The 121,896-nt window shown below is 39.4% G+C and overlaps 1 protein-coding gene across 4 annotated transcripts; it reads right to left on the reverse strand.

Moving 5' to 3' along the window:
* Positions 1–35,190: 35,190 nt before the first annotated feature.
* Positions 35,191–110,868, reverse strand: znf280d (zinc finger protein 280D). 4 transcript variants are annotated; one of them, XM_033050305.1, is made up of 21 exons: positions 110,595–110,685; positions 95,289–95,439; positions 84,813–84,905; positions 84,450–84,589; positions 83,319–83,436; positions 81,962–82,165; positions 76,137–76,316; positions 71,960–72,060; positions 71,460–71,680; positions 59,669–59,826; positions 59,232–59,332; positions 55,490–55,636; positions 52,932–53,066; positions 52,224–52,483; positions 51,388–51,528; positions 50,365–50,427; positions 49,832–49,953; positions 49,175–49,202; positions 39,700–39,742; positions 38,812–38,873; positions 35,191–38,673 (listed from the first exon to the last, which is right to left on the reverse strand). In XM_033050305.1, exons 1-21 carry the CDS (start codon positions 110,640–110,642, stop codon positions 37,932–37,934), a joined length of 3,258 nt encoding a protein of 1,085 aa, XP_032906196.1. In that variant the 5' UTR covers positions 110,643–110,685; the 3' UTR covers positions 35,191–37,931. The 4 variants fall into 4 exon arrangements, with proteins under 4 accessions (XP_032906196.1, XP_032906195.1, XP_032906197.1 ...); XM_033050304.1 differs by having other exon boundaries at positions 84,450–84,595; XM_033050306.1 differs by lacking the exon at positions 110,595–110,685 and adding an exon at positions 103,667–103,721 and having other exon boundaries at positions 84,450–84,595.
* Between the last annotated feature and the right edge of the window lie 11,028 nt (positions 110,869–121,896).

The following is a 121,896-nucleotide window of genomic DNA, read 5'->3' on the forward strand; positions in this document are numbered from 1 at the left end:
ACATAGATGAAGATTACACATTTTTAAGGATTAATTTTTCAGAGAGAATTTTATGATTTCCAATGCCCACTTACACATCCACCCCCCACAAGCCCTCTGTTTCTTCCTCGACCGCAGAACCAGCCAATTTCCCTCAACTCTCCTCTGCCTAGCAGAGCTGATCCTCACCCTTAATAACTTCTCCTTCGACTTCTCCCACTTCCTCCAAGTCAAAGGCGTAGCTATGGGCACCCTCACGGGGCCCAGCTATGCCTGCCTCTTTGTAGGGTAGGTCGAACAATCCCTGCACCAGGCATACACTGGTCCTATCCCTGAATTCTATCTCCATTACATTGACCACTGCATCGGTGCTCCCTCCTGCACGCATGCAGAACTCATGGACTTCATTAACTTCACCACCAATTTCCATCCTGCACGCAAATTCACTTGGACCATCTCCGACACCTCTCTCCCCTTTCTTGATCTCAGTCTCCATCACAGGAGACAGACTATCAACTGACGTCTACTACAAACCCACTGGCTCCCACAACTATCTCAACCACACTTCTTCCCACCGTTTTTGCTGCATCTGTGCCCAAGATGAGGTGTCCTATACCAGGACATCTGAGATGTCCTCATTCTTTAGGGAAAGAGGGTTCCCCTCTTCCATCATAGATGAGGCCCTCACACATGTTTCCTCGGTACCCCGTAGCTCCGCCCTTGCTCCCCTCCTCCTAGTCGTTACAGGACCAGCCCCCTAGTCCTTAACCTTCACCCCATCAGCCGTCGGATAGAACTCGTAATCCTCCGACATTTTTGCCACCTCCTATGGATCCCACCATGAGTCACATCTTCCTATCTCCACCCCTTTCCGCCTTACGTAGAGACCGTTCCTTCCGCAACTCCCTGGTTAACTCATCCCTTATCACCCAAACCACCCCCTCCCCAGGTACCTTCCCCTGCAATCGCAGGAGATGCAACACCTGTCCCTATACCTCCTCCCTCAACTCTGTCCAGGAACCCCAACAGTCCATTCAGGTTAGGCAGAGGTTCACCTGCATCTCCTCCAACCTGATCTGCTGTATCCATTGTTCAAGATGTGGACTCATATTCATTGGCAAGACCAAACGTAGACTGGACGATCGTTTCGCTGAACACCTTCGCTCAGTCTGCCTGTACCTACCTGGTCTCCCGGTTGCAAACACTTTAATTCCCCTACCCATTCCTACACTGACCTTTCTGTCCTAAGCCTCCTCCATTGTTAGAGAGAGGCTAAATGCAAATTGGAGGAACGGCATCTCATATTTTGCTTGGGTAGCTTACAACCCAGTGATAAGAATATTGATATCTCTTACTTCCAGTAACCCCTACATTCCCTCTCTATCCATCCCTCCCCCACCCAAGTCACACCAGGTTCTCGTTCTCACCCAGCAAACAGCTAACGGCCTGTTTCCTTTATCATTGTTACTTTTTTGCTTATCTTTCATTCATTTGTTCTATATCTCTCTACATCACTGTCTACATCGCTCATTTCCCTTTCCCCTGACTATTCTGAAGAAGGGTCTCAACCCGAAATGTCACACATTCCTTTTCTCCAGAGATGCTGCCTGTCCAGCTGAGTTACTTCAGCATTCTGTGTCTATTCCACTTACAATTGGATGGATATTTTTAACATATCTGCTGCGTTTGGTGGGTAAATGGTAGTTAGGTCACTGGACTAATATCCATTGACAGTTTCCTTGTTATTATTGCAGAATATCAGAGAAAAAATTGTTTTCCACGATATCTACTTTGGGTTACTTTATAGCAACCGAAGCCCGGGTTCGATCCTGACTACAGGAGCTGTCTGTATGGAGTTTGTACATTTTCCCCAAGACCGAGTGGATCTTCTCTGGGTGCTCTGGTTTCCTTTCACACTCCAAAGATGTACAGGTTTGTAGGCTACTTGGCTTCGGTAAGAATTGCAAATTGTCCCTAGTGTGTAGGATAGTATTAGTGTACAGGGTGATCGCCGGTCGGTGCAAACTCGGTGGGCCAAAGGGCCTGTTTCCACGCTGTATCTCTAAACTAAAACTAAACTAAACTAAAATATGATCCAGGAACAACGTTTGCTGATGACACTGTGGTGGTGGGCCTCAGACAACGATGAGAAGGCCTACCGGGAGGATGTGGCTGATCTGGCACTCTGGTGTCAGGACAACAGCCTCCTCTTGAACATAAAAAAAACTAAGGAGCTGATCGTGGACTTTAGGAGGGCTCATCATCCGAGGACATACACACCATTGAGGATAAATGGGAATACTGTGGATAGGGTGAGCTGTTTTAAATACCTGGGAGTCCACATCTCTGAGGATATGACATGGACATCACACGCCGCAGCACTCGTGAGTAAGGCAAGGCAGCGCCTTTACCACCTCAGGGAATTGAGGAAATTCAGAATGTCTCCAAGGATCCTCCAGTGCTTCTACTCAGCTGCTGTGGAAAGCATCTTGTCTGGAAATATTACAATCTGGTTTGGGAATTGCTCTGCCCAGGACAAGAAGGCTCTGCAGAGAGTAGTGCGTTCAACCGAACGCACTATGGGAACTTCACTCGCCCCCCTGCAGGAACTATACATCAGGAGGTGCAACTCCAGAGCCAATAAAATCATGGGAGACCCCTTCCACCCCTGCAACGGACTGTTCCAGCTGCTATGGTCGGGCAAACGCCTCCGTTGCCATGCTGTGAGAACGGAGAGGTTGAGAAGGAGTTTCTTCCCAGAGGCTATTAGGACTGTAAACTCCTATCTCACCAGGGACTAACTTTACTGTACCACTCTATTGCTTTTTTAAAAAGTGCTGTTTTTTTCCCTTTTTCCTTCCGCCCATAATATTAAATATGTAAAAGAATATGTGATCTGTTCCATTCTGTTTGTAGTTTATTTGGTTGTTTGTTTGTTTGTTTGTCTTTTTGCACAAAGTCCGCGAGCATTGCCACTTTTCATTTCACTGCACATCTCGTATGTGTATGTGACGAATAAACTTGACTTGACTTGACTTTTATAGTTTGTATCCACCTCAAAAGTAGTGAGTTTCATTCTGAATCTTGTTAGCTTTCATTCAAAATATTTTTTACATTAAATAGAAACGTTTGCACAAAGAAAGCCTATACCTGTAATAAAATGAGAAAATGCTGAACCTATTAGATAGGTCAGACACTATGGAAAGGGAATCAAACGTAATATTTTTAGTCTATAATTTTTCATCAGAACTAGTAAATCGAATAATTTTGAACAAGTGGCTGCATAAATAGACAAAATAAAGAATAAAACAAAAGCAAATGTCAGTGTTAGGTGAATGCTAGGAGAGATTAAATGACAAAATGAATGATGTAGAAGGGATTCCTTCTGTGTGTTCCAATGTATTTCTCCCGTTTTGGATAATATTGCTATGTAACTCTTTCCAATACATGCTCACTCAAGTAAATTTGATCTGAAGAAAAGTTATCACTCTCAAACTATGTTTCTCTGTATACAGATGCCAATGCATGGATCCAAATATTTTCAGCATCTTCTGATTTTAAGCTTCTGTTTACACCATCTATTGTATTTACTTCCTTGCTCGTACCACATCATGACAGAAGACGTAAGGTTATTGAAAGAAAATAAGAAAATTTGTCATTTTTAATCCAATTGTGTGTAATTGCGATAGATTCCTTGAAAACGCCTTTCTCGTTTGCAAAGATCAAATAGGTCAAAATAAGGTGTAACATCTAAATCTGTGTGAAGTAAGAAATTTGCCTAAGCAGAACATGTCCCTTAACTTTATGCAGTGTATACTATGCTTTGATTAAATTAATAAGGTTGTTTGAATAACTGTAATAAGTCGTATTGAAAATGGAAGAGTAATTGTGCCTTTGAGCATTCCATAACAAGAATATAACTTGTTGCAGGAAGTTGGTTTTAATTATTTATATCAAAGCAGAAACAAAAGAAAGAGGTAATATCTGGACACTGTACAATTAGGGAAAACAGGCAATTAAAAATAGTAACAAAAATATTCAATACTCCAGGATATTCTTCAATGCAATAGAGACCATTATTAAATTTGCACTGGTTGTTATGTGCTTTTATGCTATGATGGAATGTTGTGCTGTTCTAACAAAGATGTACAATATTCAGGAAGATACCATAAGTAGGAGCAGCTGAAAATAACTACTCTTGGTATCCACAGAATTTGAATTAGAAGGGTTTAATTTAAGTTCATCAAAACCAAAACTCTTTCTATACATTTTCCACAATTAAATCAGCAAATCATTAGCATTCCCAAAATTTGCCTTAACACGCAAAGTTCTGAATCTGAATAATACTCGACATTCACTAAAGGAGAATCACCTTGAGACAGTCAAAGAACACACAACTTTACTGGTTTGAAAAAAAATCTAGTTTCTTGAAAGATCATATACTAAACAATTTTAGATTAGGAATTGTAAAAATAGATTTCATTCGGAACAAGGATAAGGAGTATCTTTGTGTAACAAATGTAGTAAGTGACAGACAAAACAATCTATGATATAATAGAACTTGTCTCACCAATCTCCTTGACCTTTCTGAGGATGTAATATCCAAATTGAGCTTTAAAAACTCCATGACAGTTGTGGAAGTGAATTAAATTTTAAAAAACATCCGATAGATCAAAAGCAATCCGATATAACTAATTAGGGAGTGTAGTAATATACCAAGTAGAGTGCCCATAGATTGGAACTAGGACCTTTTGAACTTTTTGGTCAGGTTACAGAAATACACTGCCTATATTGAAATTGATAGTGAAATAAAGAGATGAAATAATACTTAGGAAGAATAAAAGGTACATGAAGAATGACACAAAATTCCAGACAAATCTAGTATATAGACCAATGCACACAAGTTCAGCATTGTATTCAATGGAATAAATAAATCACCAAGATCCTTAATTAATGAGTACTTTTGAGTTTGGGGAGATGTTATAAAGAACTCCAGGAGTGAAAATAGAGCCCCCATTTAACATCTGCAATTGCTGCTAGACAAAGTAAAATGGCCAAGGAATATGGATCTGTGGTCAGGCTGCATTCAAATGCAATTACTTGTATAATTTTACATTTTTACCAAAGCTAGGGTCAGTCTCACGATTATGGCTGGAGAGGGCCATGCAAGACCTGGAAGATGAATGATCAAGCTTTTGTACATGATGACTGACTTGGGAGAAAATAAAAAAAATAGCAGACTGCGAGTGTCTTGGTGCAGTTTCTTTTGTCCAGAGGTTCCAAAATAATAAGTATAAGTTTGATTTCAAGTTGATTAGTGGATTGCAGCTACAATTTGTTAAACCATGCTCTGGGTTTTGTATGTTGAAGTAAAGAAAACTTAAAATACTTTGTATTAATTAATAGAGGCAAATGTGTTTGAGATATACAAGACAACTGTTGGATACTGTATCTACTGTGCAGGGTAGGAGTTAGGATGTGAAATCAATGGTATTTGTGTGTGTGTGTGTTTTTTGTTTTAACTTGAAAATTATTTAATTTCTTTATAATTAATGTAAAAATAATTCCAGGTATATTTTTAAAAGTAAATGTTGACCCACCTTCCAGAAAGGAGTTGGCTACTGGTGATAGCACAAGAAAATCACTGTTTGCATCTTTATCTTTTGTTTGTCAGAAGAGCTGGCAAAAAGAAGAAAATAAATAAAGTCAAACAAGTATATTCCCATTGACATAAAGTTTGTAGTCCTTATGGTTTGTGCCAGTCTAGGAGAAATCATAACCCACTAAACGATTCACTCTGGAGCAAAATATGAATGATAATCCAATAAAGTAGATAATGGTGAAACTTCTTCCTCAGTCCTGGTTTTATTCCTGGGAAATGCTATTATTGCCTTGTGCTTTTCCTTCTGGATGATGCAGTAATATTAATCAATTTGTAATGTTCTTCCTGATTCGGAGCATTTCATCAATAGTCTTGTTGGAGACAAAATTGTTTGTGATGTAACAGATACTTTCAACCAAAGAACAAGTAGTGGTGGACAGTTTTAGAGACTGGCGGCAAAGGACACAGCCTGACATTTATAAGTTACCCAAACAATGTCTATCTAGATTACTCATGTTAATTCTTCCATGTCTTCTAAAAGTCTAAGGTTTTATTAGACTATTCAGAACAATTGATGACAAAATTGCTTCTGTTCTGAAGAGAGCCAAATACAAAAACCAGAACTTTTACTTAACAATACTCTGTTCTGCAGAAGGTTGTTTCTCCCACATTATGAATCAGAGTTGAAGCATCAAAATTATTCATAGGACAGTAAATTAGGTAAAAGTGAGTAAATATGATTTAATGATACTAAACAGACTTATGGGAGATGTACAAGATTGAAGAAAACGAGTTTAGCATTGTAGAGAGCTAAGGAAAGCTGAAACAGTGAAACGAGTGTTGATTTCTATACAGAGAGGGTGCAAGGATAGAGACAGTACACAACATGCCATATTTGAAATTATTTAGAACATTCATAAGAATTAATCTTAACAGTATTAATAAATGAGAAAGAGGAAAGAGAACGTAACAGAGGCTGTAGTAGAGAGGTTTTGCTTCCAAGGGTGTGGAACCTCAGGATGAGGCAGGTGCTGTAGCAACCCCAGGTATTAAACAATTGTTGGTGCTATCAAATGAACCTGCTATTATGATAAACGTCATTCAGCATTCCTGAAGTAAATATGATTCCAGTATCTCACTGCTTCCTTCTCTTAATTTCATCTTTCTTCGCCTGATCTGTAAGGTGAACATGAGATTACTGGCTATCATCTTCTCTTTGCAGATGCTGTTTAACAACAGTTCCTATCTATATCTCAGTTTTTCAATTTTATTGTTAATCTGATAATATAATATTTAATAGGATCATTGGTGGTCTCAAAGGCAAACAACACATTTGATGAGGCAAAAAAATCACTGCTATTGTCACACATTGTATAAAAAAAGTACCAGAGCATATGTTCCGTGAAGAATCGAACAGCAATGCCATCCAGACTCCAGTTCAATTGAACTCAGAGATGACACCCTTCATTATTATCCTGTAGTAATTGAACATTCTATCTTCAACCCTATCTTTTTAATCTTTCTTCTTTGCTTTCCCTGTCTCTACGCTTACTTAACATTTGAATGACTGTAACTTTCCAATACAACCGAAGAGTAATTAATTCTGGTTCTGACTACATAGTTAATTAACTACGTAGCTAATGCCTGACCACTGAGTATTTCTAGCATCTTCTGTTTTTTATTTAACTATTCTGGCTGACTTTGTGCACAAAATCCATTAAAGCAAGAAACCATTGACTTCTGTTTGCAAAAATAATATTGATTTCATATCTGAGAACCGTACTTTTTAAATTTTAGTTTGTATTTTCTCAAGAGGGAAACTTTCAGTTTTCAGTTTTTGTTAGTTTGTTTTCCTGTTAATATATCTCATGCATGATATCTCACCTCTGTGCTGTGCTCCCAAGACCAAACTTGGGAGTGAACTTGCCATCTGTGCATCTTGTTCTGCTTCACTGTGTCATTATTACAGCAGTGAAGGACTCAATTATTTGATTTTTGTGTTGCTACCAAACTTATTTCTGCCTGACAGGTCTTTCTCCACAAACTGTTATCATATTCTACTCAGGGACTTTTGAGGGAAGCTGTCCCCTTCCATCTCCTCAATTGCAAGATCATTCTCCTCTCGGCCTCAGTACAAGTAACAGACCATTTATCAGAATGAAGGATGTTCTCAGGGGAAGGTGGACAGCAGGACACTGAGCTCGGCCTGAGTGACAGCCCAAACAGTGGAGATTGATTTTAATGAAGCCTGGAATAAACAGTGAGATTAAGAGGTTGCATAGTGGGCTGACAAGTTTTTACTTCACCTTCCACTAGAAAATTGGAGCCAGACTGTGCAGCTGATGCCTGTCTTTGCTTTATGAATGTATTTAGCTATTGCTTCTCAGTGATTGGCTACATTTCAGCACAGTCCTTGGGGGGGAAATAATTAAACCTGCTGCTCCTCTGATTTATGTATTTCTTTATAATAAAATGCTTTCTATAACCAGATTAATTATACTAGATTGCATAATTCATTTTTCAGCAAGTGCAAATTAACTTCATTTCCATTTTTTGCACTGTGTTAGGAAACAAAACTCTTGCAGATAAAAAAAATATTATCTCCAATTGTCATTAAGGCATATGGTTCCTGAGCAGGATCCTTTTTGGGGAGATGGGGGTGGATTTAAATAATTAAAATTGGCTGCTTTTACCATGTTTTGTCACCAACTTCTTTTTGGATCTTTTTTTCCCTGCACTGAGCAAAAGACTAATCACAAGATAATTTCAAATGAATGGTCCTGATCTGAAAAGTCGCCTATCCCTGCCCTCCAGAGATGTTGCCTGACGAGCTGAGTTACTCGTATGTACAACTTTGATTACCAGGGTAGTTTCCAGCATCTGCAGTAAATTGCCCACTAGGTGGCGCATAAGTGCTGGTTGACAAGTCAGTTCTGTAACCTCAAGAAATGATGCAGAAGCCAAACACATATTTGGGGAAGGAGGAAGCGCGAATGTTACTTTAACTTGTGTGCATCACTATTCACTGTTAATACTGAATCTTGTGAATGCACAACTAAACTTCACTGGATTAAGAAAAAAAGTCTATTCAATCACCTGAATAGGTCATCCACCGTTCTTCCATTAACTTTTTTTCAATAAATAAAATTCAATGATTTCAAAAATATTTTTAAATCTTTTCACATCATGAGGAATATGAGACAGAAAAAATAAAATGATGATGTTATGCATTAAACCTTGTTAAATATGTTGGAGTCTCAAATGGGGTGGGAGATTGCAACCTTCACGTGGTCCGCCCTGTTTCGACGAATGCAATCAACCTGGCGTGCACAATCAAGTAAGATCAAATAGAACAAGTTGTCCTACAACTTTAGGCTGTGCACGCCATACGCAAGAAGAAGAAGAAGAGTCTCAAATAAAAAGCACAGGCATTCTGAGGGATCCTGGTGAGTACCACCAAATATGTAAACGTTTGAGAAAAACAGTTGTCAAATGAATTGCTATTCCCTTCTTTGCAAGGAAGCAGAGATACATTTATATGCTGTAGAATTAATGGTCATTTGACATTTTTAATGTATCAAACATCTGACAAATAAGAGTCATTTGGCAAAAGCCTTTGACATGGTCCTGATACTTACTGAAAAGTAGCATTAACATTCACTGTGTCACCAAATCATGATCTGCCATGATAGTTGAGTAAGTGTCAGAGAATCTGAACCAGCATAGCCATCACACCTGTGGTGAAAAATGGTTCCTTCCCTATCAATGCATTTCAAAAAGCAGAGGAGGCGATTGTTGACTGAGCTGGAACAGTTTGGTATTCAAGTTACATTCAAATCTGCATGCCAAACATTAGCTCAATGTTTAAAAAGTGCAGTGCATTAATTGAACAGGTGAGTAACCTGATTGTCACTGAGCCAAAGACGTCTCTAATCCAAATGCTTGCTTTATTTGTGTACAGATTGCATGTTGAATTTCTGAATTGTCCACAGTGTATCTGTGTTTGGAAAAGGAAGATGATAGATATAATTACTATGTGCTTTCTAAATGTATTTTGACATGATAAAGCTTGAGTGTGATGATCCTGCAAATGAATATTGTTATAGATGCAAGACTCACCAGTCTTGACATGAACTGGAGGGTTACTAGCACCCATGCGGTTTATTGGGGTATATGTCAATGCCTTCATTTCGATTGAAAATGTGAAAAAAATATATTTTAGTAGCAACAAAGGAACATGGGTATATGTACAACAAAATAAAATTGATACCAAAAGTTCTTTGTGATGATCTAGAGTTAACTCATGATTACATATTTGCCTCCAGGAGAACAAGTGGAATTTACAACATCCATGCACCCAATAATGGAGGAAAAAAATATTTTTATTAAATCTCCATAACTGGGAGTGCATGATGATTATGGCCAGATTTTGCTGAAATAATTTTGATGAAGCTGTCATCATTTAGTATTAATACCGAATACATTTCACAGTCTGATGTCTATACCTGCATAAATCCAGACTTTTCTGATACCCTGCTGCGCTAGACTGTGGACTGTAGCAGTTCTGGTCAATAATCTTTGCACTGAACTGACAGCAACTACTTGCCAGATAGTTCTGCAGTAAAATTGTTGATAAAGTTGCTGCAGGATAAGTTGCTAATAGGATAAGTGATAATTCTTATTGAGCTGTCTCTATGCTCCTGAAAAATTAACATTACAATCACAGAGCACCAATCCCACAGAGGGTAATTAATATTGGTGACTTAAAAGCAAAAAAAAAAGTATTTTCTATTTCCTTTACTTTTCTGATTTACTTCCCATATTCACTTTCTGTGCTTCAATAAATCTAATTTATTTTTGTAATGTTTTATGCTTCCTTATATGGGCTTTCCATTAGTTAGTAGTTAAAGACTTAGACTGATTGGATCTGGAACTTTGGTATTTCTTGACCTGAAACCAGCATTTGTAGTTCCTTGAGTCTGACTTCAGATACCATGGATTTATGTAGAATCCATCACAGACACCAAATTAAGGGAGATTTTGATCAAACTGCAGACAATTGTCGACAGGGTGAATGGAGAGCAGTCTCTGTCTTTGCTTCAAAATTTTGCTCTGCCATTAATAATTTTCAAGTGTTTTGAATTTAGTTTCTAATATATCATTTAAACAATACAGGACTTTGAGAAATCCTCTTTCCAGATTTAGTTTTGAAGCAGTTTGTTTTGGTTATAGCTCCCATTTCTGATCACGTTTTAAATTCCAAAAAGCAGGGCATTTCCTTTATTTTATAAAGGATATGCAAAGATGAAAATAGATAACAGCCGCAATGGAGTGAGGATGCAGTGGTGATCACTGGTTAGTTTATTTTATGGACTGACATGCAAATTATTTTGAAACAAGCTCTGGGAACCATAGGTAATAGATGAAGGAGTACATCACAGGTATCTGAGCAATGAAGTCCTGTTAGACGTGCAGGTACACTTTATGAATTTCACCAGCTGTTAATATTAAATGTTCATTTGGGAAAGAGAAGGAAAATGATGAATTTCACAGGTTAAATCTACAAGACACAGAAAAGATAAATGGTCCACATAGCATTGACATTAATGAAAGAGGGTTTAAATTCCTCTAATATTATTTCAAACTTATGGATTTTTCTTCTGATGATTATGTGTCCAATTTGATTTGTATCTGCTTCCTTTCAGTTCTCAAAAAACAAAGGCAAATCTCTTCATCAAGGGGATAGGGGAAGAAACCCATCAATTTATTTCTGCTTGCTACTGCTTTAATGTGTAGATTAATTAAGATTAACTCTTTTTGATATTTGTTGGTAAAAATATTTAAAATCATGCCATATGTGAATGCCCCAATATTTATAATTAAACAAAGAAACCATTTATTTTATTCCTTTTTAGGGAAAAAAGTTTGTGTTTTTGTTTTGAAAATAAATTCTTCAATGATGCTTGTTCTCAAATCCCTGCTTATGCCGACTCTGCATGAGATGCCATCACGGGCACTTGTCAAAAGGATTAACATAGAAACATTAAATCCCTTTAAAGCTTGTTTACAGCTAAACACTTGTCATCATGTTCCCCTGTGGTTCATGGCTGGTTGGATTTTTTACTGCTCTGCATAAGATTTAATTTATTTTTGTTTATGTATGTACTTATACATGCAGGTGCAGAGCAGAAAAATGCAGTGCCCAGCTGTCGGCAACCTGCAAACACATATGTAGTGCACATTAAAAAAGAAACTGCCAACAGCCTTGCATTACATGGAACAAATTGCAAATAGAATATGTTGTCCAAGTGCATAAACCTTAGAAACCTCAAGAGTGTCGCATAATGATAAAATGTTTATTATTTTGCAATAGAAATACATAAATATACATGTTGCATAAAATGTGATCACATATATGACTTTATTCCACATTTATTTGATTTATGATTGGCTTCCATGTGTAAATAATTATTTATTTACAAAATATGGAGACCATGCCCTGCTGGTTTAGAAAAAAACGGAATAATACCGCACTCTCTAAATCAAATAAAAGGGGCAGAGCTATTAACAGAATATATTTTAGTGATGGAATGAAAACTCTCAATTAATAGCAGTGTCTGGTACAACAATGTATTAAGTCATCACACATAATATAGTAAGTTCTAAAAGGTTTATTTATACATAAATACACCACATTGTTCCCTCTTTAAAATGTAGTTAAACCCCATTGAAAGTACAGAAAAGCAAATTATGTTAACTCTTCAGATTAATATACATTTGTAAATTCAGCCAACTATAAAGTTGATGATCGCTGTGTTTACTTAACTCTTCACCACAAATTACAATCTATCCACTCCAGGCACTGAAAATCTTGTGATTCACTTCTACAGTTACATTTTTTTCACATTTGGTCTCACAATCTGCAACATTTGCTGCAAAATATAGTAATTATATTCTTAACTATGAATACATTATATCCCATTTTCTTGACCACCATGTTCCTGCTGTTCTCAGTATTCACCAAACAGTTCATGTAAATATATGTAAACTCTATTAAATCCCACAGTAACTTCACTGGGAACTAGGTCCAGGGGATTTATCCACCTTTACACTTTGAGAGACCCAACACCTCCACACTCATAAACTGCCCTAGCATATTGGTATACACCACACTGATCGCACTATCCTCCATGTTCTTCTCCTTGGTGAATACAGATGCAAAGACCTCTCCTACATCTTCTGATTCTAGACATAAATTCTCTCCTTTATCCTTTGAGTAATCCTTCCCTTCTCTATAGCTACTGCAACAAAAGGCATCAGCAGTTTATGTTTCATGTACAATGGGCATAGGATGTTCCGAGGTGCATGTTCCAGAATTTAAACATATTGAAGTTCTCTTTGAATTGCTCCGAGTATTAAAGATAGTTTTGAAGAGAAATTGGTGAAGTACTTGAATGACTCTATGAACCCTGCATTAATTCCAAGTGCAATATGAATAGAGTAGCTCTCATTATTCTAATCCACTTGGTTATTTAAACTTTGAATCAAGATTTATTTTCAAAATTGCATTGGTAACAATCAACAACTTTTATCTATCTGTTTAATGCTTTTGTAATCAAATAAAATATCTTAAAAAATAAACACCAAAAAAATCATATGAGCAAGGTGCTAATAAAATTTTACTGTGACATAATTAATAGAGTTCAACATCTCAAAGTCCAGACAATTTACCTATATATCAAATGTTGTGCTACTCTAATTTTGAAGTAGTAGACATGTCACAAATTGATTTTAATTACATATTTGCTTAATTAGAATCAAAAGTATAGCAAAATAAATTCAGATTTTGTTATCCTTATAATAAGAAAGGGGAAGAAATCACGACAGAATTAAAATGTGTTATCTATTCTTCATTGAAACACATGGTTCAATATTTCTGAATTCCACCAATTCTAGAATGGATCAAAATGAATTCAAAAGAGCACTTCATTTCTGATGAATCACCCAAAAGATAAAGTAATTTCCAATGCTGAGTTCTTGTGATCAGGAATTAGGGTATATTGTTTTAAGGAGCACCTATTATTGGGCACTCCCAGATCAATCATGTTACTGTAAAATTGTCCCTCTGCCACAGCAATTGCTCCTTGGACTGATTGTACTTCAATACTGGGAACCCAAGAGAATGCGCCACCAACCTCAGCAACCCACTGGCCTATCCCCAATCTCATGACCAAACACCCTGTTACTGAGCAACCTCCATTTGGACTTCTGGGCCCGAATCTCCAGGTACATTCTTGGAACGATTTGATCTCTGTGCATATCAATCCTTTCTTCCCGAGGTATACGTCACCGAGGTAGCCTCTCCCATGCCCCAACCACTACCCTTAAGGGCCTATCTGGGCTCCCAAATGTGTCCCTCTCGCTCCTGACCTGACCCTGGATTCACCCATATTTTTATTTCCATTCATAGACCGCATGCAGGAAAGAGTGGTGCCCAGCCAATACTTTGAGCATCAGGAGAAATTAATTTTGCTGCAAAATCTCACAGCCAAATTAAGCTTTAGCATGTCAGCATAGGCAATTTCAAGGCCGACTTTCCCTCAAAAATCAGTGCTATCCAAACAATGTCACTATTTAAAAAATATATATTCCACAGATGGTACAAAAATGAACAGTATGACATAATTTGTTATTGTAATAAGAAAGTTAAGATTAAATAGTTGGACACTTTTATGAGCACACCCCTTTATTTATATTTGAATAAACTGGCTTTCAGGCTAAATGGGGACAATTGGGAAAAATATATAATTAAAGTAGAATGAAAATCAAAATAAGCTGCAGATGGTGGAAATTTAAAATTAAAAAAGATGTTGGAAATACTCTACCATTCTTCAACCTGAAATGTAAGCTCTATTTTTCTTCCCACAAATGTGGCCTGACCTGCTGAAAAATTCCAGCATTCTCTCTTTTCATTAAGTTGAAAGTTAATTTCCAAATATTAATAGGCAGTATATTTTACTGAGCCCCATATGATAATTGATAATTAGCTATCAATTCTTTGCATTTATCATTCACAATGTTAACTTTCTCTTAATCATGTCATTGGTTGTGTCTCAACCAAAGATGCTATAGTGGAGCTCTAATACCTTTGGTCTCAACAACTCTGTATACTCACTAATTTCCAGATACCAGATAATTCAAAATGTAAAGCTCATATGCAAAATCTAACACTTCACTTCAATTGTAAACACTAGCATTTTTTATGTAGCCTTTGACATAGTAAAATAAACATAACAGTTCATCTGACATCTAACAAAATGTGTCTCCCAGCTACATAAATAGATAGCTTGATCTATTTTAATTAGAATCCTAAATTAGATAGATTTTAATTAGAATCCTAAACGAGCAGGGCTTCTGTGGAAGGCCAGAGCAAGGCTGCAGTGTGCAAGAGAGGAGTGCTAGAAGGCAGAACTGGAATACAGGCATAATGCAGGGAATAGGAGGAGATAACAAGAAGGGACACAGATCTGAAAACATTGTTAAGAATTTAAAAATCAAAGCAATGATCGACCAACAAATGGACTAGAACACATGGAATTAATAGATCAATTAGATTTGGTGAGAGTCAGGAACATAACCACAACATTTTGGATGATTTTTAGCCAAAAAAAATGGAGAGGATCTGGATCACAGTGGGAGATGAGGGAGAAAATAAAACATGATATTAAATGGCATGATTAAAGTTAATTTAGAATAGAAGAACATGTAGTGAATTGTCTTTTTGATTAAAAACATTTTTAGATATATTTTGTTAACATATTTGTTTAACACCCAAAAATTAATAGGAACGTTTCCATTATCTGTAGAATTGAGAAAAAATATAGCATGCAGTTTGTGAGCTTTGGGTAAAGGGTAAGCCATTTTACGACAGCATTGAGAGCTGTGCCAGGAATTATTATTTTCAGTGGTCCCTTTCATTTCTTAAGGATTCTATAACATTTATATGCTGGAATTTAAAGCAAGCTACACTTACAAAATCACACAGTTTAAACTATAATCATTCATATTTCCAAAATCAAGACACAGATTTATAAACATTCACACCAACAGAAGAACAGATAGTTCCCAGCCATGTCAATGATGAAGGACAACATTACTGGTACATTTTTTTCATGCCTAAAGACTTGTGTGACCTCTGTCAAAGCGGCGTAGCTCAGGCACTGTAACAATACAAAGATCACAGTTGCAGATGCTGAACTGTGGGACACAGGAAATAAATCACTGTGCAATGTCAGAAAGATCCAATTAAGTCTGAGGGATGAGCAGGTCACATACCCGGTGTCATGGGTTAAATTATTTTCCAGTATTGCTCTACTCACAAATTGGCAATTCTATTGACACCGTGTGTACACAGCACAATATGAAAATAAAGATATACATTTTTGCTGGTGACTTTCAGAACCCTGTGTGACAAAAATAAACAACAATAATTAGCGGAATATATTTCTAACACCATGGGTCTAGAATGACATTACAACATATTGTAATCTTTGGAAGAGAAACTGCCAGATGTGATTAATGATGATGATCTTAGTTGAACTGAGCACAGAGTAAAGCAGTGCATTGTAGACAGTAATATTTATACCTTGTAGATATTCCAACTAAAAACTGGGATTTGAAATACATTCTTGTTTGTTTATTAATATTACAACTAAGGGTAAAATGTTTAAATTTTGAATTTTATATTCACATTTACGAAATATAAAATATTGTAAGTAGATTAAAAAATACTAAGCATGAGTGAGAAACTATTATTTTCCTCTTAAAATCTATCCATTGCTCCTCAATGGTTTAAAAAAAAAAATCACCATCACCGAACAAGGATTAGCATTGGTTGCTGAAAAGTAGAAAAATCAGACACGTTACAAGAGAGATCTTGCTGATTCTCTGGCCAGTAACCAAAAAAATAGTATTTTAGTCATTGCGTGTTTTGTTGAACATGTAATTTCCTATAATTCTCATTGGTAATGCATGGCAATCTTTGCCAACTTTCCTTCAGTTACACATTTGGATGATCAAAGCAACCTTGCATGCCAAAAGTTCAATATCATTACCAGCATCGGCAGCTCTTTAATTCAACCTGAATTCGGTGATTCACATATGTTATTTTTGAACAAGTTAAATTTCAAACTATATTCCATTCATCACCAGGACAACATTAGGCCAACTCCTATCCCGATATTCAAGTCATACTTTTGTGACTTGTAGATTTAATTTGTCAATCATTCTCCTTGTTGGCTTTTTAGGCACCACTTTACATAAACACCAGTTCTTCCAAATTGGTAGAGATGTGATTTTTGTTCAATAATAGTTAAAGTGCATCCATTAGCATGAGCCTCCAAACTTAATTTTGTTCTTGTACACCAACTTTCAAAATTGATCTGATGTGGATCAGTATTGGAATTATGATGTTATTACAACTATAGTAAGGAAGGACAGCATAGAAATTTCAGGTGTGAAAGAGAGAGATGGGAAAGAGAGTGATTCACACTATTATAGGGAGAATATAATGGCGGTACCAGAGGAAGTTAGAGGATATCCTGGAGGGAGTATCCAACAAGGCTGTAGGAGTGGAACTTGGGGAAAAAGCGACGGGCAAACACTTTGCTGGATTATACTATAGTCACAGTGCGAATGAGAGGAACAGGTGGTATGTAAACAAATCATGCAAAGATTTAAGAGTGATAGGGTTATGGTAGTGGGGAATTTTAAATTTTCCAGTATTGACTGGGATTGCCTTAGATTGGATGGAATTTGTTAAGTGCATGCAAGGAATTTATTTGACACAATATGTAGAGAGTATTACTCAAGATGGGACCGTATTGAAGCTCTACCTAAGAAATGAAACTGGGCAGTAGATGGAAGGACAATGAGAGGTGTGTGTGGGGGGGGGGGGGGGGGGGGAGGTCAATGTTGTTGTAGAAAGGGATGAGGTTGGTCCTCAGGTTAAGTTCTTGAAGTAGGAGAACATGGTTTCAATAGCATGTGAGATGACCTGGTGAGAGTAAACTGGGAGCAGATGCTTGCGGCAAAACAAGAGCTGACAAGTGGGAGTCTTTTAAAAGGGAGCAAGAATTCAGGCGAGCATGTCCGATAAAGGTTTAAAGGCAAACTTGGTAAGATGACAGAATTTTGGATGACAAAAGATATTGATATTTGATCAGGAAGAGAAAAAGAACATGTGGTAGGTCTAGGCAACTGTGATTGAGGATTTCTCATGAAGAATATAGAGTGTGTAGGAGATAACACAGGAAATTAAGAGGGTAAAAGGAGGGCATGACATATCCTTGCCACAAAAGATTAAGGAGGACAATAAGACATTTAATAAATATATTAGGAATAAGAGGGTAGATGGGGAAAGACTGGGTCCCCGTAGGATCCAAAAGGGTAATCCAAGCGATGTGGATAAGGTCCTAAATGAATATTTCTCATTTATATTCATCAAGGAGAAAGACATGGAAGTTGGCAAGTTCAGGGTAGTGGATGTAGATAATCTGGACCAGTTCAGTATGATGAAGGAGGAGGTGTTTGATGTCATGGGATTTATAAGGGTTGATAGTCCCCAGTACAAGGTGAGATCTATCCCAAGTTGCTATGGGAAGCAATGGAAGAGATGGCAGGGGCCCTAATGAACATTTTTCTATCTTTGGTAACCAGAAATAAGCCAGATAACTATGGACTGGTGAACCTGAAATCAGTGTTAAGAAATTGTTGGAGAAAATCCAGAGGGATAGAATTTAGGTATCGTGGTAAAAGCTGGGGCAGATCAGGAATATCATCAGCATGGGCCTTTATGCATTGGAAATCATGTCTCACTGATTTGATCGAGATTTTTGAGAAGATAAATAAAAAGATTGATGAAGGCAGGAGAGTGGAAGTTGTCTAAATGAACGAGAGAGTAAGGCATTTGACAAGGTCCCAATAGTAATCTGGTCTAGAAAGTTAGGACCCATGGGATCGAAGGCTAATTGGATCCAAAATTGTCTTGGTGACAAGAGGCCAAGGGTAGTGGTGGAGGGTTGCTTTTCTGATTGCCTGTTGGTGACCAGTGGTGCACTGCAGAGATTGGTGCTGGTGTCCTTGTTGTTTGTGATCCATATTAACAACTTAGAAATGAATGTAGGAGAATAGTGAGCTTGCAGATGACTTGCAGAAAGTTAGTGATACTGTGCATGGTGAGGAAGGTTGTCTAAGGCTACAGAGTGCAGACAGATGAAACTTAATCCTGACAATTGCAGAGTGAAGTATTTTGAGAAGTCAAATAGGGATAGAACATTTACAGCTAATATAAGATATTCAGGAATGTTGGTGATCATGCACAGTTCTGGTCACCACACTATTGGCAGAAAATGATGACACTAGTGAGGGTGCAGGGGAGATTCACCAGGCTACACACAAAATGCTGGAGTAACTCAGCGGGTCAGGCAGCATCTCTGGAGAGAAGGAATGGGTGACGTTTCGGGTCGAGACCCTTCGAAGAGTCTGAAGATGCTGCCTGACCCGCTGAGTTACTCCAGCATTTTGTGTCTACCTTCGATTTAAACCAGCATCTGCAGTTCTTTCCTACACAGATTCACCAGGGTGTTGCCTGGATTGGAGGACAGTTGTGGGGAGAGATGGGATAGGCTAGTTTATTTTCCCTGGCTGAGACCTGATGGAGGCATATAAAATTATAAGAGGCACTTATTTCCTGTGGTACATTATTCAAAAATGGAGGGCGAGATGAAGAGGTTTTAAAGGGGATTTCAGGGGAAAGGTTTATGTGTGGTGAGTGGCTGATATCAATTGTAAAAGTAAGTAGTTTTATGGAACAAAGCTAATTTTAGATGGTACGTACCTAAATGTTATTAATTTTGTTTATCTTAATTTGAAAACTATATTTACGGGAAACTATCCTTTACGGTATTTTTTTGTGTGAAACGGAGCATTAGTGCAATTTGGGGTTGCAGGGAGGCCAGTATTGAAAGGTTGTCCATTGAAAACAACTCCTCAGGTTTACTGTTGAATGTTAATGTACTTTAAATGATTTGTCATTTTTTAGGCATACCCTACTTTATGTGATTAATAGTTTTAACCAAATGTAAAGTTGTTTAATTTAGTATTTTGAAAATTGGTTCAACAATGTAGATTCCCCATTTTTAGTGTTCTTTGTGTGGGGAGAAAAAAAACGCTGTGGTGCTTCAATAACATTCTGCTTGTACCTATTATGCCGTGTTTACAAGAGGCATATTAGCTTTGAAACACCAGAAATTAACAATGTTTGCGGATTCTACTTCATAAAGGAGGAAATTGCATTATTTCCAACATTGTATGTAGCCTGCAGCAAATGTCCACTGCAGAATCAGTGTCGCCAATCAGTGCTAAGGTCACTATATCTCTGAACCTTTCCTTGCCAGGCTCATTGCTAACTGTCATAGGGAGTATCAGTAATATCAGTCAATCTGTACTTCACCAGTGAATCAAGCAGTTGACTGATGAATTGTTCACCAGGGCAAATAATTTCATCGCTTCCTCTAGCAGAGTGACAGAGCAGAACAGCTTTCCCAGCATGATTTCCAAAAGTCAATGCACTGCTAATAACACACTGGGAGTTTCTGAACCCCATCAAATAATTTCAAGCTTATATGAACATAAGGGTTTGGACTAAATGTAAAAGCTAATTATGCAGGTTTCCTTCGGTGGACATTTCCTTACAGGCACTTAATAGTATAACATTACAGGCTATTAATACATGTTGGTGGCGTTTCTTTCAGGTATCTATTTTAAGCTAGGACAGATTATAGTTTAGATGCCATAACATCAGAGCAAAGAATCATGCAAATTGGGATTTTGGTCAAGTGGTTTAACTGACTTTCCTCAATCTTTCCCATTTGCTACTCATACATGTGTTATGATTTGCACCTTGCTTTTATCCTTGGTCACTTTTTGCAATGAAACTTTTTGTTTTGTTTCTGAAGAGTTTAGTAACATGGTGCCATACCTCTCCCTCAATGACAGCAAGACAAAGAAGTTAGTTATTGACTTTGGGAAACAAGGTGGTGTAAATGCCCCAACCAACATCAATAGTGCTAAAATGGAGATGATCGAGCTCTTCAAGTTTCTAGATGTAAATATCACCAACAATTTGTCCTGGACAACTACAATGAAGCTATGGCCAAGAAAGCAACATCTCTACTTCCTAAGAAGCCAAAGAAAGTTTGGCATGTCTTCAATGACACTTTCCAATTTCTACAGGTGCACTGTTGAAAGCATCATGCATCACAGTATGGTTTAGCAACAGTTCTACCCAAGACCAAAGACATTTCTGAGAGTTGTGGATGTAGCCCAAACCATTTCACAAACCTGCCAACGCTTTTTGTCTCCATCGATACCTTGTGCTGGCTTGGGAAAGCAGTCAACATAATCAATGACCATTTTCATTTTGGTCATTCCCTCTTCTCCCCTCTCCCTTTATGCCCCTGTCCCACTTAGGAAACCTGAACGGAAACCTCCGGAGACTTTGTGCCCCACCCAAGGTTTCCGTGCGGTTCCCGGAGGTTTTTGTCAGTCTCCCTACCTGCTTCCACTACCTGCAACCTCCGGCAACCACCTGCAACCTCCGGGAACCGCACGGAGACCTTGGGTGGGGCGCAAAGTCTCCAGAGGTTTCCGTTCAGGTTTCCTAAGTGGGACAGGGGCATTAGGCAGCTGATGCAAAAGCTTGAAAGTACATACCACCAGACTCAGGAATAGCTTCTTCCCTGCTATTGTCCTCACATAAATTAGGATCCAATCCCGATCTCCCAATTTAATTCATTGTGGACCTTGCACTTTTTAAATCTGCACTTTCTCTGTAATTGTAACGGCGTAACACTGTAACAATACATTCCACACTCTAGTGTTTTTTATTTGTTTGCACTATCAGTTGAACGTATGTACGGCTTGATTGTACTCATCATGTATAGTATAATTCCTCAGGAAGCACACAAATGTTTTTTACTGTATTTTGGTAGACATGAATAATAAACCAATACCAACTAGGAAGTTTGTGGATGAGAGAGTGAAATAGTACAACAGGAAAAATCATAGGAAATTAAACCAGCAAAATATATGTGAGGTCTAAGCTTGCTGGTCAATAATCATCTATCAAATTTAATTAACATAATTCGTCAGCTAATAGGATAAACAAGGCCACCACTCTTTGCTGTTGACCAGTCTCTCTTGAAGATAGACACAAGATGCTGGAGTAACTCAGCGGGACAGGCAACATCTCAGGAGAGAAAGAATGGGTGCCGTTTTGGGTCGAGACCCTTCTTCAGACTGAAAGTCGATGCCACTCTAGAGTTGGCCATAAATGGCTTGGTGAGAAAACCATCATGTATCTTCTTTCCACTATTTATTTTTCTCCTGACAAAATAGTAGCTTTCAGCTGCTTCTCTTGTTCAGTCTGGTGATGTGGGCTAAACTGAAACTTATAAAGGAGTCTGCAAATGGCAGGAGATAGAGTATTTTGAAAAGGCTTTCTCCCAAATAAAAGTGAGTGATTTAAATAGTCGACCAAATACTATATTTAAACCTGTCCAAAAAATAGCTCCAGTGGTAGCATGCTGCTTCTCCATAAAATACCTTTAAATTTAGACTTGGTTGACTATCCTTGTTTGAATAGTCTCACTTCTTTTCCATGAATAGAGAGGTGCTTTGAATTCTGCAGTCAATATTATGCAAAGTTACCTATCCTTGTCACAGATGATTTATTACCATGCTCCTCACTGCTGGATCTTAAGACTCATTTCTCCCAACTGTGAGAAATATATGTGTAAGCATATTTACCAACTAAACTAAAAGGATGTTACTTTATGTTTGAACTGGGATTTCTTGTGTACAATTTCTGCGTATTCTAAATCCATTGAGCATTGTATCTGCGACTGGCGCATTATATGAAACTAGTTTTGTTTCATTAAATTATTCACTTTTCTCATTACTTTGCTTTCACTGCTTTTGGTTACTTTATAGAAACATGAATACCCTGAAAGGAATCTTAATGTTGTAAATAGGACATATGTTCATCTTTGCATTATTGATAATAACTTAAATACATATTCATTTCAATGGTTGGGTACTTTTATGGCTTAGACTGTGAATATGGAAGAATTAGCAAAAATAATATTGTTTACCTTCAAGCAATAACTAATTTCATTGAACATTTCTCAATTGCATAATTATAATCTAGAGTTAGAAAATATTAGATTGAATGGTGATTATTCTAATGAATCTCGCAAGGTTTCATTCAACATGTTGACCACAAGATGGCGGAAGAACCTTCAGCGTTACAACCATGAATATTTGGAGAGCAAGCTGGTTCCATTTTAATTAAGTTATTTTTAGGACTTCGGGATCTATGTCGCATTGGAGATGGAAACCGTTCTCAACAACCAAGAGTACCATTTTTTTAAAAAGTGCTTCCTTTATTATTAGATAATTAAAGGTTTATCCTAATCCAATCACTTACACACAAATTATGGGAAATCAATAGATCCCGGAGATAGACAGTATGTTGGGATAAACCATGAGCCGGGTGCATTTTTGTCATGCAGGCCCTGATCACGATCTAGAGCTTAATGTTGTTCTATTAAATCGGAGCGGCCGCTTGTATATCTGTACCATTCTCCCCCAACATGGCTGCACCAGCTTTAGTGACAGGGAGGTACCCCCTGAGTATTGAAGAATAATGTTATCTTCCACCCAGTACCACAATTCTGTTTATGAGATCTACTCTCTGAAACACTTTATTGGCCACAAAAACAGCTTTGGATTGTCCCAATGTTGTGGGTTCATAAATTCAAGAGTTGGTTCACAGCCTCTTGTAGATCAAGCTGGAAATGTTCTTTGTTCACTTTAGATTTTATCCTATACCATTGCCTCCTGTGGTCCAGGAACCCACAGCTTCTCATTTCCATCATTGGGTTTGCATTCTGTTTACTATTGGGGACCAATGGTTGTGATTATCTAATTCCATGTAAAACTCTTCATATACATATTACAAAGTTATTTTATTTCTGAGCCTATCCTTATCTCAGAAAAAACCCTTTCCTTCTCTCAGTTCCTCCTTGCCCCCAATACAAGGCTAGGCTATCCAACCTTCCTCACAAGGCAGGTACTAAACCTTACCTGAAATACTTCCAGTGGATTTCCACCTTTCCTTTAATTAGGAGGTCAGTTATATGTACAGTGCTCCAGACATGGTTTTACGAGTGCCTTGCAATACTAAAACATCTCAGCCCAAAATGTTGGATATTCATGTTCTCCAGAGATGCTGCCTAATGCTCCTGTCCCACTTAGGAAACCTGAACGGAAACTTATGGAGACTTTGCACCCCACCCAAGGTTTCCGTGAGGTTCCCGGAGGTTTTTGTCAGTCTCCCTACCTGCAACCTCCGGCAACCACCTGCAACCTCCGGGAACCGCACGGAAACCTTGGGTGGGGCTCAAAGTCTCCAGAGGTTTCTGTTCAGGTTTCCTAAGTGGGACAGGGGCATAACTCGCTGAATTACTCCAGCATTTTGTGTCTTTTTAAAACAAAGCCTACTTTTGCATTCATTCTGTCATAATAAATGGTAACATGATATACATTTCCTAATTGCTTGCTACAACTACATGCTAGCCTTTTGTGAATCATGCACTGGGATGCATAGAGCTCACTTCAGAGCTTTGTAATCTTTCATCAATTGATCTTGTTGCCACCTTATTTGCATTTCACTAGCTCTCTTTCTGTCATCAGCAAATGTAGCACCCACAGCTTTAGTACTTTCATTCAAGTCATTTATATACTCAAAACAAAAAGTTTATGCTAATTCTCTGTTCCCGTTACTCTCCTAAGTCGTGAGATATTATTTTGTGCAATAATTTTCAATGCAGCACTTTGTCAAATGCCTTCAGGAATACCAAATAAGGATACCAAGTTTTTATTATTCATGAAGAATTGGGGTATGGACTTCCCACATACAACAAAAATCTTGGGTACCGTCAGAAGTGGTTCACTGATGTTGCTGCTCACTACAGCCCAATTGACACAGGTGTACGTCTAGCTGTGAGGTTTTTCTTCAACTGAGGCCGCTATAAGTTTACTAAGCTTGCAAGTGGTCTGTGTTAGCAGAGAATGATCTTTGCTTGCACAGCTGCAGATTGTAAATTCAAAACTGATCACTGCTTGTATCATCTGCACATGTTCCTGTGTTTCTGTTTTGTATGTCTCAAACCTATGGAAAATATAGAGGAGGGGTCTATGATTTCAGGTATCAAGAAGCTCTGGGCCACCTGCTGAGGAATAGGTTTGTTTTAAAATCAATTTGGTGGCACAATAAATGCAGCTGGAAGCAGCTGCAACAAGGACTTAAGAGTTGACCTCAGCAGCTGCTTGCAGCACCTGAAAGTTTGGAGCAATTATATTGGAGTTTCAACAGGCAAATCATAGACTTCATTAAAATTGCTGAATGCTGTAGCATTCCTAGAGATACTAAACTGCCGAAAAATAGCATTCTTTATAACACGTGAAAGATAGAAGAAACAGAAGAGAAGGAAGTAATCATTCAGTAGGGTTTAATACATGAATAGAAGTGAATAGCTCTGCTCTAAGTTTCCAAATACTGGCAGGGAAAAAAGATGCAGGGATTAGAGCACTATGTCATATGATTAATACCAGAGTTGCAGTAGCCAAGAGAGGGAACACTGGTCTTCCTGTTTGAGAAAGAGAAAGTGTATTAATCTGACAACATGTTTTGGAGGCAGGAGTGACTTACCTTCACAGTCCCTGTAAACAGGGCCACTGGTTTCAACCAAGAATGTTGACTTATCCTTGAGCCTCCCTGTGATGTTGAACGGTGATGAGAGCAAATCCACACTGGGTCCTAAAGCAGGTGTGATTTTAACTGTTTATGTAGGATTAATACTGAGGAATGGGAATGTTTCTGTTATGAGTTTGCTTTGGATATAAACTGCAAAAGCAAACACATTTTTAGAATGATTCAAAATATCCCTGACTCCGCTCATTGAGTTTGTCTTTGTAAAACTACATTTCAAATGTAGTGCACACAAAGAAATAAACAAGAACAAATATATTTCTGAAATATTGAAATAAGAAATATGAGCATTTTTGCTTCAAAGCCTGAAAAATATGGAGCAAGAAGGATTTTCAAAACTCAAGTAACATTAAAGGTGCGAGAAACATCAATGGAAAGATAAAAGGAATTATAATGAAAAGTAGCGATGAAAAGAATTGATGCAAATTTCACAGCCACACCATGCCTGACATCAGTGCACACACATGCCACACTGGCAGAACTTCTGAGGAATCTACTGAGAAAGAAGGCATATGTCAGGTATAGGCAGCTGACACCAAGTGAATCTCGGGGAAATCAGGAGGGCAAAAGGGGGCATGAGATAGGTTTGTCTGATAGGACAAAGGAGAATACAAAGGAATTCTACTATTAAGGGCAATAGAGTAACTATTACCATCTCCTTAAAAGTCATCTACAGTACATGTGGAAGCACAAGAGATGGGTGAGGTGTTAAATGGATATCTTACTGTGGAGAAAGACAGCGAGGGAACTTGGGGAAGTTATGATATAAAATAATTTAAATAGTGAATGCCTTGAAGGGTGCCAGATTAGAGGCAGAGGTGCTAGATGTTAAAATGTATAAAGATAGATAAATCCCCAGGACCTGATCAATTGTATCCTCAGACATTGTGGGAAGTTAGAGAAGAAATTGCGGGAGCCCCAGCAGAGATATTTGTATCAGTGACAACTACAGATAAGAAAACCAGATGGTGGCTTAAACTGTGCCTCCAATAAAAGATTGCAAGGAAAAAGCCTAGGAACTAAAGACTGGCGAGTCTAACAGCAGTGCTGGTAAGTTATTGTTGATCTGCTGAGAGGAAAAGCAAGTACTGAGTAGGGATAGTCAACATGGCTTTGTGTGTGGAATTATTTTGAAGAGGCAACCAAGAAGATTGATGAGTGCATTAGACATTGTTTACGTGGATTTTAGCAAGGCCTTTGACAAGGCACTGCATGATAAGCTGATTTAGAAGATTAGATCATGGGATCCAGGGCAATCTAGCTAATTGGGTACAAAATTGGCTTGAAGGAAGACTGGGTAGATTTGGAGGGGTATAAGTCAGGCACATATAAATAGGAATAGCTTGGTTAGGAAATTTGGACGGCATGGACAAATTGGGCTGAAGTGCCTGTTTCTGTGCTGTACAGCTCTAAGGCTGTGGGGTTATCAGAATAGTGTGCACATCTCAGGAAATATTACATCAAATTAAGATCATCTTATAATTTGATGGAATTGAAAGCTTCAAACCTGTCCCAAGGTTTGCCTCTGCCCAAAACACAGGCTTCCCAGCTCATCAAATCCAGGTTGGAGAGCTTGCTGCAGATATGGTAAACAAGTTTCTCATCTTAAAACTATGTTAATTTTATACACCGTCCTGAGATGGTGGACTGTGACCATCACCTTGTCTCTGCCCTTCATAATTTTATAAACCTCTATAAGGTCACCCCTCAGCCTCTGTCGCTCCAAGGAAAACAATCCCAGTTTATTCAGTCTTTCTTTGTAACTCAAGCCCTCCAGTCTTGGCAACATCCTTGTGAATCTTTTCTGCTCCATCTCCAGCTTAATCACACCCTTCCTATAGTGTGGCAACCAGGACTTCACACAATATACCAGCTGTGGCCTCACCGATGTCCTATGCAGCTGTAACAACAGGGGACCTAGCATCAGTTCTTGCTGCACTCCAATGGGCACAGAGCTATAATCTGAAAAACAAACCTCTACAGCCACCAGGAATTTAAAAATGCTTGAAAGAAAAAATAGATTGTGGGGTGCAGGAACAGGACGCCAGGTGTTGAATGGCCTCCACATATTACCATTGTATGATTCAAAAACAAATCCCTGAATGGAGATATCTGAAACCCATTGTCAGCCATCAGCAAATATGACAGAGCAGGCAAAACAATATATTAATAAAAAAGATCAAAGGTAGCTGCCAAACAGGTTGCACTTTTTCTTCTGGAATCATTTAGCTATGAACAGGCTCTCATTTGCCCAAGGAAATGAGGAATGCCACTGGGCTGTAATGAAATATACTGAAATCACTTGGAAAGCAAATGCCTATAATTTACTTCAGGACCAAATATATTTGCTATCATTTGTATCCATAGATAAGCAGTTTGGAACAAGAAATGGTGTCTGAACATATTTTCTCTCTGCAACCATATGGAACAAAATAAATATACATTTTAAAGAAGTGCACAACTGATTGTCACTAAATGATCAATTCCCTGTCCTAGATCCCTGGATAAGTGTTATGGGGCTTTCTCACGGGGCGACTTGACGCAAGAGGTAACCAGAGTTGAACATCGTGGGAACCTCGTACGATAACCGTACGGCATTCGTGGACCACCGTGGACCACCTTGGTGCTAACGGCAGGTACTCGTGTAACTCGTTGACTCGGGAGAAAATTCAAGCAAGCTTGAATTTCTCCAAGAGTGACTTGTACACTTGTGGTTGAACATTGAAACATTATATGGACGTAGTGGCCAGTGCGATATCCATAATAACTCTTGCGTTTACCGTGGGAACTCCTGCGAACGGTGAACCCGGAAGCTGGACAGAGGCGACAGAAGGTGAGTAAAAAAGGTGGCCTCAATATCGCCAATGGAACATGTGTCCATCGAGGACGTCCCACCTCATTGCCATTGTTGGAGAATCTTTTTCACTGGAACACTTGCAGAGATGGCTCCCAGAAAAGCTCAAAGGGGGTAAAGCATGTCAGAAAGGTTTTTGCCATGCAGGAGAATGAGGAGGAGACGCAGCAAGAGAGACAGGTGGAGAGGCAACAGGAGATGCCACAGATAACACTCCCTGTGGGCTCCTTGGAGCAGGGAGAGGGTGAGCAAGGTGGATTTCAGATTGCCTCCCCAGTAGCTGTTGTAGGAATAGCCTCAACAGACGCGTATATAAAGGGAAGATGGCAGAAGGTAAGGCCATATAACTTCACCAGGGAGCAAGAGGGGGAACTTGTAGAATGGTACCAATTCAACGAAATTCTTTACGATAAATCGAGAGAGGATTACAGAAACGGGGAGAAAAAACGGAACCTGCTGGAGACGAAGGCTGCGGAGTATCCCGGGTGCTCATGTGAGTATATATAACGATATATTAGTACATCAACAGGAAAACCATTTAATGTTATCCATGATTTAAAAACATACATTGCTATTGATGTAAAAGTGCTGTTTTTGCAGTTAACTTAAACTTCTCTTATAAGTGTGTCTGTGCCCTGCGGAGGGTGATTGCTATGCGCAACCCTGGTTCCAGTGCCTTTCTCATTACAGTGTCAGTCTTCTTCAGCAGAGGTCCCAAATTATTCTTCAGCTCATTAAAGAGCTCGGGTGAAATTCTGACAAAGTTTGTGAATGCACTTTTATCCTCTTCGCACAGCACATTAAGCAGTTTATCATATTGTCCAAATAGAGGTCTCCGTTAAAAGATGGGCTTCACCCAGTGAGACTTCCTCTTAATTCTCTTTTTAATTAATCTCACCCTTCTGCCTTCACGCAAGCGTCCTCGATTCACATAGAGGGCTGCTGCATACAGCGCGTCAATGAAAAACACCACCATCCTGTACTCGAAACTACTTAGTACAGGCATGTCTCCAAATGAGTCAATTCAACCAAGGGAGGATATTTATAGTGTGTGGAAAAAAAAGTGACATCATTTGTGCCACGTGATGATTTAACAACACTTCACAGTTCACAATGTTCATTCAAGATTTAACAGGAAAGCTCGGGAGACGGACAAGTCACTCGCACAAATAACAGAAATGCCGAGTACCCGTGGGAACTCTTTATCTACCCCCCGTTATATCGTGTGATATCGTGCTAGACCACGACCACTTCACTCTGGTTACATCTTGCGTCAAGTCGCCCCGTGAGAAAGCCCCACTAGAGTAACTCAGTAGGTCATGCAGCATCTCTGGAGATCCGGGGATGTTGCCTGACCCGCTCAATTTCTTCACCACTTTTTTGGTAAACCAGCATCTGCAGTTCCTCGTTTCTACATCCCAGGATAGATACCAACTCTGACACTTGAACTGGAACCGAATGACAGTTTTCAATCTTGTCCTTAAGGTTGTTTTAATTAATCTGATCAATGTATTATCACTGACATAATTACACAAGTAATTTTAAAATGGCATGTCACCACATATTTATGACATTTTTTAACTGGGATGGTTTTTCAGATCTGGGATTGATCTAATTCAATTATGAATTGAGGAAAACCAACTTTAGCTACTTTGATTTGGGGATATCTTCAGTGGATTATTGCCTTCCAAATACACGAGATGCAAGTTTTGCTCTAAAGCAGGAGACCTAGTTTAGTGAAAGGGTTAACAGTGCCAACACTCGAGAAAGAGAGAGTGCTCAAAACTAGTCCAAAAGCTGCAAACTCAGAGGGTGACCTGCAGATTAATATTGAGACATTGCTTAAAGTGCAGTTAGACAATGTATTATTATTGAGACCTGAGGTGTAATTTGGTCTATAGCTTTATTTATTATGCAAAACAAGTTCAGATTTACGTGAATTCTCACCAATTAACATCTGTTGTGCATAGAAACTGCCAAAATCTCAGCTAGTCGTGTGCACGGCAAATCCCTGCCTCTTGAATGAATTGCAAAATAATATAAAGCATCAAAATCTGTCACATTTGTCAAAATGGCTGCTAATTCTATACGTTTCTTACTCGAGTATTTCTTATATCTTGCAAACATGGTAGTTTGTTTTCTCATCCTGCCTGTTCCCTTGCATAGTAACCAAGCTCAATGAAAAAAAAAAACTGATGATAAAATGTAGTGTGTGCACGTGACTGTGACAGAATTGGGAATGAACCTCTCTATCTTGGACAGGTTTGAATTTATAACTGGCTCATGAACAGAGGTGGAGCTACAGATATGTGCAATCTGATTATTATTTGAATCTGAAAAAACACATAAATGTTAACTGCTGCAGATGTTGAGGGTTGATATTTGTGCTATTGTTGGGGAAACAAAAGCCTATGTTGATCCAATCACTAATTTTAGCTTAAGGTGGATACTTGTGCAAATGTGACTTTTCTTTCTTAACATTATCTGATTAAGGTAAATATACTCTATGGGAGGATCCATAATTTCACAACAGAAATATCTCTTATTAAATGTATGCAGCATTTTCCACATAAATCTATTTGTATACTCCAATCACGTGCCAGCAATTAGTGATGAGAGAAATATGTGTAATTTTTCATAGTAGAATCTATTGATTCTGTCAACAATGGGAGCTGTCAAATAACATTTGGACACAATTAGAGCTTTTACTTCTAACTGCTCCTGTGTGCCTAAGATTGGTTCTGTGCATTGCTGTTGATAAGATTATCTCACAACCTCAAGTGTTCTGTTGATTGAGACTTACATCGAATGTCCACAGTACTATTTGAAGGAGAAAAATGTGAAACAAGTTACAATGACTAGCGTGTAATTTATCGTCTTATTTTAGGCAAGGGTCCTTTTCTCTGTATTCTAAACGCACCAATCTATTTTAACTGACATTCATCCACATAGCAGTAATAAGAATCCTGACCTTTTGAGTACCTCCATGTGAAAAAATAGTCATTCAGAGGCATCTGTATAAATTGGCCAAAGTATTATACATTTTAATGCAATATGCAATAAATGCAATATCATCTGCAGCAGAATAAGAAATTAAAAGTCATATACACAATGTAGTTATTAACAAATCATTAAAGCATCCAGACCATATAAAACAAGTGACAGTTGGCACTCCAAGGGCATCTGATCGTAAAATATGAAATTATATTAGCAGTTTAATCCAGTGTCTTGTCTATTTGATGGTATTTCACTTATATTATTTCAATGAAATACTGCCACTTGGAGGGCACTGTAGATCATCATCAATAGCATGGAAAACATCTATCAAGGAGCAATTAAACTAACTACCATTTATTCACCTAAAGTAAATTCCAGCATCCCTAGGAATGAAGAGATTGTACATGTAGCAAAGACTGCAGGGGTTGGTGGCATTATCAGCAAGTAATATCTTCCTTTTGCATTTTGTCTTAAGTTAGTTGCAACTGCAAACACATAATGGTCTCTCTGAAGCAGAATTATCAAGAGGTTTATTATAATTATAAATCACATTTACTGGTTCTTAATATGCCACATACTTGAGCATCATGTTTGAAACCCCAAATCTCTGATTACAGAGCAGCAGAATGCATTACCCTTAAAAATATGTTTAGCCCATCTTATGTCAGCTATTTTCAGTATTCCCTTTGTGACTTTGGTTGTTTTGAACAGCAGACTTACAGCTTCAATCACTTAATGAGTTTCCATAAGCTGCAGGTTGCATGAATGCCTGGTGCTGATAAATGTGTCCCTAGACAGATTCCTCCACATATAAATCTGCATCCATGTGTCAAATCACTGAGCACAACAGGTAACATTTGACTGGAAGCAATTATGTTCCAAAGGACACCTACATTATCTAATATTATGTGCTGACATATATGCTTTGTGCTTTCTTGGAGTTATGCAGTCAAATATTGCACTGATGGTAACTCTCCCTACTCTGTTGGCTAAAATATATGATTGTGCAATTCAGCTGTAGCAATTTACTGCAAAATATTACCCTGTGGGGTGCAATTTAATTTGAAGCACTGGACTTCCCTTTACAGATGTTCTGTCTGCCTGATTATAACCAGTAAACAAAATATTTGCATTAAAAGGCGATACTCCAATTGCATCCTTTCACAGTGCACTTCTAGGGATAAAATATTGGGACTTTCTGCCATGGAATTCCTATTAAATAGTAAAGTACGACTGTAAAAAACAAAAAAAAACAACATATGCATAACACATATAAAGTATATATGTACAGTGCCCTCCATAATGTTTGGGACAAAGACCCGTCATTTATTTATTTTCCTCTGTACTCCACAATTTGAAATTTGTAATAGAATAAATCACATGTGGTTAAAGTGCACATTGTCAGATTTTATTAAAGGCCATTTTTATACATTTTGGTTTCATCATGTAGAAATTACAGCTGTGTTTATGCATAATCCCCCCAATTCAGGGCACCATAAACATAATGTTTGGGACACATGGCTTCACAGGCATTTGTAATTGCTCAGGTGTGTTTAGTTGCCTCCTTAATACCAAGAGCTCTCAGCACCTAGTCTTTCCCCCAGTCTTTCCATCACCTTTGGAAACTTTTATTGCTGATTATCAACATGAGGACCAAAGTTGTGCCAATGAAAGACAAAGAAGCCATTATGAGACTGAGAAACAAGAAATAAACAGTTGGAGACATCAGCCAAACCTTAGGCTTACCAAAATCAACTGTTAGGAACATCATTAAGAAGAGATGACTGGTGAGCTTACTAGTCACAAAGGGACTGGCAGGCCAAGGGAGACCTCCACAGCTGATGACAGAAGAATTCTCTCTATAATAAAGAAAAATCTCCAAACACATGTCCGACAGATCAGAAACACTCTTCCGGAGTCAGGTGTGGATTTGTCAATGATCACTGTCCGCAGAAGATTTCATGAACAGAAATACAGAGGCTACACTGCAAGATGCAAACCACTGGTTAGCTGGAACTGGCTCACTTATCTTCATTGATGATACAACTGCTGATGGTAGTAGCATAACTAATTCTTAAGCGTATAGACACATCCTATCCGCTCAAGTTCAAACAAATGCCTCAAAACTCATTGGCCGACAGTTCATTCTATAGCAAGACAATGATCCCAAACATACTGTTAAAGCAACAAAGGAGTTTTTCAAAGCTAAAAAATGGTAAATTCTTGAGTGGCCAAGTCAATCACCCGATTTGAACCCAATTGAGCATACCGTTTATATGCTGAAGAGAAAATTAAAGGGGACTAGCCCCGAAACAAGCATAAGCTAAAGGTGGCTGCAATACAGGCCTGGCAGAGCATCACCAGAGAAGACACCCAGCAACTGGTGATGTCCATGAATTGCAGACTTCAAGCAGACATTACATACAAAGGGATTTCTACATGGTGAAGCCAAAATGTATAACAATGGCCTTTATTAAAATCTGCCAACGTGCACTTTAACCACGTGATTTTTTTCTATTACAAATCTCAAATTGTGGAGTACAGAGACGAATAAATAAATGCTGGGTCTTTGTCCCAAACATTATGGAGGGCACTGTATACCTCTTCTCTGTGGTTTTCATCATAATTATAGATATGAACTATAATGGTCTGTTCCATGGTAAAGTAATACATCCCCGATTTAGCAACATTGCCACAAACACTAGTTTAGCAGGTAAATCAACATCTGACACCCATTCAGAGGGATGGAATTGGTCTCCATTTGGAAAGGCCAGGATTGATTAGGGATGGTTCGACCCCATCCAAACAATTGTGCTCAGTTCTGGATGACAACTATAAATAATGTGATTGAACTACAGGCAGTATGGAGGAGATTCATATAGAGGATGTTGAATGACCTATCCATGTTCACCAAAGATGCTGCCTGACCCACTGTGTTACTCCAGCACTTTTCTTGGCCACTTTTTCACAAGGTTCGTGCCTAGAATGGAATATATCGGTTATGTGACCGAATAGACTGGGCTTATTCTCCTTGGAGCTGAGGAGATTTGAGGTATTTAAAGCCAAGAGAAGATAGGTACTAAGAAACTTTTCTCCATGGCTGAGGTGTCTAAAGGGCCTGTCCCACTTGGCCGTCATTTGCGCGTCACGCAGATGGCACGCAAAGATTTTGTACATCACAAAATCCTGCGCGCATCACGTGCGTGTCACGACTTGTGACGGCCAAGTGGGACAGGCCCTTAAGACTGGAGAACAATTGTTAATGGTGCACAATAGCTTTAAACCTGGGTAAGATGTTTTTCACTCAACAAATGGTTGCAATCTGGAAGGCACAGCCTGAGAGTGTGGAAGCATCACACCATTTGAGAACTGCTGAATGAGCACATGAGTTTCCAAAGCATTGTAGCATTGGATCAAGTGCTGGTAATTGGGATTGGTATTGATGGGTATTTAGTGGTGGGCATGGACACGATCCTAAAGGTGTACACGGAAACTTCAGGAATGCAGAAATCCATAGCCACAATAAATTGGGAACCGACCCAGAGTATAGGTACTATTTAGCCAGTAGTTTACTACATGATCACGATTCACTCTTCCGATTTGATTTGTGCTAACATTTGCTTTGATACTTCTGGCCTGCGGGAAACAAAGGAAGAATGAGTTAAGAGGAGAACAAGCACCTGCTATCTCCTGCTGGGCAGAATTAGACTTAGTTGAAATGTACCCCACCATAAAATATCTTACCAAATTTCAGGTTGTCACGTGAAACATGGTTATTAAAGGAAGCTCGGGAGGATGACAGGACCCAACAGCAGAGAAAACCATAGAAAGATATAAGATTACACAGACAAGCGGAAACAGAAGTACAAGTCATGAGATGCATTGTCTTTATTTGAGCTTGCAGGCACTGGCATTAAAGTTACATTTAACTTCTACAAGAAGAAAAGTATACAAACCATTATTTTCACCCCTCCCTGTGTACAGTAATTTAACTCTGAATTGGAATCAATTGAATTCCAGAACTAAAAGTAGCAACGGTAGCAATGGAAACATATTTCCTCATCCAAGTTAACCAGTTAAATATAGTCACACTGAAAGGAAAAGCCTTTGCCCTGTGCGCTACCAATGTTATTATTTTCAGAGGACCAAATTCTTGACAACTGAGTCTAGTCCAATAATGTAAATTAGCCTAAGATCTGGCATCTGTCCATTTGCCAAGATGCACAAGCATGGGCATCTATAATATTTATTCAGTTGCACATTGCTTTGTTTACAGTTGCATCTTATACCATGAACAAATCATGAACTGAAGTGCGAGTCTCCTGGAGTGGAACAAGAAAATATACAATTTAGAGGTATAACGACAATGAAAGATTAACATAACTCCAACATACAAATATGGTGATTAGACAAAGTAAAGTACTAACAATTTCTAAATTAATCCTTTTAAAAACACAAAGTATTTACAACCCTGCTATAAATTAACTGTAAAGGAAATTATATTAGATGGAGCTGCATTTCATTTCTCCTTTCCCATACAAAGTAGACTGCACATGCTAAACTATAAAGACTGTGGGCAACTACAATGAAACAAATCCCATGTGATGTCTTCACATGGAATAAAAACACATCCTAGTCTCTTGTTACAACCAAAAGTTTTATAAAATATATTTCAAAGGAGCAAGTTATAAGGGACTTTTTGCAATGAATTAGTTTTACCAGTCTGAAAAACAAATGTGTTTCATTATAGAGAGGAGTTTTTACACCTTCAATATCTGATATCTAATTTTGCATTAGGATAGCGTTTTTAAACAGATTTTTTATAATACTTCTATGAAGTCAACAGAACTGGCCATATGGGTTTGTCATATTCCATTGGTGTCAAAACATTGTCATTAATTTTCAATTTTTTCCCCCCTGGTAATTAGTTTTAATTGATAGTTAAAAGGATACAGCTGACTAATTCCAAAGCCACTTGAAATATAAAACTCGCCAGAGTAATCACCAGCAATTGAGAATTTTGAGGAGGATAAGGAAAAGCCACAACCAACTAATATCATGAGCAAGAACATATTCAGATATAATTTCAGAAGCACATTAATGGCAATCAAGGACAAGCCCACCCGAACATCCAAGGAAAGAGGATTGGTATTAGTGTGGATATAGGAAATGATATGGAAGTATTTGTTAAGAAATCCTGCAGAAAATGTCATGCAAAAGTATATTAGTTTTTTTTGCTATAAACCAATCAAAAATTAATATTAATATCAAGGGAGTTCTGGAATTCTATGAAAAAATTGTCACTTTAGAAGGTTTGGTAATATATGTTATTAAGCGATGATAGGGGAGATTTCACTTTAATCAAAGAACATAAATAAGAAATGTTTTCATTTTACAGAGTGGAGAGTGCAACTGTTTAATATGTTATGCAATGTAAAAGGAATTGAGTTTTATGTTTTATATATTGTTTTGTGGTTTTGAATCTGGAGTCTAAGAAAAGCTGTTCAATATTAAAATGTTAAAAATTATTTTTATTGACAAACGGACGAAGAATATTTTCAGTTTTTTTCCAAGAACTAAGAATATTTTGAAGAGCAATTTAAAAAGTAGTTATCCTATTTTAAAATCAGTAAATTAGATTTATCAACTTTTGATGCATGCTATTTTTTATTGTATTTAACTAATCTTTAGCAAAATGCACTTAACAGAAATGAACAAATATCAGCTTCAAGGATATCAGCTATTCCAAATCAGATATTCATAAAATAAAACAACCTTTATAACAAAGTAAAATTAGCCACCTAAAAGAATCAAGTCTAAAGTTCTGAATAGGAATTTGTTTTCTGCAGAAACTGTACATCAAAGCAAGCCACTGCCAACCACTAGCAAAGTACGTATCTGAAGCTATTTACCAAATATGTAATAAAAAATATTAAGTATAATTTTAAGCTGCTTTATTCTTCCTCATATATTCAGTTAGCTTGGCACTATGAAGTACTGCAGTTTACCAAAAACAATTCATTGTTACATATCCTGCAGTTCCTTCGTTGTACGTCTACTGCCAGAAGCAGAATAAACTGCTGAACAATGAAAGATACATGCCAATACAAATAAATCATTACTTAACACAACATATCCTATTTTCTACAGTGAAAGGAAAGGATGAACTGCACTTTGGTTTACCATGTAACCCATCCTAAACGGTCTATATCTATGGCAAAAACTAATAATATGCACTGGGTTACAGCAACAGCAGTATTATGTCGTCTTGTGCATGACTGATTCAATTTTTCTGCACAGCTGCACAATGACATAATTATGCTTTTTTTGTAATGATTCCACTTTCACTGAAAGTTTACGTAGGTAAGCCGAGAGCTTGCCAAGACTGCACCCATCCAAAGGTGCTTAATTTATTACAGAATTCTACAGATTTTAGTCTTTTCTATTCACATGCCATTTGTTTATTTTTCAAAGACAGGAATGTGCATTGTAATCTGAACAGGATAAGAATATCAAAGCCTTTAACAGTACAAGTACTTGTGTGCTTGGTGTATGTGTATCTGTGAATGAAGTCCAGTGAGAGAATCAATGTACCATGCAAAACTTCAGCTCTTTTCATTTTCTTCTAGATGCTCTGAGCTTAGTAGTATTGGAGCAGGAGTAGTTTCTTTATTATTTTCCTCTGTTGATGCTGTTCCCTTTCTCTTGGTAACAGTCACCACACTCCCTTTCTGCAGAATCTCAGTAGCTTCATGTTCTAAAACTTCAGAAGGAGTGAGTGGTTCCAGCTGAATGCTGCCCTGCTCACTCACATCAGAACCAACAGCTTCTGGCTCATCTTTGCTCCTGAAAAACTGGTCAAAGCAAACATCTTCTTTGGGATCCTTATTCTGTTCCACATTTGCATCATTGCTCTTTTCTTCAGTACATTTTTCGTTATCAATTCCCTCATTCCCTGTCTGTTTACATTTCAGTATTAAATCCGGAAGAGTCTTGCAATCTTTAGGTTCATCACAAGTATCAATTCCCTCAAACTCATCTTGAACTATTTCTACATCATTATCCACTGATTTTAAATCTTGTGCTTCGTTAGTATCTGGAGGTGTGAGTGCTTGTTTGGAGGAATTATCCTGAACTCTCTCTCCAGCATCATAGTCTTTCTCAGTCGTCAATTCAGACAGCGGGCCATCTGCTGTATTCTCAGTACTTTGATTACTTTCTACATTGTCATTGGAGTTTGTTTTGTCTTGTTGATCACTTAGTTTGTCACCTTTGGGTGAAGGCACAGCTTCCACAGATGGATTCTCAGCCTTGTACATTAAAGGCTGGTCAGTTTTCTCCTGGTTTCTGTAAGAGAGAGAGAGAGAGAAACAGGCATTTCTAATTATAAAAAGTACACTTACTTTCTAGTTATAAATAAAATATTTTCAATAATCCATGCACCGACCCCCAGTTTATTCAAATTATACAAAATATTTCAATTACCCATCAGCAGTTAAATCAACTTCCAAAGTTTCTGTAGCAAGTAATGCAGAAGATGGATTTGCCTGAAAGTTTGAACAAAAATTGAAACTTAAGAACAAAGAATTAGAAAAATGATTGCTTTACAATTCTGAGCAGAAAAAAAAATGATTTAGAAAATGCAGTTAATTTTAAATGAACAACAATTTTAATAATTTGAATTAAACAAAACAAATTATGCAGTTATAGGGGGAACACAAAAAAACTTTAATCTGCTTATTTAAATTTTTTTTTTACTTTGAAGAGCTAACGCTGCATAGTCTCAAGGATTAAAATTAGAAATGTTAGTGCCTTTTAGGTGGAAAGTAAATATCTAAAATAACTTTTGTTTATCTCAGCACTCTCTACCCCATAATATTTCTCATATGTAGATATAACTTTACTTTCCACTTGGCCACTGTTTAATGCAACCTCATTAAAAATTGGGTTTGGAGGTGGGGCATTTCCAAAATGGGTCATCTTCTGTCCGCTCCAATGTTCATTTTCCAGCCAATAGAATGCACTGTGGTGCAATTGCCAATGGCTGAATCACAAGCATGACTGAGTCAACCTTTAAGAAGAAAAATCACGCCTTAAAGCACCCAGAAAATTTAATTCATCCAGTGTGCTGTAAGAATAAATCAGTCATACATGTAAAGAGTAAAAAATAATAATTGAATTGTTGCCACTTCTGAATACTCCACAAGTCGGTATTTAGCCTGGTAGTGAACCGTCATTTTAGATTTTCATTACTATTGAGCCCATTTAAATGAAGGGTATAACCATTTGTAATGTATCAGACACAGAATTTTCACTAGCAGCTTGTAAGGTTTTGATTATACAATGCAACAGATACAAAATGATTAAAATTACCTCAGTCTTTATTTCGTCAAGTGTTGAGATTTGCTCGCTCCTCCTGTGAGATGAAAAAACGTTTGCCTTAAATTATTTTTAAATGTGGCTAGAAAACAAGAAGCTGATAGCTTAAATAAATGCATCATCTTTCAAAGCAACACAATATGAGTATTTTTAAGAGTTTTAATCGGCTAAAAATCACTAAATATTTTGGCTGCTACTTCAAACCTACATTTAAAAAAAAAGTATAATAATGCCCACTTACTCCTCTTCTGGTCTTTCCTGTTGATCAGATAAGCCAACTTTCAATTCCTTTCACTTCTTGTCCCCCAAATTAGAAAAAGCAGACCTTTCAGAGTGCTGACATGCAAAGTTGTCATCTTCACCCGAACATCCCTATGCTACATGGGCAGTTAAAGTTGGCGCCAATGGTTTGGAGAGCAATTTTCTACACAGATGTTGGGCTTTTGACTTCAACTGAAGCACTTAGCAGAACTTTGCATCATCTGCCTATCTACAAGTCCACCACCTCACACCTTAATCAATTCTAGTTTGCACATATGATCTCATTCCTATTAAATTGCTGATCAGCTAAGTTCTCTTCCTAGTCTTAAAGGATACCATTACTCAGATCACAAATCCAATAACCACTACCAGTGATTATCCACAGCAAACTTGTTGTCTATTCATTTTCATATCTGATCAACAGAAAGATTTCCTCTCGACTAATCTGACATATACCGTACAAATGCAGACTAATTTTGCCTGATTGTATTTTTTGTATCACTACAGTCAGCCAAAAATTCTTAATGTTAAAGCCACAGGCCTCTTTTTCATTCATCATGCAGTCCTAATGTTGTACAACTAGGTATTCTTTACAAAAGTACGACAGATGCTGAGGGCTTGAGTTACAAGGAGAATTGACGTACATTCTGAGATTTGGATGTGAGAGCATGAACAGCACTGATCCCATGACAGTTCACTGGAGATTAGGTTTATTGTTGTCACATGTTCTAAGATACAGTGAAAAGCTTTGTTTGGCATGCTATCTAAATCTGATCACATAATACTATACGCAAATACAATCTAGTCAAACCTAGTATAATAAGTAGAGCAAAGGGGAAAATAGGCAGAGTGCAGAATATATTTCTGCAATAGTTCTGTAGACAAAGTCCAATGTCCGCAATGGGGTAGAGGGTAGAGGGTAGAGTTCAGAACCCTGGCCTATGGTAGAACCTGATAAGAGGGGAAAGTAGGGAAATGGGTTCAGGGATCTGTGAATTGACAGACGAACATAGAACATTACAGCACAAGAACAGTCCCATCAGCATATGATTCCAAGAAGGAAACATCATCTGGCTTGAGCTCGAGTGAACAGCTATTTCATGATTGAGAATGCCTGTGTGAACTCGTAAACAAGAGCAGCAAGGGCCTCTCTTGGGAAGTAAGACTGGACAGCTGACTGAAGTGTTAGTAAGATACAAAAAAGGACAGGACAAGTCCAAAAGTTGAAGTCTTTTATTGGGGTTAAGGCCAATTTTGATGGTATTAGCCAGAAACTTTCATGTTGAATGGGGGTGTTGTGTTTGCAGTTAACAGGGACGTCTGGTAAGTGGGCGTCTTTTAAACACGAAATACAGAGGTTTAAGGCTAACATGTTCCCGTATAGCGAAGGCCAAGGCTGACACAAGAGATATTGAGGCTCTGATCAAGAAAAGGGAGGCAAATGCCAGATATGGGCAGCTTGAATCGTGAATCCCTTGAGTACTGGAGATAAACACTCTCGGCGGCTGTGCTGCTGCATGGGTGCAGACCTGCATTTTGTCCGTGGTCGGGATCGGGTCTCCGGCGGTGTTGAGTTGCTGCTGGGCCGCCCCCATCCGCTCCCGAGTGTCCCGTCCCTGTCCGGGGGTGGACAGGAATGTCCAGGGTGACCCTGGGTTGGTGGGGCGCCGGCCCGTTGCAGTGGCGGCCCAGGCTTGCAGCCGGTGTACAGGAGAAGCGCTAACTCCAGCTCAACTCTGCCTGTCCAGCTGGGTTAACCAACAGCGCTGGACTGACGGGACACCGGCCCTGAGCAGTGGAGTTGGTGCTTCTTCTCCACGCTGGTTGTGGGCCTGGGCCGCTGCTGCGACGGGCCAGTGTACCGTCAGTCCAGGGCTGTCGGTTGGCCTGGCGGAATTGGGCTGGAGTTGGCGTTTCTTCTCCACGCTGGCTGTGGGCTTGGGACGCCCGTCAGTCCGGGGTCGCCCTGGACGTCTCCGGCCGCTCCCGGACAGGGATGGGGCACTCGGCAGGGGACGGAGATGTTCCAGTGGTGATTCGGCAGCGCTTGCGGGACTGGAGACCCGGGTTCGATCCTGGTTGCGGATGAGGTGTGCATGTGGCGGCACGGTTGCCGAGAGTGTTTATCGCGAGTGACCTTTGACAAATCCCATGATTCCTTGCGTTTTTCAGAATACCGAACTCGCTTATTTACTTAAGAAGGAACTCAAGAGATTAAAAATGGAACATGAGAAAGCTTTGGTATGGGTGTCTAAAAGTAGAGGACATAGGTTTAAGGTGAGAGGGGAAAGATTTAGAAAGGACCTGAGAGGCAACCTATTCACACAGAGAGTCTGCATACATGGAATGAGCAACCAGAGAAGTGATAGAGGTGGGTATAATGAATTAGCTTTTAAGAGATAACATTTAGATAAGAACATGAATAGGAAAGGTTTGGAGGGATATGGGTCAGGCGCACATGGGTTGGTCAACTGGAACGGTTAAGAAACTTGGTCAGGATGTACAGGTTGGGCCGAAGGGGCTGTTTCTGTGCTCTATGACTCTATGGAGAGACAATATCATTCAGTGAAGCAGAATGCCTTTCTGTTGGAGATGGGTGAAGAAGTGAAGAAAATAATGGACTAGTTATATTATTAAGTATGTGCAGTCATCTAAATGCCAATTATTTTTCCTCTTAATTTTAACATTAAAAATGTATCAACCTAGAAATAAGGATGTATTTAAATTACAAAACTGGTTAATTTTAACATTCTAAGAGTTCCAAGTGAGCAGGTCTGCTGAAAAGAGACATATTAAGAGATGCAGCACCGGAAAGAAAGTACATTCCTAAATTTGCTACTTACAATAGGTCAGCTGATTTGGGAATTTTGTCAGTCGGGATTTTGTATGAATTTATCAAAATGGACTCAAGACTTTGAAAGAAAACGAAATAACTAGTTACAGTCATCACACCAGAATGGTTTGGTCTGATTCCACCTATTCTCTAACATAATTAGTCTCACAAAACTTCTTACTGATTCTTGTCAGAAAATGAATATGAAACACATTCCAATTATAAAGAATATTGCTTCCTTCTTGCATGTATTGAATTCACATTTTGTTAAATTGTGGCTTGGGAATTAGCAAGTTTTTCCAAAGTATTTTCAACCTGTTCATTCCACAAGGCCAGATACTATCATCTGAATAAGTACAAACTTAAAATTAAACAAGTGGTACAAAATCCATTCACGTAATTCTGATATAATTTTCCTCAGTTAAAAAGTTCAGAAATCGAATTGGTGAGATCCCTAGCCATAAGCATAGTTTACAAAGCAATTTACGTGTCATGTAGAGATGACACAAAAATGAATTAGTATTTGTTTTAATGTTGTTATTGTTTACCTATTTCTTAATTATGTAAAGATATATTTCAATTCTTGCTTCTAATAAGTTCTACGTTTGCTTGGAAAATAACTGAAAAAAAGCACCTTCTAATTAAACAGAATCAAACTTGTAAGCATTACTGCATTAAAAAAATCATTGAATTAATTGAACTATTGTGAGAGGTTTGGTGGGCTAAGACTTTAGTGCTTAAGTGCAGGTGGCTAAGAGGTGACCTTCCAGAGGTGTATAAAATCATGAAGAAAATAGAAAATGTCAATACATTTTTTTTCCCCAGGGTAGGGGAATGAAAAAGCAAAGGACATAGGTTTCCGGTGAGGATGTAGCGGACGTGTCTTTTTTTGGACTATAAGCTTGTGGCGAATGGTATGCCTCAGGATCCTGGTGCATCAGGGTCCCAGAAATGGTGCTGAGACCATTGCTGTTTGTGGTTTATATGAACGATTTGAATGAAAATGTAGAAGGCATGATGAATAAGTTGGACACTAAAATGGATGGTATCGTAGATCGCAAAGACGGCTATCAAAAATTACAGCAGGCTCTTGATTGGCTAGACTAATCCGCTGAGGAATGGCTAAAGATGTTTAATGCAGATAGATGCGAGGAGTCACTTTATTGGTAAGTCAAACCAGGGCAGGAATGATAGGGTTATGGGGAGTGTTGTAGAGCAGTGGGATCTACGAGTACAGGTGACATAGTTTGCTGAAAGTGGCATCACAAATAGATAGGGTGGTAAAGAAGGCTTTATGAACATGGGCCTTCATCAGTCCAGGTATTGAGTAAAGAAGTTGAGACGTGATGTTACAGTTGTGCAGGATGTTGGTGAGTCCACATTTGGAGACTTTGTTCAGTTTTGGTCACCCTACTATAGGAAGGATATCATTAGACTGGAAAGAGTGTAGAGAAGATCTATGGGGATCTGACCTGGACGAAGGGCTGAGCTACGAGGAAAAATTGAGCAGGAGGCTGAAGGGTGATCTTATAGAGGTGTGTAAAATCATGAGGGGGATAGGGTGAATGCACCAGGTAAGGGGAATCAATAGCAGAGGATATAGATTTAAAATGAGAGGGACAACATTTAAAATTAACCTGTGGGCAACCTTTTCACTCAGAAGAAAAAAAGTTGTGGAACGAGCTGCTACAGGAGATGGATGAGGCAGGCACTATAACAGCACTTAAAAGATAGGTACATGACTAGGAAATGTTTATAGGGATACCAACATAATTTATTTTTTTATTGGCAAATATTTCAGTGTAAGTCTGTGTTGTGGACACAGCATAGCTAATGGTTACGTTCTTTCAATGCAAGGAAAACTGTGGATTTCTTTTGTGGATTTAAGTTTAAAAATGGTAATTAGTTGCATTTAACAAACAGATTTAAAGATAATTGTATTCTAACATAAAGTGAATGTGTTGACAATGTTTCAATTTTTATCTACTATAGAAGAGCAGAGTATAAATGCTAGATATTAATCATTTATTGCATGATTCATGACCCTCAATGTCTAAATGATAGCTCTTTTCTGCCCCATTGCTACATTAAGCATAATAAACAGGTACATTGATTTTATCTACAAGGAAACCTGAATAATGCATAAACATAATATCTGGATCACTAATTTGGTAATAAATTGGATTCTCAGTAAGATGTCTAGTATAATAAAAAATAGTACAAACTAACCCCACCTCTGAAATTTATTGTAAATCAGCTCTATGGATGAATAATAAAGTTAACTTTCATTAATGATTTCACTTCATTTACAGCAAACAGTCGTCCTTTTGGTGCAATTTGGTCATCCATTCACATTAGCTAATTTTAAATTGCTTGATTTATGATGCAAAGCTGTATTATAAAATTACTCAACCCACATCTGTTGCTGTATTGTCAGGTAGATTATATCCTACAGTTAATTAGCAGTACAAATCATTAATAAAAGTAAAAATAATGAGGAAAAGCAAAATCAAAACACAATAAATGACACACTCGAGCTATTTTCAGGTCAGGGAATTAGAATCCCCAAATGTACTTAATCATGAACATAATCTTCCAATATGTTAAAAAGCAAGAAGGAATGATGTAGGTATGGATTACTTGTTAATTATAACCTTACTATTATTAATCGATAACAGCTAAATGACAAATTTCTAATATTAACCTATTTCACAAAATGTTCTGAAAATTTATGACATAAAAGGTATCCAGTGGTGCAACGGTAAAGATGCTGCCTCACAGTGCTAGAGACCCGGGTTCGATTCTGACGGCGTTGTCTGTGCAGAATTTATATGTTATCCTAATGACTGTGTGGGTTTTCTCCGGGTGCTCCAATTTCATCGTTTACATTTTGTAGGTTAATTGACTGCTGTAAATTGTCCCTAGTGTGTAGGGACCCCGTTTCCATGCTCTAAACTAAACTAAAAAGGAACTATCCAGCGTAATCCCATCTTCCACTGCTGGTTCAATAGCTTGGAGAAACAAGGAACTGCAGATACAGGAATCTTGAGCAAAACACGATGTACTGGAGTAACTCAGCAGGTCAGGTGGCATCTCTGGAGTGCATGGATAGGCAAGGTTTGGATCGGAGCCCTTTGTCAGACTGACCATATTTGGTTCAAAACACACATCGCTGAAAGAACTCAGCAGCTCAAACAACATCTACAGAGGCAAAAGGTACTACATCAGAACTGCTTGGCCTACTGAGTTCCTCTAGTGTTCTGTCACCTTTGTCTCCAGGTCTGCATAATTTACTCTATTTAGGCTCCTCAATTTTATACCACATAGGAACCCATTAGTAACAGCTGTCTATACAGCTGTCTAAGAGCAACCTATACCCAGCCACTGACACTCTCCTCCGCTTAGCGGAGTTGGTCCTCACCCTCAATAACTTTACATTTGACTCCTCCCATTTCCTCCAAACACAAGGCGTAGCTATGGGCACACGCATGGGCCCCAGCTACGCCTGCCACTTTGTCGGGCACGTTGAACAATCCTTGTTCGAGACGTACCAGGGCCCCATCCCCGACCTCTACCTCTGCTACATTGACGACTGCTTTGGTGCCACCTCCTGCACCCACACACAACTGACTGACTTCATCCACTTCACCACCAACTTCCATCCGGCACTCCAATACACCTGGACGATTTCTGACACTTCCCTACCATTCCTTGACCTCACCATCTCCATCGCAGGGGACAGACTCCTGACCGACGTACATTACAAACCCACTGACTCACATGGCTATCTGGACTACACGTCTTCCCACCCTGCCCCCTGTAAAGACTCCATCCCCTACTCCCAATTCCTCCGCCTACGCCGCATCTGTTCCCAGGATGAGACATTTCATACCAGGGCATCGGAAATGTCCTCGTTCTTCAGGGAACGGGGATTCCCCTCCGCCACCATAGATGAGGCTCACACCAGGGTCTCATCCATACCCCGTAACACTGCTCTCTCTCCCCATCCCCGCACACGCAACAAGGGCAGAGTCCCTCTGGTCCTCACCTTTCACCCCACCAGCCGGCAAATACAACACATAATCCTCCGCCATCTCCAACTTGACCCCACCACTCGCCACATCTTCCCATCTCCCCCCATGTCTGCGTTCCGCAAAGACCGCTCCCTCCGCAACTCCCTCGTCAATTCTTCCCTTCCCTCCCGCACCACCCCCTCCCCGGGCACTTTCCGTTGCAACCGCAAGAAATGCAACACCTGTCCCTTCACCTCCCCCCTCGACTCCATTCAAGGTCCCAAGCAGTCGTTCCAGGTGCGACAAAGGTTCACCTGTATCTCCTCCAACCTCATCTACTGCATCCGCTGCTCTAGATGTCAGCTGATTTACATCGGTGAGACCAAGCGTAGGTTGGGCGATCGTTTCGCCGAACACCTCCGCTCAGTCCGCAATAACCTACCTGACCTCCCGGTGGCTCAGCACTTCAACTCCCCCTCCCATTCCCAATCCGACCTCTCTGTCCTGGGTCTCCTCCATTGCCAGAGTGAGCAACAGCGGAAATTGGAGGAACAGCACCTCATATTCCGTCTGGGGTCCTTGCGTCCTTATGGCATTAACATTGAATTCTCCCAATTTGGCTAGCCCGTGCTGTCTCCTCCCCTTCCTTAACCCTCTAGCTGTCTCCTCCCACCCTCCCATCCGCCCGCCCTCGGGCTCCTCCTCCTCCTCCTCCTCCCCTTTTCCTTCTTTCTTTCCCCACCCCCCATCAGTCTGAAGAAGGGTTTCGGCCCGAAACGTCGCCTATTTCCTTCGCTCCATATATGCTGCTGCACCCGCTGAGTTTCCCCAGCAATGTTGTGTACCTTCGATATTCCAGCATCTGCAGTTCCCTTTTGAACACAGTAACAGCTGTCAAATTGAGAGCTGGTGTTGCCAACTGAAGAAGGTTGATAAAGGTACATCTGGAGGATGAGTTTACAGGAAGAGGTAAATGAAATTGGAAATACCATATTAGAAAATAATTGAATGCTGAAAATACAAGATGAGGCAAGATTAAATGTGGAATTCAGTATCGAGTCTTAAAGGTTATAGCATGCCTGGTTGGAAGATGAGGTGCTGTTCCTTGAGCACATGTTCAGCATTTTCACAGTCACTATCCTGCAGAAAAGTCAGTGGGAAAGTGACACGAGTGCAAGCTCAAAGTCATTCTTGTGGCCTGAACAGAAGTTTCTGCAAAGCAGTCACCCAAAGTATGATTACTTTCCTCCATGCAGTCCACCTTCTAAACACTGAATACATGGAGGACGTTCAAGTAAATCCTTGCTTCACCTGGAAGGAGACCCTAAATGACAGGGCAAATGTTGTATATAATGTGGTTGCACATGAAAGCACTCTAAGAAGTTAACTGGGTGTTGGTGGAAACAGAAAGAGTGGACCAAAATTTTCACGAGTGGAGGGGAGGGGAACGTTGTCTATGTTCCCATGATATTAGGAACGTTAGAAATTGTGGAGAATGGTCTGTGGTAAAAGCTGGTAAGAGGAAGGTGAAGACAAGTAGAACTCTATCCTGATGCTGAATTGGGGAAGGTGAGAGCAGAACTTCAATAAGTAGTAACATGGTTTCTTAAGTTATCTCTGCACCCTAACACAGTTTTCATGATTTATAAAACAACGATGAAATCTGTTCAAATTAGGTTACATCGACGATGAATGTTCAAAATACATAATATAAAATGCCATTTTTTATGACATTACATCAACTGTAAAAGATTGTCACATGAAAAAAAAGCCCCATTGTTTCAGTTTAGGGAGAAAATAATGAGAATATTGCATTTTAATACCTATTCCATGACTCTGTTCTGTGAATGTTGTCATAGATAAATATTCAAAACAAATTGTCAAATGCAGATTTATGGATGCAAAATATAATTACTCTAAATATGTCAAATTGTGCGTTCACCCATATTACCTTTTGTATATCCCCAGCAGCCAGCTATTGAGGCTTGACAACGAGTCTCCCTTTTCTAAGCTGCTACTCTTGTTCAAATTAAGAGAATTGAATGTATTTATCTACCATAACCAAATAATTGGTTGCAAAACGCTAAACAAATTGCAGCACAACCTTATTAAAAATATACCGATAAATCATAAGCAGTAAGTTTTCCAAATCGGTATTGAAAGTGAAGAAATACCATCCCAAATTTACATGTTAATATTTAAGTTGCTTACAAATTATTTACATGGAGAAGAAATAGTCACTCAAAACCAGCTGAGGGGATATCCCAACTGTTTAAAATACAATTTCACAGAAAAAAATGTCCTCAAAATGATTTGAAGGGTCCAAATTATATTGAAAAAAAAGCATACTAAGCATACTTACTGGACTATGTTGTCAATAATACTGGAAGCTGAAAGAAAAAGAACCAGAATTATTTTAAAAAGATTTCTCCGCTCCATCTTTTGTGGCCTTGGATACAAGACAATCATGGAACAAGGTTGTTTGTGATTCACTGTAACCCCTTATCTTCACAGAAAAGGCTTGTTGGATGTTTAAGTAACTTATTGTGTACCTTATCTTTCCTGTTCTTATTTACATTTTTAATCTAACCATGTTGAATTTTGCTTTCTTCTTCTTCAACCAAAACGATACTTATACCAAAATTATACTAAAATACTTATACTGTTCATTTATCCTGTCAATCTGAAATATTGATTATTTGACTATAGGTTATACTTGTGATATTTACTTCAGCTGTGAAAAATAATAGTAGAATCACAACTATCATTGAAGAAATTCTGTATATCACTCCCCATAACAAGAATTATGATTCCAGTAGGATCATTTTATATCATTTTTGAATAATATTTATCTTTCAAATAAAAGGAACTATACCTACAGCATACACATTTACAGATTTACAATCATAAATATAATTTTTAAAACAAGTTAATAATAATCTTTATTAATATCATTTTGCCTATGAGGCTAATAAGTAAAAATAACATAACATCAAGAATGTCAAGCTTTTCCACTTACCACTGGATTTTGAAACAATATGACAGACATGGAACTTGTTTTGATAAAGATGTTTTGCCATATCATCTGAATCAGAAACAGTGGCTTCAAATGGACAACTAGAACATACTAGTTTTATATCGCTGAAACAATATGAAATACAGTAATTTACCCTGAGAAATGTTCTTAAATTATGGCACATGTATCACTCAGTTGTACACATATGGCAGGTGGAAACTATAGTCTCTTATAATAGGATTGGCTTGATACAGCAGGAAGATGCACTGACTGTGTTAATGAGTAATTTCAATAAGGCTAACTACGGTTACTAGTTAGGAAAAAATGTACGATTATTCCTTTAATGAAATGATGATTGATCTGTTATGCATTTTTTTAAATCGAGGTATTATTATTTTCATTGTTCATTAGTCAAGATCACTTTCTGCATTCATTTTAATATAAAATTCACTAATCAGTGGCAAAATTATATTCTTTTAAAGTTCACATTTTTTTATTGATAAGATTTAGGCTAAAAATTCTAATGCATTTCCTACCTCAGTTTGTTTGAATACTCTTTGAACATCCAAAAATTCTTTTTACAGGGGACAGTGTGAGAGCTGCAAAACACAATCGACATTTAAAAAACATTGAATCCATTGTTTAGATGTTTCTCAATTGTACATTATTGGCATCATAAAAACTTAATATCCTTCCACATGATAGCATCCAAGAATAACCTAATATTTTCAAACATACACATTGTTGACATGATACAAACTGTTCTCTTGATTTTGCTTTTAATATAAAACTTAAGAGATACTAAAGGAATTCAAGGTAAGTGACAGCAAACAGCTATGAGCACAATTTTAGTAAATAACTTTTATGTGACCACGCTTATACTTACCTGCAAGATTTTTTTTTAAATAGAAGCACCATTTGAAAAAAAATTTTAGTGATGTGGCTCTAGCTATTTACTTGGTACTATGAAAAAATTTCAAATAATGTTGTAAATTATGCACACAAGAACAGTTACAACACAGCATATAGAAAACAGTATCTTAGTGCATAACACGTTAAATTTTGATTGATGGTTTCAGTCTGCAGAGGGCTATCAATTTGATAACTGTGTCAATGCTTAACTTTGAACCTTATTCAACTAGGAATGAATGCTAAAATGTGCTGCAGTAAGCAGATTTCAGATCACATTTTAAAGATTACCCAGATTTGTATAAAATGGCTAAATTCCTTAAGGCACAGATTTAATTCCTTATTCCTGCTAAACACAAAGTCTAAAAATGCATGTGTATCACATCTGATAAACATAACAAGCAAACATGCAACACACGAGTATTGGAGTTTGTGAGCATGCAAGTCCTGGGCCTGACTTTACATTGTAAGGCAGGGTTGGTGGTGGAGAAGCAAGAATAGGGGAAGTGGAAAAAGGAAATTAAGAACATTTGAAAATTTAGAAAAAATGTGATAACTTATTCATGAAAATAGATTAAATAATTTTCATAATCCCTCAAGTCTAAAGTATCCAATTTGAGATGCAATTATTTACTAAAGAAAACCCGTACCTCATTACATGGGCTACATAAGATTTGTTGCAGCTACTTCTGAATCGACAAAGGGGACAACGGGTGTAAGTGGCAAAGTGACTGGCGAATTCTTCAATTTCTGTGTCACATTCAATACATTTGTGAATATCACAGCTCGCCCTGCAATTAAACAAGAAAGTTTGCCATTAATGTTGTGATTCCAAAGTATAGAAAAGCATGTGCACTAAATACATGAGAAGCATATAATGCAAGCATCTACACATGTATATGCATTTTTGACCTTATCTCTCACAAATGCATTCTAGGTTCAATCACAAAATAAACAACTGCATGCCTTTTTCACAATGCTCATTTTATCTATTTTTTAAATTATTCAAAATGGGAAAAATCTCTAAACAACCACAATACCATTATTTATGGTATTTTAAGATTGACGTCAGATCTTTGGATGGTTGTTAAACACCCTCTTGAACTATATGAAGAGTAGGGATGTTGGTCATAATCTGTGTCTTAATAAAAACAATTTCGATTTGATTAGCCAGGCATTTTTCTCATTGGGAAATTTGTGGGATTTTAACTATACGGAATATAGCTCACACTTGTCCACATAGGAATAATTTTAAAGAAATAAGAGTTACGTCATGAAAGAAAGAAGTGTATAATTACAAATCATTCCTTCTTCATGGAAAATTGATATGCACTCAATATTTTTACTGAATGCGTAACAATTTTATATGAATGTACATGAAAAAGGCTAGCTGACAATATCAAGTATATAATTATTTCTTAGGCTTTAAAGCTCTTATTTAGACAATGGAGTGAAAATGATGTAAAAATTACCCAAGATAATTTACCTGGAAAACTGAAGATCAATATTAAACGGTTTTGTTACTTTTTCGTTTGCTTGATTTTTCTTCTTTTCCTCTTTAATGTATGGCAATTGTTGCGAACTTCCTATGGTAGTAACTTTGTTTATAGTTGATGAGTATAATTTAGTGTTTACCGTTACTGATGATGAGCACTGGAGTGTAGAACTAGCTGCAGAATTAACTGAAGGCTGGGAAGATGATGATGATCCAACTGGATAAGGTGTCATGGAAGCTCGAATAGTAACCTGCCAAATGAAATAGGCCGTCAATCAAATGAAATTGGATTTCCAGCATCATTAAATACCATTAGTTAGACAACCAAAAAAAAAAAGAATAAGACAATTTCTAAGTTTTGATAGGGCATCTTTGTTGGTATGGACAAATTGGGCTCTTGAACTCCTACCCAAGCACTCCACGCGAGTGGTAAGGGTGCTCCAATAATTTTTTTTACAAATAATTAAAAGATCAAAGTAAGTTGTGCACCTTACATGTGTTTGTTATATATCACAAATACTTGAGCAAATTGATTGATTGATAATTGATTTTCTGTTTTTACAAAGTGCAAACCAATCATCTCCAATAAATGTAAAACAATGTTATGTTGAAAACGGGTAAAAAGCCATGAACTTATCAAGTATTAAATAACTACAACGTTCGATTAAAAAACCATACATTTCAGATCTGTAATCCTACCTTTGTGCCAGGAGGTAGACCTTCTAATTGAGGAGGTTTTCGAAATGTCCTATGATGTTGAGTCTTATGATCCACCTTTTCTTTGCAGGTTAAAAACTGAAGCTTACATTTGCCGCAACGGTAAACCCCTTTTTTCTGGACAAGAATTTAAAATGTTTAATTGTTTGTTTGAAATTATAATAATAGATTGCCTAATCTACACAATGCTAATTAGAAGATAAATGGATTGCAACAGGAGATGCTTATTATAAAATATTTAATTGTTTGTGCATTTCAAATTCTAACTATGCATAAAATAAAACTCCATCTACTTCCCTTAAAATGTCCTCGTCCAAAATAAGCAAGTCACCAATACAGCATAAAAGTGTACCAGAATATACATACAAAACATATGAAAGAGGAGCAACAAACAGCCAAATAGCCCCCCATCATTCAACAAGATCATGGATGATCCAATCTTGGTACCAGCTTCAATTTCCTGCTGTGACTGCCATGTGAATCAAAAATGGGTCTCAAGTCCATTTAATAAGTCAGCACTCTCTCTGAGGTAACGTATTACAAAAAAATTGTGATCATTTGAGAGGAGGAAACCCTCACTTTAAATGGGTGATTCTTTATTGTGAAATGATATAGCCTGTTTGGATTCCCTCCATCGATCCTATTAAGCCCCTCAGACTTCTATATGGTTTCCACAAATCACTTTGTATTTTCTCAACTCCAATACTTTGGATAAGTATTTCCCAACTTATCCAAATCCAGAATCAATCAGTGCACAAAATGTGTGAGAAAGAACTGCAGATACTGGATAAAATCAAAGGTCAACACAAAATGCTGGAGAAACTCAGCGGGTGAGGCAGCATCTATGGAGAGAAGGAATGGGTGACTTTTCAGGTCGAGACCCTTCTTCAGACTGATGTCGGGGGGGGAGGGGGAAGGAAAGAAGATAGAAAGTGGGAGGAGACAGTAGGACTTGCAGGAGAACAGGGAAAGGGGAGGGGAAGGAGGGAGAAAGCAAAGGCTATCTGAAATTAGAGAAGTCAATGTTCATACCGCTGGGATGTAAACTACCCAAGCAAAATATGAGGTGCTGTTCCTCCAATTTGCGCTGGGCCTCACTCTGACAATGGAGGAGGCCCAGGACAGAGAGGCTGGGAATGGGAGGGGGAGTTGAAGTGCTGAGCAGTCCATCGTAACCAACCTGATCTCCCGGCTGCTCAGCACTTTAACTCCCCCTCCCATTCCCAATCTGACCTTTCTGTCCTGGGCCTCCTCCGTTGTCAGAGTGAGGCCCAGTGCAAAGTGGAGGAACAGCATCTCATATTTCGCTTGGGTAGTTTACACCCCAGCGGTATGAACAATGACTATTCTAATTTCAGATAGCCCTTGCTTTCTCCCTCCTTCCCAGTTCTCCTACAAGTCATAATGTCTCTGCCCACTTTCTACCTTTTCCCAACACCCCCCCCCCCCCCCACATCAGTCTGAAGAAGGGTCTCAACCCAAAATGTCACCCATTCCTTCTCTCCATAGATGCTGCCTCACCTGCCGAGTTTCTCCAGCATTTTGTGTCTACCATCAATCAGTGTACCTTGGTTTATTGTGAAGTTTGCTACCAGTGAATTGCATTTAAAAAAAAGATGAGTTCACATCTGCTCAGATAAATGTTTTTTGTACATGGTGACAAAGATGCAACCGAGTAGCCGCAAAGACACTGCAGTGTTCAATGGATTTAATGTTAGGAAAATGTTTAATCTACAAACATTTTTTAATTGTAATGGAAGATATATCTCTCTGATTAAAACAAATTGACTAAAAGCCTGATACTTCAATTTCTCAGCAGTTTTTAAATATTAACTGCACCCACGCATGATTTCCTTGTACTGAAGCTGTGCTGATGCGTTTCATTCTCATTAGATTGCAGGATTAAAGTAAATAAGTACACCTTAAATACAAAATGTGTTTTGTGCTGAATTCCTATTTGCAGCTTGGTAGTCAAGAAACAAAATATTCAGGATTTGAAGAAACTTTGTGTGTGATCAAGATACGTATAGCTATGGCTCAATGGTGCAGTTTATGAAATGTAATTCATTCAAGTCAAGTAGATAAGTGAACACAGCAATCTTTAAGTGGGTTTCTGGTTATGCTGACTATTCAAATTATTCAGCTATGAGCTACAAATAGATTTCTCCCCTGACAGTGACAAACTGAGATGTTCAATAAACCTAACAAAGAATGTCAAAAACAACAATAATGCTGTAACTGATCACTGACCTACTTTTTTCATTTAAGTACATCTTCCCTACTATTCACCATTTTCACATGCATTTTAAAATTCAAAGAAAGTGACATCCCTTTGCTGAATTTATTTATCCACCTGACCCTATTTGTGTTCAAAGTTCTTCAAGCGATCATCAAATCATATGGTACATATAAAGATCATTACTGATATCATCAAGTCAGTTACCCACTTTCAGGAAATGTTTTGGAACCTTTAGGAATTTGCAGTGTTATTGCAGAAAGCCATTTGTAAAATTCAATGTAATTCAACATTGACACTATACCTGATGCTTCAAGTAATGCTGGACGTAAGCATTTCCAATTTTGATGACTTTAAGGCAAAACGGGCAGAGTAACTGCTTGGTATTTTCATGAACAATGCGGAAATGGCTATCAACATCTGAAAATACTGATGAGCGGAAGCTGCATACCTAAAAGTGGGGTGTACAAAAAAGCAAGAGTAAAAATAAGTGAAGGCTGATTTGACTAGAGAATACTTATCTTTTTTACTTTGTTTTAATTAAATTTTCTAATTTAAGAACTTAATTAATACATGCACTGATATATTCCTCGTGCTAAGAGTCTTATACATTCCCAGATTTTGCTTACTTATACTAAACATGGAGGAAGCGCAGTTGTCCTCTATGGATGGGAAAAATAGAGAATTGAGGGTAGATAAGGTGCTTTCCCATGGATCATTAATACGTGAAAAGCACCCCATGTCTTATTAGTTATTAATGTGCCTCTAGCTAGTTTGGGAGGGATGCACAAGGCGGAGTCAACAGTCAATGAAACTCACAGAATGTTCATGACAAGGGTAAAGAAATGAATTTCAAAGCTTTTATAGAATCATGCAGCACCGAAACATGCCATTCAGCCCAACTCGACCATGCCGACCAAGATGCCCGATCTAAGCAGGTGCCATTTCCCTCACATCCCGTTTGGCATACAGTGCCCTTCATAATGTTTGGGACAAAGACACATCATTTATTTATTTACCTCTGTACTCCACAATTTGAGATTTCTAATAGAAAAACATCTGGTTAAATGTGGCTAAAGTGCACATTGTCTGATTTTAAAAAGGCCATTTTTACACATTTTGGTTTCACCATTTAGAAATTACAGCAGTGTTTATACATAGGCCCCATATTTCAGGGCAGCATAATGTTTGGAACACAGCAATGTCATGTAAATGAAATTAGTCATGTTTAGTATTTTGTTGCATATTCATTGCATTCAGACTGCTTGATGTCTGCGATTCATGGACATCACCAGTTGCTGGGTGCCTTCTCTGGTGATGCTCTGGCAGGCCTGTATTGCAGCCATCTTTAGGTTATGCTTGTTTTCGGGGGCTAGTCCCCTTCAGTTTTCTCTTCAGCATTTCAGAGTCATGCTCAATTGGGTTCAGATCGGGGATTTACTTGGCCACTCAAGAATTTATAATTTTTTAGCTTTGAAAAACTCCTTTGTTGCTTTAGAAGTATGTTTGGGATCATCGTCTTTCTATAGAATGAACTGTCGGCCAATGAGTTTTGAGGAATTTGTTTGAACTTGAGCAGATAGAATGTGTCTATACACTTCGGAACTCATTATGCTACCAACATCAGCAGTTGTATCATCAATGAAGGTAAGTGAGCCAGTACCTTCAGCAGCCAAACATGCCCAGGCCATAACACCCCCACTACCGTGTTTCACAGATGAGGTGGTATGCTTTGGATCTTGGGCAGTTCCTTCTCTCCTCCATATTTTGATCTTGCCATCACTCTGATATAAGTTAATCTTCATCTCATCCGTCCACAAGACCTTTTTCCGGAACTGTGGTTGCCCTTTTAAGTACTTCTTGGCAAACTGTAACCTGGCCATCCAATTTTCGCAGCTATCCAGTGGTTTGCATCTTGCAGTGTGGCCTCTGTCATTTCTGTTCATTAAGTCTTCTGCGGACAGTGGTCATTTGACAAATCCACACCTGACTCCTGAAGAGTGTTTCTGATCTGTCGGACATGTGTTTGGGGATTTGTCTTTATTATAGAGAAAATTCTTCCGTCATCAGCTGTGGAGGTCTTCCTTGGCCTGTCAGTCCCTTTGCTATTAGTAAGCTCACGAGTGCTCTCTTTCTTCTTAATGATGTTTCAAACAGTTGATTTTGATATGACTAGGGTTTGGCTGATGTCTCTTACAGTTTTATTCTTGTTTCTCAGTCTCATAATGGCTTCTTTGACTTTCATTGGCACAACTTTGGTCCTCATATTGATGAACAGCATTAAACGTTTCCAAAGGTGATGAAAAGACTGAAGGAAAGATTAGGTGCTGAGATCTCTTATACTTGCATTAGGAGGCATTTAAACACACCTGAGCAATTACACCACCTGTGAAGCCATGTGTCCCAAACATTATGGTGCCCTGAAATGGGGGAACTATGTATAAACACAGCTGTAATTTCTACATGGTGAAACCAAAATGTATAAAAATACCCTTTTAAAAATCTGACAATGTGCACTTTAAGCACATGTGATTTTTTTCTGTTACAAATTTCAAATTGTGGAGTACAGAGGCAAATAAATAAATGATGGGTCTTTGTTCCAAACATTATGGAGGGCACTGTATATCCCTCTAAACCTTTCCTATCCACCTACCAGTTTAAGTGTCTTTTAAATGCTGTTATGGTGTCTGCCTCAACTACCTCCACGGGCCACTCGTTCCATATACCCACCACCCTCAGAGAAAAATAAAATTGCCCTTCGGTTTTATATTTAATCTTTGCCCTCGCACCTTCAGCATAAGTCCTCCTGTTTTTGATTCCCCCATCCTGGGTGAAAGACTGTGCACTAACCCGATCTATTCCCTTCATGATTTTATACACCTTTGTAAGATCACTTCGCAGTCCCTTGAATTCCAAGGAATACAGGCCCAACCTCTCCCTGTAGCTCAGCTCTTCAAGTTCTGGCAGCATCCTTATAAATCTTCACTGCACTCTTTCCAACTTAATGACATCCTATGGGAGAACTGGGGATGGGGACTGGACATTGTGCCTTTCCCCACAGTGGTAACCATTGTGGGGGGATGATTTTTTTGTGTGTAAATGATTATTTTATTCTGTGTCCAAGATGGCTGCCGGAAGGGAGAGTGTACGCTGGCGCGTTTTAGCTGCCGCTGCTCTCTCTTCATATTGTGTTTTTTTATTTTTGTCTTTGGATTGAATTCTGTCTTTAATTTGTGTACTGGTGATGTCTTTACTATTTATTTTATTCCGCTTACATGTTTTTACTCTATTTGCTAAATTTTGTAAGGTGTCCTTGAGACTCTTGAAAGGTGCCCATAAATAAAATGTATTATTATTATTATTATCCTTATTAAACTCCATTAACCATTCCTTAGCCTACTTGCCTAGCTGTTCAAGAGCGTGCGGTAATTTTTGATAACCATTTTCACTGTCTACAATATCACCCACTTTGGTGTCATCTGCGAACTTACTAATCATGCCTTGCAATCTCATCCAAATTGTTACTACAAACCGCAAGCAGCAATGGGCAATATTTCTTGCACATATGATTTCTAGTAATTGGAGAAATGACAGGGTGGATAGGATTAATTTCATGTTTTACATGAGGATTCAATAATCCTTGATGAAATGATTGTGTAGGTGTAAACAAAATCAGTTAAGAAGAAGAAAAGAGAGAGAGAGAGAGAAAGAATATGAAATGTGGAGAGAGAGAGAGAGAATGAAATGAGGAAGAAATAAAGGAAGAAGACAGACAGAGATCGAGCAGGTAGACTACATCAACCTGGTCCAAGAAAGGGATCTGAAGATTTTTTATAACTCCTGAGCATGATTCTAAGACTTGGAGCTATGATATGCAAAACACTTATAACAGCTTACCTATTAGAATTTTGCTTAAAACATAAATTTGCTTTTTATTCATTGAAGTGCACTCAGCTGAATATTAATTGTTATTCCTGAATTAAGGCATAACTCATCACTTCTAAACAAAAACCTTTTAAAAATGTTTTACAAATTGAAAAAATTACCTGACAAACATATGGCATTTCCCCTGGTTTATGATTGTCTTTCATATGCTGTAGAAGGATTTGCTCAGATTCGTAGGATAACTCGCAAATTTTACAAATTGCTAGAAAGCAACCAAAGAACAAATTACATCTTCTCTACATTTGATCCTGCAGATACCTTGAATCCTATGAACTTCAATACAATAAGGAAAAATAGAACATGATGCAACTTGAACAAACAAGCTTATCTATTTTTTATTATGATGTTGCCACTTAAGCAAGATCAAGGCACCCTCCCTGAAGCACAGGCAGAAGTCTTATTGGTATTCTACGCGGCTGAAAGCAACAAACAATTCTAAATATAAAATATATTTTGCATTTTAATCAAATTAATAAGAAAAAACAGATGTCAAGCAATTTTACTATTTTAAACCTACGAAAGGCAACTAAAAACGTACTTGTTGACTCATATGGACAGTGAGCTGTTTCAATGTGGCATTGTAACTGGAAAGGTGTGGGGAACTGACGATGGCAGTGCTGACAGGTGGTGTGGCTTTCCCAGCTCTCACTACTTTGCTTCTCCAGTTCCATATGATGCTTCATGTGGTTCATAAATCTAGCAAAGATGAAGCAGTAACTGAAATACTTATGCAGCACTTAACATTTCTGTGTCATATATGAACGTAAATCTAGACAGTTGTTCTAACTTTGCAAAATGCACACAATGAAAAAATGTTGATAAAATGCACAAAATCAAGTACTTTAATGAATTTATAATCTTTGTTCATAACTACAAACTTAAGAGACACTGTCATCTTAACATGGATTAAATGGTTCTGTCCAGTGTGTCTGCCCATAATGTTAACTCTTAATAGTCCTCAAACAGTGCTGAATTTACTAATTAGGTTATCTTGCAAAATTAATATGGACCAGATGCACATTAAATAAAGAGAATTGTATAATGATGAATAATGATCCATAGTTGCAAGAATCTGGTTCAGCAACATTTTGATATTTACTTGAATGGGATTATGAAGCCAGGGTGGGGTAATTTTGGTTGTGAAATGCAGCATTGCAACTCCACAATTATTTTTCCCCAATAAATCCAGATTTCCAACCTGAAAACCAATTTGTCAAGCTTGGCTGTCTGCTAGACAAGAAATACCCCAGAAGGTGATGTGAGATTGGAGCAGAAATTGCATTATTTCTTTGGGAGTGGATGAAGGAGCTCAATGTAATTTAGATATGCGAATGCGATTATGGTTGCTGGGGGCAACAGGTTTGTTTGGCAGGGCTGGGGAAAACAATATGCTTGCTCCAAATTTAAAAACAGTATTTCATAAACACCTCTTTCACAACACTGGCCCTGCCCTTTCACTGTGGATTTCTCAAACTGGAGTTTAGAAGGTTGAGGGGGGACTTTATTGAGACTTACAGAATAACGAAAGGCATATAGATGTGGAAAGGATGTTTTTACTGGTGGGAGAGTCTAGGACCAGGGGTCATAGCCTCAGAATTAAAGGGCGCTCTTTTAGAAAGGAGGTGAGGAGGAACTTTAGTCAGAGGGTAGTTAATCTGTGGAACTCATTGCCAAAGAGGTCTGTGGAGGCCAAGTCAGTGGATAGAGTATGGACAAATTCTTGATTAGAACGGGTGTGAAGGGTTAAGGGGAGAAGGCAGGAAAATGGGATTAGGATGTAGAGATCAGCCATGATTGAATGGTGTAGAGTCAATGGGCCAAATGGCCTTATTCTACCCACACAACTTGTGAATGTGAAATCTTCTGAGAAGTGCAAAGCTTTGAGCAGAGAGTGGGAGAGTTTAAAGGAGATTTGCGAGGTAATTCTTTTACACAGAGAGTGGTAGGTGCCAGGGGAAGGATTGAAAGCGCACCATGACAGTCATATTTAAGAGACATTTAGCCAAATACATGGACAGGCAGGGAATTGAGAGATTTTGATCATGTGCAGGCAGATGTACATTTTAAATTGGCATCATGGGCTGAAGAGCCTGTTCCAGTGTTCTAGTATACAGTGAACACAGTATACTATGTTCTATGTAGAATACGAGAACATGGAAGGCCATTTAGTCCCAGAACTAAATCCACCAATCTGTGACTGTGAATACTTGCCATTTACACAGTCACCTCAAACCAACACATCTCACAGATTTAAAATTAATGATTGCCCTTGTATTTCCTCTTAAATCTCTACCCTATCACCTTAAGTCTAAGCCTCCTAGTTTTAGAATCCTCAACACTGGAAATGGACTTTGAGCATTCACTTTATCCATACTCATCATGATGTTGTACACTTCAATACGGTTACCATTGAGCTTCCTAAAGTGCCATAATGTTTGGGATAAAGACCCATCATTTATTTATTTGCCCGTGTACTCCACAATTTGAGATTTGTAATAGGGAAAAAAATCACATGTGGTTAAAGTGCATATTGTCATATTTTATTAAAGGCCATTTTTATACATTTTGGTTTCACCATGTAGAAATTACAGCTGTGTTTATACATAGTCCCCCAGTTTCAGGGCACCATAATGTTTGGGACACATGGCTTCACAAGCGTTTGTCATTGCTCAGGTGTGTTTAATTGCCTCCTTAATGCAAGTATAGAGAGCTCTCAGCACCTAGTCTTTCCTTCAGTCTTTCCATCACCTTTGGAAACTTTGGGACAAAGATTAACTTATATCAGAGTGATGGCAAGATCAAAATATGGAGGAGAGAAGGAACTGCCCAAGATGCAAAGTATACCATCTCATCTGTGAAACACAGTGGTGGGGGTGTTATGGCCTGGTCATGTATGGCTGCTGAAGGTACTGGCTCACTTATCTTCATTGATGATACAACTGCTGATGGTAGTAGCATCACGAATTCTGAAATGTATAGACGCATCCTACCTGCGCAAGTTCAAACAAATGCCTCAAAACTCATTCTACAGCAAGACAATGATTCGAAACATATTTCTAAAGCAACAAAGGAGTTTTTCCAAAGCTAATAATTGGTCAATTCTTGAGTGGCCATCAATCGCCCAATCTGAACACAATTGAGCATGCCTTTTATATGCTGATGAGAAAACTGAAGGGGACTATGCCCCAAAACAAGCATAAGTTAATTATTTAAGAAGGAACTGCAGATGCTGGAAAATCGAAGGTACACAAAAAAGCTGGAGAAACTCAGCGGGTGCAGCAGCATCTATGGAGCGAAGGAAAAAGGCAAAGTTTCGGGCCGAAACCCTTCTTCAGACTGATCGGGGGTGGGGGGGGCGGGGAGAAGAAAGGAAAAAGGAGGAGCCCGAAGGCTGGGGGATGGGAGGAGACAGCAGGAGGGCTGAGGAAGGGGAGGAGACAGCAAGGACTAACAAAATTGGGAGAATTCAATGTTCATGCCCCCAGGATGCAGACTCCCCAAGCAGAATATGAGGTGCTGTTCCTCCAATTTCCGGTGTTGCTCGCTCTGGCCATGGAGGAGACCCAGGACAGAGAGGTCGGATTCGGAGTGGGAGGGGGAGTTGAAGTGCTGAGCCACCGGGAGGTCAGGTAGGTTCTTGCGGACCGAGCGGAGGTGTTCTGCGAAACGATCGGCCAACCTCCGCTTGATCTCACTGATATAGAACTGCTGACATCTAGAGCAGAGGATGCAATAGATGAGGTTGGAGGAGATGCAGGTAAACCTCTGTCGCACCTGGAACGACTGCTTGGGTCCTTGAATGGAGTCGAGGGGGGAGGTAAAGGGACAAGTGTTGCATTTCTTGCGGTTGCAAGGGAAAGTGCCCGGGGAGGGGGTGGTACGGGAAGGAAGGGAAGAATTGACAAGGGAGTTATGGAGGGAGCGGTCTTTGCGGAAGGCAGATATGGGGGGAGATGGGAAGATGTGGCGAGTGGTGGGGTCACGTTGGAGGTGGCGAAACTGACGGAGGATTACTTGTTGTATGTGACGGCTGGTGGGGTGAAAGGGGAGGACTAGGGGGACTCTGCCCTTGTTGCGAGTGGGGGGGATGGGGAGAGAGAGCAGTGTTGCGGGGTATGGAAGAGACCCTGGTGCGAGCCTCATCTATGGTGGAGGAGGGGAACCCCCGTTCCCTGAAGAATGAGGACATTTCAGATGCCCTGGTGTGGAACGCCTCATCCTGGGAGCAGATGCGGCGTAAGTTAAGCATAAGTTAATGATGGCTGCACTACTGGCCTGGCAGAGCATCACCAGAAAAGACACCCAGTAACTGGTGATGTCCATGAATCGCAGACTACAAGCAGTCATTGCATAAAAGGATATGCAACAAAATACTAAACATGACTACTTTCATTTACATGTCATTGCTGTGTTCCAAACATTATGGTGCCCTGAAATGGGTGGACTATGTATAAACATTGCTGTAATTTCTACATGGTGGAACCAAAATGTATAAAAATGGCCTTTATTACTTGCTAACAATGTGCACGTTAACCACATGTGATTTTTTCTATTACAAATCTCAAATTGTGGAGCACAGAGGCAAATAAATAAATGATGGGTCTTTGTCCCAAACATTATGGGGGGCACTGTCTAAAAATGTCTCCAAGCCAATTTTCAATCCAATTGGCTCGTTCGTCTTCAATTCCATGCGATTTAACCTTCAAAGACAAGCCTACCAAGCAGGACCTTGGTAAAGCCTTACTAAAATCCACATAGGCAACATTCACCAACCTGCCCTCATCAATTCTCATGGTAACCTCTTCAAAAGACACAATTTCCCATAATCAGTTTGCATCTATGGAAATGCTGGTCGTTCCTATCTGTTAGAATCTTCTGCAAACGCTTTTCCACTACTGACATCAGGCTCACTTCAAGCCTGCACTTCCCTGGCTTGACCTTGCTGCCCTTCTTAAATAACCATATGAAATGAGCCGCACTCCAACCTTTCAAAACTTTTTCTTTGGGTAAAGTTTGAAATTTAAGTTTATTGCAATATATACCGTGTGTGCTAACCAGTCAGCAGAAAGACAATACATGATTATAATCGATCCACTCACAGTGTACAGATACATGACAACGTGAATAACTTTCAGAGCAAGATAATGTCCAGTAAATTCAGATTAAAGATAGTCCGAGGGTCTCCAACAACGGGCAATTTTCAAGGTGTTTATTCTTAATTTTTAGATTCAAGTAACTCAGAAAAAGGTTGGGATAATATTTCTATAGTTTTCTTTTTTCCTTCCATTGTTTTTCTTAAATGACAGATTAACTGGCTATTTTCCAATTTAATGGAGTGATTTTATTATATTTCCTTGAAAACCCGAGGACAGAAAGCCCAGGACTGGGCGTATGTCACTTTTATGTGGTAAGGTCATGTCCATGATTCAATTTAATTTTGCTTAGACTCCTCCAGTTATAAACATTGACACAAAGTAATTCCGCAATTTAACAGACATTTTCTTTCACAGTACTGTATCACCATTACCCATTTTTTTAAAAGGCTCACATGATTCCTAGCCATTCTTTCTCCATTTACAGTTATAAAATAAAGTTGATTTTGATATCCTTTGCAAGATTTTTTTCATGTTTATTATTTCTTTCTATTTTGTCAGCTTTTCCAGTTCTCTGCAACTATGCCACTTGCCAGGATTGATGTTAGTTTTGCTCTTTGCCCCAGTTTTACAGTCCGTTACCAGCCATCCATGGCTTTATCTATAATAATTGGAGCTCTTGCAACTTTAGGATAGAAACAAATTAAATGTTTTTTTCTAAAACAACCTATTGCTTTTCTCCTTTGGTCATGTCAATAAAGTAATTTGCCCTATTTACCGTGGCAGTTTAATGTGTTCTTCATTCTGTGGAAGAATTGTCTTAAACACAACTGGAATATGCGCAGCTGTTTCGGGCATTTCCATGTCTTGAACACGTTGAACTCAAACATAATATGAAAGCTTTTAGATAAACGATTGTACACCAATATGCTGTTAACTAAATCTGGCCTGTTACTCAAAAATAAAACTGATTGGGACTTTTTTTTGTTCTTCTGGAAATTCTGAACAGGAAACCACCTTCAATAATATTCCATACAAATTTTAAATTAAATTGAATTTTTACTTGATCATCCTTAAATTCTCCAAACTATATTATGAAAGAAATAGTTATACAATATCTGTTTGCGTGAATGTTTTTTTGCTATTTTAATAATTATTTATTGAACATTGATTGATTGAAAGGTATAGCAAGGAAACATGCCCTTCGAAAAATAGGTAATGTACAGTGACCAGCCAATGAATAATTTTCAATCAATCTCATGCATCACCTTAATGCATGCTGAGTTAAATTGTGGAAAATAGACCATTTATCATGTGCTTGATATGCCATATCATTTGCAACTTTATATTGAAATGATAAGCTAATAACATTGATGCTGGCAACCATGAACATATCATATCACACCTTTTCCAAAAATGGCAGACAAATGACCATAAGCAAAATGTGTGGAGTGGAAATGATAATAGTTGATTACTTACAAAAAAAATTAGTGTAGTCGTACAGATGAACTGCTTTCACATTCAATACTTTTCATACATAGAACTCACTAAAGTATTCATTAGCTTTCAGCTGCTCTTAAGACAAATCACTAACACAACTACGAAGGTCTCTGCTTTTAAGTGCATATAGCTTTTGCGTTATTTAAAAAAGCTCACCTCACCCTTAATAGACACGCAACATTTTATCATGCAGGCAATGCTCTCAAAAGCCATGGTCATATTTCATTTTTTACATTTGCTATTTCAGCTTTCTTTTAAGGATTCTTATTCAAGGCAACTATGACCTTAACTGCCAGCAAGTGGCTGTGATACAAACGGGTTTGGCTGTTAAAACAGCTTACAAAAGCTTTTTTGCTGCATCTTACAGTAAAGTTATTCAATCACAAGAACAGTTCTTGCACAGTATAAAGTCCCAACTATTTTTCACCATGCTTTCCCAAAGGAAATGCCAACAAAATCTGCTGATAACACCATCTCAGTCTGTTAAAAAAAAAAAAAAAAAATGGTAATGAAGATTGTGGAATATCGTACCATCTACTAAGAGTGAAGCACAATCAGTGATTAGTGATGTGCCAATAAATACTCAACAGATTTGGTTTTCTGAAGGTTTTGCGTTTTATTCCCCCAAGTGAAATAAGGCTATTTTCTTTTTTTACACTGTACTATTTTTGTAGAACAATGCCAAAAAAATTAAAAGGGAAATATCCAAGCTAATTGCGATAAAACTGAAACATACCTTTAACATTTTAGTTCACTCACATCATACACACACACACACATAAATATATAATGGGGGGAAAAGAACACAGTTCCCATAGATAGAGGTCATAGAACAGAAATGGGTTCTTCGACCCACTACATCCATGCTTATTATTTTGCTCATCTGACCAATCTGTTTGTATGTGACTCTACCACTTCCACTAGCAGCAAGTTCAAATATTTGCTGTGTAAAACAAAATTTGCCTCTAAATTTCCCTTTATAACTTATTCCTCTTAAATCTCGGTGCTCTTGTTTTTGATACCCCTACCATGTGAAAAAGATTTTGCCTAATTACCCAATCTGTGGCTTTCTTAAACTTAAATACTTTTTTTAGAGTCACTCCTCAGCATCCTTTGCTCCAGCAAAAAATAAACCCAGACTATGCAATCTCTCCTCAAAACTAATGTCCTTCAATCCAGGCAAAAATCTGCTATATCTCCTCTGCATGATTCCCAGCAGAATTAAATTCTTCCTAGTGTGGCAACCAGAACTACACACAAAAATCCAAATGTTGTCCAACCAACATTGTGTAGAGTTGCAACATAGTAACTTATTTCCTTCGCTCCATAGATGCTGCCTCACCCGTTGAGTTTCTCCAGCATTTTTGTCTACCTTCGATTTTCCAGCATCTGCAGTTCCTTCTTAAACATCTGAACTTCTAGTCTATGCCCTGATCTATGAAGGCAAGCATGTATTATGCCTTTTCCACTACCCTATCTACCTGTTAAATAAACAAGTATATTGTTGCATGTTAAATAAACATGTATTTATTTTAATGAATATAGAGACTATTATGTAATATTTTGACCAGTTTTTTTTTTTAACTTCTCCATCAACCTACAATTCTGTGGGGATGACAAAAAGTTAAATATACTACCGGACTACCAAAGCAAGACGCAAAAAAATCGAATTAAAAAGTAAAATTGCTGTTAATACCCATTAACATTAATCTGAAACATTAATACTGCTTTGCTCTCCACAAAGGGTGGCAGACCTATTGAGCAATACCAGATTATGTTTTAATCTCACTATCCTGGGTTCATCCATCTGTCACTGTCATCTGGAAGTACTCAAAAATAATCCATGACAAAGCACGTTTGAAGACATCCTGTGTACCATTCTGCAATAACAGACAAAATGGGAACAGATCCATGTTGAAAAACGTGGGCGTGCAAAAATCCACATTTGATCAACACTGGATTTCACCTGATTATACTAACCCTCTTTGATTTAAAGAAAACATTCTCTTGCCCACAACAGTTAATTACTGTGACGGTATGTTACAATTCAATTATTGTGAAGTGAAATGCAATAGAAAAGAGAATTAGTACCAAGTCACTAAAGTCCTTCACTACTGCACACCACTGAATAATTGCAAAATAAAACACAAACAAAGGTGTTGATTAATAATATATTAATTAAATAACCTGTGACACGATGTCCCAACAGCACAGTCAAAAATGAGCATTACAGAAATATCATTAAGTATGTTCCCAAAGGGGATATGTTAGCTTATGCTGTGTAAAAATATTAATTTGTATTTTGTTAGATATTTTTGGTTTCTTTCACAGGTTATTTTCTATTATTTTCTCAAAATGTATTTTTGCTTCTTAAAAAGATCATCTGCCAAATTCATAAACTCATTTAATGAAATCAGCTTCTATAGTAACTTTCTGAAAAGGAAATTAATGCACATTCAAAAACTCCCATTACTATCTGAGATTTTTTACTGATTTGGCTTTCCCCACACCCCCACCAACTCTCTGCCTTTCTTGGACAGTATTACCAGTCCAAGCTAGAGTTCCAGACTAACCACGCAAACACTTGTCAATTGTGGCAAGGTTTGCATGCTATAACAGGCCGCATAGTGACGGTGGGTAGAATCACTGGTAACGATGCTTTCTTCCCTGATGAGCTCAGTGCATTCTATGCTCATTTTGAACGGAAAACTAGCGGACGATGTCATCTATCCCAACATCTTCGGGTGTATCTATACACAGGGTCACAGATATCAGATCAGCCTTCCCAAGAGTGAATTCAGACAGGAATTGACCCCAAAGGAGCCCCTAGCCTTGCGTCAGAACCTGCACACTTCAGCTGGTGGGAGTATTCATAGACATCTTTAACCTTTCCCTACTCCAATCTGATATTCCCAACTGTTTCAAGAAGGCCACTATCATCCCGGTGCCAGAGGAATGCAAGGTTATGTGCCTCAATGACTACTGCCTGGTGCTCTGACGTCTACCATCCTGAAGTGCTTCATGAGGCTGCTGATGACATACAACTCCAGCCTCCCAAGCAGCCTAGATCCACTGTATTGCCTATCACCAAAACAGGACTATCCCTGGCCCCACACTAATCACTGGAGCATCTGGCTAGCAAGGCCACCTACATCACACAATTTATTGACTATGGTTCTGGCTTCATAATTCCAACCAAACATATCTCCAAATTCTGGGACATAGGACTCAGCTGCACCATCTGCAACTAGATCCTTGACTTCCTGACCTGCAGTCTCCAATCAGCAAGGATAGGTCACATCACATTCTCCACAATAATCTTCAAAATTAGTGTCTCACAAGGTTGTATAGGTACCCCTTACTATACTCCATATACATTCACCATTGGCTGAATTCAACACCATCTACAAGTTGAGTAGGAAGGAACTGCAGATGCTGGTTTAACTCGAAGATAGACACAAAATGCTGGAGTAACTCGTATAGCAATTGTTCTGGTGGCAAGAAATTAGAGAAAATTGTGAATGCTACGCAGTCCATCACACAAACCAGCCTCGCCTCTATTTACAATTCCTGCTGGCTAAGGAAAGAAGCCAACATAATCTCCTTCCATCATGGCCATACTCCCTTCTCTCCTTTCTTGTCAGGCAGTAGATACAAAATGTTTGAAACACATATTTCCAGACTCAAGAACAGCTTCTTTCTCATTGTGATCACTCTTCAAGTCCTCTCACACTCTAAGATGAATTGAAAATACAATCCAACCTACCTGGCTCCAGCCTTTTTTTTTTTTTAACTTTCTCTGCAGTTGTAACAAAATATACTGCATTCTGTGTTTTTTATGCTCTTTCGCACTACCGTGATGATCTGACTGGACAGAACACCAAACAAAAATGTTCACTGTACATATAATAATAAAGCTAAATCTTAGCCAAACATCTTCCACAGACAAATGCAATGTTAGCGGTCCGTATACAATATCCACTATTTAAAACTGCACTCTCAAAGCAAAATGCATAGATGACATTATAAAACATAAGCCTCGAAACTGAATTAGAAAAAAATATTTTAACCGTTTTTAAATGCATAAATTATACATAAGATATGTTATGTGCATATTTTGAAGTGTTCATCTCCATTTCTTGCAGAAGGCTCACCCACTGGAAAATTGGACTGAATAGTTTCTTTTGTGATCCGCCCTGACATAGATATTATTTCCTGGTCCTATTTTGTTTATGTGATTATGTCACCATTGCAAGCGCTGTACACTTGCCGGTCACGGTCACACCTGCAACCTTCACTCACAGTAAAACATGAAGCAAATCACACAAAAAGTCCACATCCATACACAATTTTAATGACTCCTGTTGGGACCTTTGTTCGATTGCCACTGAGTCCTCCATATTGATTTCCATGAGCTGCCCTTTTGCAGACAAACACCACTAATAAAGATCACGACATCTGTGCATGACAGTCCAAGCTACTGTGATATATGACTCTGATGATCATTGTGGCAATAGTGATGCAGCTCATCACATACCAACGTTTAATCCCCATCCCCCCTACTTCTTTCCTACTCTTCCTGTATGTCAACTTATGAGCAATCAGGTTACCCGAGTGAGGCTGACCCGCTTCTCAGCACACAGTGTTTAAATTAGACTCCTACTGCCCTTTGTAATGCATAAATCAGGTTCTATCCCTTATAAATGGAAGCAAACTACAACATGTGATAATAATGCAATGATTCCTAATTAGGCAATAACCCCAAAAGAAACAGGTAAAATCTACAATATTGAAAAACAAAGACAATATTGTTTTCTGTATAAAACGAAAACAATAATAACCAGTGTTTTTCCAGTTTCTACTGGAAAATAGTGAAAGATTCTAGCCCAGGCATTCAAATCTGGTTTTATTTTCCGGTTTTCAAAAGCATCAAATCAGAAACTTGCAGTTGCATTAATGATTTCCTTTCACTAGGATTTTCAAATGATTTAATACAATTGGATGAAACCTTTCTCCCAAAATATAAGCAATAATGCAGGCATAGTTTCAAATGTCGAAATGGCCCCTTCATGCAGCAATTCCATGAAAGAACCGGTAATGCCTGTAAGAACCAGACACATCAACAATCCTCTAATATAACTGATCGATCACTTTTAGTAAATTAATGAAGGCAGGGTGGATATGAAAATACGCACATGGGTCCTTGCCATGAATAAAAAACAAATAAGAGCTACAATCAATCACAAAATGGTAAACAGTACATAATATATATAGCATGAATTATTGTCATAAGATACAGAATAATATTTCCCATCTTAACTTATAAATCTGAGTTTGCTGTCAGTCATATGGAAGCACCAAGTAGAATGAGAATCAATTCATGCTATTCTCACCTAGCCTTCTTCAGAGCAGCATAGATGAGACTTAAAACAACAATAGCTAACACCCGGCGTAAGACCAATAACAAAAAGGGAATCTTGGACAAAGTAATTCAAATATTTAATATTATTATCCTTTATCTCATTCTCAAGCCAATTTGGAAGATGCTGTGTAATTGCAGAGCATCTAATTGAAAAAAATAAATTTAAAGAATTTAAATTAATTGTAAATTAACTGGATAATTAAAGTTATAACAACTGGTTAAACAAACTGTCATTTTGAACAACATGCTATTTTAGAAATATGTGACAAGCCGTATATTTGAGTAATTAATTTATACAAAACACATTATAGTACCTTATATTACTCTTAAGAATCTTCAGACAGCTGTAGCACTTGAAAGTTGTATTTGTCTTCTTATCTTTCTGATTTAGGTGGGCATCGCCATCATCTTTTCCATAATAAAAGTCATTGACCAACATTATAAGTTTCCCTTTTTCAATTTCTAAAACCTTAGTTGGAGTCTTCTCAGCTGATGATACAGTACAGTAGCTGGATACCAGATCTGGACAGCAAAACTCAACAGATACAAAATAGTGGCATCATTCATCAGTAGTTATAAGATAAATATATTTAGATATGATCATTGTATTTCATTTCTTGTACACGGCATACATTAAAACTAACTTATGCCAATTGGACAAAATAATGGTTGTCCTGATTATTACTTATTCAGAATGGCTTTATCAAAACAATAGGGTATAGAAGCTAACTATGTTCAATTATTTGCAGTCAACCTCAAGTTAAAGATTACATGCTCTTCTTATTCAAATGAATAATTAAAATAATATACTTACAACCATATGATGTCGTAAAGAATCCAAGACATTGAAGTGAATGTTGCATTTTGGACAAGCTCTTGGGACCGGTACACCATTTTTAATATTACTTGGTGATCCTGCCAAAATAAATTAGTGTTGAAACAACAAATAAATTATTCAGCTTAATCAAATCCCTAATAGTTTAAGTAGTAGAGTTGAACCTACATATTTTACAAAAATCATTAACTTTCACAATTATTCAAAAAGAATTTTCAATTCAATGCACAGTCCATTGGCATTATTTTCCTACTACTAAACCCACGTTTATTTTTCAACAACTAAACCCAAATTTTATCATGTAGTCATAAATGTCACTTTATTTTGCTGCCATCCTTGTGCATTATTTGTTGCTGGAGCTTAAATTATAAAATATACATACAATTGCCTACCAACATGGTTGCTCAGTTGTGAGTTGTGAGATCTACACAATTTACAGTGCCCTCCATAATGTTTGGGACAAACACCCATCATTTATTTGCCACTGTACTCCACAATTTGAGATTTGTAATAGAAAAACAATCACATGTCGTTAAAGTGCACATTGTCAGATTTTAATAAAGGTCTTTTTTATACATTTTGGTTTCACCATGTAGAAATTACAGCTGTGTTTATACATAGTGATCTCAGAGCGCCATAATGTTTTGGACACATGGCTTCACGGGAGTCTGTAATTACTCATGTGTGTTTAGTTGCCTCCTTAATGCAGGTATAAGAGAGCTCTCAGCACCGAGACTTTCCTCCAATCTTTCCATCACCTTTGAAAACTTTTATTGCTGTTTATCAACATGAGGACCAAAGTTGTGCCAATGAAAGTCAAAAAAGCCATTACGAGACTGAGAAACAAGAATAAAACTGTTAGAGACATCAACCAAACCTTAGGCTTACCAAAATGAACTGTTTGGAACATCATTAAGAAGAAAGAGATCATTGGTGAGCTTACTAATCGCAAAGACCTCCACAACTTATGACAGAAGAATTCTCTCTATAATAAAGACAAATTCCCAAACACCTGTCCGACAGATCAGAAACGCTCTTCGGGAGTCAAGTGTGGATTTGTCAATGACCACTGTCGGCAGAAGACTTCATGAACAGAAATACAGAGGGTACACTGCAAGATGCAAATCACTGGTTAGCCACAAAAATAGGATGGTCAGGTTACAGTTTGCCAAGAAGTACTTAAAAGAGCAACCACAGTTCTGGAAAAATGTTTTGTGGACAGATGGGACGAAGATTAACTTATATCAGAGTGATGGCAAGAGCAAAATATGGAGGAGAGAAGGAACTGCCCAAGATGCAAAGCATACCACCTCATCTGTGAAACACGGTGGTGGGGGTGTTATGGCCTGAGCATGTATGGCTGCTGAAGGTATTGGCCCACTTATCTTACATAGAAACATAGAAAATAGGTGCAGGAGTAGGCCATTCGGCCCTTCGAGCCTGCACCGCCATTCAATATGATCATGGCTGATCATCCAACTCAGTATCCTGTACCTGCCTTCCCTCCTGATCCCTTTAGCCACAAGGGCCACATCTAACTCCCTCTTAAATATAGCCAATGAACTGGCCTCAACTACCTTCTTTGGCAGAGAATTCCAGAGATTCACCACTCTCTGTGTGAAAAAATGTTTTCCTCATCTCGGTCCTAAAAGATTTCCCCCTTATCCTTAAACTGACCCCTTGTTCTGGACTTCCCCAACATCGGGAACAATCTTCCTGCGTCTAGCATGTCCAACCCCTTAAGAATTTTGTAAGTTTCTATAAGATCCCCCCTCAATCTTCTAAATTCTAGCGAGTGCAAACCGAGTCTATCCAGTCTTTCTTCATATGAAAGTCCTGACACCCCAGGAATCAGTCTGGTGAACCTTCTCTGTACTCCCTCTATGGCAAGAATGTTTTTCCTCAGATTAGGAGAGCAAAGCTGTACGCAATACTCCAGATGTGGTCTCACCAAGACCCTGTACAACTGCTGTAGAACCTCCCTGCTCCTATACTCAAATCCTTTTGCTATGAATGCTAACATACCATTCGCCTTCTTCACTGCCTGCTGCACCTGCATGCCTACTTTTAATGACTGGTGTACCATGACACCCAGGTCTCGTTGCATCTCCCCCTTTCCTAATCGGCCACCATTCAGATAATAGTCTACTCTCCTGTTTTTGCCACCAAAGTGGATAACCTCACATTTATCCACATTATACTGCATCTGCCACGCATTTGCCCACTCACTCAGCCTATCCAAGTCACCTTGCAGCCTCCTAGCATCCTCCACACAGCTAACACTGCCCCCCAGCTTCGTGTCATCCGCAAACTTGGAGATGTTGCATTCAATTCCCTCGTCCAAATCGTTAATATATATCGTAAATAGCTGGGGTCCCAGCACTGAGCCTTGCGGTACCCCACTAGTCACTGCCTGCCATTGTGAAAAGGACCCGTTTACTCCTACTCTTTGCTTCCTGTCTGCCAGCCAGTTCTCTATCCACATCAATACTGAACCCCCAATACCGTGTACCGTACCGTACTTCATTGATGATACAACTGCTGATGGTAATAGCACAATGAATTCAGAAGTTTATAGACACATCCTATCTGCTCAAGTTCAAACAAATGCCTCAAACTCATTGGTCGGTGGTTCATTTTACAGCAAGACAATGATCCCAAACATACTGCTAAAGCACAAAGGAGTTTCTCAAAGCTAAAAAATGGTAAATTCTTGAGTGGCCAAGTCAATCACCCGATCAGAACCCAATTGAGCATGCCTTTTATATGCTGAAGAGAAAATTGGAGGGGACTAGTCCCCAAAACAAGCATAAGCTAAAGATGGCTGTAATACAGGTCTGGCAGAGCATCATCAGAGAAGACACCCAGCAACTGGTGATGTCCATGAATCGCAGACTTCAAGTAGTCATTGCATGCAAAGGATATGCAACAAAATACTAAACATGACTACTTTCATTTACATGACATTGTTGTGTCCCAATCATTATGGTGCCCTGAAATGGGAGAACAATGTATAAACACAGCTGTAATTTCTATATGGTGAAACCAAAATGTGTAAAAATGGCCTTCATTAAAATCTGACAATGTCCACTTTAACCACATGTGATATTTTTTCCATTACAAATCTCAAATTGCGGAGTACGGAGGCAAATAAATAAATAATGGGCCTTTGGCCTAAACATTATGGAGGGCGCTGTAGTAGATTTAACAGAACCATATGGAGTTTTTCTGGATGTAAAGATGGGACATTTTCAAGAGTTTAAATCTGTTCAAGTTCAAGTGAGTTTATTGTCATGTGTCCCTGTATAGGACAATGAAATTCTTGCTTTGCTTAAGCACACAGAAAATAGTAGGCATTTACTACAAAACAGATAAATGTGTCCATATACCATGATATAAATATATACACACATGAATAAATAAACTGGTAGTGCAAATAACAGAAAGTGGTTGCTAATAATCAGAGTTTTGTCCGAGCCAGGTTTAATAGCCTGATGGCTGAGGGGAAGTAGCTATTCCTGAACCTGGTTGTTGCAGTCTTCAGGCTCCTGTAACTTCTACCTGAAGGTAGCAGGGAGATGAGTGTGTGGCCAGGATGGTGTGGGTCTTTGATGATACTGCCAGCCTTTTTGAGGCAGCGACTGCGATAAATCCCCTCGATGGAAGGAAGGTCAGCCGATGATGGACTGGGCAGTGTTTACTACTTTTTGTAGTCTTTTCCTCTCCAGGGCGCTCAAATTGCCAAACCAAGCCACGATGCAACCGGTCAACATGCTCTCGACTGTGCACCTGTAGAAGTTAGAGAGAGTCTTCCTTGACAATCCGACTCTCCGTAATCCTCTCAGGAAGTAGAGGCGCTGATGAGCTTTTTTGATAATTGCGTTAGTGTTCTCGGACCAGGAGATCTACCAATCTACCATGAGCAACATGGAAAATTAAAGCGTTGGCTCTGATCAGTGGAATCGCTGCAACATGTCGAGGATGTAAGATCATCAGTCTATACTAACAGAACTGAAATTATTAATTAACAGTGGTGTAAATAAACACTGAAAGAAATAACTCCATCTCACTTCATCTGAAGTACTAATTCATTCCAAATTCAACAATGACAGTTGAACAGAAGATTTTCTTACGATGAAAAAAGACTAATAAAAACCTTTTGATGTACTGGTATATGATGAGACCTTTGTGGGACATCCAGTTGAAGATGGTGATAAACTTGATGTTTTATTTCCAGATCCAGTTTCAATTTTTTTTGATTTCTTTGAACCAATATTGTTTATCTCACAGGCTGCTGGGCGCTTGTTACTGACATTTGTGCTCTGGGCTGCACTTGCTGTGAGAAAGAAAATAAATAACTTTTAAAACATATTACATTAAAAATTAATTTAATTGGGTTCATACTGCAACTTTTTTTTTATCATTTTGATTTTTTAACAGCTGTAGCAAAGAATAAACTATCCAATGAAATGGTTCAGATACTGTCATATTTAGCAATCAATAAATTTGTTTGACCATTAAGGAAATTATAAACTAAACTAATTACATAAAAGAAGAAAAAGTTATTACAAAGATTTTGAACTGATAAAAATGTGAAAACCGTTCAAGCTTGGTCTCTCAAATGGAACTCAGTACCTTGGAATTTTCTGATGGGACCCTGCCTATAAACAGGATATCAACAATTTTGCAGTTGCTACCGTGTGTGGCAGTTTACTGTTTGGACAGTTAACAAAATAGAACAATGTTTAATGTAAATTTCAGTAGTAAAATCTGTGTAGAAAGGGACTTGCCAGCCACTCAAAGTCTAAAGAAGAGCCTTAACCTGAAATCTGTCTGCCCATTTTGCAGCCGAGATGCTGCCTGACTCGCTGAGTTTCTCTATCAGTTTGTTTTTTACCCCTAATTATTCGGTATTACTTTTATTCTCCCCCCAATAATACAAAAAAAAGCCACATAAAAATAGGAACAGATAGAATCTGATCAAAAGCTATACCAATTCTGGAACAACAGATATGTGCCTAAACTGTAGGGATGAGGACATGCAGTGTTTATTTATCAGAACAAATCTTGTACTCCAAGGTTAAATTAGATGGAAAACCTGTGGAAGCTAAGATTATTTTACCCAGAATTTATAAAACTGTAAAGGGACCCGTTTATAACGAATTTCGATTATAGCGGACGAACCTTCCAACTCCACCCCTGGCTCATAAGGTGCACCAGCGAGCCCTTCTTCACCCACCGCACGGTCCAGTTCACGTGTTGTTGCGGCAAACATTGTAGCCGCTGTGGACAGCGCTTTCTTCAGACTACCGGCAATGACATGATGTGCTTGGTCACTGTGGGATCCCTCCTCTCTCACCAGCTACCACGTCTTTCTATTAGTCATCGCTTTGTCCACTCGGCCTCCCCCCATTACAGACCCTCCTTCACCCCCGGAGTTGCCGACATACTCCATCTTAAAAGATATCAGCGACTCCATGGTAGAAGGCGGATGATGCTTCAGGGGTGCGGACAAAGGACAGGTGAGAGGGGAAGGAGCCCCACGATGACCAAGCACGTCCTGTCGGTAGTGGCGGCCTGAAGAAAGCACATCCTGTCGGGGGGCTACAAGGTCAGCCGTAATAACCGGTGAAGAAAGACTCGCTGCTACAGACCAGTGGTATCGGTGCCTATTTTAAGGTGAAACAACATAAAGTGCTGGAGTAACTCAGCAGACTGAATCAGTCTGAAGGGTCCCAACGTCACCTATCCATGTTCTCCAGAGATGCTACTTGACCCACTGAGTTACTCCAGCACTTTGTGTCCTTTTATGTATTAACCATCATCGCCAGTTCTTTCTTTCAACTCCATACAATAATACCATACCCGGTTTTAGTGGACTATATGTAATAATGAACACCCTTCACCCCTCCATGGTCCATTATAACAAGGGTTTACTGAATTAAGGATAATCTGATTCAAAGTTTTCAATATTAATGGGAAAAGATTGGTAAATGGAGTCTAAGAATTGATGGGGACATTAATAGAGGAACCAAGTCATTCATGTGTGAAGTCAGAGCAAACAGAAAATGTTAGAATTCTAAACTCCCTTCTGCAAAAGGAAATTGATGCTAGGTCAGTTGCTGATGATAAATCATAGATTGATGTATTTGTATTACCAAAGAGCTATGTGGGAAAGACAGGTAAATGATATTATGTCACAAATCAACTATGATCCTGCAATGGCAAACAGGGTTGATGGGGGGAGGGATTCATAGGACAGTCCTGCTCCTGGTCCAATGCTTGCTTCTGCTTTGCTGTGGTTTATTTAATATACTTCAGCCATATATTAGTTCCTTGGTCTCCAAATCTTAATCCTTTCTACCCTTGTTTGACTAAATGTTTCATGCCAATCTTTCAAAGTTTATTTAACCTCTAATCCTTCAAACACTTCTTGCATATTCTAGAAATAGCCGTTGTTAAACAGTGGGTTTGATTGTTTTCAATTCCTTCACTGCCTGCTTCAGCACAACAGAATATAGTAGGCATGAATACAGAACAGATCAATGTGTCCATATACCATTATATAAATATATACACACCTGAATAAACAGATAAAGTGCAAATAAACAAATAATGGTCTATTAATGTTCAGAGATTTGTTTGAGTTGAGTTTAATAGCCTGATGGCTGTGGGGAAGTAGCTATTTCTGAACCTGGACGTTGCAGTCTTCAGGCTCCTGTAACTTCTACCTGAAGGTAGCGGGGAGATGAGTGTGTGGCCAGGATGGTGTGGGTCCTTGATAATGCTGCCAGCCTTTTTGAGGCAGCGACTGCGATAGATCCCCTCAATGGTAGGGAGGTCAGAGCCGATGATGGACTGGGCAGTGTTTACTACTTTTTGTAGTCTTTTCCGCTCCTGGGCGCTCAAGTTGCCGAACCAAGCCACGATGCAACCAGTCAGCATGCTCTCTACTGTGCACCTGTAGAAGTTAGAGAGAGTCCTCCTTGACATACCGACTCTCCGTAATCTTCTCAGGAACTAGAGGCGCTGATGTGCTTTCTTTATAATTGCATCAGTGTTCTCGGACCAGGAGAGATCTTCAGAGATGTCCACGCCCAGGAATTTGAAGCTCTTGGCCCTTTCCACCATCGACCCGTTGATATAAATGGGACTGTGGGTCCCCATCCTACCTCTTCCAAAGTCCACAATCAGTTCCTTGGTTTTGCTGGTGTTGAGGGCCAGGTTATTGTGCTGGCACCATTTGGTCAGTCGGTCGATCTCTCTTCTATACTCTGACTCGTCCCCATCAGTGATACGTCCCACAACAGTGGATTCGTCAGCGAACTTGATGATGGAGTTCGCACTATGATTGGCTACGCAGTCATGAGTATAGAGTGAGTACAGCAGGGGGCTGAGCATGCAGCCTTGAGGTGCTCCCGTGCTGATTGTTATCGATGCTGACACATTTCCAACAATACGACCAGTCTGTGGTCTGTGAATGAGGAAGTCGAGGATCCAATTGCAGAGGGATGCTTGGAGGGGATGATTGTATTAAATGCCGAGCTGTAATCAATGAATAATATGAGTTTTGTTGTTCAAGTGGTCCAGAGCGGAGTGGAGGGCCAGCGAGATCGCATCCACCGTTGATCTGTTGTGGCGGTAGGCGAACTGCAGTGGGTCCAGGTTTTTGTCGAGGTAGGAGTTGTTTTGCACCATGATCAACCACTCAAAGCACTTCATCACCACCGAAGTTAGTGCCACTGGTCGATAATCATTGAGGGACGTCACCTTGTTCTTCTTGGGCACCGGTATAATTGATGCCCTTTTAAAGCAGGTGGGAACCTCAGACCTCAGAAGTGAGAAGTTGAAAATGTCCGTAAAAACTCCAGCCAGTTGGTCCGCACAGATTTTTAGAACAAGACCGGGTATACCATCAGGTCCAGGCGCTTTTCGAAGGTTCATCCCTCTGAAGGATTTTCTGATGTCGGTCTCTGTGACTGACTGAAATACCATCACAGCGAATGAGGGCTCGAGAAGGCACATCAGTGTTCTCCCTATCAAAGCGTGCGTAAAACGCATTGAGGTCGTCAAGGAGTGATGTTTTGCCGACATTCGAGCTACCTCCTGATTTTGCCTTGTGGGAGGTGATTGCATTCAGGCCCCGCCACAGCTGCCGAACATCTGTCTCATCCTCCAGCTTGGAGCAGAAGTCCCTTTTGGCCTTTTTGATGGCCTTACCAAGGTCGTATCTGAACTTCTTGTAGACCACTGTATCATCAGACATGAATGGTGTCTGGTCTTCAGAAGAGTGCGGATCTCAGAGTTCATCCAAGGCTTCTGTTTGGGAAACACTCGGAAGGTTTTTATAGAGATGCAGTCCTCCACACATTTCTTTATGAAGTCCGTAACGACTGTGGCATATTCGTTCAGGTCCGTTGCCGAATCCCTGAACATTGCCAAGTCTGCAGACTCCAAACAGTCCTGGAGTTGTTCCTCTGCCTCCCCCGAACAGCTCTGTACAGTCCTCACTTCTGGGGGTGCGCTCTTCAATTGCTGCTTGTAGGCAGGAAGAAGCATGGTTGGTATGGTCGGATTTACCGAAGTGAGGGCGAGGGATAGAGCGATAGGCTTTCTTGATGGTGGTGTAGCAGTGGTCGAGGGTGTTTGGTCCTCTGGTGCAGCAGGAGACATGTTGGTGGAAGTTAGGGAGCGATTTCGTAAGGTTTTCTTTATTGAAGTCCCCAGCTATGGTGGCAAATGCCTCGGGGTAAGATGTCTGGTGTTTGTTGACCACGGTGTGCAGCTCCTCCAGTGCCAGACGGACGTCTGCCTGGGATGGGATGTAGACCGCGGTCAGAATGATGGAGGTGAATTCCCTCGGAAGGTAGAAGGGGGCGGCACTTTACCGCCAGATGTTCGAGGTGTGGAGAGTAGGAGCTAGATAGGACTGCCATGTCTTGAGCACCACGCAGAGTTGACAATGAGGCAGACGCCCCCTCCTCTCTCTTTCCCAGATGCCTGCGTACGGTCCATACGGTGGATGGAGAACCCTTCAGGCTGGACCGCTGAGTCTGGGGAGCTGGGGGTGAGCCATGTCTCTGTGAAACAGAACACAGAGCATTCCCTCAGCTCCCTTTGATAATGCAGCCTTGCCCTTATGTCCTCCACTTTATTTTCTAGTGACTGTACATTGGCCAGTAGGATAATAGGAAGAAGGGGCCGAAGTCCTCTCCGCTTATGTCTGACCTGCAGCCCTGCCCGACGGCCACGTTATACAGTCTGCACCTCCAGCTCCGTTGGTGCTGGGGGATCCTGGCCGACGGCCTCGATTCTGGACTCCTTGAAGGCCTCCCCGGTGTTTGCAGGTAAGGTTCTTACTGTACCTGCGCGCCTCCGCGAGGTTGGGGATTCCCTTCTGATCGGTAAGGGAATCCCTTCTGACCGGTAAGGGAATCCCCGATCAGAAAGGAATCCCCAACCTCGTGGAGGCGCGCAGGTACAGTAAGAACCTTACCTGCTAACATCGGGAGTTCTCAGTAGCGCTAATGGATTTAAATGCATTAGCAGCTCGCTACTTACAGCGTTGATTTCAGTGGATTTTCTGATGCAGGTGAATTCATAAATGCTGTATCTTACTGTTTTTCTTTGTGCCGTTCGCAAAATGTCGCCGCAGGTAGGCGCCATCTCAGGCACTTGATCCAGGATCACCATATCTCCTTATATATTCAGACATTTATCAACAGATTGTGGTGGCTTCTTGAAATGTTATCATAGGAAATTACTGCATCTCATAACATAATGGTGCGGTCTCTTTAAACATCCTTTAGTATTAATAATGCACATTTCTAATAATGAGACAAAAACAATAGAAAATACTTAAAAGTTTGCAAATGAATTAATATTGATTTCGCAACTGAGAAGAGCAGAGATAAATTAAATCTAATACTTCATTAAAAGGATCACATGTAAACAGAACTACACACTACAATACAATTTTACCTTTTCCGCTGGCATGATTAAGGATTTGAGTTGCTTGAAGAGGTTTGACAGTGTTTTGCTGCCCCAGCTTCTGTCCACTTACAGACGCACTTGGTACAGATGAATTTATTTGAATAGGATTGTAACTGATATTTGGAATTGCTCTCCCAGTTCCAACTGATTTTAATTGAGAAACCCCTGTTCTCCCTGACAGAGAAGCGACTCCTGTGGATAACAAAAAAGGATCAATTCATCACAAATTATCAATTAACTACTCAAATCAAACTACAGAGAGCTGCATTAATTTAATTTTGGTTGTTTGAATGTATGAAATTCAACTTTCACATCAGTGCCTATTAGCATTTCTCGTGAAATGCCACTTTCCAAATCACTGTGCAAAAATAACTCTGTTTCATTGAGCAAAAAAAGCAAAGTGCTGGAGGAACTCGGATTTGTTCCAGCATCTGTAGTCTCATGCGTCTCCAATAATTTTTAATCTGAGAACAATTTGCTTTGATGTAGAACAATCCTCATTTTGGTTTCAAAATATTTCCACTCCTTGTGACCTCACAGCTCAACATGTCAAAAGCGACTTCAGTTCTCAATGCTCTTTCATAATGGGAACTTGCAATAGACTATCCGGCTGCATTGGGAAAATAAAAAATTGGCAAAGAAGTTGCGATACCTGGTCAAGTGCTTGGTGGGAGAAGAGTTTATTTTAGTCACAGCTTGTGTTCCAGGACTCGTAAATATTATAAAGGTTCTTTTTGTAAGAATTAAATATATCCAGCAAGCTGGCCAAGTGTGTCGATTGTGGCAAATTCAGCCAAAGATGTGAATTACAAATAAGGTAATGAGCTAATGATTGAGGGTTCTAAATACAAATATAAATGTAGAATGATGCACTTCTGAACGAGGAACCTAAACCATGAATGCATAACTAAGGTGACCATGGAAACAACTAAAACCTCATTGCACTGGATGTGAAGCTATACTCAGCCAAGCTGATTAAAAGCGGCAATGATTCAGATTAGTTAAATGGCAATGTTTGGACTAATAAGATTTGGTTTACAATGAGTGATCCAAACTGAGTGATTGAGGCAAGATTCTTCAATCACTTAGACTGATGCAGTAAAGGACAGAATGAGTGTTGGGTGATCTGGTTAGATGAAGCAATGGCTTTTTTTTTTGTCTGTAATTAACTTTTACTTGAGGGTTACGTTAATTGGATGGATCCACAATGGTCAGCAGATGTAACCATCTGAATGGTAAATTAATGTTTCCCTTTGTGTGCATTCATACATCCCTATTAGACACGTATTCTTAAACAATTTGTGAAACACCAAGAATTTAGCAACAATTCATAAAACATACTTACCAGATAATACGGGAACACTTGGTTTGCTTTGATAATGTGCATTCTTTACATTGAACATCATTCCACCTGAACTCTGAGGTGCAGATGTTAGCGAACCCATATCTTTTACAATAAAACCCTAACAAAGAAAATAGTTTTAATAAAATCAAAGAATTGTATTTTTTGAAAAGGGGGCAAAATCAGTCGCCAATTATCACAGTAACAGCTACGGTTGCAATCCCGTATGTTTATAAAGATTTAGTTATACGAAGGAATATTGCCAAGAAAAGTTCCCTTTTCTCAAGTTAATTAATTTTGAACTAGACTTATAATAATTGATTCAGGTGGGCTATACAAAAGAAAAATACATTTCACTGAATTAAGACTTTTCAAACTAGTTATTTGAATTATAGAAAAATGTATGTACAGCTCCATTATCAACTCCTCCCCCCCCCTCCCCATGGTAATTTTATATAATTAATCTTTATTTATCATTCACAATCTATTAAACAGCAAATTACTGAACTTAATCATACTCTTGTGCAGATAAACATGTGACAAGAAATAGAATAGAGATTCCCAAGTTTGGTTTGTCTTCAACTCAAAGAACTTGGGTTGGGATTGGGAGTTACAATTGATCTCAATGCTCAAAGTATAGGGTGGAAAGAGGAGTGACGGGAGAAACAACAGCCAGAGCTCACCGTATGACTGCTATCCAAAACAACCTCATAACTAGATCACTTAATTCTAATTTTTTCCAAATCTAAATTTAATCAACATCTGTTTATAGATGACAGGATCAACTAAGGTGAATCCAATGGCTAAAAAGTTAATTTATTTTGAATGGGGCCCCAACCTCCACAATTTTCAAATTACCAAGTTAAATATTAGCTGCACAGAGTTGTTTGGAACAGATTGGTGGCTGAACGACTTGTTTCTCTATTGTAACATCTACATTTAACTGGAGTCTATATTTAATGTTAAGAAGACTTAAAAAATACAAAATACATCGAGACAATTATTTGGACATCTTAAAGCATCCATCAAAGTGAACAAATTTCAAGATAACAGACAGTGAACCTAGGTAGATAGCTCCAAGTTCAACAAATGTGAAACATTTAAGTAAACAAGTTAGAATATATATTTTATTACCTGCAATAATACCACTGGCTGTAGTGTCAATGAAACAGGCATACTTTGAGATCCTGGCTGATATGCAGCCATTGTGCTTGAAATTGATGGAGAAGAAGTGATAGATTGTTGGTTGACTGACTGAATTGTAGAAGATGTGCCTGGTGCTGCAAAAATAGAATTTAAAAAAATTAATCAAGTTGCAAAGGATTTGTTTGAAAAGGAGAACACTTAGAAATGTTAAGTCATTACTTAAATTACGCTTCAAATTACAATTCAAATTATGTTTGGATTTCAACAAACATTAAACAGGTAAAATTCCAAGTAATATCCCAGAAATAATCTGTGAAGGTGCAAAAATTAAAAAATCTTAGTATCACTTACCACTGCTAAAAGACACCATCATGCTTTTACTGAGTCCACCATTTTGCATTCCGCCTCGCTGTGCCAAATGAAATGTTGTGCCTCCTGTTTTACCTTGTAAGTAAATAGATAAAGCTAACATTAGTCATATTCTGCACTTGTAATTCTGTAATCAGATTCAGTGGTTCTCCTTCAATCACTGTCCATCTCTCATTATTCTGTTTGTAAATTAGAGGTAAACAGGCTCTAGAACATGTAAAATTCAAGGGTTGTTTTAAATAATGACGTCATTGATATTTGAAATAATTTGCTTACCATGAATCCCCATAGAGAACAGTACAAAGATCTAATCCCATTGGGTATCATATTGATATTCTCATATCTGATAAAATGAAATAGGGAATTATTTTCTCTCTTCCCTGCTTGTTGAACTTGCAAATGATATTATTTTGAACTACATTTTTAATTGCCCATATAAAAAGATACATTTTGCAAAAACTGACCCTGCTAAAGGTTGTTTGGGGAGTCAAACTGTACAAGCTCGATGGACCCATGTGAAGAAACCTGCAAGATTTGCTTTGGTCATAATCCTACTCCTCAATCGCAGTTCTCTAAGAGACATTCACCGGAGATTTCATAACTAACAGGAGAAAGGGGCAACAAGCATGAACATTTTCATGGAAGAAAGTAGAGTACGAAGGAAACTGACCAGCGAGATGTTTTGATGTGCTCAAATGTTTAAGGCTTTTATCATTAATCTTCTGCTGAGTACTGAAACCAATTTTTAGTTGTGTACTAGACTAAGTGGGACCCGTTGGGTCCCAGTATCACACGGGAGGACTGGTCTCCCAACGCAATATTCCACCTCTCCACGAATTCCAATATTGGTGGCCAGTGGGGGGGGGTGGGGGCTTTCTGGAGCACTAGTATGGATGAAAGGACTTGTTTCCAGAGGGCTAGTATGGACATTGTGGGCCGAATGGATTCTTGAGCTGGGGGCTCAGTCACTCAAGCCTGTTGTGCTGGCAGCTCACTCACTTAAAGCTGGTGGGCTGGCAGTTGACTAACGGCTATTCCTTGAAATTCCATTTCAAGCCAGGTGCAAGGCCACCAAATTCAAGTGCAGTTTCTTACCACTTCAAGCAGAGTGCAAGGTCACTAAAAACAGCGAGTCATGATCTCTCCCTCCTCCATCTTGCAGAGACTGAGCCAAGCCCACACTTCTGGGTTTTATAGTCCCTCGCCCCTCCCACCAGAAGGGGCGTAGCCTTCATGGCATGATTGACAGGAGAGAGAATCTCAACATTTATTAAACACTAATAACTCTTTTATTTTTTCATCGATGAGAGAAATTCTCTTGTCCTGCACAGCGGAGGGGGACTCTGAGTAAGATGGCCAAAAATTACAGCCGTAAGTGGCAGCGTTTTTTCTAAAATCAATACACAGAACAACAGGAAGTGGTCAAGATCAGACTTTTAGTAATATAGATTTCACGAATCTAAGAGAAATTCAGCAATAGAGTTGGGTTTAGATGTGCTGAATGCATGTAGTTTAATTTAAATAATATAATATGAAAAGGAATGTAACATTGGATTCTGAAGTGATTTATTTTTCCCCTGCCCATCTATTCACCAAACGTAGTATGCTGTAACATGGAAATTCAGTCAATCCTAGAAAGAAAAATCCAAGTATTTTAGAGGTACTTTGTTTTCGATGTAAATCACACGCTGAAAGGTATATTGTAAAATTCTAGAATTTTCCAAAATATGTTCCGAACAGTACAAGATACATAATGTATATAAACTTAATATGTTTCTCTTGCATACTGCTTTCTAAATATGGTGGCCTAGTTCTAGTCATCACTGAACAGCATTACTTCTATTTCCTTTGTTCATTTCCACTGAAAACTGTAAATCAATCATTGGATAAGGAAAATGTCACATCTGGACCATTGTATGAGTTCATAAAACTTAGATGACATTCTTGCAATACAAAGTGCAGAATGAACACAAACCAGAATGAAGACAGTTGACTAGACAGAATATTTTATTATTTTGAAAAATAAATTTACACTTCACTATGCACTATATAGAGAGTGAGTTTAAAGGACACTAACGCTGACAAGTGGTTATTATCAAAGTTTATTTGCGAAATGGAGCGATCCATCAATTAGAAACTGCTCAATTCTGAATGAAGTACAGATCTCAGTGCCATCTCAAATTAACATGAAGAGTCATTCTACTTCACCATACAAAGATTTTCAAAGCATTGTCACTATACTACAGCTAGCTCACCGGGGAAATTGTACTTTGAGTGTTAGTGGTGCATTCATAACATGGAACTGTTATTCTGTCAATGCATCAAATCTTTCCTTTACAGTTCACTGAATGAATCTGTCCTCGAGAAATGTATCTTGGGCAAGGATTTACTTGAGAACATTGTTAACAAGAGCAGAAAACTATATACACACACGTATATATATATATATATATATATTATATATATACACATACACACACATACATACATACATATATATATGTGTGTGTATACATATATATATGTGTGTGTATATATATATATATATATATATATATATATATATATATATATATATATATATAAATATATATACACACACACACACACACATATATGTATATATATATATACACACACACACGTACACACACACATATATATATGTATATATATATACACACACATATAATATATCATATATATATATATATAAATATATATATAATTATATATATATATATATATATATACACATATATATACACACATATATATATACACACATATATATATACACACATATATATATACACATATATATATGTATGTATGTGTGTGTATGTATATATATAATACACACATATATATATACACACACATTATATACAGCGCCCTCCATAATGTTCCAGCTGTAATTTCTACATGGTGAAACCAAAATATATAAAAATAGCCTTTATTAAAATCTGACAATATGCACTTTAACCACGTGATATTTTTCTATTACAAATCACAAATTGTGGAGTACAGAGGCAAATAAATAAATGATGGGTCTTTGTCCCAAACATTATGGAGGGCACTGTATGTATACATAAATTGAAAATTACATTGTCAGATCAACTTCAACCTCGAATTGCAAGAAAATATCTATGGGTAGATATATAGACATGATGAAAAATCAGAACAATTAAAAGATGAACAGACATTGATAGAAGTTCTAAATTAAAAAGATAACGCTGTTATTCAATACAAAATGCATATTATTTGGGAACAAATCTAATGCCTGCAGAAAGGAAAAAGATTGCAATGTTGGACTGCTGAACGAAAATAAAAATGTTGAGAGCATTCAGGTCACAAGAATCTGTGGAGAGAGAAAGGTAGGGTCAACATTTGAGATGCACAACCTTTTGTCAGAATCAATTAATGACTTAAAGAGTAAAGGTTATAGAAGTATGAGAAAAAAAGGAATGGACTATGATTACATGGAGGGTAATCAAGTAGTTTCTGTAGAGGACCAAATCTATCAGGGAGGCATGGAATTTCTGGCAAAAGTAGGGACCCTCCAATAGACTAAAGGGTACAGGAAATGGTAGGTGACTCCATGAATGCAGCCCTTCCCACAAGAGAAGGAATTCTCATTCAAGAAACAAATATCCTCACGTATTTGTGCTGTACTGAAAAATTGAGATAAAGTACATTTAACCATAAAGATACAAGTCAATCCCAACGCACTACAGTACTCTCCTTCAAATATAAAATTCCCACTGCTGTTTGCAAATTCCTCCTTGGTCTTGTTTGGCTTTACATAACATTTGACAGATTTACATAACGTGCTGGGAACTGTGTTCCTTCAATTCTAATCTTGTAGACATCGCCAGCAGTTCAGACCCCAAGCTCTAGAATCGCCTCCATTTTTACATCCAACTTGTCTCCCACTCTCTTAAAACCAACCATTCTGTCCAGTGTTTAAAAAGTTCTCCACATTACTTCTATACGTAATAGCATTATATTTTGTCTTGAAAGTCCACAAAATATTTTGGAATATTTTAAGTAGAGTTTTTTTTAAATAACACCATTTTATTGTCATAGTTTATTGTCAGACATTCAATATGAAGATCACATTGCTTTGATTATTGAACTACTGGGGGAAATGCCTCTAAACCTTATTCTTGCTGGGAAATACTCCACGGAATTTTTCACCATAAAAGGTGAGCTGAAACCTTGAGGACTGTTTGAAGTGCTGGTGGAAAAGTACGAATGTCCGCAGGAGGAAGCTTATACATTTACAGCATTCCTGTTGCTGATACTAGAACTGATACTGGAGAAGAGGGCTACAGCAGCACCCTTGGCTTAACTCATAGCAACCAAATTAATTACTACCATTTTTTTTCTGCCCATAACTCAGTAGATCACCTTGTTTAATATCTTAAACAGGTACAAATAAACGCTTTAGGTAGATTTTACACATTCAATTGAAAAATTACTTGTAGTGGAAAGGGGATGTTGCAGGGGTTTGGATTGGTTTAGAATACAGAAATTTGCATAGTCATTGCTGCCTTTTGTTAGTTGCTAATGGAAGATCTTTTGGTCCACATTCAACAATTATGCTGTTCACATGATAAGTGAGAGTATAAATTTAAAGTAATTTTTTTATTTTTGCCAAGGGATTATAAAATCTGGAAGGTTTGGCCACATGGGAGAAGAGACCAGATGAGATCTTATACTCGTACCAAAGAGTTAGCCAACTATGATTTGCCCGATAAGTATATTGCCCATTTGAATTGGAGTAAAGTATCTAGTACATTCATTGCTTTTTGCTTTGGAATGACTTCTGGCCAGTCTGCATGCTTTCAAATTAGCCTGCTTAACATCCAGGCTGTGTACCTGGTGTTTTGACCACGTTTGAAGAACTAAGATACAGTAGGAAATTGTTCCGTTTCATTTGTCCCCTTTTGTGTTTGTATTTACTGCAGCTCTTCCAAATGTTAACTTTGTATTACAATATTACTGTTTGCCCATTTTGTTTTTTGTACATCTTCTGTCCAGAAAATGTTTTTAAAATTGCTTCATTGAATAATCCAGGAAAGATACTCGGATTGATCATTAATTCGTCATGTTCTGCTACATAGGAGTGTGGCTTGTTTGCTTAAACAGACTATATTTTGAAAAATAAAGGAACTTTTTGCATGATATGTTAATACTGTACGTATGTATAAATAAAAATATAATAAATAAAATGCAAATTATTTTTTAAATAAGTAAATAAATAGAATGAAAGGCCGAATGGCCTACTCCTGCACCTATTTTCTATATTATTCTGGTCGAAACTATTGACTATATCAAAAATCATGAGTTTTGGCTATATTGATTTATTATGTAATTAGGTTACTCCATGGCAGAATTCTCAGATTAAATTCCAGTTGCAAGGAAACACAAGTATGGAGTAAAAGAATGACACCGAAACATAAGAAAGGTAGATTATTCAGCTTTTCTCATCTTGTCACTTAAAGCAATCAAGTCAAGTCAAGTCAAGTCAAGTTTATTCGTCACATACACATACGAGATGTGCAGTGAAATGAAAGTGGCAATGCTTGCGGACTTTGTGCAAAAAGACAAACAAACAAACAAACAAACTATAAACACAATCATAAACACACACATATTATTTTACATATTAAATATTGGAAGGAAAAACGTTCAGTAAAGTTAGTCCCTGGTGAGATGGGAGTTTACAGTCCGAATGGCCTCTGGGAAGAAACTCCTTCTCAACCTCTCCGTTCTCACAGCATGGCAACGGAGGCGTTTGCCTGACCGTAGCAGCTGGAACAGTCCGTTACATGGGTGGAAGGGGTCTCCCATGATTTTATTTGCTCTGGAGTTGCACCTCCTGTTGTATAGTTCCTGCAGGGGGGCGAGTGAAGTTCCGATAGTGCGTTCGGCCGAACGCACTACTCTCTGCAGAGCCTTCTTGTCCTGGGCAGAGCAATTCCCAAACCAGGTGGTAATATTTCCGGACAAGATGCTTTCCACAGCCGCTGAGTAGAAGCACCCGAGGATCCTCGGAGACACTCTGAATTTCCTCAATTGCCTGAGGTGGTAAAGGCGCTGCCTTGCCTTACTCACGAGTGCTGCGGCGTGTGATGTCCATGTCATATCCTCAGAGATGTGGACTCACAGATATTTAAAACAGCTCACCCTATCCACAGTATCCCCATTTATCCTCAATGGAGTGTACGTCCTCGGATGATGTGCCCTCCTAAAGTCCACGATCAGCTCCTTAGTTTTTTTGATGTTCAAGAGGAGGCTGTTGTCCTGGCACCAGAGTGCTAGATCAGCCACCTCCTCCCGGTAGGCCTTCTCATCGTTGTCTGAGATCAGGCCCACCACCACAGTGTCATCAGCAAACTTAATTATTGAGTTGGAGCTGAACCTAGCCACACAGTCATGTGTGTACAGGGAGTACAATAGGGGGCTGAGGACGCAATCGTGACTGATCTTGTATCTCCAGAACATATTACTATGCTCTCCCCATTATCTCCTCTGGAAATCTACTAATGACCTCAGAAATATTTTGCTTCTCGACTTCCACAGCCTTCTGAGGTAGATAATTCCATAGATTTTTAAGCCTCTGAGTAAAGACATTTCTCAACTCAGACCCAAATATGTTCTGATTGTGACAATTTGTTCGAGAACATCAGGAAAGAAATCGCCCAACATCCAATCTGACAAATTCGGACAGAATTTTGTACATTCCAGAAATCTCCTTGGACTTTTCTAAACTTTAGTTGTCTTCAGGTCTCGACCCGAAACATCACCCATTCCTTCTATTCAGAGATGCTGCCTCTCCCGCTGAGTTACTCCAGCATTTGTGTCTATCTTCAGTGCAAACCAGCATCTCCTTCCTATTCAACTATTTAAGAATGTTACCTGCAATTCCTCCAAGTCTGCCAAAGCTGTTTAATTCTTTCTCACAATTGCCGCCTTTCTCTCTTTAACTCTCCTGCCATGTTTATGTTATACTTCATTATTTTCTCCCCCACGTGTTCTCTCTATACATCTGCAACTTTATTTTCTGTTCACTCCTTTTCTTCTCAGGCACAAAACCAGTCTTCATGGGCTAAATCAATGAAAACTGCTAAAACTATCTCCCTAATTTTTCTAATCGAAAGACTGCTGTAACCCTTATTGCAGCTAAACATAAGCATTGAAATAAGTTAATAAGTTAGGAATTAATGCAAGTTATAGTTTCCCTTCTGACTTAACATGCTCAAATACTTTGTGAATGCAGTTCTAGTTCTATTCCACATCCTGTGCTAAAAATCAACACATTTGGACAGAACTTTATATGATGAACTGCAGCAGTCCAACACAGCATCCCACCTTTAACTTTAAGGACAATTATACAGTAATTGCTGGCCTTAAAATTATATTTTCACAAACTCCAAGGATAAACACTGCATGCCTGTTAACATTATTCAAATTTATGGCACAGAAATTCTTGTGTAGAATCCCAGATATGAACGGGTAGGGGAACAGAGGGTGCGATCCACACCAAAAATTAGAGCTGGGCGAGCGTCTCACGTGTTCACTGAGTGGGTAACTGGTCAATGTTGAGGGGCTGTGGTAGTACAGTGGTCTCAGAAACACATGAGGGACTTTGGAAGGTAAAGGTACAAATATCATTAAGGCAGAGAATTACTTCAGTAAGAAAAAGTCTCAGGTATTTAAGTAGACAAAATTGCTGGAGAAACTCAGCGGATGCTGCAGCATCTATGGAGCGAAGGAAATAGGCAACGTTTCGGGCCAAAACCCTTCTTCAGACTGATGCAGGGTGGGGGGGGAGCGGGAAGAAGAAAGGAAGAGGAGGAGGCAGAGGGCTGAGGGAGAGCTGAGAAGGGGAGGAGACATCAAGGGCTACCGGAAATTGGAGAAGTCAATGTTTAGGCCACCGGGATGCAGACTGCCCAATATGAGGTGCTTCTCCTCCAGTTTCCGGTGGTGCTCACTCTGACAATGGAGAAGGCCCAGGACAGAAAGTTCGGATTCGGAATGGGAGGGGGAGTTGAAGTGCTGAGCCACAGGGAGATCAGGTTGGTTAATGCAGACCGAGCGGAGGTGTTCGGTGAAACGATCGCCAAGCCTACGCTTGGTCTCACCGATGTAGATCAGCTGACATCTGGAGCAGCGGATGCAATAGATGAGGTTGGAGGAGGTGCAGGTAAACCTCTGTCGCACCTGGAACGACTGCTTCGGTCCTTGAATGGAATCGAGGGGGGAGGTAAAGCGACACGGGTAGCATCTCTTGCAGTTGCAAGGGAAAATGCCCGGGGAGGGGGTGGTGTGGGTGGGAAGGGAAGAATTGACCAGGGCGTTACGGAGGGAGCGGTCTTTGCGGAAAGCAGACGGGGGGGAGATGGGAAGATAAGGCGAGTGGTGGGGTCATGTTGGAGGTGGTGAAAATGACGGAGGACTATTTGTTTTATGTGACGGCTAGTGGGGTGAAAGGTGAGGAATAGGGGGACTGTGCTCTTGTTCCGAGTGGGGGGGATGGGGAGAGAGAGCAGTGTTGCAGGGTATTGAAGAGACCCTGGTGAGAGCCTCATCTATGGTAGGGCAGGGAACCCCCGTTCCCTGAAGAATGAGGACCTTTCCGATGCCCTGGTGTGGAACATCTCATCCTGGGAGTAGATGTGACGTAGACGGAGGAATTAGGAGTAGGGGATGGAGTCCTTACAGGAAGCAGGGTGGGAAGAAGTGTAGTCTAGATAGCCATGGGAGTCAGTTGGTTTATAGTGGATGTCGGTCAAAAGTTTATCACCTGCGATGGAGGTATTTAAGTGCAGGTTTCTGTTTCTGAATTGTTAAAGGGCCTGTCCCACTTAGATGATTTGTTTGGCTACTACAGGCGACTAGGCTGTCGCCACATGATCATGGAGTGACACCTGTGTGGTCGTGAGTTGTCTCCTCAAGTCGCTTAAAGAGTCGTAACCTTTTTCTTGTTGCCGCTGGATTTGGAAATGTTCAAAACCTTTCGGCGACTGTGGGCTTGATGTAGCTTGTCTTCTCCTGTTGTAGGTTGTCGCCAGGTGACGTAGGTTGTCACCGGGTGCTGACTTCGGTGAATTCCATTGGCGACTATTTACGTCAACTTACGCCAACCGGCAACAGAATTGTTTAAGAAGGAACTGTAGACGCTGGAAAAATCGAAGGTAGATAAAAATGCTGGAGATCAGCGGGTGAGGCGACTGAATTGTCTTCAGATGTCGCCGACAGGGTCGTAGCTTGTCGCAGGTGGACGTAGGTTGACTTCAGTTGTAGGTTGTTGCCTGTGTGGTCGTAGGTGTGGTGATAAGTGGACGTTGCAATGGGTGGTCGGTGGCTTGACGTCATCTAGATGGTTGATTGTCATAGACATTGTTGAAGGGGGGGGGGGGTCCAGTCGCCGGTTTCTCGGCGTCCTGCTACGACTGCGACTGTCGCTGAAAAAAATTGCTGAAGTGGGACAGGCCCTTAAGATTTATTCAAGATGTGCACATTGATTTACAATTTTTTCAGCATGGATTCTTGCAAAAAGATTCCCTTGAATCCTCATACAATTAGTTTCTTAGCAAAAGGAAAATCACAGGATCATTGAAAAATATATGATTCAATATTTATATATTTAAAACTTGCTACAAGTTAACTGATATACAGCTTTTATGTATTTACAGTCCATCCTCGTGAATTACATACATCAAGTATGATTTTCAAGAAAATGATTAGCAATTTTTTTAAGTTTTGTTCAGTAAATTTAAATCAGATACAGAAACTAATCAGTAAGTTACAAGATAGCATTTATTTCATCCAATTGCCTTTATTTGTTCACTGAAGATGCACATTGCCATGGATGCACACTGAACCAAATACAGAAACAGATTTAGATGCATCCAAATCTTGTGGTTTGACGGAATGATTTAATAAGTTATAATTTTCTGTAGTGTTCTTTACATTAATAAAAAAAAGTCTAAGGTTAGAAGAAATACTGCTCAAATCTTTTATTATACCGATTTCTTCAATGCAATAGCATCAGCTGAACTGTTTAATTTTGAAATAACTAGTTTATCTATTGAAAGCTAATCATTTGACATGTGCAGTTTTTCTATTGTATTAAAATGATCCAATGTCAACAATATTGCTTTCTTTTTTTAAATCAAAAAATAAAGAAATGTATTCAATGATTCAATCAAGTGATTCCATACTCTAGCATTATTATGCAAAACGCTGCTTGCAGGATTCAATACAAGAACTTCATGGATTTCACCCGTATAAAACAAGCAACATTGATTTCTCTATCAACAACAATATGTTATAAACAATTTCACAGAATATACATTTGTGGCAGATAGTTGTCATCAATTAAATGGATTGCTCATTCTTGGAATCTCAATTAACCCTAAAGAAACAAAATATGTGTCATACTTAGGTAACTGGTGTTTTTGGAGCTTGTAATCTCTCCCACAAAAATAGGCTCATCATCATCATCATCTTCATCGTCTTTATTCCCTTTTTGCCAAGGCGCCAATTCTTCTTCTTCACATTCCATAAATAGTTCTGCCATTCTTGCTCTGTCCTGATTTTGGAGGGGGAAGGAAAAAGTTTGCTTCACTTATAAATGATTATTTAAAAATGTAAACATTACATACCTCACAATGAGAAAGATTTTCTTCAATTCCTAAAATTAGTAATGTAGAAACATAGAAAGTAGGTGCAGGAGTAGGCTATTCGGCCCTTCGAGCCAGCCCCGCCATTCAATATGATCATAGCTGATCATCCAGAATCAGTACCCTGTTCCTGCTTTTTCCCTATATCCCCTGATTCCGTTTGCCCCAAGAGCTATATCCAACTCTCTCCTAAATACACCCAGTGAATTGGCCTCCACTGCATTCTGTGGTTGAGAATTCCACAGATTCACAACTCACTGGGTAAAATTTAGTCAACTCAGTCCTAAATGGCCTACCCATTATTCTTAAACTGGGACCCCTGGTTCTGGACTCCCCCAGCATCGGGAATATTTTTCCTGCATCTAGCCTGTCCAATCCCTTAAGAATGTTATATGTTTCTATAAGATCCCCTCTCATTCTTCTAAATTCCAGTCGATCTATTATCATAATATAACATCAACCAATTCTGAACAGAATTTGGAAATATTACTGCTATACCTCTTTAAATTATATTTTATCATCCTTATGCACATTAACTGTCAGTTCCATAGTATGTATCAAGTGAGGAAACAATTATTGAAATACAAGAAAGTTACTTCACAACTATACAAAGACTCCAAATGTTAAAGAGAGTTACGGACCAAACACGGTCATATCACGTTTTATGATCATCCCCGAAGTGGTTGCTTGTCATATCATGAAATAGTTTAAACTCAGAGACATGAGAAGCTGCAGATGCTGCAATCTTGAGCAAAACACAAGGTACTGGAGGAACTCAGCAAGCCAGAATGGGAAAGAGACCCGAACAAAAACATTATTTGCATTCACAGATTCTGCCTAACCCATTAATTTCCTCTAGCACTTTGTGTTGTGTCTTTAAAGTTTGGTTTCAAAATCCAAATAATTGAGCCTCTATAAATAACTAGTTGAATAAAATGTAATTTGTCTAAATAACAGGAAGCAACATTTTAAAACAGTTATATCAAAGAAGAAAAAAATATGAAAAATTATTGGGGGGGGGGGGGGGGGGGGGGGGGGGAGGGGGGGAGAAGAATTTTATAAAATGGCCCTGTGAGAACTGGATGAAAATAGTCTGAAAATTTATACATGCAGCAAGTTAAAGTAACTCGCCCAAAAATGAAAAATAGGTTTAATATAATTTAAGCTGGCACAGGTATTCCTAAGTGGGCACACAGCCCGCATTCCTTTGAACTTATCTTCTCTGGATCCATAGGAAGGGTTTAGGGGAAAGTCAACACCACAGCAGCATTGCTGCAAAATTATATAAAGGGCTGATATGTGTTCACCATAACAAGCTATAAATCATTATATCCTTCTCGAAACACATGGCGAAAACCAGCCTCAGCGCTTTCCAAAGTTTTTGTATATCTCACGCATTCAGAAATATTTTGAAACTATTAACATTTAAATAAACAATACTTTTTAAAAATCAAAATGTTAACCGATTAAAAATTTTTTTTTTCATATGTCTTCTGTATAGACTTACAACCCTATTCCTGCAATTAGTTAGTTAAGCTTATTGTCACGTGTACTGAGGCACGGTGAAAAACTTTCGATTAAAAAAAAATAAAAAATTCTGTATGTCTTCTGTATAGACACACAATCCTATTCCTGTGATCCATAATCCTGGAAAATGTGGGTCACTTCCCATGCCTCGAGGACAAACTCGCAGTGAAAAGCAGGCATCAGTGTTGAAACTCATATGTGCTGCATATTTTTTGATCAATAGAGAAAAAAGGAATCTCAAGATCTTGAAGACTAACAAAAATGCATGGTCCTTGGCAGCAGTGATCTTTGGCCTCTCACTTTTAGACCAAGACTCTCTGCAGCAAGTAGGTCATAGCACTGGAAAAATACCACCATCATTGTATTATCAAAATACTTAGTAATTTGCTGAAAGAATTAGCGAACTATCCCCAGTGTCAAGCTTCTAGTTACACCCAGACAGCTAAAATAGGCAGACCAAGCCCAACACCAGACTTCCAGAACTTTCTGAGCTCTGACATGGATAAAGAGAGTCAAGAATTTGAATTTGCTGAAAGCCACCTTGAAGAAATGCAACATCCTCACCAACTCCAGGAGATCCGTGGCATGTAATGACCTAAAGTGAAGAATAAGCATTCTGATTCTGAGAACCTTGAGTACTGGGACCACATTCATAAATAGCACCAAACAGGCAATCTCACAAACTAACCCCCTGCACATCACATCAGGTATCTTCTATCCCATCATTGGAAGAGCCTGCACTTCCCAATATTGGCCTTGTTAGTCACTTCAAAAGCCACAAAACTGGAGTAGAAGCAAATGACCATTAATCCTGAGAGACTGTCCAAGAAGGAGGCATTCAATCCATCATCTTGTAAATATAAAAAGCCGGAGTAACTCAGCGAGACAGGCAGCATCTTTGGAGAGAAGGAATGTGTGGCGTTTCAGATCGAGACCCTTCTTCAGAGACCATTCTGAACAAGTGTCTCGACCCGAAACGCCAGCCATTTCTACTCTCCATAGATGCTGTCTGTCCCACTGAGTTACTCGAGCCTTTTGTGTCAGCCTTCGGTTTAAACCAGCATCTGCAGTTCCTTCCTCCACAGCTTGTAGATACAATCAAGTGCTGGAAAATCTCAATAAATTCCTGATCCACAAGACAAAAAAATCCAACAAAGAAATAACTAGGAAATCACTGGCAAAGGCAGCCAAAAAAAATGGGTGTGTCTTCTATTGTATCATAGTTGTGTGGTTTACCAGCACTAAAGGTGAGAATAGTCAAGAGAACCCCACAAAGTCTAGGCCTCCATGATTTCCAAATACTTAAGGTTATATTTCAATTAAAAGTGCTCCACCCGACAATGACATCACAATGGGATCTCATTTACATAAAATGCCCATCAACAGTGTTCCACCCAGTGCAATGAGAGACTGAGTACCCTTTACTCAGTACTTTGTTGAGGCACCTTTGGCAGCGAATATAGCCTCAAGTCTTCTTAGGTATGACGCTACAAGCTTGCCACACCTGCATTTGGGTAATTTCTCCCATTCTTCTTTGCAGATCCTCTCAACCTCTGTCAGGTTGAATGGAGAGCGTCGATGCACAGCTATTTCCAGCACCCTTCAAAGATGTTCGATCGGGTTCAAGTCCGGGCTCTGGTGAGACACATCAAGGACATTCACAAACTTGTCACGAAGCCACCAAAGCGTTGTCTTGGCTGTGCACTTAGGGTCATCGTCCTGTTGGAAGGTGAACCTCCGCCCCAGTCTGAGGTCCAGAACGCTCTGGAGGAGATTTTCATCAAGGATCTCTCTTGCTCTTTTCATCTTTGACTTCGACTAGTCTCCCAGTTCCTGCCACTGAAAAACATCCTCTCAGCATGATGCTGCCACCACCATGCTTCACCGCAAGTATGGTATTGGCCAGGTGATGAGCAGTGCCTGTTTTCCTCCAGACGTTACACTTGGCATTCAGAGCAGAGAGTTCAATCTTGGTTTCATCAGACCAGAGAATCTTGTTTCTCATGGTCTGAGTCATTTGAGAGGTGCCTTTTGACAAACTCCAAGCGGGCGGTCATGTGCCATTTACTGAGGAGTGGCTTCCATCTGGCCCCTCTACCATAAAGACCTGATTGGTGGAGTGCTGCAGATATAATTGGCCTTCTGGAAGGTTCTCCCATTGCCAGAGGAACTATGGAGCTCTGTCAGAGTGACCTCAGGTTCTTGGTCACCTCCTTAACCAAGACCCTTCTCCCCGATTGCTCAGTTTGGCTGGGCGGCCAGCTCTATGAAGAGTCCTAGTTGTTCTAAAGTTCTTCCATTTAAGAATGGCGGAGGCCACTTCGGGACCTGCAACGCTGCAGAAATTGTTTTATACCCTTCCCCAGATCTGTGTCACGACACAATCCTGTCTCGGAGGTCTACAGGCAATTCCTTCGTCTCCATGGCTTGGTTTTTGCTCTGACATGCACTGTCAACTGTGGGACCCTATATAGACAGGTGGATGTGTGCCTTTCTAAATCATGTCCAATCAATTTAATTTACCACTGGTGGACTCCAATCAAGTTTTAGAAACATCTCAAGGATAATCATTGGAAACAGGATGAACCCAAGCTCAATTTTGAGTGTCATAGCAAAGGGTCTGAATACATATGAAAATGTGATATTTCAGTTATTTCTTTTTATTTACTTTGCAAAAAAAACCCTGTTTTCGCTTCTTCATTCTGGGGTATTGTGTGTAGATTGGTGATTTAAATTTTTTTTTTAATCCATTTTAAAATAAGGCTGTAACTTTACAAAATGTGGAAAAACGAAGGGGTCTGAATACTTTTTAAAAGCACTGTATTTACACCTCATAATGCACTGTTAACTTATGATAATTTGTCTGCAGAGTGAGTGTGTGATTTAATTTTTTTATGAACAATCAAAATCACCTGAATGTATGTGTATTTAGGAGATGCGATGAAAAGTCAATGTTATCCATATTATACAATACAATACAATACAATTCAATTTATTGTCATTTGGACCCCTTGAGGTCCAAACGAAATGCCGTTTCTGCAGCCATACATTACAAACAAATAGACGCAAGACACAACATAATTTACATAAACATCCATCACATTGCTGTGATGGAAGGCCAAAAAAACTTCTCTCTCCACTGCACTCTACCCCCCGATGTCAGAGTCAAAGTCAAAGCCCCCGGCGGGCGATGGCGAATTGTCCCGTGGCCATTAAAGCCACGCCGGGTGATGCAAGGTCGCACACCGGGTCTTGATGTTAGAGCCCCCGGCGCGCGCTCGCAGCCCGCAGCCATTCCAAGCCGCGCGGGGCGGTGCTGTAAGGCCCCGCTCCAGGAGCTCTTCAACCCCGCAACTCGGGCGGGAGAAGTCGCCGCTGCGGAAGCCCCGAAAAGCGGTCTCCCTCCAGGGACCCGCGGGCTCCCGGTGTCACTGTCCGCCAAACCCGCAGTTGCAGCCACCGAATCTCCGGGGGTCGGGTCGCAGCAGCGTCCACCACAGCTCCACCCGCTCTGGACTCGGCCAGCTCCGCGACGGTGAGGTGAGTAGTCGGCACCACAGCCCCCGGTCTTCCTGTTGGAGGCCGCTCCTCGTTGCAGCCCCAACGACAACGGAGACCCGACAAAGAAAAGGTCGGGTCTCCCGTGCAGGGAGAGATTTAAAAGTTACCCCCAACCCCCCCACACCACCCCCACCCCCCCACACACATACCCCAACAAAAATAACAAAAACTACATAAAAACATAGACATAAAATAATAAAAACGCAGACGGACTGCAGAGGCCGCAGCTGACGAGAGTCGCGCCGCCTACCTATAACGTATTCTGGCGCCTCTCTCTGCAACTTCATTCATCTTTCAAATCACTTACAGAATAAAATACAACAATTTTTAAATTAAAAGCACTGTGTAGCAAATAATTATTTTCTTATCCATTAGCACTTCAATGCAAGACAACTGGGATAGAATACTTCATGGGGTAAGAACTATTCCATCAACAGCTTGGTAATTGCTGTTCTGGAGATGCAGAGGATGGTATCCACTCACACCATCAGGTGTTTTTCCAAGGATCAGTTTTATTCTACATGCACATTTCCTATTGTTAAAATGTGGACGCTGTGAAACAATAATACTTATAAAATATTAACACTGAAATATACGGTAAGATTAGAAATCTATTCAGCTTTATTTTGATAAATTCATTGGAACATTTCTGGATGTACTGTTCAATTTGTCATTCTCTACATTCCAGGTAAGTACATCTGCACATGACATGTTTTGTTGGTACCTTAATGTAGTAACCTTCTTTGAGTGGGAGGGAGGGAAATAAACTGAGGAAAGGGAACCATGGGTAAACACAAATAGTAAATACTTCAAAGCTAAGATCCTGGATCAGAATATCTGTACTTTTGGAAACTTGATTTCATGATTTTAACATGATTTAAAAAAGGCATCAAAGATTTCAACAAGCTCTTTGTCTGTCCCAGTTATTTCAACTAAAAACTGTCAAACCGTAGGAAAATCAATTTTCATTCATTGCACAAATCTTCATCCATAATCATCACAAAGTGAAAGTAAAAGTTTAAGTGTTCATTTTAGGCCTTCACCACAATTGAGGCTGCTATTCCATCAAATAATGTTTCAATTAATGTAGAGCTGTTAATTTTTAAAGCTGCAATAAAATCCACGAGAAAAAACAGCTACCGTTTTAAAGTTTTGCATAAAAGATCCATCAACAATTCAAACTAAAATATTATATTAATATGCAAAATTTAGCACAGGCAACTCTACAACCCACATCTGTAGAACATTTAATGTATAAATGACTTAGGGTAATTTACAAAGTAGTAGGAATAGAATGGAACATCAAATGTGAACAAGAATTTAGAATGAAGGCTGAGCCAAAAATATTGCATCTGAATCTGGCCACTTTTTTTTAAACAAAGCCAAGAAGCTTCTTCGAGGAACAGCCATTCCAGGTCAGACAAAGATTCACATGCACCACTTCCAATCTAGTTTTAGAGCAATCTGCAATTAGTGCTTCATATGTAGCCTCCTGTAAATAGATCTCACCGATATACCCAAGCCCTGTCCGCAATGACCATACTGACCTCCAGTTGAATGTCATTTCCATTATTTTTCCAATTCCCTCACCAACTTCTTAAGGGCCTGTCCCACTTTCACAACCTAATTCACAACCTTTTTTACTCGTGGACATTTATCATCAGGCTAGAAAAACGCCCTTGCCTACTTGATGCCACGAGTACCTACGGCTAACATCACGACCTACCTACGACCTACCTAGAACCTCCTACGACCATGCTGTGAGTGTGAGTCAACGGCAAACTCGGCAGAGGTCGTGAAAGTGGGACAGGCCCTTAACTCCTCAAATTTCTCCACTGCCAGAGTGCGGCCAAATACAAATTAGAAGAACAGCACCTTATATTCCACCAAGGTGGTCCACAACCTAATGGTATGAACACCAAATTTTCCAATTTTAGGTAATCCCCACTCCTTGTGCTCTGTTCTCACTCCTGTCTCCCACCCCTCCCCTGTCTCGAAGTTTAGTTCTGTCCTTTTTTATTCTATCTGCACATCATCTCCCTCTTATCTGGTTCTATTTATTACCAGTGACGTGCAGTGAGGTCAATGGTTAGGGGAGGCACTGGCTAGTATCAGTGGCCCGGCCCTCCCTGTATTGATCACCGCGTCTCCCCGGGGAGAGAGAGGGATGGAGCCGGGGCTGTGTGCGTGAAGCACGGCGACTGGAGGGGCGGGAGTGTTGCCCCGGGACCGTGAGGGAACGACCCACCTCCCCCTCTCCCCCTTCTCCATTCCCCCTCACACCCCCCTCCCCGTCTACAGAGATGCTGCTTGTCCCACGGAGTTACTCCAGCATTTAGTGTCTATCTCCACATATCCTCATGGTGATTTAAGGAATGATCTGAACAGAATATTTAGACTAACGTTTCCCATCATGTATTCTACATTTTCGATGACATCATATTCTACTCATCAAATTAGTTTGTCACAATAATTTTTAATCATTAGCCCAAATTTTTTGTTACAACCTCATCCATAATATTTTAGATTAATGCATACTTATTTTTGCTAATACATATGTTATAGACCACACAATTTCTCATATTTATATGTTACCTTGAAATGTCACTGTTTTCTTAAGTAATAAGCATTTGTGCATGTCTGAAAGGCCTTTTGAAATGTAACCACACTATATTGTCGTTGTAAATTTCACAAAGTCTCTTGTGCCAAGCATGGATGCAGAGTGCAATTCAAATTGAGTATAACTTTATCCATTGCTCCCACATTCGGTTATAATGTAAATTCAATGCAGGGCGCTAATTTGATCAAAAAGTTAGAGTGGGTTCAGTAATAAGTTGATTGATAGGTATCATAGCATTATTCTTGTGGTATAGTTTTTATTCTTTTCTCAACAAAATAGAGGAATGGCAAGGCTCCTCAATCCTATTTAATGCACCTCTGCTTATGGGCAATGCCGGATGCTATTCATATCCTGGACAATTGCAGATGCACAAAATGATATCAACTGGAAGAGCTTAAAGATTTTAGTCCTTGAGAAGCATCACTTACCAGATCCATGTCTGACCGTTAGCAAGATTATACAGTTCAGGAGAAATCAACACACAGCTGAAGTGGCAAAATGTAAAGAAGAAATGAGTGCCCACTAAGCAGACATAGAAAACCAGCAGGTGCAGTCTCCCAAGTGTATCACATTTGCTAGTAAGTAAGTAAGTAAATTTTATTTATATAGCACGTTTAAATCAACTCGCGTTGAAACCAAAGTGAAAAAAATAGAAATGTCACTAGAAAAAAAATATTTAAGTTTCCGTACATCCATAGAAAAAAAAAAGAAGAATAATGACACAACACATTATAGAATTCAACATGAACGTCCCCCAACAACAGAATCAAAACTTTCCACTGTGGGGAAAGGCATCAGAAAGTTTCAGTCCTCTTCCTCTGTGATCACCCGAGGTTGGGGCCTACTTGTGGCCTCCGCAGCCAGTCCGATGTTTTCAGGCCCTCTTGCCGGGAAGAAGGAACTCCGGCGTCGGGTGAACACTCCTCAGTGGCTTGGAAATGTCTGTTAAATGGTCTTTACCTTCAAATACTGGTGATACCAATGGTTTCACAAATTCCACAGCCAAGGCCAGACAAACGAAGGTAACTTAACTATAAAAGGTAATGGCAAAAAGAACAATTACCCTGAAACAGTTAGGGAAGCAGATAGGTAGGTACTTCTGTGGCTACAAATATGATTCCAGGGTTAAACGCAGTCTCCTTGGTGTCAGACCCAACAATGGCATAAAATGCCTTGAGAACATTGAGGGGTTTCCCACCAGAGACCATGACCCTTATCTCAAGAAGCGGAATTAAAACTTGCAGGCAGATTACAGGAATAAAAAGATTAAAAGACAGGACCTCAAAGATAGTAATTACAAATTGGTATCATGTTTCTTCAGATCCAGAAATACATAATTGCAAATCAATATATGGCTGAAGAGATGGAGCAAGGAGGGCTTTCGATTAGTTCCAGATGGGGGTTGGGGAAAGCAAAAAAAAAAGTAGAACCTGGATAAATTGCATCTCAAATAGACTTGGCTGAATATCCTTGCAGGAAGTTTTATTGATAGCACCAGGAAAGATTTAAACTAGCTTGGAAGACGTAGTGGGATCCTGACTGAATCATACAACAGGAGGAGAAAATTAAATGCAAAAGCCAGACAGTTAACAACACATCAGGAAGGCTGAAATGCAGAGAAAACAAAGGCTGAAAAAATAAAAGGTATGGCAGGGAAAATTGTTCCAGATGAAATAAAGACAATAAAATGTGAAAAGCAAGGAGAGAATATATGTTGTGAATCATGGCCAAAAGATGGGTATAGATAGAAGTTCAATAGTTCTAATATAAGCATTTTTGGATGACACAAGAGGGGATTAAAAACAAGAGGGATGTTGGGTTAGGGAAAATAAATATACTAACCAAGAAAAATCAATGAATTATGTCATATGGGTTAAATTGGGGAAGAAAGGAATTGTTTGCAATTTACTGTAGAGAAACAAAAGAGTAAATATATCTGCGACTTTCAGCACAGTAACAAGACAAGAACAGTAGGAGACATCAACTCCTTGTGTCTCAGCTACCCGAACATTAATCGACACAGTAAAGGGGGAAACACTTAGGCGATTTTTTATGCGACTGTCATAGTCGTAGCAGGTCGCCGAAAAACTGGCGACTGGACCCCCCCCCATGACAATGTCTACGACAAGCTACATCATTGTGTAGCTCCCCCCTCCCCATGTGAGCGCCGACTCAAAAGTCGAGTCCATTCATTGACTCCGGGAAGCGCCGACTGCCCACCCCCACTTGGGAAGGATTCATTGCCTCCAGGGAGTGCTAACGCCGACCCAAAAGTCAAGTCAATTAATTGGCTCCGGGAAGCACCCACTGCCCCCCCACCCCCGGGAAGGATTGATTGGCTCTAGGGAACGCCGACGCCGACCCAAATGTCGAGTACATTCATTGGCTCCGGGAAGCGCAGACCGAGTGGTGGAAATGGGCTGCGTTGGGGAAACGGGTGAGTGGTGGAATATTGCGTTGGGGAAACGGGGCCCAACGGGTAGGTAGAGGAGAGGGGTTATGGAGGGTGGGAGGGAGTGACTGAGGGTAGGGAGTGACTGAGGGTAGGGGAAAGGAGGGGGAGGGAGAGGTGAAGGAAGGAGTGGAAGAGGGGAGGAGGTGAGGAGAGAGAAGAGGGAGGGTGGAGCCCTGGGGGACCAGCCTTCCCGTGTGACACATTGGGGACGGGGCCAAACAGGTCCCACTTGGTCTAGTATAGGGTGATTTCACGAAAGGTCACTGGAGCGTAAATCCCCACTCACGTGACCGAAAATTTTAACTGGGGGACAAGCGTCACTTCCAGTACATGTTAGTGGATGGGAAAACACGCACTTTCACACCCGTTAAAAACATCGAAAACGGCCCGTTTTTGAGCTGCAATTTACGGAGCCGGTCGGGGTGACCGTGAGGAACAGCTACCTAAATTTACAGTCCAAAAAAAAGATAGAAACTAAGGTAAATACAAGAGCGAGCTGAAGGTGTAAACAAGGCGGAAGTGCTAGCGGACTTTTTTCTTGGAGATTTAAAGATCCAAAATATCGGGAATTATCGCGTTTGTTCGCTGCATTTCATCAAAAGTGGCATTATTGACTTTTTATCTTTATTCATTTGTTAGATGAAAAGTATTAAAAGTTAGAAACCCGTCAGTAAAATTGCAAAATCGCCCATGGTTCTCGGGTGAGTTTTAACATGCAAAATAAACACGCTTCTGAAGCTCCATTTACTTTTAAATTTAAATAATCGTAAACTCTCAATGCGTTTGGAAATCAATTTTACTGAGATGCAAGCTTACGATTATTTAAATGGTAAATGGAGCTTCAGAAGCGTTTTTATTTTGCATGTTAAAACTCACCCGAGAACCATGGGCGATTTTGCAATTTTACTGACGGGTTTCTAACTTTTAATACTTTTCATATAACAAATGAATAAAGATAAAAAGCCAATAATGCCACTTTTGATGAAATGCAGCGAGCAAACGCGATAATTCCCGATATTTTGGATCTTTAAATCTCCAAGAAAAAAGTCCGCTAGCACTTCCGCCTTGTTTACACCTTCAGCTCGCTCTTGTATTTACCTTAGTTTCTATCTTTTTTTTGGACTGTAAATTTAGGTAGCTGTTCCTCACAGTCACCCCGACCGGCTCCGTAAATTGCAGCTCAAAAACGGGCCGTTTTCGATGTTTTTAACGGGTGTGAAAGTGCGTGTTTTCCCATCCACTAACATGTACCGGAAGTGACGCTTGTCCCCCAGTTAAAATTTTCGGTCACGTGAGTGGGGATTTACGCTCCAGTGACCTTTCGTGAAATCACCCTATATTACTAAAACTCTCGTCTTGTTTGTTTCTATCTATCTATGTGATCCCATGTGATCCTGAAATTACGCTAAAACAATACACGATTGCACCACCTTAATCACCATTGTCCTGTGGTTATTTGTGTCAAGTTTTGTTCAGATTGCTGGTATATTTCACGTTATTGAAAAATGTCTTCCCTGTGCTTACAGCTATGACTTCACAATGGGTTTGTAGCCTTGCTCGCAACATTGTTGCTATCCAAGTACACTGAGTCTTGCTAGCTCTAGCAGGTGCATTTTTCTTAAAGTCACAGTACACTGAGTTCTGCTGGCTAGCAAGTGCAATTGCATTTTTTTAAAAGTTTAAGAATGAGGGAGGGTGGATTAGGCGAAATGAGCAGCTCCTGCGCAGTTGGGGGCTATGGGTGAGTGGTGGAATATTGCGTTTGGGGAACAGGTTGCGTTGGGGGATCAGGCCTCCCTTGGGGGCTATTGGTGAGTGGTGGAATATTGTGTTGGGGGACCAGGCCTCCCGTGTGACAGGGACCCAACGGGTTCCACTTGGTCTAGTATATATTACTAAAACTCTCATCTTGTTTGGATGTCTGCGTGAGATCCTGAAATTATGTCAAAACGATACGCTATGGCACTAACATTTTTGCACCACCTTACAATTGTCCTGTGGTATGTTTTCAACAAGATTTGTTCAGATTGATGTTATATTTTACAAGTTATTAACATTTTTACCTTTACTAAATCCAGTATGAGAAAGATTCAGCAGTGGCAGTTAGAGCTATGACATCACAATGGGACCTGTCCGTGAGCAGTCTTCCAGCCCACAATTACATCACAATGGGATCAGCAGCTTCCACCTCATGGGGGGTAAGGAGGGAGTGAGATTTTTAAAAATACCCGTTTTAATCAGATTCTTGGGGAGAGCTTTCCTTTATAGAACAAATTCTAGAATTTTCCTTGTGGGGGGAGGAGGGGGGGTGAAATGTCCACGTGGGGGGGGGGGGGGTAGAATAGAGGAGAGGTTTCACTTCCAGAACTCTCCTTGTGGGGGGGGGGGGGGGTAGGATGGAGGGGTGGGGGTTTTCATTGTGAGGGGTGGAATAGGGGAGAGGTTACATTTCCAGAACTTTCATTGAGATGGGGTGGGATGGGGGGTCAGCGCCAACGTTAGAGAGTTTTCATTGTGGTGGGGGGGGGGGAGGTGGAATAGGGGAGAGGTTTCATTTACAAAAAAAAATCCAGAAATTTCCTTGCGAGAAGGTGGGATGGGGAGTTTGAGAAAGAATCAGCAGTGGCAGTTAGAGCTATGACATCGCAATGGGATCTCATTAACATAACCTGCCCGTGAACAGTCTTCCAACCCACAATGATATCACAATAGGATCAGCAGCTTCCATCTCAAGGGGGTAGGGAGGTAGTGAGATTTAAAAAAAAACTGTTTTAATCAGATTCTTGGGGAGGTTTCATTTACAAAAAAAAAATCCAGAAATTTCCTTGTGGTGGGTGCGATGGGGGGAGGTGAGCGCCGACGCTGACCCAACATGAGGTTTCATTTAAAACATTTTAAACTTTAAAAACGTCAGCCGTGCCTGCGCAGTTGGGGGCTATGGGTGAGTGGTGGAATATTGCGTTGGGGGAACGGGTTGCGTTGGGGGAACGGGTGAGTGGTGGAAACTGGTTGCGTTGGGGGAAACGGGTGAGTGGTGCAATGAATATTGCAATGGGGGAACAGGGCCCAACTGGTCTAGTATTAGATAAAACTGTCAGAAATATTCATGTTAGTTGTTTACATTAACATGCTATTTTTAAAGGTTCTATATATAAGATCAAAAAAGTAACTTTATTGTTTCAATTTTTTCTCGTGAAGTTTCCTGAGGGTAGAAATTTTCTGGAGCATGCTATAACATAAATGGAACAGACACTTGACAAAACAAACTCTTAACAGCTTTCCTTCTTTGTGTAAAAAGAAACTGCAGATGCTGGTTTAAACCGAAGATAGCCTTTGTGCCTGAAGATATTCTCCAAAACAAAATTCAGGAAAATGAGCACACTTACCATCATTTTTTAAAACAAAAAGAGTACTGGTTATATAAAAAGTTATATTGCAATGAAAGTAATACCTTTCAAGACTTATATCATTAAAGACAAGTTTTTATTTGAAATTAATTAAAATAAGTAAATTATTCACCAAAATTATTAATGTGTAAAAGAAAATTACACAAAGTTTTGAATAGGACTGCACACCAGTATAATCCTTAAAAATATAAAATTATAGCCCGAGCAACATGAATCACTGTAGTTCAAACGTACAAACTAATCACAATAAACTTCAATTTTCACCTTCAATAATTAAGAGCATCTGCTCTTTTCAAAAACGTTCCCTTATTTTTATGAAGCCTTGAAATAAAATAGGCACAAAGTGTACAAAGTGCACAAAGACAGGAATATGAAACTGAAAGTTGAAACTTTAAAACACCAAAAAGTTAGCCCAATAATTAATTTGGAATGGCATAATATTATTAGCATTAACCATTAATTAGCAGCATGAAGAATCGGCCTTAACCAAATTTGATTTCATTGAATTTATGAATCGGAACCGGACCATTTCAACAAAACTTTAATTTAACCATTCCTACTTCTAATCAGCAAGTAATTATTAATTGGCATCTTTATTAGAAGTGAGTAAAGACATGTTACTGCAATTATAGAGGGCCCTATAGTAAGATATTAAACCAAATGATGTTTGTTTTTTATTATGCATTTTGTGGGACTCATAACTATCCTTGCCTAACTAAATAAACACTTATCACTGTGTTTTACTATCTGCAGTAGTGACGTCTCGTTGAAACCTAGTCATTATTAGCCAGTTAAGTGTTGCCAATGTTTATATACTAAAAACACGTGCAATATGTAACAAACATAATCCAAATCTCTTTAAATCAAGTGTTCTAATCTATGCCCGCAGTTACAACCGATAGCGCATGAATCGATGGCACATACGTCATCAAAATAAACAAGCAATTGAGAAACCAAAACAAAAAAGCAGTATTCATATTCGAGGCAAGTCAAACAATGTCAGGCCTAATGTGAACAAGTATGTTTTAAAGGTTTATGACCCCATGTTTCCAGGAGGAGTCGTGCACGGGTAACATTTCTACGTTCTCCAATATTAACCCATATTTGGGGGATATACTTCCAATAAACACAACGGGACTTAAGAACAAGACACGTGCTGTTCTTGTGTGGTGAAAGTTACTTTCGGATAGGACAGTGTGTGTTTTAGCGCCCGCTATGTTGAGAGACGATGGACGAACCGCCGCGGACAGCCCAGCCCAGCCCGGATAGGGTCGCCCTGGATGTATTTCTATTTTCTGTTGCCGGCGTCGCGGTGTTTCTCTACAGCAATAATCACCGCCAAAAATAAATTCACGAAGAAGGCGTTAGTTGAAGTGAATACAACGGAAAAGGTTGTATTCGCGAAGAAGCCGCTCGGGAGGAGGGGACGGGGGGGGAGTTACACAACGAGGCCCTCATGAAGTGTGAGTCAGCCGCCGATGGCGCGAGACTGGCCTTTAATGTCGCCGTCCGGTTGGTTTCGGTGAAGTAACCACCAAACATGGCGCCCGCGGTCGGTCCGTCCGTCAGTCGGCGCCACAGGCCCGCGTCTCCCGCTGCCCCCCGGACACACCTCGCCAATGAAAACAAGAAAAGGCTGACTCACCGCCTGCTTATCCCCAGCTAAAAGCGGATGGTGGGTCCACAGTAATCCGCCGCCATGGTGGGGGGTTTTTTCGTCGCTTGTGCGCACTGGGAACTGGCGAGGAGCCGGCGGAGGATCATGGGTAGGAGGTAGCCCGTGCGGCGGGCGGGAGGGCGCGTGAAACGTGCACTGCTGTAAGTGTGCCAGTACCAGCCTGCGGCGGGGCATGAGGCGGCGGGGCATGAGGCGGCGGGCAGACTCAAAGACATCCTGGACCTCCACTATAGGATCTTTGGGCAGGCCCACCCACCTCCACAGCTCTACAGTCACCATGGCCTTATCCAAATATCTTATAGCAGCTCCGCTATAGGATCTTTGACCGTATCCATCCATAGCCCTCTTTACCCGGCCTAAATGCCGACAACGCAACAGAAAAAAAATCTAACAGAAGATAGACACAAAGTTGGAGCAACATCTCTGGAGAAAGGCAAATAGGTGATGTTGTTTCGGTTCGAGACCATTCTTCAAACTTAGAGTGAAGAAATCGATTATTTTTACACCACAATGTTTGTACTTGCGTTTAAGAAGGAACTGCAGATGCTGGAAAATCGAAAATTCACTGTTTCTCGGTATGAGTCACTAATAAAGTACCAGTCAACTATTTCAAGGCTCAAACACAAGTACAAAAATGCTGGAGAAACTCAGCGGGTGCAGCAGCACCTTGAAGGGTTTCGGCCCGAAACGTTGCCTATTTCCTTCGCTCCATAGATGCTGCTGCACCCGCTGAGTTTCTCCAGCATGTTTGTACTTGTGTTTGAGCCTTGAAATAGTTGACTGGTACTTTATTACATACCAAGAAACAGTGAATTTCTTTGTTTTGCCTAAAATCCAGTAAAAATTATATTTGTACAAAATAAACTGCAGATGTTGGTTTATACCGAAGATAGACGTAAAATGCTGGGGTAACTCAGCGGGACAGGCAGCATCTCTGGAGAGAAGGTGACGCTTCGGGTTGAGACCCTTCTTTATTTCACTGGATTGCAGGCAAAACAAAGAATGTCGCTGTTTCTAGGTACGTGTGACTAAAAGTACTATTCAACTATTTCAAGTAGTATGAGTGAGTCTCCTCGTCTGGAGTGACATTAATACAAACCAGAATAACTTCCTCACAACTTAAGGTAAAATGAATTAATTTTACTTAGTAGGAAAGAACTGCAGTTGCTGGCTTAAAATCGAAGGTAGACACAAAATGTTGGAGTAACTCAGCGGGTCAGGCAGCATCTCTGGAGAGAAGGATTGGGTGACGTTTCGGGTCGAGACCCTTATTACTTTTAGTTAGTTTTCAGTTATGAAGACTCGAGGGCCTGCTTGATTCGATTAGGGTCTGGTGTCTTAATTTGCCTCAGTCTTTCCATTCTTTTCCTCAGTTTTTGCCTTTAGGCTTTTGTTGCTGTCAAGTCCCGATCTATACTAAAGGAACCCCTTCCTCAACAAGATGTATTTTGGGATTAGTAATGAAGCATGCCTCTGCACTCTTGGTGAACACTTTATAAAAAATCTTCCAGGCTTGTTATGATTTGGCCATTTTTTGCTTTGTCTTCATTTATGTCAGACTTGTTTCTTCCTGTCCATCTATGGTTTAATAACTTGTTGCAATGAGAACCAGGAGAGAACAAGTATTTTTAATATTATGAATTAATCATTAATTAAGCATACCATCAAGTTCTCCTAGGGGGAAAAAGGAAGCATTACACACCTGGATTTTCTAGTATCAGATTGCTATAAAGTTTTGATGGTATTTGTTGTCTAATTTTCTTAAAGACTATCAATGTTTTACAATATAAGATTATTGCTGTGTCCTGCAAGAGATGATTTTTCCCCATTATACTGGAAATACAAAAATTGGAAATATAGACTAACCTCTCTATGAGCCATAATTAATTCAACAATTTTAAGATACGACATCTTATAACATGGCCCCATAGCAGAAGCGTCCTCGTCGCGGGGCTGAAAACTGGAAGTATCCTGAACTAATTCTGCTACCACCATCTCTATTGCGACAAGTGATGGCTTTCACTGATTGTCGCCGGAAGTTTGCGTCCTTTTCAGGACGGACGATGACAGCGAGGTCAACATTTGTAACAAGATGGACACGAAAAGAAGAAGAAAACATTATGACTATTCATCCAATAACCTCTAAAATCTGTCTCAATGCATTTGATTGTGTGTTTTATTACTTGTCTGCCAGCAAAATAAATAAATGCCTGAGGTTTCACAGAATAAAGAATTTAATCAGTCAAAAAGGTAATAACTTTTTCTTCATTTATGGAATGTGGGCTTCTGCAAGTTAACGTTTATTCTTGACTTGTGATTGCCCTGGTGATAAATTGCCTTTGTGAACTGTTGTTGTCTCAAATCTTTAAAGTTTGGATTAAGTTTAATTTATCAGTTGGCCAGCTGCATTATTTCAGAATAAAATGAAACTTGCTCAACCTATTATTTTGTTTCAGTCAGCACGGAGTGAAAAATTGATGTTTTTTTATTGTATTGTGAATATAAATTTATCTGGATTTTATAAGGTATACTTACACTACTTTCATTTTGTTTTCAGCATTCAATTGCTGGTTTATTTAATTCACTTCCATGAAATTCTTAATTGCATTATTGTTAACAATGATTAGAAAATTTAATGCACAGACTTTCTCAAACAGTTGAATCCTTGATCGTTTTAATGCAAATAAATTGGTAAATTTTCTTTTTTTTTTACCTGGCAAAGCAATTAATACAACATTAATCTCTTTAGATTAATCATTTTTGGAATTCATCGTTTTGTCAGTTAAAACATGGTGCTACTATTGTGCACTTTCCTTGAGATCTAATCTTACAGTATGAGAGATGGAAAGAGTCAGTCATAAACACTTTGAACAATCACCTTCTATAATCATTATGTTAAATAGTTCACAGTTGAGCAATAAATGTTAAAAGTGTGAAGTGCTTCAATCAGTTCTGCAAATTTTACATAGTGTAATCAGCCCAAAGATGATTGTGGTATTTGTTCTGGAATATGATCCAATGGGTTTTGGAAAGATTATGTGCACAGAGAAGAATGAAACATTAAAAAAAAAGACAGTGCTGGATTAACTCGGAGGGTCGGAGAACAAGGAACCGAGGATTTATTGAGTGAGTGAGGTAGGAAAGTATGAGGAAAATTAATATTGGGAAGTATTTTTATTAGAGCGCAGTTAAAAATCATTTGGCAACTGGTACAATTTAAATGGAATTGCCATAGCAGCTTCAAGTTATAGTTATGTTTTGCATTGTTACTCCTTCACTTAGCTGTCAGTTGCCTTTCAACTGGAATGGATTTTAACCTGCCCTGGAGAATTATGTTAGTTGAGAGGTCGGACATTGAAGGATGACCATAACCCACCACTAATGTATCTCCAGTTTAACAGATGCATACACCTTGTGATGTTGGTGCGATAATTAGTACAAATAGGTAATTCATTCACCTTAATGTATAGAAATGAGATGATTTTTGATTAAATTTAACGTTTAAAACTCGCAACATCATTGGCAAACCTTGCAAGCACTTGCATTAAATTTAATTTTTCCAGCAGATTTTTATCCTGAAGAGAATAATTGTTTACTGAGAATTATGAATTATTTATTTAAATGTTTACCTTTGTTTATCTACTGTCCGGTCTTTTAACTGAATACTTCAATTTATCCTGTAGTGGGCTTTGTTTGAATTTAAGAACTATCTTCATAACTGCAGCACTGACACTCTCAAAGTTAATATCAAATGTTTATTACTCTTCCCTAGTGTAACTATTCCTCTTCAGTGATGAAGACACCAAGTAAATTGTTGGATGCTAATCATGCCAGTTCTAGAACGTCAACACTAGTATTTGAAAGTGCAGTATCTTTGGCCCCATCATTTATGGATTGACAGATTTATAGAGAAATACAACATAGAAACATGCCCTTCGGCCCAACAGATCCATGCTGGTAAAGAAGCCCATTTGAGCTAATCTCATTTGCTCGCATTAAATCCATAGCCCTCTAAATCTTTCCCATCCATGCACCTGTCCAAATGTCTTTTAAATGTTATTGTAGTTTACAAAATTGAGAGGCACAGATAGGATATTTTTTGTTTGAATTCAAGCTTTTGACCAGTTCTACTTTGGTGCCGTCAAGGTATGTGTGCTGCTTTGCTTCCTGAAGTCGGTCACAATCTCCTTTGTCTTGCTGATGTTGGGGAGAGGCTGTTGTTGGCACCAAGCTACAAGGTTCTCGATCACCTTTCTGTGCTTAGTGTCATCGTTATTTGATATTCGGCCAACTCCAGTAGTGTCTTATCTCTCCCTCATCTTATACATCCCTTCAATTACTTTATTAACCATTCCTCCTGAGGAATGGGTCTTTTCTAATAGGGAACGGGGGTTCCCTCTTCCATGATTGATGAGGCCCTCACAAGTGTCTCCTCTGTATCCCGCAGCTCCACTCTCGCTCCCCCTACCCCCAGTCACAAAAGGGACAGAGTCCCCCTGGACCTCACCTTTCACCCCATCAGCTGTTGCATACAGCACATAATCTTCCGACATTTTGCCATCATCGGGATCCCACTACAAGCCACAACTCCACCCCTTTACGCAGACACCGTTCCCTCCGCAACTTCCTGGTTAACTCATCCCTCCCACCCAAACCACCCCCTCCCCAGGTACTTTCCACTGCAACCGCAGGAGATGCAACACCTGTCCCTATACCTCCTCCCTCAACTCCGTCCAAGGACCCCAACAGACCTTTCAGGTGAGGCAGAGGTTCACTTGCACCTCTTTGAACCTCATCTACTGTTCCAGGTGTGAGCTATATATCAGCGAGACCAAACGCAGGCTCAGTGATCATTTCGCAGCACACCACTGCTCAGTCCGCCTTAACCTACATGATCTCCCAGTTGCTAAACACTCCCCCTCTTATTCCCAACCTGACATTTCTGTCCTGGGCCTCTTCTACTGTTACACTGTTCCAACGTAAATTGGAACAGCCCCTCATATTTCGCTTGGGCAGCTTACAACCTCTCTCTAAGCCTCCCCCATCCTTGTTCTCCCAATAGTCTGACTGTCCTGATTAAATTTTATCTTTGTATGCTTCGTTATCGACTTCTCCTAGCTAACGCTGATTTATTCTACATTTTCCTTGAGCTTCGTCACCTTTGAAGTCTCGTTTTCACACCTTACCCTTCTATATCTCTGTGTCTCCCTCTCCCCTGACTCAGTCTGAAGAAGTTTCTTGACCCAAAACGTCACCCATTCCGTCTATCTAGATATGCTGCCTGAGTTACACCACATTTTGTGTCTACCTTCGGTGTAAACCAGCATTTGCAGGCACTGCTCTGGTGTCATGTCAAAAGATCCCATTCTTCATATCTGACCTGAAAATAAAACCCTGCTCAGATCGTATTGAATCTCTAATAGCAATTTGATAAGTCTGGTGATCTTAAAAAAAAAAAAAAAAAAAAAAACATTCAGTGGGTTAAAGGACCTTCGTCTCATGCTTTAGTGCGAGTTGAACCATAGTAATTCCATTCCCATGTTCCCCGGCAGTGCAGAAGCTGAATGCAGAGTGTAAAGAGTTAGCAATCTGCACATTGGCTTTAGGCTTTCTGGCTTAATATAGCTATAATAGAATCCCAATTACACTGCTCCAAACCATAAAATACTATTTTGATGGTGTATATCATCTCTTTGCTTCTTATGTGGATTCAAGTCATTCTAGTCATCTATCTAATTAACCAGTGGCTATATTTATATGATCAACATTTACACATGATATCTTGGCGAGGCTGAACATGCATTGCCACAGTTCAGTTTTTCAGTGTACAGTAAACCCTTGTTATACCGGGGGGAGGAAGGGTGTCTATTATTGCCGATTGTTCGCTGTAACCGAGTATGGTGTTATTGTATAAATAGTAGAAACAAACAACGGCAGTTGCTGGTTAATAGATAAAAAACACAAAGTGCTGGAATAACTCAGCAGTTCTCTGGAGAACATGGATAGGTGACGTTTCGAGTCGAGACCCTTCTTCAGTTTCTCGGTCCGGAACTGGGTCTGGAATCCAGGTGAGTTGATGGCCATGGCTGCTGGTAGCTAGGGCAGAGGGTCTGATCAGTGCAGTCAATGGTCGGCGTCAGAAAGCAGGTAAGGTGCAGTTGTGGCCTGGAAGCAAGTGAGGAAGCTGTGGGGGCTGGTGATTCCGGTGGTAGGTTCCGTCCGGAAGCAGCGTGAGCCCAGGGTAGAGGTGTGCCGGTGTGGGCAGCCGATGGTTGTTCCTTCCGCTATAACCAAAATCTGCCATAAAGAGGTCCGTTAAAACAATGGCAAAATACTTGCCTAGCTAGAATCTCTACGCTTCGGTCTCCTGCTGGGGCCAGATACAGACGGCTATCTTGTTGGCTTCCGGGCCCTAGAGATGGGCTGCAAGGTCCTGCTGATGATCAGGCCTCAGGCAATGTACCGCCAGACCCACCATCACAGTGTCCAAGACAAACCCCAAGCAAAGGACAAGTTGGAAGTTATAATTTAACTTTTTTTATGTTTTTGACATTCACAGCATTTGAAACTTATTAGAATAAAAATTAATTCAAATATGTAATTTTTCCGTTAATTTAAATACAAAAATAAATGAAAAATCGCTTTAAAAAACTAAAGCTAATTACCATTGCTTTGCCCCTGCTTCACTGGCTGAGAATCCTACTGAAATCAATGATGTTGCAGATCTCTTGCTGAATCTTAACCAGGGTGCTGAGAGGCAAGGTTGTTGAATGACGCATATTTGTCTGCTATATGGTTAAAAAATAATAAAAAATTTGAATAACATAATGATGATTTAAAAAGAAAAGTTCAAACATCATAAAGAAGGTTTTTTGGCCTATGCTGGCCTCTCGGAGCATTCTGATCAGTCCCATTCCCCCACTTATTTTTCTGTCACCTACTTTCTCTCGAATGTTTATCCCCACAAATTCTCTCACCATGCCATCTTGCCAATAAGCATCAAAGTTCAAGATCAAATCCTGGTCACTGGACCAATGCAGCAGCAGCTTGAACAGCTATGCTGCTGCCAGATGCAGGGGACGCAGCCCATCGCAAGGTGTTAAAAAAGACATAAAGGGATGGAGTACTCCCTTGAGTTATTCCAACATTTTGTCTTTTTTTTGTGAACTAGCATCTGCAGTTCCTTGTTTCTTCATCTCCAGGTGCTCCATCTTCCTCCCATGTTCCAAACTAGGTTAATTGCACACTGTCAATGACCTTGTATGCATGGGAGTAGGATAATCTGGAGGGAGGGGGATAGAGTTGTAAAGAGCGTGGAAATGCTCAGTGGGCCTTTTTTCAGAGTGCACAACTGAATCCAGCCATTCCATGCTCTTGAAATAACAAATGAATCCGCTGTTAACTTTTTTCGGACACCACCATTCAAACTCATTGGCTTATGTGGATAAGTACCATCAATTTTCAGCCAGATTTCAAGGAGGTGCTTTGCTTCCAGGTAGTTGGAGAAATTTGAGTTTTACAATTCTGATGCAAAGCAGACATTGTTTAAGTAATCAAGCAATATTTGATGATTACCATATAAAACAAGTGTGTGATCAAATGTGGTATTGGTGTTTTAGCATATACATCTATGCTACAAAGATAGCATAGTCCCAGTGCAAAATTGTGTTCATTGATATTAATTCAAATTTTTATTTATAAATCTTAAATTATATTATGTGAATTTAACACAAAATTCAGCATTAACTGGTGGACCATTTATTGATTCATCTAGTTCTTTGATCTTTATTCAGCAGCTTAAGTACACATCAATTATTTTCTTTGTCGCCTTGTCTAATATTTAAAAATAAATCAAATGAGTAGAAGCCAGGGAAATAAATCAAGAGCTGTTCAGGCATTAACCCTTGCCGTTGGACTTGCTCCCAGCCTGACATCAACTTGGATTTTATCTATTACATGTAGAATTCTAATATACAAATTCTGCCCCCATCAACCTGAGTGGTTAGTCTTCTGAGCTGCCTGAATTAGAGGTATTAACTATAAGGAGAGGTTGGAAAAACTTGGATTGTTTTCTCGGGAGTGTTGGAAACTGTTAGAGGTTAAACCTGTCAGAAGCATATAAAATTATGGGAGGCAGGGAAGAACAGGACCTGTTCCATTTTGTGTAGTCAATCTCACCTTTAAGCCACCAGAAATTAGACAATTATCATTCTATTCTCAAATGTTGCCTTGGCTCCAGCCTGAGGCACAAGGTTTTTCATTTCCTTTACTGAGCTGTCATATGCCTATGAGAGTAAAATTATTATTTCAATGCAAAATCATGCCGATTTCTAAGTTTTGCGATACTGGTGCATGGCTGTTAGAAATGCGAGAAGCTAAAGCTGCTTGCTTTAATTCCACATACAATGTTTATATACAACAGACGAATTTGAAGAATATTCCCAAGTGCGTGACTAACCTTTCAAACTATTTAAATGGAAAGTTAACCATCTCTTGGAGACCTAGAGTCGCTGTAGTATGCATTAGGGGAAAGGGGTCTAAGGCACACTAGCACAATTAATCAACGACTGTTTCATGTCAGGATCAGGCCACACTTGCATGTTTAGTTGTTATTATGAATGCAAAACAAAACTCCACAAGCTTATGATGCCATAAAGAGTTATACACAGCCATCCAGTTACATGGTACTCGTGCATATATTTCTAACCATATGCACATCTGAGAAACTATACTCTGGAGGCCAATGTCTCAATAAAAAGGGAATAATTTCCTGGAATATTGTTGTAAATTAAACCATGGGAGCAAGCGAAGGGGCCAGAGATACAAACGGATAATTTTTACAATGGTAAGCGTGATCAAGTCTTCTGGGTGTAAGTGGGATGAATTAAGAAATGATTCAATGCAGAAATGCTAAATTATGATGAACAGGACATCCTTGCTAATGTGTATAGTTACACAGAAAGGGTATTGACTGCTGCCTAGCAAGCAGTAAGATTTATTCCTCTAGACAAAACCTTTTGATACATCAATACTTATCTTTCCTCATTTGCATCGTACAAAATAGCAGTACGGATTTCCCTAACTGAGGAACACCTTAATCAATATGGTTCAATGGTCCTTTATTGTCACGTGTACCAAGGTACAGTGAAATTTGATTTACTGTACAGTCATACCAAAAAAGCAACAAGATACAAAACGACATAAAGATTAAACATAAACACCCACCACTGCGGCGTCTGAGAATCCCTAGGGCACACAGCATAAGCGGAGACCAACAGCCATCAGTTCAATGTCCTGGCCACACACACGCTCCTTCACCATGATGTGACCAGAGTTCTACTGTCCGCCCGAACAGTCAAAAAGCCGTCCACATTCGCACCAGACTCCAGGATATTCTCATGGCGTGATATCCATGCAAATATCGAGATCACGGCAATCCCTCCGAGCCCTCGCCAGTGCACATGGAACTGTGATGGAAGGCAAATAACTTTTACCACCTTTCTTCCTTTTCTCCCGTGGTCGGGGCGATCGAAGCTCCCACAATCGGCGACCGAAGCCCCCGCATTGGGGCCATCGAGGCTCCCGCGATCGGTGCGGTCGAAGCTCCTGTGGTTGGAGCTCCCGCAGTCGATCCCCAACAAAGGGACCTCCAGCTCCACGATGTTAGGCCGCAGTGCGGACGGAGATACGATACGGAAATCTCCGTCGAGGGAAGAAATTAAAAAAAGTTTCCTCGCACCCCCCACATAATACAAAAACTAAAGGTATACTAAAACATAAAAATAATACAGAATAAAAACAACAAAAGATGAAGTGGACGAGATAGGCTGTTGGCGAGGCTGCCACTTACAGTGCCACCTGGTGTTTTTGAAAACTAATCCATGCATTCATGCCAACGATAACTATATGTAATATTAACCCTAGTAACAAAGCCATTATAGGCTGCGGTTTCAGTCCATGCAGAGCCGGCTGATCTCAACAAGACTGGAAATGGGTCCCTCAACTAGCCCTGTGTCCTGTGTTTAATGGGGAGGGGGACAAATATATCTGCTCCATCTGTACCACAGTTGGCAAGTGCTTTAGCGTAGGCACGTGGTGGGAATGGGTTCCTTAGTGTGGACCTACCTACACATTACTGTCTAAACACAAATATGAAGAATGTTCATTGGCATATTCAGGTAACTGCAAATATGATGTATAATTCTGCAATAATCATTGACCGAAAGAAATTGTGAGAAACTTGATTCAAAATACATTTATTTTGCAAAGAAGGCAGTCTGAAGAAGGGTTTCGGCCCGAAACTTTGCCTATTTCCTTCGCTCCATAGATGCTGCTGCACCCGCTGAGTTTCTCCAGCATTTTTGTGTACCTTTTACTTTGCAAAGGTTGTATTAACATAATTTGTTTCCATTTTCTGGCAGTTCCTCATGGCTGTGGCTGTGGCTCTGTAGCATTTCTGCATGTGTGATTGAGTGGCTTGCATTTCTGTGGGTAGTTTTATAGCTCTCTGGTGGCATTGCATTCAGCTGCAACTTCGATTAAATGCCATGAGTGGCCAACCTGGAATTTGTAACTAACATTGTTATTGGACACATCCACTTTCCCTAACATTGGTGAATTGGCTAACATTGTCATGGACAGAGGTTACAAATAATAAGGCATACATATTCATCAGGAGCTCATACTTCCCCTCCTGGATTGGGTTCAAATGTCCCATGATAACATCACCACGGACACAATGAGTCTGATTTTCCACCAATATCTGCATTGACCAGTGGGCAGATTTGCCCATATCTCGGCAATGCCCAAGCAGCAGCTATAACATGTTCTCACTTAGACGAGCACACTTGCAGGACACCCGTGCTGTGCTGGTGAATGTCACCTGGAGTCCACCAGTGCAGAACAAGTGACCTGTGCCAGTTTTGACAATGAGTCTTCAACCTGAAATAACAATTCCTGTTTTTCTTTCCATAGATGCTGTCCAGGTGAGTGTTTTTGATTTTTTTTTTAAATCTTCATTTGATTTCAACAAGGCAGCCAGCTTCCTAGTTTGGTTCTTCAGCCAGCAGAATCAAGGAAATGCATCAATCATGATTTCAACAACCTCAATATTCGGCT

The sequence above is a fragment of the Amblyraja radiata genome, chromosome 34 (genome assembly GCF_010909765.2).
Source record: "Amblyraja radiata isolate CabotCenter1 chromosome 34, sAmbRad1.1.pri, whole genome shotgun sequence".
In the NCBI taxonomy this organism is placed as follows: Eukaryota; Metazoa; Chordata; class Chondrichthyes; order Rajiformes; family Rajidae; genus Amblyraja; species Amblyraja radiata.

Excerpts from the sequence above, each read along its gene's own strand:
- znf280d (XM_033050304.1), bottom strand. The coding sequence starts at position 110,642 with ATGTTTGGTGGTTACTTCACCGAAACCAACCGGACGGCGACATTAAAG. Across the intron at positions 95,440-110,594 it reads ACCGGACGGCGACATTAAAG|GACAGAGCAAGAATGGCAGA; the intron begins GCCAGTCTCGCG and ends CTCCAAAATCAG. Across the intron at positions 52,484-52,931 it reads GTCTACCTCCTGGCACAAAG|GTTACTATTCGAGCTTCCAT; the intron begins GTAGGATTACAG and ends TTCATTTGGCAG.